Source organism: Ylistrum balloti, unplaced genomic scaffold (assembly GCF_031769215.1).
Source record: "Ylistrum balloti isolate Yb309-2 unplaced genomic scaffold, AGI_CSIRO_Ybal_v1 Utg370038, whole genome shotgun sequence".
NCBI classification, from domain to species: domain Eukaryota; kingdom Metazoa; phylum Mollusca; class Bivalvia; order Pectinida; family Pectinidae; genus Ylistrum; species Ylistrum balloti.
The window spans coordinates 198,249-318,015 of NW_026782097.1; the positions used below are offsets into that span (position 1 = coordinate 198,249).

Consider the following 119,767-nt stretch of genomic DNA (forward strand, 5'->3'; position numbering starts at 1 on the left):
TTAATGATTAAAAAGAGAAAAATAAAGTCGGAATAACTCACCTTTGAACTATTTTTTCTTGGAAAGACTTCTCTGATGACTGTGACTTTACCTGACGTCCAGGTATGTTTACTTGTGTCTTTGGAACATTAGTTTATATGTTATTCCAATCAGTTTTACTATTCTCGTCACATATTGGCCATGAAGTGCGTAGTATGTACAAAGCCCACTAACGACAAGCATATCATTGATAAAGACTGACAGTCAATGTCAGAATCCGGCCTTCACGCATTCCGTTACCTGAACAATAACTGTAGGGAGCAATCATCATTGTGTGTAGGAAGGTGATTTGTACCCTTGTTTATGCAGATACTAAACACAGGGTCAAATAAGGTTTTTCGCTCTATATGAAACATTCATTTATTTATCGTACAATAATGAAAATAGCTAGATCAAATTAAATCCTAGAATAATGTTACCTCCCATGTTTCACTCGATTTATTGGAGGTCTCATCTGAGGTGTTTAATGCAGTGCATCAAATATAAAGGAAGTTGATTTTTTGGCTGTATTAACTGCGTAATTGTACAGCTACGATCACGAACAAATATCAGCGTTGGTCACGGGTAATAGCAGGACGTTCATGGTAATGTTGGTGTGCACTGTACTCATCATCCAATGACATTAATAGACTATATGAATTATATATCATTGAAAATAGAGATTAAATATTCAGAAAGTGTATGACAAGATAATAATGAAAATAAAGGGCGTGTTCTGTACATTAAGTGTGTGACAAGATAATAATGAAAATAAGGGGCGTGGTCTATACATTAAGTGTGTGACAAGATAATAATGAAAATAAGGGGCGTGGTCTATACATTAAGTGTGTGACAAGATAATAATGAAAATAAGGGGCGTGGTCTATACATTAAGCGTGTAACACGATAATAATGAAATAAGGGGCGTGGTCTATACATTAAGTGTGTGACAAGATAATAATGAAAATAAGGGGCGTGGTCTATACATTAAGTGTGTGACAAGATAATAATGAAAATAAGGGGCGTGGTCTATACATTAAGTGTGTGACAAGATAATAATGAAAATAAGGGGCGTGGTCTATACATTAAGTGTGTGACAAGATAATAATGAAAATAAGGGGCGTGGTCTATACATTAAGTGTGTGACAAGATAATAATGAAATAAGGGACGTGTTATTTACCTTGAGTGTATGAGGAGATGTAACTTTTTAGTGCATAGTACCTAACGACACATAATTGCTATCCTGACGTATGATAATAGAGCCAATGGATGAACGGGACATATTATATATTCCCTTCTCTGACCTGCAATACATGCACTCATATACCACTTCGAAGACCGTGGCTATACTTATAATCGTGGGCTTTTTACAACTCACTATAGGTCTATTTTTGTGACTTCCAGTTTATGCATGGGACCATTTTGCCTTTTTGTGATTTCAATGCCCAGGTAAGATCATGAATGGTACACTGTTTCATGCTCCTTTCTCTGAGCTTTGCATCCCATACGCCTTCGAAATGACCATGTGTGGTATATTGGAATTACTTCCATTGACCTCAGCGTCCCCTAAGTCTCGCACCTGATTTCCTCCCTTTGATATCAGCGCCATATTAGCATTCCTACCCCTTCTTCATGATTTACCATATGTTACCTCAGCACCCATTCGCCTTCTACATGATTAACCGTCTGTTACCTCAGCGCCCATTCGCCTTTTACATGACTAACCGCCTGTTACCTCAGCGCCCATTCGCCTTCTACATGACTAACCGTCTGTTACCTCAACGTCCCTTCGCCTTCTACATGACTAACCGCCTGTTACCTCAGCGCCCATTCGCCTTCTATATGATTAGCCGTCTGTTACCTCAGCGTCCCTTCGCCTTTTACATGACTAACCGTCTGTTACCTCAGCGCCCATTCGCCTTCTACATGATTAGCCGTCTGTTACCTCAGCGTCCCTTCGCCTTTTACATGACTAACCGTCTGTTACCTCAGCGCCCATTCGCCTTCTACATGACTAACCGTCTGTTACCTCAGCGCCCATTCGCCTTCTACATGATTAGCCGTCTGTTACCTCAGCGTCCCTTCGCCTTCTACATGACTAACCGTCTGTTACCTCAGCGCCCATTCGCCTCCTTTACGACTCTTGTTGATTATACTGAGGAAGAACACAAGGACAGGACAGTTATCTTTTTAGATCAAGATACACTGTGAAAGTGGTTGGTTAGAACCATTGCTTGAAGTATATAGATTCGGAACTAAGTCAAATGTAATTGGGTCTATCAAAATGACTTAAAAGTTTCACAAAATTGTGTTTAACAAAAATAATCTCGCTTAAGTCGCCAATCCATCTAGATCAGTAATACAGGGATGACTTTTCGTATCGATCCCATTCAGACTACAAAGTCACAATGTCAGGTAAAAATTAATGGCATCGACTCGAATGGAAGTGTAATCTAAAGTATATGTTTAATCTGTGAAAATAAATACAAAAGTACTTTTCACATTCATTTGTGATGATGATTAATTGACCATTGTAACATGTATGATAAAATGAAAGTAGTATGAATTAGTTTATAATGGAAGTAACGCTACATCTTAAACAGGAAACGTCGCTCCTGTTAACTTACTGATTCTGTATGTTCCGTAAATAGAACAACAATTAGTAATCCTGCAGCATATGACTGACAAATAACTGCTGTTTTCACTCTACTGTGATTGACTTTTGACATTGATTGGCAATCCATATACATATGTATAGTCAATTCTAAACTTTACTTTCAATAATTAGTCATTAGAATAGGTGACTTATGTGTAACTGACTAAATATATACAACGTGAAATGATTCGAGCGAGGAAATGTGACACCGAAGTAGTTTACGTTGAAATTTTGAGTTTTGTGTGAAAACGATACGTGTTATTTGCTTAATTAATTGAATTATATGTATCACGTGTTCCCCTTTCTCCATATCTTCATACTCTATTAACCATAAACCAACTTTAAAGGATTTGATCTTTGCATTTCTTAAAATCTATAATAGTGTAATATCTTTTTGTCCAAAAACACACTAAAATTTAAAATTTCCTAAAATGAACAAATCTGCGTATAGTTCTTTTTTATTCTTATTTTTCATTGTCGATATTTCCGTTTGTGATATTGTGCAAATAATTGTCAAGCACAAGTAACTTATAATGTACATCAAAATCTAAATGCGTATCGGGAAGGCCATGCAAATATTTCAGCTAAACATATTGACTAAAAAACATAACTGATACCACGTTCTGAGACGCTCTTCCTTAAACTAAAGGTTTTTGTACAGAAACTTTTGAAAATTATGAAACTCTCAATCATTCTGTCGCAGTCTAGAGATAGACAACCTATTGAATATGCCCTTAAGCCTGGCACAGGAGAAAAGATGGTTGGAAGTCAATTGTTCAGGAATGTGACGAACAGATCCATGTGATGCTGATCATATACCTGACGAATGCCTTTGGAAATAGATGGGTTCATCATCTGGTTCTGCGGAAAAGACCGACTGGCGGTGCGTGTGACATTCTCCAATAACATTCAACCTGCATAGAAGATTGTTTAATATCATTTCACAAATTCGTTACTGAAACTGGAAGATATCAAAGTTTTGAAATCAGAAACAGAGTTTGTGCGTTGTGTAATTCAAAGGATACAGCCATTCTAATAAGCTCGCTTATCAAACATTACTATATCTGTCAAAGCAGTATGTTATATTAATTGCATAATTACAAAGGAAATGCTAAAAGAAGACGTCATGTGGCAGTAATTTGATTTACCCTTTATATATATATCATATGTATTGATTTTTTGTTGTTTAGATGTTTTGGTAGGCTACCTATCTTATACACTTCCATGACCAGGGGAGAGTGGTGCATTTCTTGTGTTTGTTAAGATTGAAATGTAATGCGAGTACAAGTGCACAGAAACAATGCGAGTACAAGAGTACAGAAACAATGCGAGTACAAGTGTACAGAAACAATGCGAGTACAAGTGTACAGAAACAATGCGAGTACAAGTGTACAGAAACAATGCGAGTACAAGTGTACAGAAACAATGCGAGTACAAGTGTACAGAAACAATGCGAGTACAAGTGTACAGAAACAATGCGAGTACAAGTGTACAGAAACAATGCGAGTACAAGTGTACAGAAACAATGCGAGTACAAGTGTACAGAAACAATGCGAGTACAAGTGTACAGAAACAATGCGAGTACAAGTGTACAGAAACAATGCGAGTACAAGTGTACAGAAACAATGCGAGTACAAGAGTACAGAAACAATGCGAGTACAAGTGTACAGAAACAATGAGAGTACAAGTGTACAGAAACAATGAGAGTACAAGAGTACAGAAACAATGTGAGTACAAGTGTACAGAAACAATGTGAGTACAAGTGTACAGAAACAATGTGAGTACAAGTGTACAGAAACAATGAGAGTACAAGTGTACAGAAACAATGTGAGTATAAATAGATAACATCTAAAGGGTGTATGTGTAGAACAGTATCACTCCGAGAGGTCAGGACTCTATTCATCTAACAAAAGTGTAAGTAACATGGCTACCTACAAGAAAACTCATTTGAAATGCAATTTGCCGGCGATTTCTTTTGTCAAGGTCATAAGGAGATGATGTAAATATGTCGTCGATTTTTTGTCGAGGTAATGATGTATCTTTGAAAGTTTGTATCATCAAACACATATCAACGTTATTTATACTGAAGATGATATTTCGAGGATGATTAGATATCCAGTAGACAATAATCTTGCTCAGTTCGAGGACAAACTATCCTATTAGGGGTGTTTCTCTCCGTGAAACTCCGCCTCTTTCCGTAATGATTTTATTTTTACAAGAAGTTGAATATATCAAAGAACTTACCTGACATTCATTGTTTACGTAAATTTCATAAAAGATGGTAATTTAGATGAAAGAATCATATCTGTATGATATATATATATATCATTTGTCGGTGTTCTATTTCTTTTTAACTGATCATAGACTCCTTTTTCATTTCGCAGGCTTCCCTGTCTGTCTCCTCTACCTGAAGCGTTTAAAAGAACAAAGGATTTATTTCGATATTTGAAGGGCTTGTCAGAATACCAAGACTTCAATCAGATATGTTGAATGCGGCAAAGTATCAATGTAAGAAGATATTATTGTAGTTTGTTTCCTCAATATTTCCAGTCAAGATGATTTTATTGAAAACCATTCAAAGATTATAAAGCAACAGGCTAAAGCTTATACAAGCCACATACATCCCCGCTATCATGTGAACGAGAAAACATTTTGGTACAGCGACATCTAATTAACTAGAAAAATATGGAGAATTACATCTGGATAGCACATGACAACCACCGATTGAGAGATATTCCTGTTGGAGACCCTAGATAAAGTAAACACGAGATATGTATGTTTGGATTGTTTAATCACATCAAGCACTTATAAACACAATTACATATGTAATATAAAAACACATACATAAATTTAATCAACATAATATAAACATATACAAAACGTTTTAAACGTAAAACAATTGTTTGTCATTGTTTATTATAAAACAATATTATATACTAGGTACTGGTATAGCTAGTTCATATATATCAGAATAATCTTCGGGTTATTACATTTCCTCCTGTAGCCTACTTCTCTATAAACACAAGAATAAGACTATGACTGATAACTAACATACAGAAGTTCCCCCCGAAATCCGTATTCCATCGGCAAGACTGCTGTGTTTTATATATAATAAAATCTTCATAAAGCCGTCACTGATATTGACGTCTCCTATCATCATCCTGGGAGATAAATCATGATTTTAAGTCACTCTAACACAAATCTTTTTCAAAGTAAAAACGTCGAATACCTAATGAACATGTTGGAGGAAGCGACACAAGGTGCTTGGTAATATATCAATTACATTATATTTGCTCAGCTTTAACATAACTTGTTTAAAGTCTAAAATCGTATCTATATCTCGAGGTAGTATGTATATTACATGTATTTGAGATCAAATCTCATGACACTTGCTACCGTAACCATTTATGTTTAGGGAATTCTGCACTGAGCGATTGATGACCTTTTCATGAACTTCTCCTTTGCCAGTCTCATGAATTAAAACAAACAATTGTGCGAAAACATGTAATCCAGAAACAACAACATATCTACGGCTTTGACGCGAGTACATGGCGTTTTGGCTTTATCTAAAGCGATTAAGGTTTCAATGTATTTAATCACACATTAAGGTAACGATTGTCAGTCTATTTTCTATTGGCATGGTCAGCGCGGTCTGATGCATCTGTCTTTTTCTCGATATCACAACAGAAAGTAGAAAAATAACGTATTTATAAATAAATCCACGACATGTAATTCACAAAATAATTACTAAAATATAATTTATACTAATATAGAAAAAAAGATTTGAATTTTTAATTCCCTGGTCATTTTCCTCAATTTAGATTCGACAATGAGTTACATGATATAGTACTATTAATATCACTTCTTGGCAAACCCCCTTGTTTTGTTCCGATTTCAAAATTAAGACAATGTTAGATACATGTGTTTTCACAACACCAATATGAATTATGAACAATTAACAAACATAAAGATGATATTTATTTTAAGTATAAAATGTTTTGACTAGCATCGACGCAATAGAAATAATACCATTGTAGTTATTGGATACTAAATGAACACCATGCGCTCATTTCACATTCAGGCAAATAAAAAAAAATAACCTTCATCACCGAAAACTTCTAAGCTGAACACCAGTGGGTCAATATAGTTGTCGGTTTTAACCGCCAGATGTATTCATTCACAGTCTGAAGGTTAATACAAAACATTCTCTAATATAAAATGCAATCAATTAAGTGTACATACATACGGGATCGAACACACATCCCTATGTTACTCTGTGTGACATTCTGTCATTATCGTTCGCCCTATCAAAACGTATGAAAAAAAAACCACATTCACACATCCTTTACGAAAAATATTTTTTTTTTGTCTCCTCAATAATTGTTTAGGAAACAAATAACCTATTTTTGATTCAGTTTTGCAATATGTTAATCTAATGCCCCCGAACCACATAAACAAAGCTATTGCGTAGTTTCCACGTAATAGGCTCAAAATGGGCAAAACTGACCTATTTTTTTTATTTGTAAATTATTTTTTCCCTAAAGACCCTCCATTTTAAGGTTGATGTAAATCGTGTAGAATCCTTGTACGTTCATGGACATGATCTCCAACCAGATCTGATCTAATCATATGTTATCAGAACGTCTAAATAGTGCACGTTCTAGAATAACGAATCGATCACTATATAAGAAAGTCGAAAAAGCGTAGTTTTCATCTCCTATTCCCAGTTTATTTTTGTAAATATGTACCTCGTATCCGATCAAAAGTGTGGTTATATACTGAGATAACACAGGACACGTACAATTTGTTCTTTCATTTTCTAATCAGTCTCTATAAAGTGTGTTTTCTTCAACTTAATCCTCTCTTTACATGTGTAAGTGAAGGCATGAGGGTTACTCTATCTCTGGTGCTATAATTAAGGCCATTAGCACGGGTACCACTGACAGGTCCCCGAAGGACGCAATAGCTGTATGACGTAGTTTAATTCATTATTTGACTGTACTGTGTGTTATTCGATATATGTATTGAAATGTACTACGCACTTGTGTATCTTTTGTACAATCTTTGTATTGAAAGATGCTGTTCATTTTTTATTATTGTGGACGTAATACAATTTGCTAGCAACGTGGCATTATACATATACTCATACCATACGCTTTCACGACATCTTACAAAAATAAATCAAATCACAAAAATCTTTTTCGAAACAAACATGTTCTCTTGGTAATTAGGTTCTCATACAACCAGCATACTTGTCATACTTTCTACACCCACTTGACCATACATTTGTCTTTCCTCTCTAACACCATATCACTGTTTATACAATCAGACAATTAAGATAAAGTCAAAATGGAATTCTAGTTTTATCATTACATAAATTGAAATAAATAAACAACATTATATCTAGTGCTAAGAGCTGTTTATATTTTTACATGTTCGACAACACTTTTTCCGGAAGGACTCGTATCTACACATCTGGAGTAATCCGACCACACTACAGTACCGCGAGTCGTCCCGGCAACTCACTGCAACAATAAAAATACAAAACTAAAATAATAAAAAAAAAAAATACAAAACTAAAATAAAAAAAAAAAATACAAAACTAAAATTTAAAAAAAAATACAAATTAACATTTACCTTTGTATAATGTAGTTCGCTTGCCTTTTTCCTCGAAGTTACCTCCCTTATATCACTCTTCTACATAGATGTACAGGACTTCGAAATAGTAAAATGTACCAACCAAGCAGTACATATCGATTCTAGCTTAAGTAAGACATTCTATATCAGTCTGAATGCTGACTTTTACATGTACTTGGCTTGGCATTCTATATAGCTACACTAGAATATACATCATTCGAAGTGTGTTAAACAGTTGCTTACTTCCTCTTAGCCTTGTTTATGTTATGAAATCTATAATGAATCCTTATGTACTTGATCTGATATTCGATCCACCCGACCATGAATTTACCTTTACGACATTTTCTTGGTTTACAGTTTTTCCACACGACTGGTTTAGGTATTGTATGGCAGTTTGTTTGGGCAGGTTTACCCGTGTTTTTCCAAACACATGCCAGCATACGCACTTTTCTTCTCTTGTCCCCACAACGTGGATTGCACTGAAAGGATAATAAAAACAGGATGCATGACAAAAGCTGAAAGTTATGGATAAACAGCAATGCATATTCAATGGTTACTGTTAACAGATATCATTACCCTTTGTCTCTTGTACAACTTACGTGTTTGCTTGGTGTTAGGTGTTAGGCTGTGCATTTGCTATTCAAAATGTACACATTCCTGTGGATAGTGATACCAGTTCGAAATGTATACAAGTCTTTGACGTCTTTAAAAATTATTCAATTTCCCCTAAAAATAACTAAAATTACATCTGCAATTATTGCATTCATGTCCCGTATATTTCACAGTTTGCTTGGGCAATTTTATGTCATTATGCGACATAGATTATACTAAATTAATGCCGAAATGCAACCAGTCAGTAATATAATATGTGAAGACAATTTACAGGCTAGTTTCAACCAGAAAGATTTTCTCGTCAGGACTAACAAACTACACCAGTCTGCCTGCCGCTAGTTTACCAAGGTTATGTTAATATAGCTCACTCATTAAAATGTAACGTTTATAATGAACGGTACTCACTTTGGTCCAGCCTGATGTGTTCCAGACAGGTAAACATGACGGGTTCTCGCATTCCTGCTTTACAACTGGTTTCTGTAAGTGTGAACACCGACGCTGTGGTATCACGGTGTTATTGTCACTTTGGCAGCGGAGATTCCGGGACTGAGTGGCTCGACCAGTCCTCTTGCAATGCTTTGCGGAGCACTAAAATTGAAACAAAAACAAACATGAAACTGTACATCTTACGAACCTATATTTTCGGACGAACAAATGGAAGACGTTTTCTTGTATTTTTATCAAGGGGTGGGGTGGGGGTTGGGGGGAGCGGAAGGGGCGTCAAAAATATATTATATTTAGTTACACGTATAATGTTTACTTATTCAATATTCAATATATACAAATATCACATTGCCGCACTCAATCATGGTCGCCCTAATGTTTGTAAATCGAGCTACCTAGGCCTACATGTTTGTTAATATATTGTGAATTGAGGCGTACAATTTCTATACGAACAAAAGTAGGCCCTATTGTAATTTTTTAATAAAAACATGATATGAAATAATAACTTGTGCAGAATTTTCTTTTTAGGAAAACACAATAAGCTTGAATTTAAAAAAACGAGACTTGAAAAGAAATCCGTTGTTCAAGTTCTAGCGTATGTCAAATAAATAAATATGTCAAATAAAACAGAAATAAGCATAAATGCTGAATACGGTTGTGGTTTCTATAATATATACATATAACATAACTGTAGAACCCATCACGAGTCAAATTTATACTGAAATGTACTCACCACCTGTGTGTCTTTACCACAACGTGAACAATGGTATATTTCTAACTGATTATAAAATATATAGTGTATTTGTAGTTTTAGTGAATTCAAAATCTATTATGCAAAAATTTTGATACTTTTGTACACATAATGTTAAGACGACTACATTGGAAAATGTGATAAGGGGTTCGTCCGCTCATGATAATCAAGAACATTCAAAAATAGAAAGTTACATCGCCGACCCACCAACATCTAGGTATTCTTGATTATATTTGGCGCATTGCATCAAAACAAAAAATCGGAACAATAAAACTGGAAGTATATGTAAAATGTTGTTATCAATGTAAGACTACGACTGTGATAACTTCCACCTCACAGACGTATAGATAAGACTTGTACATCTGCAGCACGGCCTAATTCGACAGTGAAGGTGTCTAAAATGATGGGTGTAATATGTTCTACCAATTCATCTAGGACACTTAAAGGTGCTTTACATATGCTTGGTGATTGTCATTTTTGTGATATAAATACATCCGATGTAGTATATGTATATTTGGGAAACCGGACAGGTGTATTATCAATAATATTATCATTGGACGTATTCCGATACTTTTCAAATTCTGAACTTAAATCATTTTGATATGACGCATCGCAGAGTTTTGCCATACAGAAATTGTTTTTACACATATCACATTCGTCTATACAGTGTATCACGGGCTAAGATATCTATCTAAGCCAGTGAATTTACATAGAGAAAACAGTGTTGATTTTGACATTTTATAGAGCTTACTTTTGGAATCAAGATCGAAAAGATAGATGGTCCTGCTAAAACTTTAACAATAAACACCGTTGTATTCATATGCATTTCCATAGTTAAAAAAATAAAACAGCTGCAAATCGCTACTTAACCATCGAAATAAGAGAAAGTAATGGCATGTTATGATGTCATCTTACAAGTAAACATATTTATTACCGGTATATATACGTACAACACGTAAACATAAGTATCATAGATAAGTGATACACTACCAGAATTACAGAACGCTACGGGAGATGTTTTGTTTTTCATATCTCTGTATGCGATGTTTGTTATAAAGACTAATGGTTAGGAGCGGACACAACTGTTCATTGTTAAAAAAAAACACACACAAAGCATTCTCTGACACTTTGGTTTCCGGCTGGATACAACTGTTTTACCTCAAAATACACAATGTTACAAAAACCATTTGCATATTGAAGATACCCAGTAACATAGGGGAACGAGTTCTTTTGAACCAGCCAAACCGTTTTGATAAAAAAGATCGCGATAGGGAAGTGAAAAGTACATATTTCTTAAGTAATTCTTGATTATTATATGTTACTAGTTTAGAATATAGCTAGTGAAATAACATCAAATGTAATCTAAATGAAGTATTGGGAAGCATATTAAGTGAAGAAATGGCATGTTGAGGACGTATAACAACCTTTGTTTTGTATGAATCCAGGGTGTATATAAACAATTGACGAGGAGCAAGTATCCTAAATCATTGTTACTCCTGTACATCCGACAGAAACGATGGTTTTGAATTCCGAAACACGCTTGAATATTATACGTAACATGCACATGAAAAATACAACTACCTCTTGCCATTCTCCAACGACCCACTTTGGACACTGTTCCTGAATGACGCAAGGTCGGACATCCGGCGGTCTTTGAATGCCGTTACATGCCTCCTTGCTGACAACCTTTATGTAAACATTTGTAGCTTTTACACATGCGACTTTGCGGGTCTGCAGCCCTTTTCCACATGTGCGGGAACAGGCGCCCCAGTCTGCTGTCGTGTAGACAAAGTCTCCGCCAAGACTGTCCAACATGGCGTCCATCGTCGCACGCCTTACCGAGTGTGGCGACCGTGGCGCTGGAATCTTGTCGCTTTGTGGTTGGTCCAGAGACGAAGACATTGATGCCGTCTCTTTTATCACTGACTTCATTAATTTTCTCCCTTTATTCATCGCTTTCTTTTTAGAGGAAAATCGTAAACGTATCGTTGCACTCTGCATTCCTGCTATGCACGTGAATTCTCCCGTATCCAAGGTAGGATCGGTTCGTTTTATTTTCAATGCTCCGTTTCTAGATACAAAAACCCGTTCTGTTCTAGACATTGGAATCAATCTATTATTCCTTGTCCAGAACAAAAGTCTTTTATTAAAATTCTCAACAGGACATATAACTTTTACTGGCTGTCCTGCCAGCAGTGTAGCGGTCTCTCCAACATGAAGATGGATTCGCTTTGTTCGTCGTATTTGTAAGAAAGTATCATTGTGGAGAGTTATGGAAGGAACTTTAGCGAAACTCTGGTAACATTCCGGACGGGAACACGATCGCGATCCCGCAGGCTTAGGACCGCGACATTCCACGGAAGATACGTTGACCTTCGATCCCTGTCTCGGGATCTTCACACAGTAAACTGGGCGACTTTCTTGTCCTATCCCACAGGAAACAGAGCACTGCGAGACAAAACAAATCATCATCATTCATCACCATTACAATAAATATCATAGTCGACAGAAAATGAATGTTTATACATTAATTTTCGTCAATTCAGTATAGTAATATTACCTTTTCAGACGTATCAAGCAATCAGACACAAATATTTATATAAAGGATCTCTGGATTCGTAAACACTCTTCCTAACAGTATGTTGCGTAATAATTCTGCTTTGTTGTTATAATTGTAAAATGACCACTGTTTATAGATAAAACGCTTTGTCATAGACAAGTGGTTCAGATGGTTCGGATGTTCTCGCAACAACCTAAAGGAGTTCTGAGAATATAAAAAATTGAAGTTCTAAACAATAAAAAATGGCAATGCAATCGAATAATGAATCAAATGTGTTACATGTATAATGGACTATTTGTTATAGAGGGCTGGATGCACGTGTAATGTACATTGCCGTGAGGGCCATAAAGATGATTTATAAGCTGCTATTTGAAACGTTCATAGCATTCTTCCCACAAGCAATGTTTGTTGACGCTATGTGTTTCGTCGTTGTATAGATTAATAAAAGATGTATGATATGCCATTATCTAGCAGTGACCTGCTAATATCTGTTTCGTTATTGAAATACAAATAATAAAAGAGGGTTTGCAGAGTACAGGAATAAAAAGAAAGCACTTTTATGACTGAGGTTCAGTGTGGGAGATTGAGAAAGCCATATCATAAGTGATGGCTACAGTGTTCGTAAAGAATGTGCAGAAGCATCATTGACACTCGTCATCATCATTTGAGAAGCTTACAGATACACAATATTTATAAAATCTAATCTGCACCAACGGCTTCCGGGAGTAGTATCACTATCAGAGACATATATCATATATTCGTTTAATTACCTTTAAGTGTCCTATCTTACATTTTAGTATTTCTATATCACAGAATGTCGTCTTCCCAGAACGTAAAAGAAAACTAGGCCGTCTATTCGTCTCAGCTTTCTGGAGTATGCTGGGTACACGAATAATCCTACACTATACATAACTATCATATAACATCCGGGACAGGTGGATACAACGAAATCATTCTGATCTATCTCAACATTTAATTACCGCAGGTTTGGTTTGTTTAATTATTATGATTAACAGTATATCGTCAATTGATTACCATGTGTCTATTCCTGATGGTGTAATCTTGTCTGAAATTAAGAATCGGACATTGTTAAATTATCAAAAATAGAAAGAAAACCAGTTTTTGTTATCACACTAATACTGGAACACATGTCACTGGATGTAGATTAGTACGAACAGGGAGGAGCGGGGCTTTACTACGAGTCCTTTTACTTTTCTGGTAAATTAAGATGTCACCACAAGGACAGAAATAAATAATGAATTATCAAAATGATCTTACATATATAGAGATCATCATTGATACGCGGAGAAATTATACATGAAACATTTACGGGTCACACAGTGATAAAAACAAGCATAAATATTCGCAGTTCGCAAAACAGCATCTGATCCAGCTACACATTATTATAGGCAACAACATGCTGTTAGATATATCAAAGCTATATGGCGCCAACTAAACAGACACACAAACAATTTCATTGTCAGTGTCAAGCGCTTTTATGATAGGCCTTTGATACCCAAAACGTACAATTTAGTCACTTAAACTCTTAAACTTAGGCTAGTTTTATACACTATTCTTAAAAAAGAAAATGCTGACATACGATATCAAATACGCGGTTATGTAGACTTCTGGCACCGCTGACTTAAATTAAGATAAACGTTGTCGTTATTTCACAGATGTGATTACAAAATAGCAGTTGACTTTTGAAACATGATGCTAAGTTATTACCACGTGAAAGTGTAGCGATGGTCAAATTGACATGAAAATGCTTTGAAAAGTGACAATTCACATCTCAAGTAGAATTGTTTATGCATTGTCCTGTTACATAGGTAATTTCATATCCAAATAATTGTCAAGCGCAATACTTTAAATGTTTTAAGAAACAGGATTCGGGAGAATCTAAGTGCATTTTTTAATTGAAGAATGTGAGAATAAAAGAAGAAAAAACTAATGCCAGATAGAATTTTGGGATCTCTGTCTTATATATTTCAAATGAGACTTTTACAGTTTAAGGTTTTCACATTTTAATACTGCATTTCTTTAGTTAACTTGTTATAATTCCATTATAATCAATTAGCAAAAAAAATTCGTAGCAACGTTATTCGTAAATCATGAGTTAGACAACGTTATTCGTAAAACATGAGTTAGACAACGTTATTCCTTAATCACGAGTTCGATAACGTTATTCCTTAATCACGAGTTAGACAACGTTATTCCTGAATCACGAGTTAGACAACGTTATTACTTAATCACGAGTTAGATAACGTTATTCCTTAATCACGAGTTAGACAACGTTATTACTTAATCACGAGTTAGATAACGTTATTCCTTAATCACGAGTTAGATAACGTTATTCCTTAATCACGAGTTAGACAACGTTATCCTAAATCACGAGTTAGACAACGTTCATCCTAAATAATGAGTTAGACAATGTTATTCGTAAAACATGAGTTAGACAATGTTATTCCTGAATCAAGAGTTAGACAATGTTATTCGTAAAACATGAGTTAGACAATGTTATATCTGATTCACGAGTTAGACAATGTTATTCGTAAAACATGAGTTAGACAATGTTATTCCTGAATCATGAGTTAGACAATGTTATTCGGAAAACATGATTTAGACAACATTATTCCTTAATCACGAGTTAGACAACATTATTCCTTAATCACGAGTTAGACAGCGCTATTCGTAAATCATGAGTTAGACAACGTTATTCCTGAATCATGAGTTACACAACGTTATTCCTTAATCACGAGTTAGATAACATTATTCCTTAATCACGAGTTAGACAACGTTATTCCTTAATCACGAGTTACACAACGTTATTCCTGAATCAGGACTTGGACAACGTTATCCTAAATCACGAGTTAGACAACGTTCATCCTAAATAATGAGTTAGACAATGTTATTCGTAAAACATGAGTTAGACAATGTTATTCCTGAATCAAGAGTTAGACAACGTTATTCGTAAAACATGAGTTAGACAACGTTATTCCTGAATCACGAGTTAGACAATGTTATTCGTAAAACATGAGTTAGACAACGTTATTCCTGAATCACGAGTTAGACAATGTTATTCGTAAAACATGAGTTAGACAACGTTATTCCTGAATCAAGAGTTAGACAATGTTATTCGTAAAACATAAGTTAGACAACGTTATTCCTGAATCAAGAGTTAGACAACGTTATTCGTAAAACATGAGTTAGACAATGTTATTCCTGAATCACGAGTTAGACAACGTTAATCGTAAATCACGAGTTAGACAACGTTATTCGTAAATCACGAGTTAGACAACGTTATTCCAGAATCACGAGGTAGACAATATTCGTAAATCATGAGTTAGACAACGTTATTCCTGAATCATGAGTTACACAACGTTATTCCTTAATCACGAGTTAGATAACGTTATTCCTTAATCAAGAGTTAGACAACGTTATTCCTGAATCACGAGTTAGACAACGTTATTCCTGAATCATGAGTTAGATAACGTTATTCCTGAATCAGGAGTTAGACAACGTTATTACTTAATCACGAGTTAGATAACATTATTCCTTAATCACGAGTTAGACAACGTTATTCCTGAATCATGAGTTAGACAACGTTATTACTTAATCACGAGTTAGATAACATTATTCCTTAATCACGAGTTAGACAACGTTATTCCTGAATCATGAGTTAGACAACGTTATTCCTTAATCAAGAGTTAGACAACGTTATTCCTTAATCACGAGTTAGATAACGTTATTCCTGAATCATGAGTTAGGCAACGTTATTCCTGAATCATGAGTTAGATAACGTTATTGCTTAATCACGAGTTAGACAACGTTATTCGTAAATCACGAGTTGGTCAACGTTATTCCTGAATCACGAGTTAGACAACGTTATTCCTGAATCATGAGTTAGGCAACGTTATTCCTTAATCACGAGTTAGACAACGTTATTCGTAAATCATGAGTTAGACAACGTTATCCCTGAATCATGAGTTAGATAACGTTATTCCTGAATCATGAGTTACACAACGTTATTCCAGAATCATGAGTTAGACAACGTTATTCCTGAATCAGGAGTTAGATAACGTTATTCCTTAATCACGAGTTGGTCAACGTTATTCCTGAATCATGAGTTAGATAACGTTATTCCTGAATCATGAGTTAGATAACGTTATTCCTGAATCATGAGTTAGACAACGTTATTCGTAAATCACGAGTTGGTCCACGTTATTCCTGAATCATGAGTTAGACAACGTTATTCGTAAATCACGAGTTGGTCAACGTTATTCCTGAATCATGAGTTAGACAACGTTATTCGTAAATCACGAGTTGGTCAACGTCATTCCTGAATCAGGAGTTAGACAACGTTATTCCTGAATCATGAGTTACACAACGTTATTCCTGAATCACGAGTTAGACAACGTTATTCGTAAATCACGAGTTGGTCAACGTTATTCCTGAATCACGAGTTAGACAACGTTATTCGTAAATCACGAGTTGGTCAACGTTATTCCTTAATCACGAGTTAGACAACGTTATTCGTAAATCACGAGTTAGATAACGTTATTCCTGAATCATGAGTTACACAAAGATAATACATAACGTTATACCGTCACTAGTGATAATGTGATATTTCTTATGTCATCACTATTTGTTTACTGGTCAGCCTTTGTGTAGAGATCGGGGTTAAATGCTGACTAATGATAGTGAACAAGACGTAATATGGAATTGTCTGGGTTGAATATTGAGCCAATCTTGAACATATAGGTGAATGAGAATGTTGCATTTACGCCTAATAAATGCGCAATATGTTTACTAGAGGGTCTAAATATTACCGCCATTTTACGTCTAGTACAGGAATACATTTTATGTATTATATATCGTTATATACCTCGGACCATCTTCCTGTCTGCCAATACGCCGGACAGAACTGCATATTACAAGGAGATTCCGATATTGGCATCGGATCTGGGCATCGGTATGATGGAGCAGGTGTTGTTCGTCCTCTCCCAGTATCCTGCATGCATTTCACCTCGCGGTTCTTCTTTCCTCCTCCACATGGTACGGAGCAGGCTGACCAAGAGTTAACACGCCACCTGATGGGAGTAAATAATCTTATTTATTAATAGTGTGTATTGACAGATAGTTATAAACTGAGTTTAATATTAAAACAGGCATCCTTCGTTGTCATGGTTACTAAAAGGGATTCTCATCAGCAGTCTTTTTATCATTTACTCGGCTAGTTGTTCATCAAAATCAATAACATTCTGTCTACAATAAAAAATACCAACACAGTAAGAAAATATTCATTCAAAGTGATCAACCGTTGGCAAATATGCTCAAAACAAGTATTCTATTCAGAGATAATCAAAATACCAGGTGTTCCGGAAGGGTAACCGTAATCAGAGACACTTGCCATTTAAAGCTTATGCCAACCAGTTATTACATACAATATCAAATTGGTAAATGAGATCAGGATTCCGAATATAAAACTTCCCAATATTTATTATAAACCTTCATCTTTTGAAATCCTATGTTGTCAGTTGTTGAAATCACTAACTCAAATCGTGATATTGAAGTGGAGCACACAATGAGAAATCAGCTGTGATATGTTAGCAGCCTTGTAAGCTGAGCAAGCAGGACTGTTTCCACTAAGAAATGTAAAATTCACAACGAGAATACGAAAACATATCCACTATTTGTTGGTTCAATGGAAATCTGCCCTTTTTTATTGCTTTAGGTAAAGATTGAGGTAATCAACTGATTGGTGGTTTTCAACCAGATTAGATTCGGCAATGTTTTTTTTTTCATATAACAAATTACATCAGAAATATATCTAAAAGCAAATTTTCAGGACTTTGTATGGTCTTGTTACCTACTTTGATGAGTTCTTCGATATTAATAGCTTCACATGAAAGACAGATTAATTCAGTTGTGTAATTCTATTGTCCATTCTGCTAGAACGTTCCGTACATGCGATTTAAATATCTCATTGGTTCTTCATCTCCTTTTCTCAGGAATTTCCATGTAAATCGTCCTTACTTCCTTTTTTGCCATCATTTAATCAATATCGAGTTTGAATCACAGTTTTGATTATACGTGCACAAATTTTGACTTTATCCTATACAATATTGTTTACATGTATGTCGGATATATTGCCAATATCATACATCTAATTAGTCGCTAAAATAGGACATTTGATGACATTTATAATGTCTAAATGACGTCATAATAATCATATTTACCCTGGATCGCACATCCTTTTTCTACATTCTCTTGTGATGTCTTGAGGACGCGGGGAAGTGCATGAAAATTCGAAGGTGATCACATCATATCGCATGTCCTTACAATGGAAAGAAGCAGTCTGGTACCCTGTCTAAAGACATTAATCAAATTTTTGTTATTGGTGGTACAGAGAAATGTCCAATCGAATCAATATTGAATTACAACATATCTGTAACATACTTTCCCCGTTGGTTTGTTTTAGGTAACTATTGAACCTGTTATAAACAAGGATTTCTATTTTGTCCTACATTTCATCAAGCTGATCAAAGACCCATGTACGCCAAATTTTAAAACTTAAAACTACAATGCCTTCAGATTTTCATCCGCTCGAAAAGCAAAAAGATTTCTGAGCTTAAATATAAATCACTTAAATCGCATCAATATTTTTAAAGGCATAACTATTTTCTATACTATGACTAAACACTGTTTCATAATGCAGTGTCATCGTCCCACACATTACAGCTCATGTTTTAAATAATGATCAATCTTGTTAAGAAATCAGTTAAAACACAATATCAACATGATTTATCACACATGCATCAGTTTTGATGGGTACCGTAATGCGAAATAAAACCTGACAATATCTGTTATATCTAAGATTAAAACCATACATGTTTAAACAATTCTTGGATAAAGTGAATCAGTGTGTCAGGTCATTGTACGACCCACCAATATACCAATGGCTATCTGTGTCCACAACTCACTACAGAATATCTCTTACATTCAGATTGTAATGTGAAACGAATGTTGCCTAAAACACAATATGGAAATGTAAATTAAATACAAATTAAACTGCTGGAGTACGTCGATAAAGTACAGGTAATTGTGCAATCATAACGCTTAAACTGGCACGTGAAGATCTTAACTTGGTGAAACACTTAAAACGTCAAAATTCATTCGGATATATTTCACATTGATATCGATTGCACTTTGATATATCTAAAAAAAATACAAATATCCCCAGCAGTATTAAATGAAATTGAATAAGGAATTTGACAGCAACAGCGACAGCTAATCACCATATTACATTTTGACATGTCAGATTTAAACAAGACATGTGTATTGTGTAGATCCAGGTAATATACGCATACACGATTATCTGTAATGATCGACACAGGTGCAGGCTGTCAAATGATCCCAAGTTTGAAATAATTGCATGCTTTCAAAAAGGAGAAAATAAAAAGAAAGAATATCGAGATAAAAAACTACCCGTAATTAGACCTAAACGTCCATAAACGAAGGAAAGCATGGGCAAATGACAGATTAACATGTCATACTTGCACCTTAAGCTGAATTGTAACAAATAAACATTTTCGGATATGTAGATTTCCTTGGATATCACATCTGACACATTACACATGAGTAATTTCCGTACTTAATCTGTAAGTTCTGTATGATTGTTGGTTAGTTAGATTAATGAAGTGTTGCATCTACCTATACATCTACCCACCAGACCAATCATTTTTCATTACTTTGTATCTATTTATCTACCAGACCAATCATTTTTCATTATTTATCTACCAGACCAATCATTTTTCATTACTTTGTATCTATTTATCTACCAGACCAATCATTTTTTATAACTTTGTATCTATTTATCTACCAGACCAATCATTTTTCATTACATTGTATCTATTTATCTACCAGACCAATCATTTTTTATAACTTTGTATCTATTTATCTACCAGACCAATCATTTTCATTACTTTGTATCTGTTTATCTACCAGACCAATCATTTTTCATTACATTGTATCTATTTATCTACCAGACCAATCATTTTCATTACTTTGTATCCGTTTATCTACCAGACCAATCATTTTTCATTACATTGTATCTATTTATCTACCAGACCAATCATTTTTTATAACTTTGTATCTATTTATCTACCAGACCAATCATTTTTTATAACTTTGTATCTATTTATCTACCAGACCAATCATTTTCATTACTTTGCATCTGTTTATCTACCAGATCCATCATTTTTCATTACTTTGTATCTATTTATCTACCAGACCAATCATTCTTTATAACTTTGTATCTATTTATCTACCAGACCAATCATTTTTTATAACTTTGTATCTATTTATCTACCAGACCAATCATTTTCATTACTTTGTATCTGTTAATCTACCAGATCAATCATTTTTCATTACTTTGTATCTATTTATCTACCAGACCAATCATTTTTTATAACTTTGTATCTATTTATCTACCAGACCAATCATTTTTCATTACTTTGTATCTATTTATCTACCAGACCAATCATTTTTTATAACTTTGTATCTATTTATCTACCCGACCAATCATTTTCATTACTTTGTATCTGTTTATCTACCAGACCAATCATTTATCTACCAGACCAATCATTTTTTATAACTTTGTATCTATTTATCTACCAGACCAATCATTTTTTATAACTTTGTATCTATTTATCTACCAGACCAATCATTTTCATTACTTTGTATCTGTTAATCTACCAGATCAATCATTTTTCATTACTTTGTATCTATTTATCTACCAGACCAATCATTTTTTATAACTTTGTATCTATTTATCTACCAGACCAATCATTTTTCATTACTTTGTATCTATTTATCTACCAGACCAATCATTTTTTATAACTTTGTATCTATTTATCTACCAGACCAATCATTTTCATTACTTTGTATCTGTTTTTACCAGACCAATCATTTTTCATTACTTTGTATCTATTTATCTACCAGACCAATCATTTTTATAACTTTGTATCTATTTATCTACCAGACCAATCATTTTTTTATAACTTTGTATCTATTTATCTACCAGACCAATCGTTTTTTATAATTTTGTATCTATTTATCTACCAGACCAATCATTTTTTATAACTTTGTATCTATTTATCTACCAGACCAATCATTTTTATAACTTTGTATCTACTTATCTATCAGACCAATTATTTCTCGTTACTTCCCCAAAGGAAAAGTTTTTAAATCTGAATGTTCCTTGCTTTACATCTACACAGTTGTCTACAGGTGATGTGACACTAAAAGGTACTTCTATAAAGAAATCATTCTGAATCATCATCACGGTGTCATGGTACTCTATCCAGAGACATTCTACTGACAAGGACTAGTGCAATATTAACATATTTATTTACTAGACATCTTGGTAAATTCATGCAATGTTTAGGATTCGGTATCAACATCATTACGGAGGTCTTAGAATGAATGAAAGTCCCTTTTGTCCCCAAAGTCGGACATAATTTAAAACAAACAAATTCAAACGTATAATCTGAGACATTTGACATTTTTACATAATTTGTAAATCTGTAGCTGAACTTAAAAGCTGCAATAAAGCTCTTAACATGACTGTTGTAGAAGTTGGTCTGTAGACTACAATTTGTACAATTAAGTAAATAACGTCGACATTTTTTTCTGTTTTGCTCATGTTTCCTTTTGTAAATTACAACTCTGAAAGTCTAGATTAAAGAAGATTAAAACCAATTTCACACCATAAACCACAGATTGTTGACATAGATTTTAAGGACGCGAAAATAAAGCTGAATTTCAGAACATTGTACAATATTTACGATCCGACCATTTTTCATTTTCCTTCTTAATTGTTTGGTTGATATGCAGTTTAAAGGCAGTTAAGTCAAATGTAAATTTAGATTTTATTAATTTTCCTTTTTTTTGGTCATTTGTGAATCATTTTTTTACAGTTTTATGAAAGCGGAAATGTGTTGAAATAAAAGCCATTGTGAGCAAGAATTTCACAGATACCCTCTGAATGTTAACAACTTCTTGTTAGTTGTGAATGGACTACGAACAAAGACTTACACCACACGTTGCAGAACAAGGTCCCCAGCGAACATCCCACTGGTACGGATTATCTGGTATCTTTCCTGATAGTCTATTCCTAAGAGGTTGATGACAGGTAGAATTGTCTCCCTTACATATACCACAATCGTCAACTTCCGCTCCGGATCCAATGAAACTATCGCAACCAATGTTCTAAAAACAAATATTTATCAAAACAAATTACAACGTATAATGTCATCAAAACAAAATTCTGGTTAATGTTATCAAAAAAACATCTTCTCCAGGCTTCTAAAATGCAACTTAATCATTCCAGACTTTCAAAATTCAAAAATAAAATATTCGTATAAAATAGCTTTAATTCTAGTCATTCATGAACACCTTCACTTCTTTATCTCAAAAAAATGAAAAGTCAAACTAGATTTACATATTTTCAGGAAATTTTCTTGACATACCACTATTTATTGGTTGTTTGCCGTCAAGAATATTTCCAACTTAAACCAGCCAGTGCACATACAGATTAAACAAAGAATGGCAATAAAACCTGTTTTTTAATCTCTGACTGGGTCTTCAAACACTTTGAATCTTTTTCTTGTTTGAGGGCACACAAAAAACGGCACGTTTGTCTTATTTATTGTAATCTGTCTTTGGATCTAGTCTGAGTCCTTATCTCTCGGAGATAAAAGCTGCCAAGATCAAGGTGTATGTATCGCCCACAAGATACATACCTCACATTTGCCTTCGATGCAGTGGTGATTTGTACTATGCCCGCACCTTGTTCCGTCCGGGATATGTACCTCCAATACGTTCGGAATGTTTCGGTGTTCATCTTCACACATCACAAAACAGTGGTACTGTTGTCGTGACAGGGGAACCCAGCGATGGTATCTCCCGTTGATAGGTACTCTATTTTTCATCTCACACACCTGGTCCTCTAAAGATTGATAGGTAAACGAGCATGCCTACAAAACAAAGACACCGAACTGTCACAGTTGACGATACAACTAGTCATTACAGTAACTGGTAGACCAAGTAACGCACTTTCAAAAAAGATTGTTTCTGATTGGCTGATTGGCTACAATGTGTCCTTAAATTAATTTTATTCTGAAATACATTCAACGATGGAACGACAGGGTGTTATTCCTTTGCTCTTAAACCGAAATCTTCGTCGGTCCCAGATTTACAATAACGCATATTTCATTCTAATTTTGATTACGTTGGGTAATTTCAGCTTCGTCCCTGAGGAATGATTTCATTACAAAATGACGTCAGATTACCATTCCTTATTGATTTCTTTAAGATGTTGAGATGACAGTTGGTGCGTGCATGTACATAACAAACAAAATTACCACGGGATAGAGTGCACTGTTCGTGATGAGAAAGAATGTAATAATGTTACAAAGGAACGCTCGGAGGGAATGCCAAATCAGAAGACAGCAAAACAGAAATGGTATTTCTAAGTATACAGCGTCAACGTTCATTCTAAATGTAGTAAGTTCTGCCAGATCGATTTTAAGGAATTGTAAACTCGGCAAAAATTCGGGTGAAGTTAAGTGAAATAACGACCACTAAATAACCGTTAAAAATAAACAACAGTCATACCATGGACACGAAATGCCGTTACTGAGAAATAAGGTTACTCCATGGACACGGAACACTGGCTCCGCAACGAATGTGGAATACCGTTATCCAAAAATAAATTTACAAAACGGATGCGGAACTCCGCTTTCCAAAATTAAAGTCATACCGGATACGAAACACCTGTATCCAAAATTAATTCACACCAAGGACAAAAAACATCGTTACCGATAAAAAAGTCACACAACGGATGCGAAACTCCGCTTTCCAATGATAAAGTCATACCGGATATGGAACATCTCTATCCAAACATAATTTACATCATAGACACGGAATACCTCAACAATGCAATTTTGTTGGGATATGCTGCCAAACCTCAAGAAGCACGTTGTTTTTCAACACTTTGAGAACTACGACGCAAAGGTACAACCTTGTTGTAACATACCTGTGTGTTACATATCTTGTATTTCACATCCGGGCCTCTGCATCGGAACCTATCACCTAAACAACGCCGCCTCTGATTGGTTAATCCACCACCACATGACCTTGAACAATCACTCCATTGACTCCATTCGGACCAACTTCCATCTATGGCGTTGATTTGGTTAGCAATCTGAAAAAAAGTAAACTCAGTGTCGTTAGGGTTTTAAATTTATTTTGACTCGTGATTCTTTATGTGTTGGTAAAGCAGTATTTCTCGAAAGAGAATCTGCCAAGATTTTCTTTTCATATTCATGCTAAAAGTCATTCAATTGTCAAATAAAAAATAACGACTAAATTCAACAAAGTTGTTCTCATCGGAAAATTCAGGCAGCCTCACTTTTCCCCGGCCTTATGTAAAGATAAACTTACAAACGACTCATTAAAGTACAAACCGTAGGAGGGTGTGATTTTCATTTGTGGTTTACGTACTTCTAAACACGCTTGTTTCACGGTTATTTGACAATAAATAATCAACTTAACCGCTTCACTTGAAAGTCTCGCGGGATCATCACAGCACGCGCCTAGCTGTGAGATGTGCCAATTCATCCTTATGTGTAGAATTAAAAGACAATTAGGTCTTGTAATGAATGGTGAAATCGACGGAAGTACCTCGGACGGGTCATTTGTAAAAGGGTCAGAATCAGCGCCTATTTGTCACACATGACTGGACAATCATAGAGTATTCCGTCCATTAAGAGCGTCTAGATATGTATCTGTAATAGGGATGGACAAGTGTTTGATACATCACTCAGGCCCTGGCCAGGAACTGCAGTCGTATATCTGCATTATCCGCCAATTAAAAAGGAAATTTACTAGTAGCGATATCAAAAAGAATGAACAGATTCCTCATTGTTAATTACCATTGAAAATATTAAAAATCGCAGTTCAAGCAAGGATTTGCTAGCATTTACGAAGCATCACACCTATATTTACACGGAGGGTATCGTTGGTGAAACATCTGACCTAGATTTACAAGAAAGATATCGTTGATGAAGCATCTGACCTACATTTACACGGAGGATATCGTTGATGAAGCATCTGACCTAGATTTACAAGTGGGACATCGTTGATGAAGCATCTGACCTAGATTTACAAGGGGGACATCGTTGATGAAGCATCTGACCTAGATTTACGCGGAGGATATCGTTGATGAAGCATCTGATCTCGATTAACACGGAGGATATCGTTGATGAAGCATCTGATCTCGATTTACACGGAGGATATCGTTGATGAAGCATCTGACCTAGATTTACATGTATGACATCGTTGACGAAGCATCTGACCAAGGAGTATATTTATGCTTTCCTTGTCATGGGGTCCAGTGCTTGTGGATACTTCGGAATTTGTTGATAAAATAGTGATTACTACATATGTACAATAAACATTCCAAGGTCCGAAATAAACATGATTATACAAGTTTGTAACACTGGAGCCCCTCTCACTAAAAAACATCACTCTACACTAACTATCCTGGATTTCATTTTTCACATAAACAGACAATATCAGAGACATCGACGTCAATATCATAGAATGTTCATTTGATTTGGGTCTGAAATGGCCACTAAACATTCGTTTACACGTGACATCAGTAGCTTGTTAAACATTAAACTGTTTCGTTTTATGAAGAAGTATAGGAAAACAATGTAAATCAGCAAATTTGTCATTGTCGAATTTGATTGATTTCTTTAATGTAAGTTATATTTACTTAAAAATAATTCAATTATATAAACGTTTTCCTATCTTAATATATGTACACTATCTCTCTGTTGATGTTGTATCGGTATAGCATGGATACTATGTGATATTAGACGCCAATACAAACATTTCTACTCAGTATCAATTCTGAGAGTTTAAACTCTAAAAGTAATATAAATTGGTTGGTATCGTTCAACTATGAACTACATGCTGAAAGGACGACACCGCTTATACAAAGTAAATCAAACACATATCTGTACGTATAACCACAACTACCATTGTCAAGTGTTTCAATCATGTACCTTATTGAACACCTCATGTTAGCGGAAATAATTCGATCGTAACTATATATCTGTGATGCTGTTAACATTTTTTTTCTTCAAGGTAAAGTTTATCTGGAGAGACAATTGAAGTATAAAAGAGACGAATAAGAAAAGATGGTTTTAAGAAGCTAAATAGGTATTAGGTTGATCAATTGACAAGCAGAGATGATTAAATAACCCACTCTCTTCAACACCACGTCAACGCTGCGTTACAATACTGAACACTTGTGTGAAAGCTTCGTGTCACACAACTAGTGAGGTAAATCGCCACACACACAACATATACTGTGATATTACTTTTATCAAACGTTGCCCACCTGATTTTGTATTATTTATTGTATGGGGCAGAGCCAAATGTGTTTATCACAAATATTGGTTTTAAACTAGGTCATAGAGCGACTTAAAATAGGGTAGGCCAACTTAATGTGAATTGTCACGGTCAGCCATATCTCATAATGTTAAGTGAGAATTTTATTTCCTTTTTTCTAAATTCAAAATGTCGTAATTTTGGTGGATTGTAAATTATTCACATCGTTATTTATAGCTTTGTACGCTTTATCTTTAAAATTCATATACAAGCTTGAACTGTTTACAATGCTATGAATTCAACGAATTTTATATATAGTTGCTATACTGCAAACAAAATCTTAAAATGTAATAGTGTGAGAGTTGTATGTGAATACTTCAGGGAACACGACGAAATCACCTCTACACAAACTACCCGCATGCTAACAATACACAGCTATATCTCTCCGTCACATCGTCGAAACACACAACACTTTGTATGGCGTCTCGCTAATTTGTTATCCATTAAATTCAGATAAGGCCGTTATCTTCATTCTCAAAAAGGTCAGAGAGTTCAGTTGATTATGTTTACATTTACTAAGTAAATAGATAAAGAGCACGCGATATTTTGCAGCTTCAGTTACTGCAGGACCTTAGTAAGCTACTCGTGTTAAACAGGAGATGTTTCCTTTAAAAGCATTTCATCCGACAATTCATTAAATAAGAGAAGTCACCACGTGGAAGTATGTACATGAATGTGTGACTTACCATGAGAACTAGTACCAGGACTGATGAGGTGTCCATTGTGTTACATCATTACGTCAATCCGAATCAATCTAACAGCGGAATAACCACCACCATCGCTATTCAAATCCGAACTGTTGCCTCCCTACATCAGTATGTTTGACGCAGAATAACAAATTTTATCGGTACAGAATTTCACAAAGATGTCACTGAAATGAATTCAATATCACACACAGTTTACAATAGAGATATTTCTCGAGCGTGTCAAATTATCAGCACCATGCGGCGAATAGCGGAGAATGGTTATAGGGTAGCTACTCCTACTGATAGCTAGTTAAACTCCAGCGTTAACGACAAAATTGTTCGATCTAAGCGTGTTTCTCTCGGTGAACAAACTTGAATCCGTAAACATCACTGACAACAGGAAGCAATGAACTTGTATGCGGTGATGAAATGTAAAGCTCCTATCAGTCAACCAACATTGTCACTGGGAATTACACTGCTGAAATTGATCCGCGTTTCGGTAATCGTGTCACCATACAATCCCCGCCCAGTGGTGACGGGTTTACGTGTGTGGGGGTATTTTAGAGGACTGGCTAGTCTTTGTTACCAATAGGTGTCGCGGTGAGTTGACCTTGACCCTTAAAGCGTGTCCCTCCGGTGGATAAAAAGCTTCCATGAGACCGGCACACACACAACTATGTAATCAAAATAGGGAATGTCTTCCTAGCTCCCTTTACAAAACATTTGGATATCAAGATCGCAAATTTGTCAGGCTATATATAAACGCATTTGAAGACGTTTCTCTATTTCAGTTCAAATAAACTAGAACTTTAAAGCTGTGTTTTCGAAGGTTATTTTTTCTTTTGGAAATCTTACTTTATCTTTGAATGAGTGCTTTGAAGTGTTTTCAAGATCCTCCTCAAAACGATTCTAAATTTCTAAAGATACGAGATGAAGCTGATAATCCCCTTTTATATCTGTAAGACGTGATCAGTTACAAAAAGGAGTATCGTGTCATTCGCTTTAGTCATTAAATTTCCAGCTAAAGGGACAATACATCCTTTTCCCATTTTTTTAAAGACGTGGACAACAATTCATTAAGTAATTCCCTAAGGGTTCTAGGCGCGAGAAGTAGTTAACCCTGTAGAAGGTCGTGTTATGCTTTTACTCCCTGCCTTTCCCCAATCGTCCCACAAATGGGAAAAACACCATAAAGATTTGAGAAAATTAGTAACATTCTACACTGGTAATAGCCTTTCCCGAAACAGCACGATATTTAATGTTTCGACATTGCTGCTACTTGTCAAAGAAATGCATTCCTCAACTAAATATCTTGTAAGCATTACTTCTGTCACGAAAGATACGCGTTTTTTAGTCTCTAATCATGCGATGTTTCGCCCTAAAACATCTATCAAGGCTGAAAGCACGTTCACATATAAGAGTTTGTAGTCAGCAACCTATCCGGATATTTGTCCGTGTCCGTATCCAGGTGTTGGTATATACCGATCAGACACGGTATACTAACTGTGTTCGAAGAAAGATGAGAAGTGTATTACAACAGAGACGTTCGTGTTTACAGTTTAACACCAATATCAACTTTTTAATTAAGAGACATGAACATCAATACGTTTGCCATCGGTGTTAGTTTTACCGTTAATGGCGTTGCCTGTCCGCTTAGAGACCTTACGTGACCTGCCAAGTCCATTGTTGGCCGGTGACATACGGTATCAACATGTCAAATAGAGAACTGGTTAGATTGACATCAGTATAATTGGATACGATTCTAGTTATAACTCTTTAATCACCTATAGGGCTGACATAGTGTAAACTGTCGGTAGTATAATTGTATCTTATTTCATATAAAGATTAAAAAGGACGCTTAACAAATAACGAAAGATATGTTGAGTTATCATCAATACATCCGATTCTGTGTACATTTGTGGATGTGTAGAACATTTAGGCCTGATCAAATGAAGTTTTCGTTTTTTCACTGTTTTTGTGCCAAACAGTAGAGTAGAGCAACATGAAGATAAACACAGGCTTAGTATAGCAGGAATAACGGTGCTGTTTTTCATTAACATCAAAACGTTGTTCCTTAAATAAGTCAACAGTGTATGAATGCTCCCTTTAATAACGAGAATACATCACAGGTAAAATAGACGTCACATATCACATCAAAACTGACAATATATCACAGCTAAAATAGACGTCACATATCACATCAAAACTGACAATACATCACAGGTAAAATAGACGTAACAGATCACATCAAAACTGACAATACATCACAGGTAAAATAGACGTCACATATCACATCAAAACTGACAATACATCACAGGTAAAATAGACGTAACAGATCACATCAAAACTGAAACCCCCACACCAGGCCAAACATTAAGCTCATTGATACAGACAGCAGCCTATCTGTCCTCTCTTTCTTTCCTCTCTATTTCTGAGCTGATGAGTTTGTCAACTATGCTGCACTTCAAGTCTAGTTTTTCTAGTGTCCAGTCTTCCTGTTTAAGAGTTTTTGCAGATAATCTTGATATCGTTATCGGTTATGATATTGTCGAAACCCTTCACAGAAAAACATATAACGGCATTATCAAAGAACTCTTTTCTTAAGTTTTTAAAAAGGAAAACCCACGTGTAGCAATAGTCGACCGCCTCGTGTTCAGATTATGTAAATTCATGGGGAATTCTGAATAGAGATTTATTTAAATGAAACGTGGCGCCATGACCTCTCTTTCTCACCTGAAAACATGCTGTGTTATATATACTTCAAGTTGTTTTTACTAGATTCCATAGTAACTTTTTGCTTAACGTTACTGGTTGCTTTTTTTTGCCTATTAAATAAAATGAACAAAAAAATTGAAAAGCGATAAAATTGATGGTATAAACTTGTCTCTTATATATTCAATTTTTATCTTAAAGCCCCGAAGTTAGCAGAAAAACCGTCATCAATGTATATTTATAAAAGAAAATTAATTATTTTTATCTTTATACTGCATTCGTTCAAGGTTGAATATCGTCATCTTTAATACATTTCATTATAAAAATCTCAAATTTTTCATGTTATCTCTACGTATCATAATTTTCTAGTCCTCTCAAGTAAAACATTATTCGATTGGTTACTAAGCGGAGATTTAGTTTAAATGCAAACGGTTTATGCTGATCAAATCTTTCCTTCTCATCTAAAACACTCCCCTAGACTTATCAACCGTAATCCTGTCCTTGTCTCTACATCTACATATCTATAATATTACTTGAATTCTCATCTTCCTCCTGCACCCCTTCTCGGATCTCTCCAGTCAATGTCCTCTTCATTTCTCTTTTTTCTTATTTCCTTTCTTTGTTTTATTTATGTACCCTCATCATTGCGTTGCTTTACGTTTTAAATTGCCAATAATTCTCTCATCGCATAACACATCTTCTTCGTCGCCTTTCTCAAACTTCCATACGACATATTTACATAAGTCTCTGGTCTAACTATCTCATGTAACCTCCAAGTTTCAGGAAGCTTAAAAAGACATCTAATGAGATATTTGTGCGAACTATGAATGTACCTTTTATACTTGAGCTGCCCAAAGCCAATTTTTCATTTAAACAGTACGATACATATACTAACATAAAAAATATGATTGGTGCTCCAATTTTACTTATTAAGGATTTTTATCTTACAGCTACGTAGGCAATGCAGTGATGAAAAGGAAGGAAAGGACCATATAACACAGAACAGACCAGACACGATCAGAAAACTAAATATGCGTGAAAGTAAACTTGTTTACTGTTGAGATATGTGTTATATTCATAAAAATATCTTTTTGGAGAGAATTATACAACTATGAAATACGATGTGAATTAGTATTCATTGTAATACAGAGAGTTTACCTTGGTATATAACTACAATGTAATACAGAGAGTTTACCTTGGTATATATAACTACATTTTAATACAGAGAGAATTTACCTTGGTATATAATTAGAGAGTTTACCTTGGTATATAACTACATTGTAATACATAAAGAGTTTACCTTGGTATATAACTACATTGTAATACATAGAGAGTTTACCTTGGTATATAACTACATTGTAATACATAGAGAGTTTACCTTGGTATATAACTACATTGTACCTTGGTAATACATAAGAGAGTTTACCTTGGTATATAACTACATTGTAATACACAGAGAGTTTACCTTGGTATATAACTACATTGTAATACAGAGAGTTTACCTTGGTATATAACTACATTGTAATACAGAGAGTTTACCTTGGTATATAACTACATTGTAATACAGAGAGTTTACCTTGGTATATAACTACATTGTAATACAGAGAGTTTACCTTGGTATATAACTACATTGTAATACAGAGAGTTTACCTTGGTATATAACTACATTGTAATACAGAGTGTTTACCTTGGTATATAACTACATTGTAATACAGAGAGTTTACCTTGGTATATAACTACATTGTAATACAGAGAGTTTACCTTGGTATATAACTACATTGTAATACAGAGAGTTTACCTTGGTATATAACTACATTGTAATACAGAGAGTTTACCTTGGTATATAACTACATTGTAATACAGAGAGTTTACCTTGGTATAAAACTACATTGTAATACAGAGAGTTTACCTTGGTATATAACTACATTGTAATACAGAGAGTTTACCTTGGTATATAACTACATTGTAATACATAGAGAGTTTACCTTGGTATATAACTACATTGTAATACATAGAGAGTTTACCTTGGTATATAACTACATTGTAATACAGAGAGTTTACCTTGGTATAAAACTACATTGTAATACAGAGAGTTTACCTTGGTATATAACTACAGTAATACAGAGAGTTTACCTTGGTATATAACTACATTGTAATACAGAGAGTTTACCTTGGTATATAACTACATTGTAATACAGAGAGTTTACCTTGGTATATAACTACATTGTAATACAGAGAGTTTACCTTGGTATATAACTACATTGTAATACAGAGAGTTTACCTTGGTATATAACTACATTGTAATACAGAGAGTTTACCTTGGTATAAAACTACATTGTAATACAGAGAGTTTACCTTGGTATATAACTACATTGTGATACAGAGAGTTTACCTTGGTATATAACTACATTGTAATACAGAGAGTTTACCTTGGTATAAAACTACATTGTAATACAGAGAGTTTACCTTGGTATAAAACTACAGAGAGTTTACCTTGTAATACAGAGAGTTTACCTTGGTATATAACTACATTGTAATACAGAGAGTTTACCTTGGTATAAAACTTCATTGTAATACAGAGAGTTTACCTTGGTATAAAACTACATTGTAATACAGAGAGTTTACCTTGGTATATAACTACATTGTAATACAGAGAGTTTACCTTGGTATATAACTACATTGTAATACAGAGAGTTTACCTTGGTATATAACTACATTGTAATACCGATACTTTACCTTGGTATATAACTACATTGTAATACAGAGAGTTTACCTTGGTATATAACTACATTATAATACAGAGAGTTTACCTTGGTATATAACTACATTGTAATACATAGATTGTTTACCTTTGTATTTAACTACTTTGTAATACAGAGAGTTTACCTTGGTATATAACTACATTGTAATACATAGAGAGTTTACCTTGGTATATAACTACATTGTAATACAGAGAGTTTACCTTGGTATAAAACTACATTGTAATACAGAGAGTTTACCTTGGTATAAAACTACATTGTAATACAGAGAGTTTACCTTGGTATAAAACTACATTGTAATACAGAGAGTTTACCTTGGTATATAACTACATTGTAATACAGAGAGTTTACCTTGGTATATAACTACATTGTAATACAGAGAGTTTACCTTGGTATATAACTACATTGTAATACAGAGAGTTTACCTTGGTATATAACTACATTGTAATACAGAGAGTTTACCTTGGTATATAACTACATTGTAATACAGAGAGTTTACCTTGGTATATAACTACATTGTAATACAGAGAGTTTACCTTGGTATATAACTACATTGTAATACAGAGAGTTTACCTTGGTCTATAACTACATTGTAATACAGAGAGTTTACCTTGGTATATAACTACATTGTAATACAGAGAGTTTACCTTGGTATATAACTACATTGTAATACAGAGAGTTTACCTTGGTATATAACTACATTGTAATACAGAGAGTTTACCTTGGTATATAACTACATTGTAATACAGAGAGTTTACCTTGGTATATAACTACATTGTAATACAGAGAGTTTACCTTGGTATATAACTACATTGTAATACATAGAGAGTTTACCTTGGTATAAAACTACATTGTAATACAGAGAGTTTACCTTGGTATATAACTACATTGTAATACATGGAGAGTTTACCTTGGTGTAAAACTACATTGTAATACAGAGAGTTTACCTTGGTATATAACTACATTGTAATACAGAGAGTTTACCTTGGTATATAACTACATTGTAATACACAGAGAGTTTACCTTGGTGTAAAACTACATTATAATACAGAGAGTTTACCTTGGTATATAACTACATTGTAATACACAGAGAGTTTACCTTGGTATATAACTACATTGTAATACAGAGAGTTTACCTTGGTATATAACTACATTGTAATACATAGATAGTTTACCTTGGTATAAAACTACATTGTAATACAGAGAGTTTACCTTGGTATATAACTACATTGTAATACAGAGAGTTTACCTTGGTATATAACTACATTGTAATACAGAGAGTTTACCTTGGTATATAACTACATTGTAATACAGAGAGTTTACCTTGGTATATAACTACATTGTAATACAGAGAGTTTACCTTGGTATATAACTACATTGTAATACAGAGAGTACAGAGAGTTTACCTTGGTATATAACTACATTGTAATACAAAGAGTTTACCTTGGTATGTAACTACATTGTAATACATAGAGAGTTTACCTTGGTATATAACTACATTATAATACAGAGAGTTTACCTTGGTATATAACTACATTGTAATACAGAGAGAGTTTACCTTGGTATATAACTACATTGTAATACACAGAGAGTTTACCTTGGTATATAACTACATTGTAATACAGAGAGTTTACCTTGGTATATAACTACATTGTAATACCGATACTTTACCTTAGTATAGAACTACATTATAATACAGAGTGTTTACCTTGGTATATAACTACATTGTAATACAGAGAGAGTTTACCTTGGTATATAACTACATTGTAATACATTGAGAGTTTACCTTGGTATAAAACTACATTGTGATACACGTAGAGATTGCCTTGGTATATAACTACATTATAATACAGAGAGAGTTTACCTTGGTATATAACAACATTGTAATACAGAGAGAGTTTACCTTGGTATATAACTACATTGTAATACATTGAGAGTTTACCTTGGTATAAAACTACATTGTGATACACGTAGAGATTGCCTTGGTATTTGGCTATGTTGTATTAATGTTACAGTGCTGACAGCCTGTGGTTCTCGTTTTCCTGGCATGACTAATATGGAGCGAAATTCACCTGTTACGAGGTCACTACCCTTTTCTTTTACATATTGATGAGAAATGTCACGGCGTCCTGCAGGTCATGTAACATAGGTATGAAATAACCCGGTGTTGGTCCAATCTTATCGAGTAATCAATACATTTTGTGGAGAGGTTGCTCGTAAAATGAAGAGGTCAAAATAACACTAAACAGGGTATTTAATTTACGGTCAAGAGTCAACAAAATGAAACTTTGTTTTTTGTATCAGTTATGAATTAGAAAAAAACAAAACAAAAAAAACAAAAACCCAACAACAACAACAACAAAAAACAAACAAAAACAAAACCTTTCAGGCCATAGTATATATATCACAGAAAGTTTTTTTTATAATACATAAGTCACAAACCCCCAGTGATTAAAACAAAATAAGATAATATTATATGTCAATCAAACTTAATTGCTTTTGACATGTTGATATTTTTTCTTTTTATTTATAAAAGGTGTAACTTTTGTTTTCGGGATTATCAACAATAAACTATTGATTTATCTGCAAATTATAACCATTAAACATGGCCCTACTGCGACATTCCATTCAACAACTGAATGTGAACCGTCGACTCGGACAAAATTATTATAAATATACATGTATATTAACAACGACCTCAGTACTATCTGTAATCTACTGCGCTGTTCAACAAGGGAAAATTGACATCTTAAATGTTATATGGTAAGCTTTCATTCATAATGACCGTAGATTATTTAATACCTACAATAATAAATCGAGACTTCACAGAAAAAAATCTCAGGTTATCCCCCTTGTAAACTTTATAGATTTCTGTAAATCTTATACACCTGTTTTTTTTTTTTTTTGTGTGGCCATCGCTAACATTACAGTCCGACAGAGTCAGACATTCACATCAATTAGGAGTGAAATAAAAACAAAACTCACTTAATTTTATCACTACTAGGCACCATAGAACAAACACGTTTTATTTGCTGTGTCTTAATATACCTTTCTTAATAGTGTAACCCTCACCCAATTACCATGTAACAATAACCAGTAAATAGGAAAATACTCAAAATCATCTGTCACAAAGCTTAGTGGAGAACTGTCCCTGTATTAAACAACTTGTGGAAAATAGTCTGTCGTGTCCATGATATCTGATTGGGTGTGTACGATGGTCAATACAGTTGTTGTTGTTGTTGTTGTTGTTGTTGTTGTTGTTGTTGTTGTTGTTGTTGTTGTTGTTGTTGTTGTTGTTGTTTACAGACATCATCGATATAAAAGGTAAGACTGAAGACTTGGCAAGGTTAGTGCTTACTTCTGGTATCTTCTGCACAGAAGAAAACTTCCTGGAAATATCATTTTGATGTCAATGCACATACTATTGTGAGTTGTGTTTTCCTTTGTAGCGAAAAGCTGTTTTGAAGAGACACAGTCGATCTTTGAATTTTCAAGCGATCGTTTGTATACATATACCCTAATTGTTGACGTACTGGTGTAATTTTGTATAATGTTAATAGTGTAGTCAGAATATACTGGCGAGGGAATTCTAATTGATAAGTCTGTTACCTTTATTAACCTTAAAATTACACTTGAATTACACGTTTCGTCCGACAGTAAAGTTACCATATTCCATGAGTACACAATCTGGCGATTAGATTTAATGGACCTCCACACTGTAACATGGACCACCAAGGCAGTGATGTCATATCCACGTCCTCCCATCACCATATGTTATATATATCCCCGCCCCACGCACCGCCCTAACAACTTGCTATATACCCTGGTACCTGGTACCCCGGGAGAGTTTACAAATACGTGTTTGTGACATTGATTGAAACACACGCCATTCTATAAACCGTTTCTCCTAGTCTCGTGCCATATTGTATTTAATCTATGTATTATTTTATGCGTTGTCATGTGCTTCAGAAACCTTTAAACATTAAGGTATTTAATAACACACGCTTGACCTTAATTCTGAAAGGTTGACCTGTGTCAGAGGTAGCATCTGACCCAGATGGATGTACGCTATTTATTTGAGAACAGTTAACTGAAAACGATTCCTTTATATTTGTTCCTTAGCCCAATCATTAGACAAGTTGGTAATAAATAAGCTTGCTTCCAAATCACCAAATGGATTTTTGTAATATATTCAGACAGATTGTTTTGGCAAAATACTGAAATTCCTCTCCATGTTATATCTGCTGTAGCCCGGTATACCACGTATTAAATCACGTGGCAGTGGTACGGTTCACTAAAAATACCATACATTTGATGTTTAATCGAAAAATGTCCAATATTGAAAAAGAAGGAAATGATTAAAAGAGACACTACATCTACCTCTAAAATATTTTTGCGGCAAATTTTGATTTCCCTACTTCACGTTCCGGATTTACACGATTTTGGCATCTACCGATAGCAGTGTATCTTAAAAGGACGAAAAAAGCTGCATTTTTCAACTACATTCTATTTCTAGTGTATTGTATTGTATTGAAAGATGCTACTGTCACGCGTGTCTTTTGTCATTTGGATGATAAGATGGTTCTCATGTAATATTGTCGTTTTGGTGAAAACGCAGAGAGAACAGTCTGCAGCCTTTTGTCGTTGTCAGTTGCTTACAGAGTCACTGTCCTTCCTATGATATTTAGCATTCTTACTTACAGCCGCTCTATTTGTTTGTGCCAATGTTCATATCGTGTCTTCTGATATCATATGTAAAACTGTGACATTGAGAAACACCTGAAGGAGACAGTTCCCACACCATATTATTTAGAGTGCTTGGTGGCTATAAAACCAACCAGATGCCGAAATAGAGCACCACAACCCGCCATTCCAATAGAACGTACCTTATAGAAATGTCATGTTTGATGAACGGTTATGAATATAGTAAGGTTTAAATGCAGAAATTTATAGACAATATCCATGTTTTATTAGCATTATTTTAGCTGGTTTATTCGCTGGTGCTGACAGTTATCAAAATAGCTCTGGTGTCAAATTACGGCCGGCGAATTTAGGTGTCGCATGACAACGTATTACAAGACAAAAATGAAATTTGCAGAACAGTATAGGTCGCCTCGGGCCTGCTTTTAATTCAACAGCATCTTATGAAATATTGAAAGTAACATCCCGTTTCCTGAGACATTAATGAAAGCTTTTCAATTTGTGATAAAACATCTAGGAGGCAATATGAAAATACTGAAAGTGATAACAAAAATTGTAAAACCCAACAAAACAATATCAGTATTCTAGTAACATGAGAAAGTGGTTCCTTTCCAAACTTCAAAATGATTTAATAACTAAAGTTTCAACCAATGATTATGAAATGATATGCTGATGCCTTTCAACATTTGCACAAAAATTTTACATTTGAAAACGAACGTCGACGCTTGGATGACAATAATAATTCTGCTCTTTTTCGAAAAGACGAACTAAATAAGCAGCGTGGCTGTTCTCTGTATTTTTACGTCATATCTTGGGACAAAGGAGACACCTGGAACACAGAGCCATCGAAACAAAAAGAAAAACAACCACGGGAAGCCAGTGCTACAAAAACAAACAGGAAGACAACCAGGAAGTGTCAGAGTCACTAAAACAAACGGGAAGACAGCCACAGGAAGTCAGAGCCACTAAACACAAACGGGAAGACAACCACGGGAAGTTAGATTCAATAAAACAAACGTGAAGACAACCACAGGAAGTCAGATTCAATAAAACAAACGGGAACACAACCACAGGAAGTCAGATTCAATAAAACAAACGGGAACACAACCACAGGTAAGAAATATAGGCATTTGATTTATATCAGTTTGTTCTGATGACGAGTACTATGATATACACGGTTTTATTTATGTTCCATCAATATGTACAGTTATTAAATACATGTAGACATTTCAGTCATATCCATCTTCTATCTTGGTGTATTTTTTCAATATTAAAGTTTAAAGTGTTAAGCTTTCATTACAATCTCATTTAAGATTTGTAATGCATCGAATGGTTGATCATCTAAATTATTCGTGTTACCGAATAAAATTGGTTTTCGAAAAAAATGAAGAAAATAAAATGTATGCGATTATCGAGCTCCGGTTCCATGCTATGTTTCCCATGGTTATGGAACACGTTTTTATACCACCACAACGACGCATTCAGGTTAGGAACTATACAAACTGGCAACCGGAAATTATCAGCAATCTTCATGTATAATCAGACAAATTTCTCGTTATCAGTTGCAACATCCCCGGTTTATCTATCATCCAAGCTTTTATCAAATGAATAAACTGTTGCTTGATATTTCCCATGTAAAATGTAAAGCGAAAAGTGTCTCAGTCAAACCGCAGTTGTGTCGACACTTTTGATTTATGTTATAATTCAAAAAGATATATAAAAAAATACACCATTTAAAATATTATTCTGTGACTTAATGATGCAGTTTTAAATTGTTCGTTTTCCATTAGAAGCTCAATTATCTTTTGAAACATTTTTTTTTATTTGAAGCACCAAAAGCATTTTATTTTGACTGTTAGCAGTTACAAACTAACAGATAATATGACCATTTGGACGTGGTAATTTACCAGGATATAACAGTAAAAACGGGTAATTTTAACGCTAATTTGAAGGCGGTTCTACATGCCGATGTCATCAAAATGTCGTTATTAGACAAACATATGAATTATAAATCGTTTACTCATGTTTTTAGATAGAATTGGTTTAAATGGACTTACATAACATGGGACAAGTTGTCCCCGTCCTCGCCGCTTTCCCACGTTACAAGTGTGGTTATCTTATATAATACTACATTGCTACAGTCTGTTCCTGGAGACAAATTGACACAGAGAAATAAGTACAGTAGATGATGGATGACCCTTGCTCTAATCTAAGGACACATAAACAGATCTAAGTGCATCTCGTTTTCCGCTAGAACCACGTCTACATTTGATTTTGAAAATCCATACCCCTCCACAGCCTTTGCGAAAACGAATTAATTATCAACGTCTATGTCAATCCAGGCTATCCATATAAAAACCATCCGTCTCAAAGATTGCCTAGAGATGTGTGACCTTGACCTTTCGACCCAATAACGTCTCATAAATCTGAAAAATATCATTTACTGCCGAATAGAGAATTGTGACCTTGACCTCTTGATCCATTAACGTCTAATAAACCTGAAAAATATAATTTACTGCCTAATGGAGAATTGTGACCTTGACCTCTCGATCCATTAACGTCTAATGATATATGATTTAACTATATAATGTACTACGTAATGAGGATTTGTGACCTTGACCTCTCGATCCATTAACGTCTAATGATATATGATTAACTATATAATGTACTACGTAATGGAGAATTGTGACCTTGACATTTCGACCCATTAATGTATATTGACATATGATAGATTATTTAATTGCGTACAACGTAATTGGATTTTTTGTGACTTTGATATAAGATATGAAGATATATAACGTTCTAACTAAGGGTAACACTACAAACACATCTAGATGTTGACCTTGATAGTAAATAGTCATCAGAGAGCCACCTGCGTGTAGATTTTTATGAATACATAAAACGTTAGCACTTATAGTTAAGGACGTAAAAAGTAGTACCCAGCTCATAACTATAAAACCCCAAGTAACATTCATTCCAAAACTGAAACGAAGAAAACAAATCTTCCAATATTAGAAGATAACAAATTTGCCTTTTTCATTTCTTACAATATGGAGTCTAAAGGCAGTGTTAATCTGATTATATTTGATTTATTTCGAGAACTGTGTGACAATATTTGTCTTTTCAGTGTAAAGTTGACAAGTCTAAACTACCGGTCATAGAGCCTTGATCAATAATGTTCGTCGACTTCAATAGAACTTCACATACCGGTAGAAACTACATCGTGATGAGAAAGTAAGTATTTCAACACACAGTTATCGTCCTTTGATACCGGTAACATCAAATACCTTCTTTTACAGGCACCGTCAAGCATATCGCCTTAAGATGTTTTATCAGAACTTTAAAACGAGAAAATGTCGGAAATTGTATTGACAAGCGATACATCTTAATTACTTCAGGCTAGTGTGGTTGGTCCGTCAAGCTTACTATGTCCTGTCGTAAAAATCGAAAATCGAAAGTATATGTTTTTTATAAACTTACACATATAGGGATTAGACCAACTACCGCCTTAATGTGACAAGTGTAGTGTAATCAGCGTTGTCATGGCGATGTTTACAACAGGGCAGGGACTGTTGATTATTGAAAACCGGTGGCTAACTTATTAGTGGTTACAACAAAGGAGATCATTTTAACAGGACAGTTATTGTTGTGTTAATGTTTTGATGTACAATTTTGTATATACAATCATTCTGCTTCTAAATGAGAAGTAGATAACATGGAAATATATAGATAACCCAATGATAGATATAACACCTGCATAGGTAAGTAAAGATATATATAAAAATATATATCTATTTAATGACTAATGGTACATGACCTTCCAGGAAAAAACAAACTACCACTCATTGTTAATTGCAATGTAGACGATACACGACCCTCGTGTACTGAAAAAGTAACATACTACAAGAGGGAACACTCATTAATTTAGAATAAATATCAAAATATCTCATTAAAGGAAAGCATCTTTTAGGCTTCCTCTGATAAGTTTAGTATATTTTCCATTACTTTTTCTGTCTTCCACGCTGTACCTATCTAACCTGTTGTACTTGATCAATATTTTCACCACTAACCGGTTGCCGAAGCGACATAAACCTGACACGACGATGCCCTAATCGGTCACATTTTATGTAATTATGGTTAATCCAAAGATCCATCTTTGTTTTGTATTGTGTGAAATAATTCCTTTCGATTGCAATATATATATTTAAACTCAACAGTTTCTTTAGTGGAACCTAGGGTTAATCAAGTAACATGGCCAGATAAAAATTAAACAAAGAACTAAGACATTGTTTTTTTCATTAATTTTCTATTTTTGCATTAGCACGTACATACACTTATAAATATATACTACACAGAAATATCTAAACACGTTGTAAGATTTGGGTGTGAACAAATTTCTCGAGACACGGAAATCTTGTCTGGACATCTGATACATGTGCACATGCCTGAATATCAGGTGTAATTAGTTTGGTGAGAACGATTTTATCGCGATGTTAACTTTTCCGTTATGGCATAAAATCTTCGGCACCGGATGCGAGCCAACACCCAGATAAACCGGAAGTTGTTGATGGGATTCGGACCAATTGGTTGTCAATTGAGCCCGGTATCGTTACCGATGTTATCATCTGTTGTTTGTGTTCCTCTGTTGAACCTACGTAATCGACATCTATATGGTAAATATAAATTTGAAACAAACTTGAAATGACAAGCTGATACACTCATGCATGCTTATTTCATAAATACACACGGTCTGGGACAGTTCATACATCACGATAGTAGCAACAAGATAGACAAACTGTTTACATTTCTCGTCCATTTGTAAGACAAGAGATTATGCATATATAAACGAGGCTAATCTCGTGTAATAGGATAAAAAGGTGTCTGGCATTGTTAATCCAACTTCAGATATATATTACTAAGAGTTATACGTACAAATGTATACGTTTATAGCATAGAACGCATGTATTAACTCCTCTTGTCCATGTCGTGTATTAAAATGGATGGGTTCTGTTTTAAATAACATTGTCGTTTATTTTTCATATTCTTTGTTTGTATTACAGTTCAAAGATATCACATCATGAAGTTTATAGTGTTATAAATTGGCCAGTAATCTTATATAATATTATACATGGTAATATAACGACGTTGAGATATTTTGAATTATCATAAATGAGTGTTACATTTTGTATATTTGATCAAAATACAGAGGGAGATATTGTAAGGAAACTACGTTAAAAAGGCACAGTGTTTGAATGCAATATTAACAGGCTACACCACCACCGAGTACACAGAGAGCTTTCACATCGCCAATACCTAGATGATTAATTTTGTCACAAAATGAAACTGAGATAAATAAAAAAAAATAGAAGTCTTAAGATGGTTTGCACCTGATCCGTATACTACAGGACAATGCGTTCATGGTAATAAAAAGCGACTTTGTATCGCGAGGATTCTGACAAAGATATATGGAGAAATTGTGATGGGATAATAGTAGATATCACGTTTACAACGATATATGGTACACATAACCTTATCGACCCTTACTTAAAGCGATACATATCCCAACTTAATTGAGGTCCATCGAAACCTCGTCTCTTCAAATCAGTCCGACCCCTTTTGTGAAGGGGATATATAGGAGCCCTTTAGGGAGTAATTCAATATTTAGGTCAAGCCCTTAGCTCGTAAAGAATGGCAGTTGTGGTGTTAAGATTGAGTATTATCATATATTATATGCTGACGACCAACTTAAGGGGCTTTATGTACAATTGCTAGAAGGGTAAGTGGTATGAAGTGACAGAGGGCAGAGGTGAAAGCGATCCAAGTTTTTAAGATTGAAACTTAAATCCTGTGTCCCGTCACCTCAAATAGGAATTTTAAGACAGGAGTCGATATTTCTGTGATAAAATGATAAACATAGGATTAAAGTTGTAGGCGATCTAACAGGATCCATGACAGGTGTCATTCGGAACGCCTCAGATTATTCAATCATGTCATAGGAAATTTGCAGAGGTGATCTAGAAATCGACAGGTGCGTCCAGTGACCTACAGAATGATAACCCCTTGTACGACAACGATACACACTTAATTCGAGGAGCGAGGACACCCTAAACACCTGCGGACAAGGGCTTCGTGTGAAGTTTCCCACAGAATTTATAAACTATTTTGTTTCGTTCACCTCATCAGAACTTTTTAATGATGAAAAGTCAGACAGTAACAGGTTCCCATAGATTGGGTAGTTAATTTAAGCTTTTCGCCTGGAACTTCATCAATTCCGACAGAAATAAAAACAAACTCTTAAAAAGTATTGATAGTTATGTCATACATGTACTTTTAACCATCCAGATGCGGAAAAAAAATCCGTATATAGCCAGTATTTCATTGCGATACGGGTAAAAGGCCAAGGACGTCCTTTCTTTGGTGTGTAAATGTTGCTAAAAGTCTGCCTGTAACAACTCATCAAATTACAGTACTCGTCTAATTCTGGATAGTTATCAAACAATAGCTTTACTTATGTTACTAAAAAAAGAGAGACCTTTGTTCTTACATGGAATATAGCTAAAGTTTAAACGAGAGAAATCCACCATAGGCTGAGAGAACACGTTTGTTCGGAAAACGCTGAATGTGTTGAAAATTTATCCGGAGCAAATATTGGACGGACGTGTAGTAATGTCACGATATACATGTATATGTGGTTTTCCAGCTACCACCCAAGTAGACATTGGTACTGTGTGCCGAGCTAATAGGACATTTCTTTCTCATCTCAGCCCGGGCCTTGATTAAAGGGACTGGTATTTTGATAACAGCCATCAATAGTCACGTATCACACGTGAAGTGTGAATGTTCATACAACTACCGTCTTCTTCACTGGAGGAAAGTCGGGAAGATGAAAAACAAAATATCGGGCATTCCTGTCACTAGGAAATGCAAATATTAATTGGAATCTTTACCGTCAAGAATTTTATCAACTTTTTATAAGAGCAGCAAATGCAAATATCTTTATATTTATCAAAGTTAGATGACTAGCACATTTTTACTGATTAAATCCGTAGTGAATTATGATCCAGGATACCGTTCTGTTTGATGTTCCCTCCCTGTCGTTGTGGGCGTGTTATACGAATATGAATGGGAATCACAACTTTGGTGTCGGAGGGATTTTTACTAGCCTCACGAAGATACAAAAATATTGATGCGTCGATGATATCGGCTAATAACTAAGAAATATTTGAAGATAGGAAAGTGTGAGATATAGCAAATACTAATCACTAGAGCTAATGTAATTGAGTCAACTAAACCATTCAGATAGGGCACGTGAGTTTACAATCTTACAGGGATGGGATGTGAACGAGTCCAAACAGGGGAACGTCTGATGGTGTTAGAAAGGACGGACTATTAAGACAACTCGACACTGGGAACGTCTGATGGTGATAAAAAGGACGGGCTATTAAGACAAATCGACACTTGTAACGTCTGTTATGGTATAAAAAAGGACGGACTATTAAGACAAATTGACGCAGGAAACGTTTGATGGTGATAGAAAGGGCGGATTATAAGCCAATTCGACACAGGTAATGACTGTGATAGGGTTAAAGAGGAGGTAATGTAAGACAACTCGGCACGGAAACGTCTGTGATAGGGTTAAAGAGGATGTAATGTAAGACAACTCGACACGGAAACGTCTGTGATAGGGTTAAAGAGGATGTAATGTAAGACAACTCGGCACGGAAACGTCTGTGATAGGGTTAAAGAGGATGTAATGTAAGACAACTCGACACGGAAACGTCTGTGATAGGGTTAAAGAGGAGGTAATGTAAGACAATTCGGCACGGGTAATGACTGTGATAGGGTTAAAGAGGATGTAATGTAAGACAACTCGACACGGAAACGTCTGTGATAGGGTTAAAGAGGATGTAATGTAAGACAACTCGGCACGGAAACGTCTGTGATAGGGTTAAAGAGGATGTAATGTAAGACAACTCGACACGGAAACGTCTGTGATAGGGTTAAAGAGGATGTAATGTAAGACAATTCGGCACGGGTAATGACTGTGATAGGGTTAAAGAGGAGGTAATGTAAGACAAATCGGCACGGAAACGTCTGTGATAGGGTTAAAGAGGATGTAATGTAAGACAACTCGGCACGGGTAATGACTGTGATAGGGTTAAAGAGGAGGTAATGTAAGACAACTCGACACGGAAACGTCTGTGATAGGGTTAAAGAGGATGTAATGTAAGACAATTCGGCACGGAAACGTCTGTGATAGGGTTAAAGAGGAGGTAATGTAAGACAAATCGGCACGGAAACGTCTGTGATAGGGTTAAAGAGGATGTTATGTAGGACAACTCGGCACGGGAAACACTCCTTTATATGAGAAATAATTTCAGGTCAGCAACACTACATTGTACATAGAGTAGAAATAGTCCACACAGAGTAACAACCGACTCAGGAAATCATTAATTAATGATAACAAAGTGGGTTTTCCCACCTTACTGTTCAGAAGTTTTTTTTTCTTCTCCCTGGCAGTATAAACGTGGCCGTGATCAACAGTTCGTTTTTGCCATTAAAATGTTTTAGATGATTTTCGTTCCGACAATTAAACAAAAGAAATCCATTTAGACACGTACAACATAATCAGAAGCTGTTCTAATGGTGAGGTATTTTACTTCTAGTGTCTCTGTAATCTCGCGAGATAATCGTAGGGGGTGGATCACAGCAAAGGGACATGTACTTTATAGAACTCGGAGACTCGATCGGATGTCAAACTCCTGGGGCTGTGCTGACCTTATTCTGCACGTGGGCGGGTCTGGATTTCTTTCAAGAACAATCCCTGTTTATGCTATGGCTAAATGAAATCTTTAAACCTAATATGAATAAAGGAATTCAATAGCTACTTGTCTGTTTTACTAACGTCTGGTATAACTGCCTACCTGGCTGGACAAAAGGGATTTATCAGTAGGGTGTCTGAAGGGGAAGATACGTGTCGAATGGTTACATAACTCCCCAGCCAAGGGCCACGTTAACGAAGGTCGTTTATTTCATGTCAAACTGTCAACAGCTACTTGTACATCGAACTTTGTGGATCGGAAATTCTCTAGAATATCACTCCAGTTTCTGTTATTCAGGATATTTCTATATAAATGATCATTTCGAGCTTCATTATAATTATAAGTTGCATTTTATTCTTAAATGAAGTTCATTATGGTGTTGGAAATACCCGATCTAATGTAGTTTATAAGGAACACAATCAGCTGTCAATATACAGCTAAAGTCAGTCATTGGATTTGTCAACAACTTCAATCATTAAGACAGTCGATACGCATGTTCAGTGGATTTCAATAAAATATATTTGTTGTGTTATATTAAGCAAGGAGAAAGTCTTCTTTTGTGAAAATACATTATCAAATATCGTGCCTCTCTTCTTAATAAACTTTAGCACACATTAACTTAGATTATTAGTCAGCACCTATCTCTTTTCTAACGTTGTGTATAAGTTACAACGCCGTGCCACCTGTTCCAACACCTTAATCAGCACCTTATAAATCATTCCGATTGTAACAGAGTAACTCTCCCGTCGATGTAATAAATACTAGAAAGTGTAATTCATCCGAAAAAACGACTTATCATTCTCGTAACGATGAAAAATAAAGCTTTTGTTATTCAGAATTATGAGTTTACGGTCAGTTACCATCATTATTTTGCTCAAACAGTTTTTGTAACACTAAAGAAGTTGGGTATCGTGCAAGCGTTTAATTAAATTATTGTCACCTGTGTTAAACAGTAAACAAAAACTGAATTGGATTTGTTAGAGATCATTATTTGAAGAAAGATTATACAGGTACTTTCTAAAGAATTTTTTTCTATTTTTGTCTATTAATGTTGAAATGACTTTACTAAACATATATCACACATACCTTGTAATGAAGAGCTGGGGTCTACCTTAGTGGTAAGTGTCTACTTAGCTCCTACTATTCAAACTGACTTACGGTCATTGAATAAACATTACAAACATATCGTATCAAGTGAAATGGAACTATAGTTATGAGCATGCCTCTGAAATAAGGCCCGCTTTATGTGTTAAAATATATATATATATATTTTTTATTTGTGATTTCAAGTGAAGCCTGCTTGCCGTATGAACATTTTCATTTATATTAAGGAAACATGTATAACTTATAATTTGCGTGGTTTGTATAAAAGTGAAGCCTGCTTGATGTACAAGTTTTGTGACTTGTATCAAAGCGAAGCCTGCTTGATGTACAAGTTTTGTGGTTTGTATCAAAGTGAAGCCTGCTTGATGTACAAGTTTTGTGGTTTGTATAAAAGTGAAGCCTGCTTGATGTACAAGTTTTGTGGTTTGTATCAAAGTGAAGCCTGCTTGATGTACAAGTTTTGTGGTTTGTATCAAAGTGAAGCCTGCTTGATGTACAAGTTTTGTGACTTGTATCAAAGTGAAGCCTGCTTGATGCGAAGCCTGCTTGATGTACAAGTTTTGTGACTTGTATCAAAGCGAAGCCTGCTTGATGTACAAGTTTTGTGACTTGTATCAAAGTGAAGCCTGCTTGATGTACATGTTAATTAATGTTAAAATTGAATGAAAATAAAAGAACTTTTTAAGCAACATTTTCAATACTTTTTGTTATATATTCGGATGTACAAATTTACGCCATGCTGTTAATCTTTAGCGAAAGTGAGTACATAACTCGTGCAGTTTCGACGCCATTAAACGTCTCCCTTAAAACTAAACCATGAGTTGAAGTAGAATGTGAGATGATTGTCACTGTGAAAAGAACTTTATACCTACTTGCACTAAGACAAGAATCAGGGCCACAGGATCCATTATAGTAGATGTGTTCAGCTGGTGACAAGAACGATGAAAAGATCGACGATAATGGCTTCAGCTTGAGGTGAATATCCCTTTATGGTACAGCCATTTCCCGTTGAAGTGTCACTTCAGCGTTTTGTCAATTTCACAAATTTCACAAAGGCGTTCTAAATGAAAATCCTCCAATGGTGCTCAATGTTAAGTCTAGATTAATATTTGTTGATTTCTTGGCGTCCTTTTTCACGCGAACTAATAACTAAACGACTTTCTCCGAATGTTCGAACCGCCCATTGCCGTACGATAAAATAAAAGTTACAATAATTCTAATGCGCTACAAAGATCAGCGTCCCTTTTTGCTTCATTTCACCTTCTGTGACTCTAGTCTCAGGTAAAACCAGGTAAATAAACACCTGGCCAGTATACACCTTTGTTCATTGATAAAATCCCGGGCAGGTATACGACACAGAGATACCTGTGTACATTTTGTACGGTACACACAATGACGGTAGGGGGAGTTTGACATCTACATACCAACGCCAATTTCCCGATCGTGGCAAACACCCAGAAATGAACCTTAGCCTTTTATTATCTACGGTAAATGGAATGTCCAGCAAATTTGACCGGATAATGAGACAGTTTGTCTTCTACACTGCTCACAATAGTGATCCGTTAATTCAGAATCATAACTCAAACAAAAATACACTCGGGCAACGATTTACAAAAGAGAACAGGAGTAAAATGAATTATCTCCCTTGTCATTACATGTAATTGGAGCTTGAGATGACCTGACACTTATTACCTTAATTACTGTGAGTGACGATTGTGAGGGAGGAAAAAGAACGGAGTGTTGTCCGAGATAGCCACCTGTACCGTGAATGAGGCTAACTGTCCCATAGCCGTGGCTATAGCAGTCACAATAGCTAATAATTACAACAAAACACAGTCCTATATACACAGTGACAGAAAACATTGAGATAATGGGCAGATGAGCAGTAATTACGAGGTCACTCGTCCTGTACAGAAGATGTCGTATGCCTTTGTCGCTATCATATAAGTGGTTGGATGGCGAGATAGTAACGCATTAGTCTTTCACCTGAGTGACCTGGGTTCGATTCCCGGATCGGACGTGAACAGGTGTAGTGTCAGCTACCAACCACGTGGTTTTTCTACGGATGTTCCATTTCCTTTCCACAGCAAGACCTCGCCCGCTTCTACCTCGGCCAATAAAAGTGAGTTATAAACACCAGTGCATAATTGTTGTGAAATAAAGTTTTTATGCCTTTGTCGCTGATCGAGGGAGTTTAGATCGAAGACGTACATGGAAAGGAAACCTTTTTGTCTTACTAATCTACACATATACATGTATCTGGACGAAAGAACACAACGGTTTAGACCCACCTTGCTAAAGTTTGTGATCTATGTGTTTGCATGAAATGCATTTGCGGATGAAGCGAAAAAAAAATCAAAGATCACAATGAAATGAGTGGCCCTTCTTATTGTACTTTTTATTTCTTTACAACAGCGACAATCAGCATTTTGTGATCAACTGAATAACAGCGCATTTACAAAAGGGAATACAATAAATACTGAAGAGTATTGATAAAAAATACCTTTAAAAATCTACAGCAAGACAATATTAACATAACAATGATAAAAATCTGTGAACATGAAATAGTCACAAAAAGATCTCAAAAAAATGAGAGGAAATAATCCAGGAGTTTTCAAGAAAATCGCCAACATAAGTCTTAGTCAAGTCCAAGTACCATCACGTTCACAGGAAGCAGGATACTGACATACATTTAAACCAAGAGACAGGTGGACAAGTATTAACCAGGAGAGTGACAACTAAATTACTAGACAAACGGACGGGTGTTAACCAGGAGAATGACAACTGAACCACTAGACAAATACACGAGTATTAACCAGGAGAGTGACAACTAAACTACTAGACAAACACACGAGTATTAACCAGGAGAGTGACAACTAAACTACTAGACAAACGGACGAGTATTAACCAGGAGAGTGACAACTAAACTACTAGACAAACACACGAGTATTAACCAGGAGAGTGACAACTAAATTACTAGACAAACGGACGGGTGTTAACCAGGAGAATGACAACTGAACCACTAGACAAATACACGAGTATTAACCAGGAGAGTGACAACTAAACTACTAGACAAACACACGAGTATTAACCAGGAGAGTGACAACTAAATTACTAGACAAACGGACGGGTGTTAACCAGGAGAATGACAACTGAACCACTAGACAAATACACGAGTATTAACCAGGAGAGTGACAACTAAACTACTAGACAAACACACGAGTATTAACCAGGAGAGTGACAACTAAACTACTAGACAAACGGACGAGTATTAACCAGGAGAGTGACAACTAAACTACTAGACAAACACACGAGTATTAACCAGGAGAGTGACAACTAAACTACTAGACAAACACACGAGTATTAACCAGGAGAATGACAACTGAACTACTAGACAAACGAACGAGCTAAGATCCTGTAACATCCTAACTTCGCCTAACGCCTCGATTCTGATATGTTACAGGATCTAAGCCCTCGACTGAGATACCCCTATCTCGCTCAGTTACAGGTAATAAATTTTATCAAATATACCTTCTTAAATTCCTTAAAGAGAAATTGTCTACCAAGGACAAAACCTGAATGCGTATTAACAAATTTGAGAAAAGTTAGTGAAGGCCGTTGTAAGACTTGCATCTTCATCATCTGTTCAGAAAAGTACTCCAAGGCCATAAACACACCTACACGTCTATATATATTACAGGATTCCTTTCTCTAATGACTGGTATACCAAGTAATTGAATATAAGTATAAATGTATCGGATCTCCGTCGCCCAAATTAAGATTATTGTATCAAGTTTCATTGAAAACACTCCATTCCCTTCCATACAAACTACTTTATTTCTGTAGGTGAAGTATTGTAATGACCCCGCTCCTTATAAGCTATTAATCCAGACCCTCCGACAAAACACTCTTAGCGACAAGCAAACAATCTCTACTCTAATACAAATAGCCTCTGTGCGCAGCTATTAATATACCAATATTTACCAAAGAGTCTCCGAAACATTCCAATATTAATCAAGGTTGTCAGATTCATTAATGTGACACATGCCATACGTAGGAAAGGTCAATTTCAATCTTATAAAAGTACATTAGCATTGAGTTACGATAAAGCGAAATAGAAGTGGCATTCCGGATAAAACTCATTCACGGTTTTATACCATTCATAATAGAATATAGTTATACTGAAATATAAAGCATACGAGAATTCAAAGTAAAACATACGGGTATATGGTATACTATTAAGTTCAGTACACCGAGTGCAAAATATAGTATATGTTCTTATTTTGGAGGTTGTCCTAAGGTCATAGGCTTTAACTAGAAGATGGCAGTACAAAAGACTCGGGTCAATACATCTGCAGCAACTTTCAGTACAAATTTAGAATATGTTAATGTAGAGCCAAAAATGGTCGTACAGCTGTTTTTAAAAGTTTATCGAAAGAAATGTCAAAATCTGAATGGGATGTTGAACAAGCCCTATGATTCATTGAATTCCGTATTCTGCATATTTACAAGAATAAATATTTTCTGAGCCGTGAACTATTCAAACGAATTAAAACTTGACATGCATGACGGTAAACCTTGGGAACTGAAATCACTGGCAGTGTCTACAACATACGATATCAAAAGTTGTAGAAAATACACACAGAAGAGTCGCACCTTCAGAATTAAGTACTGAGCCACATAATGTAGTTCAGGGAAACTCTTGGAAGTTCAGGGAGACTCTTGGAAATTCAGGGAGACTCTTGGAAATTCAGGGAGACTCTTAGAAGTTCAAGGAAACTCTTGGAAGTTCAGAGAGACTCTTGGAAGTTCTGGGAGACTCTTGGAAATTCAGGGAGACTCTAGGAAGTTCGGGGACACTCTTGGAAGTTCGGGGAGACTCTTGGAAGTTCAGGGAGACTCTTAGAAGTTCAAGGAAACTCTTGGAAGTTCAGAGAGACTCTTGGAAGTTCAGGGAGACTCTTGGAAATTCAAGGAGACTCTAGGAAGTTCGGGGAGACTCTTGGAAGTTCAGGGAGACTCTTGGGAGTTCAGGGAGACTCTTCGAAGTTCGGGGGGACTCTTGGAAGTTTTAAATATACACACACATATTAGGTATAGTTATAATAACCCGAGAGTACAACGAAACAATAACACATTCACTTTAACTGTACTTCAAGCCTGGACAGAGCTTTTATTTGATCTAAAACACCAGCATTTAAATTACTTCATATTTTTTGATAACAAATATTGTACGATGACGTTTTTACAAGGAACAGATTATGCCTTTGTATGACAATTGATGTATTGGTACAAAATATGCGTAATATTTCCTTGCGTTCTACAAGAATGAAACCTCCCCCCGTAGATTTTGACGTCGATTAAGACTATTTTTTTATCTTCCTCAGTCACTGTAACATGAGGAGTTAATCTTTATATGGCTTTACTCTATTATTTCTGTTGAAAGGTGGTCATCTAAGTATTGACATCAACACCTTGACCAAGGTGTATACCGGGTCAGGGCATGATACGGATCATAATTCAGCAATGGTATTTCATTATAATAGGTTTAAATTAAATAAATTAAAGAAGTACTTCCAGCTAAGGTATACAATATTCGTGTGGATTTTTTGCTTGTTTGTAAAAATCAATCACCTGTAAACATTTTATGATGCTATGTTTAACTCCACGCTGGATGCACGAAAGATAACGTAGGTATTATAAAGGCAACATTACAAACCCCCAACCCCCTCCCACACCCATACACACACACACACCATTTAATCAATTATTAACGTGTCGGCGGCGACGACCCATGAAAAAAAATTCAACGGAATTGAAAAAAAAATAACAATTTTACCTTAGCAGTTACAGATATTGACCTAAATACACCGTGATATAAGTGGTTAAAGAGATTGACCTATATACACTGTGATACAAGTGGTTAAAGAGATTGACCTACATACACTGTGATACAAGTGGTTAAAGAGATTGACCTACATACACTGTGATACAAGTGCTTAGAGATTGACCTACATACACTGTGATACAAGTGGTTAAAGAGATTGACCTACATACACTGTGATACAAGTGGTTACAGAGATTGACCTACATACACTGTGATACAAGTGGTTAAAGAGATTGACCTACATACACTGTGATACAAGTGCTTAGAGATTGACCTACATACACTGTGATACAAGTGGTTACAGAGATTGACCTACATACACTGTGATACAAGTGCTTAGAGATTGACCTACATACACTGTGATACAAGTGGTTAAAGAGATTGACCTACATACACTGTGATACAAGTGCTTAGAGATTGACCTACATACACTGTGATACAAGATGTCTATATCTAAGCAACATTTGTATTAAGGATCTAAAATTACGATTCCCGTGAATTTGATTTGATTTTTAATACGATTTATAAATTCTCTCTTTATATTATTCATCAGATACACAATAAGATAGCGGTTTGTTTACTTTCTGTTTCCGTTTGATCGCACTAACCCATGGCTTAATATTGGACGCATTTCATTTACACTTCCGTTTACATACCAGACCATTAATGAATGTGTGGAGTACAGCATTAACGGAGAAAGTAATGTGATACGGTTACGACACGTATTTAAATAAACCAAGCACACATATAATAACCTATAATAAAACATCAGGTTAAATACGGACATAATTGAAATAAAAAAATGTTGGAAAAAATCTAGCTGTCAGAAGTGGGATTCGAACCCACGCCTGGAGAACCAGACTGCGACCTGAACGCAGCGCCTTAGACCGCTCGGCCATCCTGACTATTTACTTACTTCACCCGTTTAATGCCAGAACAAACCAATAAATATTTTCTGAACGTTGATGTACTTACTTTCTTAAAAATGGTGACGCTTTTAGTGCAGAAGAAGCTTATCAATTTTTAAAATTAATTAATAGTGTATTGTAACTTGTATAGTAAGTTTGTTTCATGTACATATGAGAAATTTTAGACTGTTCTTCGAAAACATCTGACAACTGTTGTATAGTGGCCGGGTTACATTGAGTATGATCTGTGGAAATTCCAGGTTTTCTTCCGATAGATAATTGTTTAAGTAGGTTTCATACAATTTGCCATTTTGTGTTATCTGAATAAGATTTTGATTTGGCACCCGAACCGAAATCGTGCTGACTATGACTTGAGAGTATAACGTTAACACACATCTAAATTTAACATGAATGGGATATCGAAATGTGGCAGTGTAACAGTTTCATCTGTACAACATTGCTGTGTTTGGACGAAATTTTTGTGTTATCAATATACATGCCTATATGAAATATATTCTAGGGGTAGCACAAGTGGATAGACTGTCAGTATAACAGCCTCGGGCACAATCCCTTCGTCATCCTCGAAAAATGCGGTCTTCCTAAACACGTACGTTCATTATCATTGATGTACCCATGTTTCAATGATCACACATGTAGAGTATAACCAGTTATTTTCTCAGGTAAAAATTATCTTGAAATTTATTTAAAATGAGAGAATCAAATTTCAACGAATCAAAATTTTGCGACTTCAATAGGACAGATTTTCTATTTTTTTGCGAAAATAATTACCAATACGATATGTTTCATATATAGATTTCTAGTAAAAAAGACATCAGGGTATTGGGGATATCAGAGCATACTGAGTTGGATTTACTCTCAGAGCAGACTGAATTAACTCGATCTGTCATTCTGTACCAATTTATGTAAAATATCCTGACCTATGTCTGAAAAATATATTTCACCTGTACTTCCAAAAAATAGGCTTTCTTGATAATCATAAGAAAATTCAACATATTACATATCATTCAATATTTTTTTTTCCAAAAACAAAATTCTAGCTATCGATGTTATGGTATTGAACTTCGGAGAGATGTTTACCAGCTTTTAACAACTCCTCTTGATAAAACCGTTATTTTTTTATCGATATTTGATTTTGATGTAAAGCAAAAAGAACGTTTCTATTCCCTCGTTATGGGTACAAGGGTTACACTATGGTTGACAACTAGACCGTAATTCGCTGTAAACGTATCAAAGGCTAGGATAAAGTATACTGAGGACGACATCCGGAACAGGATTTCTGATTGACAATAACGTCATTGTTAGGTGGAAAGGTCTTCCATCAGACCATTGAATTGCCTTCGGAAACTAACCTTTTCTTCGCTGACATATGTCTGTTTCGTAAGTGACTTAATAGACCCTACTATAATGCGTATACTGTAAGCCAGTTCTGCCAGGACAAGTCTTCTTCTTTAGAATCCAAACTACATATATAACCAACACGAAGACGGTCCATTAAGTTGTATTATGAGCATGATGATTTGAATTTCCCTGGTGTGGATTTTCAAAATCTAGATATCAGATATCTTCCTTACTAAACCCCTGGCGTACATATTGCAAATGATTTGATGTTTCAGAGGATGACCCTATACAGCAATTGTGTGTTTGGCTTGGGGCAGCTGACGAAAATCTTCCGAATTACAAGTGTAGGTTTTGTGAAATACAGAGAAAGGAAGACCTTGTGACAGTTCTATGGCAACCATTACGATAGAAAATATTTTATACAACACCAAAAATGGAGGTATATGCCAAGCAGGATATGTAAATGCTTCAGAGAAGTGTTCAGTGCTCCAAAGTATGCGAGGAAAACTACATTAAGACCTGTGATCTGGAATACATTAACACGCATATCCCTGGAAAAATACAGCAAGATACGTGATCCGGAAACAAAAGTAACTCGTGTTTAAAACGTAAAACATGATTTTATTTTGGCAAGCAACATCCGGAAGTTTTCAAGTACGCTTAAAGAAATGTGATGGACTTTTAGTAAGAATGAAATAAATAATGAATGGATTGAAATCTATATAATCATTATTTCAACGTTAGACATATATTTAATGAATATTAACAAAAAATTAACCGAGGATGTCCGATAATGACGATGACGACAGCGTTATATATCAGTATAATGACTTCAGGAAGAGTTACTGCAGACGCTGAAGTCATCTAAAGGAACTAATGTTATCAACATACGATGACTATTGAGATGGTCTAGTAAGGTTGACTTCGGTGTTATCCTTACGTGACCCTGTAAAGGGTTATCTGTCTGACCGCAGTCCCCAGTCGCCACCACGGCTATACTTAAGGTCAGTCCAGCTATCTGTTTATACTGGTTCACTTGAGATTAGATTAGGGGTCATTATACACAGGCGTTAACACTGTCGCCAGATAATGGTCGCCGAAATGTTAACGATAGATCAGGCTACACTTCAAACATAACGATCCACACATATTAATTCAGTTGAAATATTTCTAATTTTATGATGGGACATGTTCGCCAATATGTCCGATTGTAATTACTTTCGTAACAAAAGTTGACATTTGAGATATTTTCATAAAAGACTTACTAATCCGTAAAAATCATTTTAACTCTGGGTCAAGGGAGACAATTGCATAGGTGGGTCATTTATATATGTATTTTTATATGTCTCTCTGCCGCTCATTACACTGACAAACAAAGGCGTGGGTCGGCAGTTGTGTCCGCCACAAAGTAAAAATGTTAGACGTAATTTAACGATGGCTGTACGCTAAATTAGATAAGCTATTTCATGTTTGTAATGAATTAGACCCTGTTCCGGTAATTACGTGTTTAATCCTTTGTTACTGGCATTGCTTGACGAGTGGAATGGTTTTCATTTATTTTATTCTCAGTTACGTTTCCATTTTATAACTTATCTGATCTACAGCATGGGATATGAGAATGAAATGCTACACACAATCTGAAATTGATTTATATATAGATACCCGAAGCTTACCGATATCGTGTCTCATTCATGAATATACATGTTTATCTTTTTAAAGACAATTATAGAAGATTTTTAAAAAAAAATATACGACAGATGTTGCCATGCTGATATTATTAACGGTTCATGAAAATGTATGCTTTTTTTAGGAAGTGTTGTTTCGTTTTGAAGCAAGATAACACGGAACACATATCACATCCGGTTACGTCATTGCCTCACCCTGTTTGAAGTTTATAAACATGATATTTAGATATTGTTCTACATTCTAAAATTTACGTGAATAAGGTAAAAAAATATATATCTTATCTGTAAGCGGATGTAAATCACGTGAAACATTGTTACTGAGCATTTGGATCCAATGAATGCATCATATGCCTAGTACTAATTTGTTTTGCAGTTTGCACATTTTGGGTCTACACATATATGTCTTATGAATTAGGATGTTTTCATCATATTGGATTGACAGGGATATGAAAACATGCTTTAAACTATTTTTAGTCTGCATGATACGTATCAGAAGAGTTCAAAGACGTTTACGTGAACACCAATCATGGATCCACGTCTATGGGTTGTTAAAATGTTTCGGGTTGTGCTTTTTTTCTGTGTAGAATCGAAAATCATCTATCAACATTATAGACATCTGACGTCACAACAAGTGTCTTTATCTTGTACACTCATGGCCATATTGGAACATTAGTGATAAAGACTTCCCACCTCAATATCCAAATATAGTATTATCTAAAATGGAAAATACTGAAATTATATCAAATAAAATTTTAAAAGTCTCGTTTGGAGAAATATGTAACATCGCCATACCACTGCATGATCAAGAACGAATAACATCGTATTTATAGAAGGTTAATGTTCGATAAAATACATAGCTAAAGAACCACATGTGTTTTACATCACATCAAACTTCTCGTGCTTCTGTCGGTATATACAAGAATTACAAACATGAGCAAATCGTGAATGTTTATGGCAGACGAACGTGAACGAGAAATGCCATGACATAGCCAGTGATTGAAGGTATATCTCACATAACTGATTATCATATGCAAACTCGATGACTTTATTAACGTGCAGCCATTTCGTTAGCTCCATTCCATCTTGCTTTACATCATATAATGCTCCCGGTGACAGTGTTATAACCGTGTTACAGAACACACGGAGAACATGTGCCGACTTTGATGGCGTGGATTATAAGTACTGCAAGTATACATTGTATCAGCTGTATTTAAACCTAGACGTATAGAACTAGGTATGTAAAGAACATGCTTGCGCACGTCCTGTCTGGGAATTGTTGATGTAAAACTTATCTACAGACGATAAATTTACTTTTCCCCATTATCATCTGATGCACGATGCTCCAAGTCAACAACTTTAGACTGATAATCGTAATCGCGAGGGAAGTTTTTAGAATTTTTGGAAGAAGTATTCCTCAGAGGTACGGAGTAAATGTGAATCACGAAAGGAAGCATTTACTGAAAGTACTCTCGGATAAAGCGAGGATGCGAAATATCCGAAAAAATCATTTATCATTTTAACGTCAGAACAAGATAACATCTTACATGAATATTGTGATGTTGGTACATGTAGCAGACACTTGAATATCGAATAAACAGTAACATGGAAACATCATATATTGGGGATGCGGGAGGGTTGCTACCCAGTAGTGTAAAATTTACAGTAGGAAAATTAAGATCATCATGCTTATCATACAGCGTGATGGAAACTGTCCATGTTGGTTTCGCAGTAGGAAAAGGTCGCGATACGCAGCTCATGTAGAATAGTCTGTCGTGTCTGTGGACGTGGTCAATAAATGTATGATTAATCAAAGATGTCACTAACATCATAGCTGGAAATTAATTACTTTGCTTGGTTTTTGTGACCTTTTTGGTAATTTTTTTAATACAATATCAGCCAACAGAGGGACAATTAATTCCTATATGTATGTCAATAGTAAGTTGGAAGATCTTCCCACCAAACACTACGAAGATGTTGTCAACCAAAAACTTATATATAACATTTGATAATTTCGTCCTCCATTTTTTATTTCTTTGATTTGGACGTATTGATAAGGACTACGCTTCAATATATTTCACAACCATATATTTATACATCATTTTACATGGTAAAGACAGTTCACATGACAAGAGAGCGAAGACGTTCGTTCATTTTAGATTGGGGTATGGTGGTGAACAGGATAGAAAAATCAAATGTTCTTATAGAAGAAATTATTTTTAAGAAGAGAGTGCTGAAGATTTGTCAAAAACTCTTTGGCTATCTTTTAAACCATATACTATCAATTCCACTTCTTGAGTTAACAGTATCACAATAAAACTAAACCAGATTTGATAGTAATTAGAATGGTAGTTAGAAGTTTAAACAAAGGGTTGGTTAAGCAGCTAGACGAACCAGCAATAAAACGCAGTATATATGGATTCCTGTGAAGTTTAGGAATCCAATTTAAATGAGGGAGGTCCATATCCTTATCATAAATAGACAATCTACATGATTGTAATACTGAAACATGATAAGCCAATATTTAGTGTTTGGAAAGATTACGTCGTGTATAGGTTTTGTTTCCTTCGTTATCAGGCACGCCTAGTTCCTTTTTGTATACAGGGAATGTAATAATGTTTTCAGACATTGATCAAATTATTGGAAGCTTTATCTGTAAATCTTGAAGTGTGAATTTTACACATAAGTGGGTACTGATTTTGGTTTACCCAAGGAGTTATGTTTTGTTTTCAGAAGGCTAACTCCGAGAAAAGTGGTGGCAGTAATCATTTTCAATATAAAGAATGAACATGAGATTGGTGTGGTTTTGTTCAGTTTGTTTTCAACATCAGCTACATGATGTTGGTTTCTGATAGCAGTATTTCCTTATCTGGCACGAATCTGTGTGATTTCCTCACTTGTTCTGTATGGTGCACTTTCCATCACTCTGACTCCGGGCGTGCTTCTGTTACAGATATAGTAGTTTTTGAAGTGCGATAAGCGCTTATATATAGAAAGGGATGATCAGACCAAATCTTCTTCAACCTTTTCCTCATTATAATCTTAAAGTACAACGACCAATAGTCGCCTCCTGTAAGACACGCTGTATCTCATTGATGATATACAAAGTTTGTTGTGAAAAGTAACTTTCCTCTATCATAACACTCTAGATGATCACTCAGGATGGCCTTTAATAAGAGTAGACGATGGTCCCAAGTCGGAGGTACATAAAATGGTGACCCTAGATAGGAGGTTCATCAGATACTGACCCTTAGTAAGAGGCCAAGTAGACGATTGTTCCAAGTAGGAGATACAGTATATACTGATCCTAAGTAGGAGGTACAACAGATACTGATCCTAAGTAGGAGGTACAATATATACTGATCCTAGGTACGAGGTACAATATATACTGGTCCTACGTATGAGGTACAATATAATACTGGTCCTAAGTAGGTGGTACAATATACACTGATCCTAAGTAGGGGGTACAATATAAATTGGTCCTAAGTAGGAGGTACAATATAAACTGATCCTAAGTAGGAGGTACAATATATACTGATCCTAAGTAGGAGGTACAATATAAACTGGTCCTAAGTAGGAGGTACAATATATACTGATCCTAAGTAGGAGGTACAATATAAACTGGTCCTAAGTAGGAGGTACAACAGATACTGATCCTAAGTAGGAGATACAATATATACTGGTCCTAAGTAGGAGGTACAATATATACTGATCCTAAGTAGGAGGTACAATATATACTGATCCTAAGTAGGAGGTACAATATATACTGATCCTAAGTAGGAGGTACAACATATACTGATCTTAAGCAGGACGTACAATATATACTGATCCTAAGTAGGAGGTACAATATAAACTGATCCTAAGTAGGAGGTACAATATATACTGATCCTAAGTAGGAGGTACAATAAATAGTGGTCCTACAAGGATTATTTGTTTGTTTGGTTAACCGCTGTGTGAACAGACAGAGTTTGCCTTAAATCCTTCAATACTCCCTGCAATAGCGTAAACAAAAATTAGTCAGCTAAAAGAGGGGTGGGGTATTGGGTGGGCACACTTCATTTCGATAGCCCTACCAATACTTTGTTAGAGGATCTTATCACCCAACTCGACGAGGAAACCGTCAATCACAAACTCTATCATCTTCATTACTTCATCCTTCGTGTATTTCTTCCTGGCGTTTGAAGTGTTTTTGATGAAATACGATCCAGTATAGGTCACAACCATATACATCTATGTCATTCACCTTTCTTTGAAAGGAAAATTCTCTTTCTTTTTTACTCTCATAAGAAGAAAATGAAGATTTCAATTTAGAAGTTGGTAGAGTACAGTATGAAAAAGATAAAAAAAATCAAAAATTAAAAAAGAAGGTGTTCAGGATCGGCTGAAATATTTTAAGTTCTCTCTGATTAGATATATAAATAATAATGATAGGTTAATTTGAACTGACACATTAAAACCTCTATGATAACATGTGCTGAAATGACATGCACAAAATGTACCATTGAACAGTGGGCCTGTACAACTTAACACTCAGAACGTCCACATCTTACAACAGCCAAATACCTTTTATACAATACCATTTCAGGTTAACAGAGATATCGAGAATATGTCAACTCCTAGTTTTACCTCCTGTGGTTACAATTGGCTCTGTTTCTCAAGGTGTTGATGTTATTGCGTATAGTCGTTTAATTCACATAAAACATGTGTGGCAGCGAGGATGGAGGGTGACGTCAAGGGAGGACGTGGGTATGGATGAGGGGAAGGAGGGGTTATGCATGTATGGTATTCTGTTTGAGGTTGTGATAGTGTGTATGTGTCAGGAGAGAGAGAGGGGGGAGTGACAGAGAGACAGAGGGAGAGAGACAGAGAGAGGGAGAGAGACAGGGAGAAAGAGGGAGAGAGACAGGGGAGAGAGACAGAGACAGAGGGAGAGAGACAGAGAGACAGAGAGACAGAGAGAGAGAGAGAGAGAGAGAGAGAGAGAGAGAGAGAGAGAGAGAGAGAGAGAGAGAGAGAGAGAGAGAGAGAGAGAGAGAGAGAGAGAGAGAGAGAGAGAGAGAGAGAGAGAGAGAGAGAGAGAGAGAGAGAGAGAGAGAGAGAGAGAGAGAGAGAGAGAGAGAGAGAGAGAGAGAGAGAGAGAGAGAGAGAGAGAGAGAGAGAGAGAGAGAGAGAGAGAGAGAGAGAGAGAGAGAGAGAGAGAGAGAGAGAGAGATTGTCGTTCGTTATGAGTTCTAGTATACATTTACTTGTCTCTATATTTAGCTCGGCAAATCATTCACAAGTGATAGTCATTTCAAGTAGTACTATAAGTAGTATATAAGAATGCAATACACGTAAGTGCTTATAAGTGGTATTATCCTTAAGATTCGTGGGATGTTTTTTCTTGGCTGTTGTCTATTTTCTCACCGTGGTATAACTTTCCTTATCAATATACATCAGAAAAACAAGAATTTACTGAGACGTGAGCAGAATTGTAATTCAGACTCAATTTCAATAAAACTAGGGCAAATATGAACAAAAGGCAGACGTACATAGAGATCCTAATTGGGGAATCTCCTTACGGCATTGTTTATCTAATTAGAATTTTATTTTTGGAAATTTTGAATTAAATGAAGAGAAAAAGGGTACTTGGTGTAAAAGTAATGTGCCAAGGCAGGAGAAAAAGGTAATGAAATTTGATTTTATCTTACAGCTGTTTGGTAGAGTAAAACAGTGACCCCATTCCACTACAATATACACGTTACATAATTAGAAATTAGTTGGTGCTATCTCAGATTTTAAAGGGATGTTCCTACAGAAAACATTCCCTACAGTAAAAGTTTCCCATGTTGTCATAAACTAGTTATTTAAAAAAAAGATCGCAACAGTAAATATATATATATATATTATAAAGATTCAACCCAGATTAAATTTTTTTTAAAAATATTGGAAATAAAGATTTGTTTTGCATACCATTTAATAATGTACAACATAATTAATACAGAACTGGAAAGAATTAAAAAAGGAAAAATTATAATACATAAAAACAGAAATACATTTTAAGATATTTTTAAGAGTGGTGTTTCGTATAGTAAGATGTGACAGCAGTTATCAACTGTTATAGAATTAGGAATTTCTCTACTCATTACAATGACAAAAGCCATTACTCTATATAATTTATATTGGAACCACCGTGATGATGAGATGGAAGTGAAAGAACATGGAATCAGTAATATAGTTGTCCATATAGTTCATAAAGGACAGTAAAGTAGTGGTGCTTATCAAGGAGGTGGTGCTTATCAAGGAGGTGGTGCTTATCAAGGAGGTGGTGCTTATCACGGAGATGGTGCTTAACAAGGAGATGGTGCTTATCACGGAGATGGTGCTTAACAAGGAGATGGTGCTTATCAAGGAGGTGTTGCTTATCAAGAAGGTGGTGCTTATCAAGGAGGTGGTGCTTATCAAGGAGGTGGTGCTTATCAAGGAGGTGGTGCTTAACAAGGAGATGGTGCTTATCAAGGAGGTGTTGCTTATCAAGAAGGTGGTGCTTATCAAGGAGGTGGTGCTTAACAAGGAGGCGGTGCTCGTAAAGGTGGTGGAACTTATCAAGGAGGTGGTGCTTATCAAGGAGGCGGTGCTCGTAAAGGTGGTGTAACTTATCAAGGCAGATGTGGTCATCAAGGAAGAGGTGCTCATCAAGGCGGTAGGCGCCCTCGTATTTCGGTAAACAAGTTCGAGACATTACAGTGTTGTACCAAAATATAACGATCTTGCAGGCCTATTTTAAGAAATTTTTTTTGGAAATTCATTCTCCGCAATCAGAGCTATTTTTGTATCCCCCACGTGCTACAGGTGCAAGGTCATTGCACATGCATGTGTCTGTTCAGCTCGTAACATTGGTTCTGTCGTAAAACGTAAACAACGGTATTCAAAGAAACAACTTCAGTGAAAACAGTTTGTGTTTTTAGTGCGTATATATATCGGACTAGTCTAAAATTCACCCAGACATTTGTTGACTTTTCCGTACATTGATAATGGTTATTGAAGTATGTTGACATCCCCGTCCAAATTAGTATTTGGAAACAATGTATGTTTACCGACAAAATACCGCACCCCCAAGTATTGCTGTTACATGTAATGGATGCTGAATTCGTAGCCTGTTTAACATGGTTACTGTTTACTGATTGCAAAATTAAAATATTTACCTCTACGATGCTTTTCTTCATAACTTTTCGGTGTCATTGTTGAGCTAATGTGCCTTTTCTTGAATTTTAATCTGTAAAAATCATATCTGATCGAACTTGTTATTCTAAAGCTGACAATGCTTCGACTATCCGCGTCCTGATCCAAGGTAGATAACTCATGTAAAGTCCATTCTGACTGGGTGAATACAGAGGAATTTGATGAGTTGTTGAGAGAATGAAGGGTCCTAGATTGAGTTCTGAACGGGTGTGATGGGCTAATTATACACTGTAGTTGAGAGGAATTTACATCAAACTGTCTAGGAAAATCAGGAAAACACTTGTTTATAATTGGGAACATGTGCCATGAACGATGTAAATTTCCACATGTGATGAACACCTTAGAATAACAAGTGATACATATTCTGAGATTAATAAACGAGTCTTCAGTTCCAGATCGGTATATTACGATGTCTAGCCTTCCTTTGACGACCAGTTGTTGAAAAGCGTCTTAAACGTTAATATCCATTATGCTCATTTATCAAGAACATTGCACTCCTATCAAGCGTTTTGATCAAACCGAGACCTTATATTCCTTGTTGTATAGCAATGTATTCTTCTATCACATTAATAAAGTGTTTAAACGATGAAATTTTTATGACAAATGGTGTGTACAGTTGGCCACTTATTCACATCAAAAGCAACTCTGTCTCGATCTCGTCTGAATCACTTAGCTGAGAAGTATCCTTAAGTAAGTAATGTGATTCAATATACATGATGATACAAATAATCAATCACCGATTAATCAATAAAAATTGAACAACTTTGAAGTCAAAAATAAACAGGAAATTAGATATATACACTTCATCAAACTCCGGTAATGCAGTAATAACGACATCATTGAAGTATTTCTCGGATAACTTGTATCAAAACCTGTATAAGTATTTTTCCTTTTCGACTTTTCTTTTGTTAAACGGGAGCTGTTTATATGGTAATATTACGTCATAGCCAATCATATATATATTGCTGTATTGTTAACTAGGTGTTGTTTATATGGTAATATTACGTCATAGCCAATCATATATATATATATTGCTGTATTGTTAACCAGGCGTTGTTTATATGGTAATATTACGTCATAGCCAATCATATATATATTGCTGTATTGTTAACCAGGTGCTGTTTATATGGTAATATTACGTCATAGCCAATCATATATATATTGCTGTATTGTTAACCAGGTGTTGTTTATATGGTAATATTACGTCATAGCCAATCATATATATTGCTGTATTGTTAACCAGGCGTTGTTTATATGGTAATATTACGTCATAGCCAATCATATATACATTGCTGTATTGTTAACCAGGTGTTGCTTATATGGTAATATTACGTCATAGCCAATCATATATATAAAAATATATCTACGTTACTGTGTTTGTAAACGGGAGCTGTTTATATGGTAATATTATGTCATAGCCAATAATATATATATAAATATATATATATGTTACTGTGTTGGTAAACGGGAAGTGTTTGACGGATAATATTACGTTATTGAAGATAATGGAATATTGTTGGTTTAATTATAAAATATCGATTGTTACGATTGCATCACAAAAAAGACACATGATGTACTTTAAATACTGTCAATATGTATTCTGACCAAGGAACATTGGGGTATGATTTGCCCTATTCACGAAATTATTATCAATCTTCGACATATGTGCTGTTGGCTTATGTTTATGTCTGGCTGCGTCACTAACTGAAGTTTCATAAAAAAAAAACCTTGAACTGCATGCAAGTGAATTAAGTGCAAACACCCGTGGTGTTGCTATCTCTGGGGTCAAATGTCATATCTCGACCTTTTTTGGGTGTGAGGTTGAAGAAAGTACGTGTCTGATTAAATTCAGAGATAATTCCGAAGGAAGAAACACGCCGGTGTATTCCAATAGCCTTGGATTAACGATAGCCAACGACCTACCGTACAACAGAGCGTGTACAAATGTTCTCGTTAGGGATGATAGGCAGAATTGTGCGAACGTCTCGGATAGAGGACCAAAGGTTTTGAAAACGATCTGTTTCAGAAACAATGGGATATACTTTCATTGATAAAGCATGTTTAATTCTAGAAATATATTTTAGTAACTTATCGTCGCATACGTTTTTTTTATCTTCAGCTGCAGGAAGTAAATTTCATGACGACGGTATCAATGTTCTATAAATGGACAGTGAACGATACAATACAAAACTGAAACAGGTTGGACAGCCTGAATTTTCAGACGTATCAAAATTTTCCCATCTTACATGGAATATTACACATTATTACAATAATTTACTATTGTAAACATCATATATACAACATAAGAACACATATAGTGTAGGTCATGAAAAAGGAGATTTGGCTATTGTAAGAAACTTTTGGAAGCTATCTGCTTCTCGTTGTCTAACCATCTAGAAATCACGTTCAAAGATAGCTCGATTTGCTTAATCAAGCACAACACTTAATTTCCTACAGCTCGTTCGATCTTTGTTTGAATTCTTGTTGGTGTCTACTTAGAATCACATGTCATAACATAGCAGTAACCTTAATGTTTATGACAGACGTGTTATCACTGCATATCTAGAATAAAATAATTTCTGTGACTGTTCCGGACCACCGGTATCACAGGGTTTCTATCCTGGTATCACAGGGTTTCTATCCCGGTATCACAGGGTTTCTATCCCGGTATCACAGGGTTTCTATCCCGGTATCACAGGGTTTCTATCCTGGTATCACAGGGTTTCTATCCCGGTATCACAGGGTCTATCCTGGTATCACAAGGTTTCTATCCTGGTATCACAGGGTTTCTATCCTGGTATCACAGGGTTTCTATCCTGGTATCACAGGGTTTCTATCCTGGTATCACAGGGTTTCTATCCTGGTATCACAGGGTTTCTATCCTGGTATCACAGGGTTTCTATCCTGGTATCACAAGGTTTCTATCCTGGTATCACAGGGTTTCTATCCTGGTATCACAGGGTTTCTATCCTGGTATACAGGGTTTCTATCCTGGTATCGAGGTTTTCTATCCTGGTATCACAGGGTTTATATCCTGGTATCCGAGAGTTTCTATCCTGGTATCACAGGGTTTCTATCCTGGTATCACAGGGTTTCTATCCTGGTATCCGAGAGTTTCTATCCTGGTATCACAGGGTTTCTATCCTGGTATCACATGGTTTCTATCCTGGTATCCGAGAGTTTCTATCCTGGTATCACAGGGTTTCTATCCTGGTATCACAGGGTTTCTATCCTGGTATCACAGGGTTTCTATCCTGGTATCACAGGTATCACAGGGTTTCTAGCCTGGTATAATAGGGTTTCTATCCTGGTATCACAGGGTTTCTATCCTGGTATCACAGGGTTTCTATCCTGGTATCACAGGGTTTCTATCCTGGTATCACAGAGTTTCTATCCTGGTATCACAGGGTTTCTATCCTGGTATCCGAGAGTTTCTATCCTGGTATCACATGGTTTCTATCCTGGTATCCGAGAGTTTCTATCCTGGTATCACATGGTTTCTATCCTGGTATCACAGGATTTCTATCCTGGTATCACAGGGTTTCTATCCTGGTATCACATTGTTTCTATCCTGGTATCACAGGGTCTATCCTGGTATGACATGGTTTCTATCCTGGTATCACAGGGTCTATCCTGGTATCACAGGGTTTCTATCCTGGTATCCGAGAGTTTCTATCCTGGTATCCGAGAGTTTCTATCCTGGTATCACAGGGTTTCTATCCTGGTATCACATGGTTCTGACATCCTGGTACAGAGTTTCTATCCTGGTATCACATGGTTTCTATCCTGGTGTGGACTAACACACAGGGTTTCTATCCTGGTATCACAGGTTTACAATCATATATCAACATATGGTATCACAACTATCCTGGTACGAGAGTTTCTATCCTGGTATCACAGGGTTTCTATCCTGGTATCACATGGTTTCTATCCTGGTATCCGAGAGTTTCTATCCTGGTATCACATGGTTTCTATCCTGGTATCACAGGGTTTCTATCCTGGTATCACAGGGTTTCTATACTGGTATCGAGGGTTTCTATCCTGGTATCACAAGGTTTCTATCCTGGTATCACATGTTTTCTATGGTATCAAGAGTTTATATATATATACATGGTTTCTAAACTGGTATCACAGGGTTTTATCTGGTATCACACATACAGAGAATCCTGGTATCACAGGGTTTCTATCCTGGTATCACAGGGTTTCTATCCTGGTATCACAAAGTTTCTATCCTGGTATCAGAGGGTTTCTAGCCTGGTATCACAAAATTTCTATCCTGGTATCCGAGAGTTTCTATCCTGGTATCAGAGGGTTTCTATCTTGGTATCACAAGGTTTCTATCCTTTTATCAGAGGGTTTCTATCCAGGTATCAGAGGGTTTCTATCATGGTATCACAGGGTTTCTCTCCTGGTATCAGAGGGTTTCTAGCCTGATATCAGAGGGTTTCTATCTTGGTATCAGAGGGTTTCTAGCCTGATATCAGAGGGTTTCTATCTTGGTATCAGAGTGTTTCAATCCTGGTATCACAGGGTTTCTATCCTTGTATCAGAGGGTTTCTATCCTTGTATCATGTTATCTTGGTATCAGAGGGTTTCTATCCTGGTATCACAGGGTTTCTATCCAGGTATAATAGGGTTTCTATCTTGGTATCAGAGGGTTTTTATCCTGGTATCAGAGGGTTTCTATCCTTGTATCAGAGGGTTTCTATCTTGGTATCAGAGGGTTTCTATCCTGGTATCACAAAGTTTCAATCCTGGTATTACAGGATTTCTATCTGGGTATCACAAGGTTTCTATCCTGGTATCACAGGGTTTCTATCTTGGTATCAGAGTGTTTCAATCCTGGTATTACAGGGTTTCTATCTGGGTATCACAAGGTTTCTATCCTGGTATCAGAGAGTTTCTATCCAGGTATCAGAGGGTTTCTATCCTGGTATCAGAGGGTTTCTTTCAGGTATAACATCACAATATGATATCGGTACTGACAGCATTGTACAGACAACATTGTACTGACAGCTGACAGAATTGTACTGACAACACTAGTGTGGACTAACACACAGAAGTTCCGTACACTACAATACATATATCAACATATTAAAACTACTTAGGTACTAGAATTACCGACATATGAAACGTTATCTATCTCTGTGTCACTGATGACAGCTGTCAGCTGCCTCTCGCATATCAGACCTAGAATAAGATATGTTACATTACTATCACGAATACATAAAACTTCATCATTGGTTTATGTATCAAGATCTATATATATATACAGAAAGTAAAACAGGTATGGATTAACATTATCTTACATACAGAGAAACCTATCAGGTAGTGTACACTAGATAAAAGTCAATTCTGTTTTATAAGACGCACAAGGTGACTATGCTTTATGTATGTTTTAGTCGAAACTTAAAATTATTGCCACCAAAGTAGATTTATACTGTGACACGTGTACCTGATTTATCAAAATAAACGATAAATTATTGTCATTTTATATTTATAATATATATGCAGTTAAATAGACTAGAGATGACTTATTGCAGTAAACAAGAATTTGACAAGCCTGTTTTAATGATAATTTATCGTGATCTTTCTTTACAATATTAGAGTTATTTCATCATAAGTGGTTAGGGTTAATGTATATTAAAAAGACAGAAATCTCTAGCATTTGATAGTAACGTGTACATGAACTGAAACATATCTTCTAGAAAATAAGACTTTAGCAATGAAATGAAATGTGAGCATGTCACAATTTCTCATTATTACCGTATGTAATTTTGAAAAACCCTCTTATTACGATCTGGTAACGCAAACGCTCGCACACACGCACGCACGCACGCGCACACGGACATACGCACACGTACGCACGCACACACGCACATACATATGCACACTCTCTTTCTTTTATAAAGTCATTTCAGGTGCCGATTTTGTTTTGTCTTCTCACGTGTTTCTTGCCTTTCAAGCGTTCTCTTTCCTTCACTCAATGCTTGTACACCTTGAGTAGGAGGAGTATATGTATGGAATGACGTCTATACCGTGAAGCTACAGGTATATATACATTGGTATATGTCAGACATTATCAGTCGGATGGTGCTTTCCAACATTTGTAGACTTGTGACATCATGTTCACATATATCTCCTATGTTACAAGAGTGCTTAAAGCCATTAAGGACTTGTAAGTCGGGATCACATGATCTTTAATGCTTATAGTTGTCACATCAATATATCACGTGACGTATGTATACTTCAGTCAATTAGGGTGTATGATGGCCATTACAGGGCGATATGCCAAGTCAACAACTGGGACTAAACAGAATACTTATGTATGTAACAATACTGGGGACACTGAACAGAATACTGATGTATGTTACCGAGACACTAAACAGAATACTGATGTATGTTACTGGGGACACTAAACAGAATTCCGATGTATGTTACTGAGACACTAAACAGAATACTGATGTATGTTACTGAGACACTAAATAGAATACTACTGTATGTTACTGGGACACTAAACAGAATACTGATGTATGATACTGGGATACTATACAAAATACTGATGTATGTTACCTGGGTGTGTTCCTACAACAGTTACCTAGGTGTTGACCTACAACAGTTACATAGGTGTTGACCTACAACAGTTACTTTGGTGTTGACTTACAACAGTTACCTAGGTGTTGTCTTACAACTGTTACCTATGTGTTGACCTACAACAGTTACCTAGGTGTTGTCCAACAACAGTTACTTGGGTGTTGTCCTACAACAGTTACCTAGGTGTTGTCCAACAACAGTTACCTAGGTGTTGACCTACACCAGTTACTTAGGTGTTGTCCTACAACAGTTACCTAGGTTTTGACCTACAACAGTTACCTAGGTGTTGTCCTACAACAGTTACTTAGGTGTTGTCCTACATTAGTTACCTAGGTGTTGACCTACAACAGTTACGTAGGTGTTGTCCTACAACAGTAACCTAGGTGTTGACCTACAACAGTTACCTAGGTGTTGTCCAACAACAGTTACCTAGGTGTTGACCTATAACAGTTACGTAGGTGTTGTCCTACAACAGTTACCTAGGTGTTGACCTACAACAGTTACCTAGGTGTTGTCCTACAACAGTTACCTAGGTGTTGTCCTACAAGAGTTACCTTGATGTGTTAATCCATGTCTGTTATTTGTATATGTGATTGAATATGAACACAATCATATCCACAATATTAATTCCGCTGTCTGCGATTTTCATACGGATTTCATATGTGTTTAATAAAAGAATTTTAAAAATCTACTTAATTTGATATATAAATTGTACACCTTATTTCATCATCTCAGCAAAAATACTATATTCCACCTACTGAAATTTTATATAGAACTAGCTAGCTCGATGTACAAACATTAGCTCGACCATACCACGACACGACAGGTTTGCTTTTTATTAACGGAACAGTGTGAAATATTGTTTTTTTTTTTATTTTAATCGACAAAAATAAGCAAAAAAGGAATGCAATTCCGACCCAAACTGATATTTTAAAAAACAGCGTACAGACCAGTGTATTCACGTGTTACGTCGCATTAAATATATAACGGATTTCCCAATATGCTATATATCGACAGTTAAATCTTATAATATCAGCTGGCGTTTCACCAATTTCGCCAGTCTAAAATGACATTAAGAGAGATGTTTTGAGGTCGGCAATAGTTTAAAAAAATTACGAAGAAGTCTATAAAAGAAAATTGCCAGGTTGTGCAGAATATCCTTTTGATTTACCTATTGGGTTTGGTTGTCACCCACTTCACCTGCTCTAGCTTTGAGAACGTAACATTACTTTTATTTAACCTTTATTTACAAGACGAATTTTCACGATATAGGTCAGATAACATCCTCTCTTGGACTATCCGCCCTCACAATCTTTGAAATAGAAAATCGATGTTCGTTAAGGCGCTGTCACACCCTGGCGTATAGAGCCATCGTATGAGGAACGTATGGACTTTTTGGGCGTACGCTGCTCATACGCTACTCATACGCTGACGGTACGCTAGGCTCACGTTTCTCTAAAGGTCATTAACCGAAAATCGACCTCATACGCTGCGTATAAACAATTTTTCGAAATATTCGACACGTTTCTCATACGCTGCCTTAATACGCTAGAGTGTGACAGCGCCTTAAATGACGAGAGTTTTATTCAGAATCTGTAACTGAAGACTGATAACATTGTTACCCAGTGTCTAGTACTACAGTACTCCTTTTAACAATCGCTAAAACAGTACCATACAGATTGGTTCTCCTGAAAAAAAAAACAGAATCATTGTTACCAGATGTGTATTACTCAGTACAAAACCTTACATTTGAACTGTAGATATGTTACCCCCTAATGACACCAAACATCACTTTTATCTTATATCAATAAATTTTTAAAAAAATCAAAATCGGGGAAATAGCTGCACCATATCTGGCGCATTAACATTCACTTGAATCTGGCTGAGATACGACTTGGCCACCAGGTACGGAACCGATTCCAGCTTCACAGTAAGGCTATAAAGATAATATTAATACCACCACACGCAGGCATTGATAACGGGTCAGCTAAAACACAGATTAACTGTGCATGTGTTCCTTGTACCATTTATACCTTGTATAATTACAGATTAAAGCAGAATAGCCCATTGTTTTATCGTAAAGGCGTATTTCGTCAACGTGATGATACGGAGTATCCTTACAGCTACATAACAGAATATCACAATATTTCATTTTTTTCACTGAAAAACATTTAAATAAAATATAATAATATATAATATAAAATCAATGCTAATAATGTTGTAACGTTAACATAAATGCACGTGTAGATACACGTGATGTTAATCGCTTTGCAAACATTTGGTAAAATCTTGTTTTTTTTCTCAAAGAAAGGCCCGATTTAGCGGTTTTAATGGCTCCAGCGGTACTTTACTAAATCTGTCACATCTGTAAACCGGAAACGCGTCCAGCCACAGACAAACTCCAAACGTTGGTTTGTTATCATATACTGACAATGAAAGACGTTGAAAAGTTTTTTAATTTATCTTTCTGATCTTGCCCGGTATTATCTTACTGAAAACTGCACTCTTCAAAAACTATTCTTTCACAAATAAGTTTTAAAACGGCAATGAAACATAACTCCCGACTTTCAAATAAAAATACAAAGATCCTCGTGGATTACAAGTGAGTGACAGTTGACAGAATCCCACAGTAGACTTATCTATATGCCTGAACTCTCGGTTTTTGGGTGGTACAGATAACTAGAGTGATCACAGACATGTACCAGCGATTGACCATCACGATAAAGAAAGAGAAAGAACACCACCTGCTACCATTAGTATTGGTAACTTAACATACAATTGTTTCTGTAGAGGCCCGCGATCTTTCTTGTCTTGAGAGTGACAAGAAATATGTGAGAGGTATATATACAGTAATGTTTGTGATATCTGTTTTTTTACTTAATGCATTTTGCATATTTGTTAAGATTCAATTTGAATTTAGAGATACATTAAAAAACCACTTGATTCTCGAATGTGTTTTCATCGCAAATCATTTTATCGTTCTTCATCCATAACCTGTTTTTCCTGAAACGCATTTAGACAATAATATATCATATAAACAGTTTATACGCAATGTAAAGTAACTGATAACATTATATTTAGATGGTTTCATTATTTCGATTGGTGTGTGATCTGGTTTTTGTCAGTCTTACAACGTTCACGAAACTTTCATGGAATAGAACATTTGCCAAGATGTTTTGTGTTCTGACTTATTGTCTTTGTTTTTCTTCTGGGTCCTTTCAAGCGGAAATATGATGCTACATTAAAGGAAAAGAAGAAACAGAAATTAGAACGTAGTGTTGATGAATTATGCGAAATATTTACAAATTTTACAGAACGAAATATCTTTTGAAGGCTAGTTGTTTGATGTTTTATTTACGAACTCTGTGTCAAAGTTATGTAATGTCGCGCGCGTGTATGAATATACCACAACATTATATCTACATTGCCTTGTGTTTTCCTAACGAGGCCGGCACTAGGTCCATTAAACATCTGTTGAAACTAGGTTGGCTTATCCGTCAACGGGCATTTACTGTCAAGAATATTACAAATTTCATGATTATATATATATAGAGAGGAATAAGATGCTACATATAAACTTCATTTTTGTTAAAACAAGAATCCATGCGTTATTACAATGTAATGTAATATTTAATATTGAGCGCAAACCATGTTAATTTTGGCATTTTGTTTGGTTTTGTTACTTTTTTCAAGACAGTATGTATTGTAATACATGTGTATTGTTTTTCTTTGCAACCAAAGGAAAAAAACTATCGAAATTTCAATATATATATTATAAATTTTCTGACCAATAATTTTATCGTCATTATTTTTCAAAATGACACAGCTTACGATAACAGCACATTTTGACACTAAAGACATTTTATTGACAAAATATATAACACAACAAATATGTCTATAGTGTTGTTGTTCTGAATCGGCATAATGGTTGATAAAAATTGTGTACGGGGAATTTCATTTTTTTTTTTTTTTTTTTAAAAAAGCCGTTTATACTTATGTCGATACAAAAACGAACGTAAAGTGAATCAAAGAGGCACAGTGTGTGGTATTGAGGGTCTTCTTTTCTTATCATCTGAAGTCGAGTCAGTTGTCTCCTGTCTGATGTCAGCTGGTTGGATACTGGACAAATAACAGTACCTCACATGTTACCAAATGTAATCTCTCTTGTCATTTACTTTGCAAGATGACTTTCGGTCGCATTGTAAGTGGACTTCGTTTGTGTTGAAGAAGACACAAGGCGACAGAGGATGATAAACAAGATTTTGAAACATGTCAAAACAAACACTACAATGTCATCAATAATGTGAGTACAGATTTGCGTTTCATATCAATAAAATACATCATCTCTCGTCATTTCACGAAGACACACTTGTACTCTAGTGTAAAAGTATGGTTCAATGGTTGTCCAAAGTCAGCCTTAATCAATCTCAGGTGTTCGTGTATACGATCTGACACGCCTTCTCTGTCTTTGGTTAAGTCTACTGGGGGAATCTTAATCAAATAAAAATTTAAAAAGTGACTCGTTTGTGAATCATCATAAGCGATTCAGATTGTGGCAACTACGAATGATAATCAACAGAATGTGTCCAGATGACCTTTAGTATCAGATAACCTGTAGTATCTGATGACCTGTAATACCTGATGACCTGTAGAACCAGATGACCTGTAGTCCCTGATGACCTGTAGTACCTGATGACCTGTAGAACCAGATGACCTGTAGTACCAGATGACCTGTAGAACCAGATGACCTGTAGTCCCTGATGACCTGTAGTACCTGATGACCTGTAGAACCAGATGACCTGTAGTACCAGATGACCTGTAGAACCAGATGACCTGTAGCACCAGATAACCTGTAGTATCTGATGACCTGTAGTACCTGATGACCTGTAGTCTCTGTTGACCTGTAGTACCTGATGACCTGTAGAACCTGATGACATGTAGTAACTGATGACCTGTAGTACCTGATGACCTTTAGTACCAGATGACCTGTAGTACCTGATGACCTTTAGTACCAGATGACCTGTAGTACCAGATGACCTGTAGTACCTGATGACCTTTAGTACCAGATGACCTGTAGTACCTGATGACCTTTAGTACCAGATGACCTGTAGCACCAGATAACCTGTAGTATCTGATGACCTGTAGTACCTGATGACCTGTAGTCTCTGTTGACCTGTAGTACCAGATGACCTGTAGTACCAGATGACCTGTAGTACCTGATGACCTTTAGTACCAGATGACCTGTAGTACCTGATGACCTGTAGTACTAGATGAACTGTAGTATCAGATTGTCGTCTTTAATAATTTTGTGAGGTAAGTTTTATTATTCAGCACACGGTAGGTTAACATGTGATTGATGTATTTCTGATGTATTGTCGTCGTAATATTATGCAGATAATAATTTCAAAGTTGTTGTTTTCAAATCAATTAAATTCTAAGACCATTCAAAATTTTATTTTGTATTTTGTTATAGTGTACAGTTTGTAGGGTCTGTTTTTGATCAGTATGTATATAACGCTACAGAGACTTCTGGCACAAACTGAAAACAAAACTGGATGATTCATTTCTTCGCACTGAGAAGTTATATACAATGATATACCATATCTTCAGACGATTTAGAGACACTTTGAAACCAATGCAATATTGGTCTCACCAGTAGTCTATTTTGTCTATCTGATTAAGCTCGACACTCCGGGTTGTGAGTGGTTTGACGAGATGTAAACATATCTCTCAGAGGTACCCTGTACCATGACGGGGAACTATTAGACATAGCACAAGGGTTTTTTTTTGAGAAATGTTTTGATACTTAGAACAGGATATAATTATCATGGATTCTAAATACATACAAGAATTTAATAAGTACTTATTTTTCAAAATGACATGAGTTTCATGTATATTTTTGGGTTATTAACATATGGATTCATACCTCAAACAATGTAAAGCTGAACCAATACTTATCCACCAAACAGAAAGTACCACGTTTAAATTAGATATTAATGAATTGTCGCCGCGGAAACATTTCAGAAATATTTGAAATACATAATCGGTATGTCTCCATTTAAAAACGAAACAGCCGATATAAAAAAAATCGAGGTTAACTTTCAACAGCAAATGTAGTAAAAATGATTGATTGGTTTTTTTATTAAGAAATTGTTTGTTTATTCTGTCCCATAAATTAAAAAAAAACACTTACCATTTAATGGAAACTTAGCTGAGTGAGGGTTGCCAACATGCCCCTGAATGAGGTACTAGACGTTATCCTTGTACACCAAGAGGTTTCATTGTATAAGATTTATCACATGTTCTCACACATTCTAATGCTTCAGATGGCGATAAGAGACTGCACTGCATGTGCGACATGTGATATGATGATATAAAATTATTCATATAAAGCCTTACGGATGTAAATGTTCTACATTAGAAATTACATTACAGAAATATCGTAGTCTAAATATCTTACTCATTATTACTGGTAATCTGTCGTATTTATCAGTTGTTATAATCAAATATTGTAACATAAACAAATTTAATATTACTAGTATGGTATATATTTTCTTCTGTATGTAAGTGACCATTATTGAGATAATTTCTTTGTTAACTACATTCCACGTGCATCATCATAAGTCGATCACAATGAGATCCAGACATTCATTCACACTTATTTGTTTTGCGTTCCTTATTCAATGTTGGAAATTATTCCAAACGTTTACATACGACGCCATGTTCTAGAGAGAGCAAAACAAATGGCGAAATTTAATATGGGGTCAATCAATATTATTCGCAGGACGAAGTGGTTCTTTTTATTCACTATCATCAAACACGCGCATCAAATAACTCGCATGATATTAACCAGATGCTACGCTTAACTCTTTAAACGGAGAGAGGGTAAGGAATCCATTTCAATGAGACTTTCTGACATTTTTCAGACTTCAAAATATTAGGATGAAGAGGGCCGATGGAAATGCACTCTTTCTATATGCCTTACATGAATAAGGTTGAAAGGATTAAACAGAATCCCTACTCTTAGAACTATGTATCAGCTGAAAAGTCATTACCCCGTGCATTGACTGTCTACCAAGTACAATGTACAGATTTTGAAATGAACCATGTGACCTTCTAGAACTTCCGGTCCGGTTTTTATGATATGTTTTGCATGCATAACATACCAGAATGGGTGACTTCATGGGAACAGGATTATATCGTACTATATAGAGTACAACAATGTCTGGTTTATTCATTTGTGGAATTAAATAACCTACAAGAACAAAAAATATGACACAGTGACTCGAGTTGCAGACGTTGCAACAGGGAGGCTAAACACATCAACAGCTGTTGAGATGGCATTACTTTGTTTAAGCGTATGTTAGACAGTGATGGACGGATAGGTATTGGAGACTGCAGCCTGAGTTGTTTCACGTTACACTCACGTCTGTCAGTCAGTCCGTCCGTCCGCCTATCTGTGTCTGTCTGTGTTTCTCTCTTTACATTTGAACACTAGCTTCCCTTTGCAAATTATCTACATATTACTATCTAGGAATTCTGATTTCTGCTGTATCGTTGAAGTTGATTAGGTGGGTGGCGCAGTGGTAACAGACTTGCATTTTACTCAGTCGTCCGGGCTTTGATTCCCAGAATGAACTTGAAAAGGTATGGAGTTCCTTACCGACCACATTAGATTCCTCCTGGTACTCCGGTTTCATCCCACAGTAAAACTCCACTCGTTCTATTCGGGCCAACAGGAGTGATTAATATAAGCTGATGCATGTAGCTTATTTCGCAATTGTTGTAATATAAATGAAGTTGCAGTTTAATTAATTACTTGGTTCTACTGTATCGAAATCCTGCTCTTTTTTACAGGATGCTATTTATTTGTGTCTTTTGTACGATATTCTATCAGTCTGAGATTTCACAGTAACAGTTAAAATAAAACAAATATAGCGATACTTTATATAAATATTCCTACAATGTGTTGTTTATGGATGTCCTCCGTTTTTTTATCATTATTAGGAATCTTGCTTCCTGTTGAGAGAAACGCGATGATCACGCACAGAACAGTAATTACCTCAGTCGGAGATGGAATACCAGCACGCGACACGGGATCAGTAAATACCACACACCAATCCTAGTTACGACATTATCAGGAGTACATATAAACCATGGTAATTACAGAAATTATCTATACAAACATCATAAATAGCTATGACTAAAACAAGAAGTCTCAATGTCAATTTATCATAACCACACGGACTCTTAGTGACAGTGAAAATTTTATCATTCCAACTTTAAAAGCTATTTACGATGGTGTAACGAGTCGTTAGGAAGTCTGAACAACGTATCAGCAATTAGAAGGAGCACCGTTCTGAATAGGCATCCATTTACAAATGCTACTTAAAGTAATTATTGGCAACAAGTTTTCAATCGTTTATCGCACACTTCAAAGTCGACATCACTGACGAGTTATATAAGGACGAAACAGCTGTATGTAGTATAACCATGACGTCGGTATTTGGCTCTGCTGTAGCTTATTCTTATTTGTAAAGAAATTCTCTCATTTGTCTTTTATACCTTCCTATTCACTTTTTAAAACACATTTAACAGTTATATATTGATATTGTAGAAATTGAAGATTCCATAGAAAGCAACCCAGAGCTATCATTATACTATATAATTCATTACTTAAGTATAAAATGAATTTTGATATCGATATATATATATATAAGATTGAAGAAAGACGGAATATGTCTGATGTCATTATATAGTTTTTTTTTCTTTTGAAATATAAACCTGAGACTGTTCGACAAAATATTTCATTTACAAAATGACTTTAGATAAAACTCGAAGGATTTATGATGTTTGTCAGGTTTACTTCGTCTGCAAGACACGAGTTTGGCTTTAATACATAAACCAATTATTTGGTGGCGTATACTCTATTGGCAGCACCCAGCTGTTTATCTCTGAACCTTAAATCAATTGGTGAAGTCATTGTGGTACACAAAGCCAATTAGCGTAGAGAATATTCAGCTTCACAAACTAAATTTCAATAGATTAAAAGCAGTAATACTATACCATAACGTCATCATACACCAAGAAAACTGAACATCAAGGTTGACACAGAAGAAACACGATACACTTGGCTGGATTATACCTAAATATTTAGAATTAAACAGGAAAATAAATTCTCTGTTGCAGCAAACTTGAGTTTCTATAGAAGAGTAAATACTACTCGTTACCAAGCTCATACACTGATGATAATTAAACCAAAACGTGTCCTGACACAAAGCGCTGACATGGAGTTTTATCAGGAACAACACATATTCATTCATATGGATCGGTAGGTTAAGCGGGACATGCGACTATCGACGAATTGAATTTTAAACCCGTTGCCTTCATTCAAACAGAGTATGTATTTCTTATTATTGTTTTATCTATAGCATTACAAGATAGAAAAGGATCATATGAAGAACTTTCAACATGTTGACGCGTAACACACCATCAATCAAAAATACGCCTTTCTATTGATATTGTTTTAAAAGTGGAAATCATCGAATATTGTATCATTGTAATACAGGTGTTTAATTTAGTTTATGTTTTGTATGTTCTTCATCGCACTCGAAAAATAACAGTAAATATTTAATACACTTAATGAAACCGGACACCAAATGCTTCTATTTAACCAAACATCATGACACCCTATAAAGATACTGTAAATCATATCTTTAAAACCAGATAATCCGTTTTCTAGCACCTGTCCTGATATTATATATATAGCATGTAACACGCTTGTATTGCAATGCTAACTTTAACACAGAAAGAAAAAAAGTTAATCAAAATATAAAAAATACAGACAAGAGAATGCTTCAAAGGTTCATATTGTTGAACGTCCTATCAACACACACGGTCATTTAAGAACGGTCTCACATTGTCTGTGAAGTGAGTCGGTGTGTTGCGTGCGTTTTTGGTAGGGTACGATATGTTTGTGAACGTCTCCTTGTGATGGTAAGGAACTAAAGCCGACTTTATAGTGCTATCCCACAGAAGTGTACTGCCGAAGACACCTTACCATAATGCTGAACGTTAGACAAAGAGTGATATTTACCATTTTAATGGCTTTGATGTGTCTCGACCAGGATACAAACCCGAAGCCTTCCTGACAGAGTCGAATGTTCAACTAAAGGTCAAAAGTGAGACAGTGTCAAGGGAAACGTTTGAAAGATTATAGATATTTAGGAAGGAGAGAAAATGAAATGAAATACTTTGTCGGGTCATGCAAAGGGACACTGGTAAAATTCATACGTCCTACCTGCAAGACAGCAAGAAAATAAAAATCCGAAGGTACAGTGTACATCTGATTTTTGTCTGTATACATTTACATTTAACACGCTTCTTATACTATATGAAAGAAAACAAATATCAACATAGTCATAATACAAACTAATATTCAATAAAACTGGGACAGAATATGAACAAATAAAGAGTATTACGAAGAATTCTGAAAACAGAACCAATAGACAAACTGTCGATGTTTAATAATGGGGTTTATTGAAGGCTTAATATATGTATATATACATGCTGAACTCGTACACTTTATAATGAAAATATAACGTTAAGGTGGTTTCCTGATAAAAACAAATTTCTCTAGCTTCTCGTTGATCTCCTGACTTAACAATGCTCACTTAGTCATCAATACAGCAGTAAAAACGAAATCCCTACCAACACATTGAGCTCAATTAGTAATGGAAAAAGAAAGCTCGTAGTATCTTGCAGATTCTTTCTGAAATGAATGGTTTTAATGAAAGTAAAAACATTATAGTCACAGCTTTGGATATAGATAAACATACTGATAAGAGATTTATTTGTAGTTCCTTAGCGGACTAAACTGGAATTCAAAAGATAAGATAATTTAGAAAAAAATGACAACGAGAAAAAACGAAAACTTCATAAAGTTAAAATAAATATCATCAAGGACTTACTATAGTACAGTATCATCCTATCCGGGCTAACAGAATTACGTCATCAGCCAGCACGAAAACTCGACATGATCAATAAAATAAAGGCTTGATGTGAACTGCACTTCAGTATGAAAAGAGAACCTTAAGAGTTACTTAGAAAATCCCGACAACCTGAGATACATGTAAGATATGTTGTTCGCATTTCTGTTTACGGTAATATCTTTAACAAAATGTAGACAGCACTGTTATATAATACTGTGAACAATTCTAGTTGTCATCGAAATGTTACAAGTAGAGATTCGGTCATGCTATCTACCCCATATCACACGGATTCTCCAATAAAAAGGTATAACCTCGATTGAAGCAATGTTTGTAGATTGTACAAAGGCGAGGTACAGTTACACACAAGTTCATGCCAGTAATCACTTCTCGTTATGTTTTGCGGGTAATCTTACCATGTGTGTGAAACCTATTACATCAGTTGTAATGGATTTCGATCAGCGAAATACCTGATAACGACGATTGCGTGGCGTGAACTCTTTCTGAATTTGTATCATCGAAAGCTTTGATAACGAATAAGAGAATGCCCAAAACAGACACGTCTGGCAATCAGTTTGACCTGGTAAGTGTGTAATATACCAAAATGTCTATTCTCATGACCTTGTAAAGATATCGTCTGAAATAGGTAACATTCATCAAATCACATGGATGAAAATTGATTGAGTCGTGATTAAGCGGAAACGCAAACGATTGAACAAGTATACAAGTTTTTTGAAAAAAAAAGAAAAAAAAAAAAAAGAATTTTACAGCTGTAAAATCTAGCTTTTTCTCGAAACACTTATCGTTGATTGGTGATCAACATCTTTGAACAAACATTCACATATGATGGGCCACGGAAACAGCTTTAGAAAAAAATATTCTTCTTCCATGTGATTACACTAAACGAATATTAATCATCATACATCAAAAATCAACATGATGAGTTTTGGAACGATGAAGCCAAATGGCATGATTTCAAAATAAGTTTTACTTTCAATGATCGCTAATGCATATATCCTGACAAGACATTAAGGTATAAAGAGACCAGTGGTATCACTTAGCTTAAACTCTCAGATATACGTTAAGGAGACTTGCCCATTTCTATGCATGCGAGTTTTGGGAACGCTTATTTTGCATATCAGTTACAAGTAAAGTAATCTTAATAAGAGACATGAAACAATTACTCTAAAAACTTACGAGACAGTTTGTTTGTATTAGAGTTAACCTGGATCTTTTATTGACGCCGCCTTTCTGATACACTGTCTGCTGTTACTGATGATTGATATGGCATGTAACACTATATGTGTTCTAAGGTTTGTATGATGCATATGGATCTGGTTGCTGCATATAATTCATGTTTCTAATCAATTAAATTTATTGCTCTGAACGGCGAGTGATCGATTGTAAATCAGATGTTATATAAGTCTAAACGTTATGTGGAGGAAAATGGTGTAAACACTTAGTTTGGAGTAGGCTATTTTATCTGTTTGTTCTCAGGAACTTGGCTGCTATTGAAGTAGTCAAGCTGGATGCTGTCAGATTTGGTCTCCGAGTGCTTCTTTGAGTAAAAAAAAACGGCAAGGTAACCCACTGGAAGCATATATCTAGTGATATCAACTTTGGGGTTATTGTTGAGATCTACATGTTTAGTTGATTGCGAAGAGGTGAGAAAGCTGTCAATTAAATGGTGAATAAAGCGTTTCCCTGAATGTGATTAAATAGCACAAGAAATAATATGTAAAACGTTTCACTCTTAGATGAAGGGTTTTAAACATAGTGTATAGTTACTTGCTGATGAACAAAGAATATATATAATTTTGAATTCAAACACAATATAAACCTGTGTCGGTAATCGAATTGTAAAAAGTCAGATCGTTGGAAAGAATATAATAAATATTTATGTAATCCGAATTTTTATGTTAATGGCGACCATACAACTGATGACTAACTTGGATGATCTGACCACGCGTGGTTATTGTACAAAGTTACCGAGCCGAATTATACGCTATTAAATGTAAATCATCTCGTCTGCTGGTCTATTAGTCGCCATTTTGCTGAAACAACCACCTACGATATACATTTCTAAATGACTCGGAATTTTAGGTCTATAATTCAGTATTAAAAACATAGAAAGTTATCGACTATTTTTTCCTATAGTAGCAATCTGCATACCGTATTAGTTACATATCACCTGCTGATGATTACGGTGCTGTACTTGAAGAGCCATGGCTCTCGATCTTGTCAACTTTATTAACTCTTGTTATGATGACAAAACCTAAAACCAGAAGCAAGTAATAATTGCAACAGTGACACAAGGTCAATTTATCTGAATGTAGTTACCAGCAGATACCAGCTTATCTATGATACTGTATCTGTACTTTACGTTGAATATCCAGAATAATAGTTCTCATTCAATTAAAAATGCATAATTCATGCTTTAAATACGATGAATACATTAATACTTAAATACTTATTACTGATTGATTTGTAAAAAATAAATAAGTATTTATATAATAATCCTATTTCTTTTATATTAATGACTGTAGCGAAAAAACAGCAATCGGTCTGATTACATCTCCTTTAAAGTAGATGATCTGACCAGACGTGGACAGTGAATACGGTTCTCTAACCGAACTACAGGCTATCGCATTCCAGTATTCAAAGACGGCAGCCCAAGGCCAACCATTTTGTTAACAAAGGGTTTGAAAGACTAGGAAGTATAAGTTTGTAGTTCACTTCTTAATAACGTTAAAAAAATCATCGGCTACTTTTTATTCAAGTAGCAAGTAACTATCTGATTATTTATAGCTTACCAGTTTACTGCACTTTAGAGCTAATAGTCGATGAATCGACGTTGCCGTAGCTGTATGTTTTTTAGCAAGTAACAGCAACGCCCTATCAATGATGGTTGGAGGGCCAAGGGTTTCTTCATTCTTCAATTTCATTTGTATTAAATTTTTTTACTGAGTCCAATAGTTTTATTATGAAATCGGGGAACATCAAATAATTTACCCAAATCGTTACCTATTACACAGGTTTGGTTTTTTGTTTGTTTCACCACGACTTCTGTATCATGTGACACAAGACCCCTGTATTTGGACATACAGTAACACATTAATACTTATCATTGATTAACTTGTAATAAATATGATAAACTTGATGTAAATTCACGCAAAATATATGCAGGGTTACATCACATGAACCATTGCTGTATAAGACATCTCTTGAGATAACGGGAGAATTTCCGATAATATCAAAGGTATTTAGATACGGTATATACTACTAGCATCAAAAGTATCCCAGCTGTATATTGTGCAGGCTAAATGTTTGGTACCAACATATATTTGTTTCATTTATGGCTCTATATACTTGATAAAGAAACTGCAATGTGGAAAATGAAAACTATTTCTATTCAAAGGAATTACTGAAATGCATCTCAGACACTTACTCGTTAACTTTTCAAATTATTTATCAATCATTTTTCGTCGTAATTGTTTTATAGACACTCACCACATTTTGACAGCCAACTACAGTCTCTGCCAAAGTTACACAGACGTTACGGTTTATAGTAATAAAGTGTTCGAGTGGGGCATTACGACGGCAAACTTAATCAAACACATCTCGCTTCCTAGTTGTTTCATTGTGTTCAAAGCATATTACCAATCGTTGAATTGTCTGTTAGCCTCATACTTTATATTCATTTTATAAGAGAGTGTAAATACTTACAAACTGTGTCATTTATAACGACCGTGAATGTCATTGGAATAGAGCTATATCATGTTGCTATCAAAGTTTACATCGAACCTCCAACCGTTGCATTACATATCATTACATATCCAAGAAAATGTCGAACGATAGTAAGGAAAGGCGATCGTAGAAGCATTGAATAGTTCTTTGCTTATGTACCAACATCGTTATATGATTGGTGCATTAACCGAGGGATCACTCATTATGATAACATTTCGCGTATAACCTGCTGATCTTACGATCTTTAACATCACGAAATTAACAAAGAAGTAACTGTTTTTCGTTGTTCTTTGTGTTTTAACAAGGCTTCGTAGTTTAATTATCTAAATCGGGACAGAGTGCCCGACTTGATATCTCTTGATATAAAACAGTGATATGAACAGTTTTTGCATTGAAAATGCATATATCGCTACAAAATATCCATAAACATGGACGATATACATTCTAGTCACTCCTTTTCTACTTTTCTGTCACTAGAATCGCTGAGTCTAAGCAGGACGAAATAACTGCAATTTTACCTATCTTGTACAGCTTTTATCTCTTTAATAAACTAACATTTCTGTTGTGCAACTCTTTGCCAGCGCTATCAATTATATTACCTTTGTGAGGTACTTTGGTTACTTGTGTGCATTGTGCAGTGGTTACGTATAGGATGTATATATTGGCTTTATGTTATATAAATGTTATTGTGTGATGTATATACAATGTATAGCGATTTCCTGACACCAGGTAGTACTTCTGATCCGTCTACATATACTTACGTACATTGCGCTGTAAGCTACTTAGTAGAAATTAATCTCTGATCACTTTCAGTAAAATAACATAACAATGTGATGTGTTTCTTACTATGACACTGCCTTACAGGTTGCTCTGTTTGATAAAGTGCTGCACTTATTTATGATTCTACAGCGAAAAAGAATTTCAAAAAATTTAACAGCGCTAATGTATTTATACAAAATCTCTACATTATCAGACCAGTTCTATATTGATGTTGGTGATTGTTTTCGTTTTTCTAACAATGCTTCCCAAACGCGTAAAGGCTAATAGATAATAATTAATAAATAATATACCATCTATGTGCAGTTAGCAGTTTTTGTTCTATCATTACAATATCATATTTATAGTATTTACTTCTCGGATATAGACGTAAAATAGGCTAAAATATACGAACAGTATACCACCTGTGTTCATTTAAGAATTTTTAAAAAATCGTATAGATGCACTTTTACTGTGAAATCATCATCTCTTAATTTTCAAAGCTTTCGCAGTATTAAATGCCACTTACCGTGGATCCTAGGGAGCCTAGAACTAACATCAGTTTCAGCATCTCTCTTCCCGTCCCCATGGTATCCAGTAGAGACATACAAGTCACAAGGACGATGGTTTCACTTGTACATAAATCCAAACAATGACAGCAAAAATAAAATCACATGCCTAAGATAGCATCTACAAACAGTCAAGTTTACACCGTCATGAACTTCAAGTTTTTTCATTGTGGCTATGTACACACGAGTCATGCCCGCGTTTACATCTCACCGCCAGCCACTGTAGCCACAACGCACACCCAGTGGCGCGGAGAAAGTAAATAACACCGAGGTCTTAATGATGGCGTACCGGGTACAGAGGCTTTAACGCTGAAATTTTCAAACGTATCAATTAATCATCACTTAAAGTCCTCTAAGAAATATAAACTATCTGAGATATCTTTAAAATATCGACGACACTAGAAAAGTCTCGTTATTGCGAATAGGATATTTAAACTAGAAACTATCTTGCACACGCATATATATGTATATGTGTGTGCTTTAGTATTTGATATCACCATTATCACTTTACATTTACATAATTGTGACTAGGAGGATTTTTTTGGTGAGTGAATGCATTAATATATGACGAATATTTATAAAGATACTATCTACAGTATGATTTCTAAATTGGATTTGGTACCGCTATCTCGGCATTCATTTAGAGAACGTGACATCAATTATGTTGGGCTTGATTGATAATCCAACTTAGATGTAAATAAATGAAAAGTCAGGTGCCAAGACCTATCAGATTTGATTGACGATTTGAAAAAAAAAAAATTTAGTTTTGATTTTTTTTATTCAAATTCAAATTCCTTATATATAAATATATTTGAATAAAAAGCCTGTTTGGAGTGCCCTGTATAAAAAATCTAAATATATAAAAGCGACAATGACAAAACTTGACAAAAGATAACCGATGTGGATATATGGCAAGTTTTAATAAAAATCTGAAATAGGAGAAATTTAACTCCAATTGGGAGAATCCATATTATCAAATCACTCCTTATTTCACAACTTAACCACCTATTTATCTCATTACCAAATCCAGATGACTCTTTTATTTCAATACTATTCTTTTTCAGTTTTAATGGAACAGCAAAACTGACAAAGTTAAAAGAGAAGTAGTTTTTCAAAGATATTTTAATGGCGGCCTGATTAACATTAAAGCTTACATAGATTCTTTAAAACTAGGTTGGATTCGAAGGCTTTTTCAGACCACAGCTAAATGGCAAGTGATTCTAAAAAATATTGTTAATATAGACCTATCAGCAAACTGTGGTGTTGACTTTGTACAATTATGTCAGAAAAAAGATTAAAAATAAGTTTTGGATTGATGTTTTTAAAGCCTGGAACAAATTAACATAGATTAATGAAAAAAATACCCCAAAAGGAGATTCTATTTTAAAAACACCTATTTGGTACAACAGAAATATAACTGTTGGTAAGAAATCAGTTTTCTCTAAAAATCTTTTTGAAAAAAATATTATTGTCATAAATGACTTGATAAAAAAATCATGAATTAGGGAGTTTCTACAGTTATCAGGAAATTCTTCACACATATGATGTGAGAACAAACTTCCTTCATTACCACAGCATTTTATCAGCTGTGAAAAAGTTTCTATCTTCAAATGAAATCCCAAACTCAAAACCTCCATATCCTTTTATACCAACAAATTTAGAAATATTTATGATGAAAAGAAAAGGCTCCAAAGATTTTTACATGTTGATAAAAAACAACACTATACCAACAGGGAAAAGGAAATGGAACACAGTTTTTGATCTGAATGATTTAACTTGGGATCAAATATACAAAATTCCTTTCTCTGTTACTAGAAGCACAAAGCTACAATGGTTTCAGTACAGAGTTAACCACCATATCTCAACTACAAATTCTTTTCTTTTCAAATAACATCTTGCTATTTCTCCGTTGTGTACTTTATGTAATGCAGAAACTGAAACAATAATACATACTTTGTGGGAGTGTAAAGAAGTTCAAAACCTACTTGATAGCTTTAAAGTTTTACTAGAAGCTCTATTCATTCCATTTGATAACAATAAACAATCTTTCATTTTTGGACTGACATCACTAAACCTCAATATACACAAAGTTGACAATGAAATACTTCTTCTAATCAAACTATATATATACAAGATTCGATGCCGTCACAACTCTCTGAACATTAATAGTCTTATTATCACAATAAAATACCATTATAATTCACAAAATACACTGCTAATAGTTATGGTGAAATTGCCATGGAAAATTTCAAAAAGAAATGGAAAAAATGGGAGAAAGTTTGTAATTTGTGATTTCAAGAAAAATATATTGACCCACTAATGAAGTGCCGATAAACTATATACAGTATTTTGAAAATATTTTTTTTTTAGTATTTTATTTATGATGCCATCCCTCTCTCTCTCTCTCTCTCTCTCTCTCTCTCTCTCTCTCTCTCTCTCTCTCTCTCTCTCTCTCTCTCTCTCTCTCTCTCTCTCTCTCTCTCTCTCTCTCTCTCTCTCTCTCTCTCTCTCTCTCTCTCTCTCTCTGTGTGTGTGTAAGAGAGAGAGGGTGTGTGTGTGTGTGTGTGAGGGTGTGTGTGTTGGTATGTATGTTTATATATATATATATATATATATACACTGCGGATGAATTTTTATACCGATGCACGAATGATATAATGGTCATGGCAATTATGAATAGTGGTGAAAGGAAGTGTGTGTCATGTTTTCTTGTGTATGTTTGTATTTTTGTGAAAAATTCAAAAAATACACAAATACAATAAAAAAAATGTATATAAATAAATAATATACATTAAAAAAAAAATTATATATATATATGGCTAATAGTGGGGTGATCATAACTAGGTTTGTTACTGAAGTTCGGCTACGGAATATAACTCCTCTCTCCTAAGTGGTTTGTTATGTTGAAAGAGCTAATATAAGTACACTGTTATATACACATTAGCCTGAAAGGTTACACCACATAAAAGCTATATGCCTATGTAGTTTCACAGAAACATAAAACCTCTCTGGACGATTGGTGGACAAGTTCCAATACAGCGTAGGTGGTACAGCTCGAGCTATGTAACTTTTCACGCGTCATTACATATCATTCTCAAAAGTGATTGACAGACATGCCCAACTGCAAAGTCTAATGAAACTTGTACGTTACACACATGTAAAATTCCAAGGTCCATCACAATAAAGATAGTTGTGTTGCTTTGCTATTCACAAGTAAAAGAAAAAACTTTCCGTCAGTCATGCTCAGAAGTGAAAATAGTTTCAAATTATAGTTTCGTTATCATTTATTAATGGTAACAGGCAGCGTTTCCCACTCTTTTTAAAGTGAACATGAAACATATATAAAATGTAATTTTACATTATATTGATGTGTTTATCATTTTGTGGAGACGTGCAATTCGTAGATTAAGATTAACAACGCAACCACTGCAAATAAAATCACCACGAAAATAAATGATTTTACATTAGACATGGACATCAAGATCGTGTCTACTGTAAAATCATTCATTTTTAACGAAGTCTTTATACACTACCTGTCTGACAGATGTAACTGATGTAAACACAGCGAAGTCTATATACACCTACCTACCTGACAGATGTCTATATACACCTACCTGCCTGACAGATGTAACTGATGTAAAGACAACGAAGTCTATATACACCTACCTGCCTGACTGATGTAACTGATGTAAAGACAGTGAAGTCTATATACACCTACCTGCCTGACAAATGTAAATGATGTAAACACAGCGAAGTCTATATACACCTACCTGCCTGACTGATGTAACTGATGTAAAGACAACGAAGTCTATATACACCTACCTGCTTGACAGATGTAATTGATGTAAAGACAGCGAAGTCTATATACACCTACCTGCCTGACAAATGTAATTGATGTAAAGACAGCGAAGTCTATATACACCTACCTGCCTGACAAATGTAATTGATGTAAAGACAACGAAGTCTATATACACCTACCTGCTTGACAGATGTAATTGATGTAAAGACAGCGAAGTCTATATACACCTACCTGCCTGACAGATGTCTATAATCACCTACCTGCCTGACAGATGTAACTGATGTAAAGACAGCGAAGTCTATATACACCTACCTACCTGACAGATGTAACTGATGTAAAGACAGCGAAGTCTATATACACCAACCTGCCTGACTGATGTAACTGATGTAAACACAGCGAAGTCTATATACACCTACCTACCTGACAGATGTCTATATACACCTACCTGCCTTACAGATGTAACTGATGTAAAGACAGCGAAGTCTATACACACCTACCGGCCTGACAAATGTAAATGATGTAAACACAGCGAAGTCTATATACACCTACCTGCCTAACAGATGTAACTGATGTAAAGACAGCGAAGTCCATATACACCTACCTGCCTGACAGATGTCTATATACACCAACCTGCCTGACAGATGCAACTAATGTAAAGACAGCGAAGTCCATATACACCTACCTGCCTGACAGATGTAACTGATGTAAAGACAGCGAAGTCGATATACACCTACCTGCCTGACTGATGTAACTGATGTAAAGACAGCGAAGTCTATATACACCTACCTGCCTGACAAATGTAATTGATGTAAAGACAGCGAAGTCTATATACACCTACCTGCCTGACTGATGTAACTGATGTAAAGACAACGAATTCTATATACACCTACCTACCTGACAGATGTCTATATACACCTACCTGCCTTATAGATGTAATTGATGTAAAGACAGCGAAGTCTATACACACCTACCGGCCTGACAAATGTAAATGATGTAAACACAGCGAAGTCTATATACACCTACCTGCCTGACAGATGTCTATATACACCTACCTGCCTGACAGATGCAACTAATGTAAAGACAGCGAAGTCCATATACACCTACCTGCCTGACAGATGTAACTGATGTAAAGACAGCGAAGTCTATATACACCTACCTGCCTGACTGATGTAACTGATGTAAATACAGCGAAGTCGATATACACCTACCTGCCTGACAGATGTAACTGATGTAAAGACAAGGAAGTCTATATATACCTACCTGCCTGACAGATGTAACTGATGTAAAGACAGCGAAGTCTATATACACCTACCTACCTGACAGATGTAACTGATGTAAACACAGCGAAGTCTATATACACCTACCTACCTGACAGATGTCTATATACACCTACCTGCCTGACTGATGTAATTGATGTAAAGACAACGAAGTCTATATACACCTACCTGCCTGACTGATGTAACTGATGTAAAGACAGTGAAGTCTATATACACCTACCTGCCTGACAAATGTAAATGATGTAAACACAGCGAAGTCTATATACACCTACCTGCCTGACAGATGTAACTGATGTAAAGACAGCGAAGTCGATTTACACCTACCTGCCTGACTGATGTAACTGATGTAAAGACAGCGAATTCTATATACACCTACCTGCCTGACTGATGTTACTGATGTAAATAAAGCGAAGTCGATATACATCTACCTGCCTGACAGATGTAACTGATGTAAAGACAGCGAAGTCCATATACACCTACCTGCCTTACAGATGTAACTGATGTAAAGACAGCGAATTCTATATACACCTACCTGCCTGACTGATGTAACTGATGTAAATACAGCGAAGTCGATATACACCTACCTGCCTGACAGATGTAGCTGATGTAAAGACAGCGAAGTCTATATATACCTACCTGCCTGACAGATGTAACTGATGTAAAGACAAGGAAGTCTATATACACCTACCTACCTGATAGATGTCTATATACACCTACCTGCCTGACTGATGTAACTGATGTAAAGACAACGAATTCTATATACACCTACCTACCTGACAGATGTAACTGATGTAAAGACAACGAAGTCTATATACACCTACCTGCTTGACAGATGTAATTGATGTAAAGACAGCGAAGTCTATATACACCTACCTGCCTGACTGATGTAACTGATGTAAAGACAACGAATTCTATATACACCTACCTACCTGACAGATGTCTATATACACCTACCTGCCTGACAGATGTAACTGATGTAAAGACAACGAAGTCTATATACACCTACCTGCTTGACAGATGTAATTGATGTAAAGACAACGAATTCTATATACACCTACCTACCTGACAGATGTCTATAATCACCTACCTGCCTGACAAATGTAATTGATGTAAAGACAGCGAAGTCTATATACACCTACCTACCTGACAGATGTAACTGATGTAAACACAGCGAAGTCTATATACACCTACCTACCTGACAGATGTCTATATACACCTACCTGCCTGACTGATGTAACTGATGTAAAGACAACGAAGTCGATATACACCTACCTGCCTGACTGATGTAACTGATGTAAAGACAGCGAATTCTATATACACCTACCTGCCTGACTGATGTTACTGATGTAAATAAAGCGAAGTCTATATACACCTACCTGCCTGACAGATGTAACTGATGTAAAGACAGCGAAGTCCATATACACCTACCTACAGATGTAACTGATGTAAAGACAGCGAATTCTATATACACCTACCTGCCTGACTGATGTAACTGATGTAAATACAGCGAAGTCGATATACACCTACGTGCCTGACAGATGTAACTGATGTAAAGACAAGGAAGTCTATATACACCTACCTGCCTGACAGATGTAACTGATGTAAAGACAAGGAAGTCTATATACACCTACCTACCTGACAGATGTCTATATACACCTACCTGCCTGACTGATGTAACTGATGTAAAGACAACGAATTCTATATACACCTACCTACCTGACAGATGTCTATAATCACCTACCTGCCTGACAGATGTAACTGAGGTAAAGACAACGAAGTCTATATACACCTACCTGCTTGACAGATGTAATTGATGTAAAGACAACGAATTCTATATACACCTACCTACCTGACAGATGTCTATAATCACCTACCTGCCTGACAGATGTAACTGAGGTAAAGACAACGAAGTCTATATACACCTACCTGCTTGACAGATGTAATTGATGTAAAGACAGCGAAGTCTATATACACCTACCTGCCTGACAGATGTAACTGATGTAAAGACAGCGAAGTCTATATACACCTACCTGCCTGACAGATGTAACTGATGTAAAGACAACGAAGTCTATATACACCTACCTGCCTGACAGATGTAACTGATGTAAAGACAGCGAAGTCTATATACACCTACCTGCCTGACAGATGTAACTGATGTAAAGACAACGAAGTCTATATACACCTACCTGCCTGACAGATGTTACTGATGTTAAGAAATTAATTCCATCTTTGTATAACAATACCCATTATAGGAAAGTTTAGTTTGTATTAAGGATGTGATTTCTTTTCATTGTAGAAAGAGAAAATTATTGATATTTTTACATAACTAAGCCTATGTTGGTTAGTCTTTCTTCATAATTGGTATTAATGTATTAGCATCTTTGCTGCTGATTTATCAATAAGATATCAAGTGTTTTTTAACCTATACCACTTGCCAATACGTTTATTGCTTGTGTGTTACTAGTTGACCTGATTATGCGAAATGTAATCATTTTCTTAACGTCATTTCAAGGGTTACATTCACTGTTGCTCTCTACACCCCTTAAATAGTTCATGTCAAAATTGAAGGCTCTATGTGCAACAGACTGTGGATAAAACGAAAAGACCAGTTTAATATTTGACGTACGTCTAAGGAATCTCTAGTTCGCATAATGGTATATTATACTTGGTTTGAAGTTGTATGTAGCTCCTTTGTAATCTTTAAAAGGAGCGTATCAGTCCATGATTGGTCAATTTTCCCCTCTTTGTGCTTTCAAATTTGTCAACGATGCAGAGAGCGAAAGTGATCGAGATAATTTTCATATTATTCTTAGCCAATCAAATATTATTACCAGCATTAAGATAGTGGAATGATATTGAATAGTCCTACTTTACTAACGAATGTTTTTTGTATCTGCATATGACATGTTTACAAAGTGTGCAGACCAAGAGGACTTGCTCACATTGGTACGTTATTACAATAATGTATGCCCATCTGCTGTATATCTATGTGTAATTATCGTATATAATGACTAAAAAAGTATTTTGAAAGTCCGGGAAAGAAGCTACTTTTTACATTTATTTCTTTTACAGTATTGAAAGCTTTTCCCGATGAAAGATAATCCTGTATTTAGGCTTTACTATGGTGTATGTATATGTTTTCATGTTCATTTCTCTAATTGCCATGTCGTAACATTCCTGTAAATATTGTCCATTTGGGACAAACAAAAAAGAAGGATAGACACCGAGACTCCTGAAAAAGTATAAGGAGAAAAAGGGTAGGTGTTCCGGAAGAGTAAGTGTCTTCGGTTTCATCGCAGACATCCGCCGTGTAAATGAGTAAAGTCACGTTTCCAAATGAGAACAATTTATATAACCATCAAAGGTGCCATTCCCATCATGACATTGGTATATTTGTATAAAGGACACAAAGATTACAGTCTATAGAAAAAAGAAATTATTATCATAATCATAACCAAAGTACTTTAGATCGCTTCTCTTGCGTTGTAAACATCTCCAGTTCGTATGTAGCCGATAACCTAACGCTGTCAGTGAAGTAGTCAATGATGGTGCATTTTAAGACGACGTTGATAGTTTACTACTGAATGCTCACTAACTATTCTACACCACCGACTTTGCTGGGAGCAAATATACAATGTTATGGCATACACAGATAAACATTTTCCATGTGCATGTGTACACAGAAATGCTCCGTAACAATTCATTACTTACATGGAATGATGTATCTAGTCACAACTTACATGTTTTGTACAGATAATTCACCAGTTATGATTACGAAACAAAGTGGGCTGCTCATTTAAAGATGCAATTTGCAATTGAAGGCAGCTGTCATGATTTTCTATAAACTATTTATATACGTGTTATACTTCAATGTAAACGTTGCTAATTCGGCATGTAAATGGACAGGTTTTCTTGTTGCCAAGGTTAGGTTTGAACTGCCATGTCGTAATATCTTAAGTTTTTAAAGATATTGCTTTTTGCGGCGATTTATTTTACATCTGGTACCTACTGTTTATATTAGGTAACTGTAAATTTCAAGAGGTACATGTGTTTTGTGGGAAACATTTTTTAAACACCACAAAAAGAAGTAAAATAGCAAAATCAGCAAGAAATTATTGGAAATACATTCTGTTTTTTACTTTCTCTCTTGTCTCATTGCAGAGGTCCAATTGAACGGTGCAGAAAATAATGATGTACTTTAAAGAAATATTGTCAGTGTGAACCCAAAAAAATATTCAAAAAAATGATCAGACAGGCGTTCATACTTTAAAGATTTATTTTATCCTTCCACCAGTGTCCACTTGCCCCCATCGCTCACAAAAACAGTGATGTCAACACATAATTTGTCGGAAATACCACATTCTGTTTTCCTGGCTGTAACTCTAGATTTGCCCAATTTTCAAATCATTCTTCCATTATTTTTACGGTTGCTTGAAGTTACATGTACCAGTGATTTTACCGATGGTTACCAGTGTCACCTAAAGCTCTTAGCTAACTATATTGGAAGCTGGCAGCACTTATCATACACATGTAGAAACTATTAATTCCTCTGAGAATACCATAGTTATCTATGAACATTTAGAGGTTAGGCTCCAGACAAGCATTGTCATTTTTGTTACTACATAAACAATATCATATTCCTAAAAGGTTCTTTCATAGTAGAAAAAGTGAACGAGGCAGTGAGCAATGTGAACCTAAGTAAATCTAAAATAATTAGGGGACTAGATAACCACACGGTGATATATACTTAATACTTGAGAAGTATACTTCTTTGTTAAAAAACAAAAAAATATTTTTGAAAAAATACGTGATAAAAACAGGGGATTGAATCCTGTACATACTATCCTTATTCAAACTAAGAACGTTAAAAGATAAAAAAAGAAAAAAATTCTACATTACTACTCTTAAAGAGTACATAGAAAAATAAGAAAAAGGTTGTTTTTAAAGGATAAGTGTCTTCCTCTTAATTGATTTCATCGGACGCAATTCTACATCAATTCAATTGTTATACGTTATCAAAATAAGAACCGGGTAAATATCAAAGAAAATATCAGATTTAATAATGAACATCGAACATGTCTACATTCATACTGCACAAGCAATCTGAATATTTATTCAAAAAAGAGGATAACGGCGGGCACAAAACTTGTCATTTCATAAACAAGCATCTCACACTTCAGATCAAATGAAGAAGTCTGCGCCTGGTATGGTTTTCTAATTCAAAAGTTTGAAATTGCTTGATTTTCAATTAATTCTAAAATACAAACTACAGTAAACATTATATCTATAAGATAAAAAATACTTTGCTCCTTAAAAGAGGAAGCGGAACTCAATCTCAAACTTAATGTTTTGTGATAAGTTGTGTTTATATTAAATCCTTTGTAACGTTATAACTTATCTCTAAAAGCCAATTGGAAACAATAAAGGCTAATGTCTGTTTACGCCAAGTTTACCGCCGTGCTTGCTTGCATGCTTAACATTGTCTAATAAATAAGAATCATATGTTCTCAAAGTTCACAATTCTAAGACCTATTTAATATTAAGTAGTTTTTATGAAATCAAACATTTTTATGAATAATCTAACTGCTATTTTGAAGGCTTTGGAGACATTTGTTATTCTGATATTAAAGATTTTTATCAGAAAGATAGAGTTTCAAGCTGACATGTTATCATATTTCAACAAATTGTACCAGATGTTAGACTTTAGTTTACACGTGTACATGTGCAGATCATAAGACTATGTAATATGTGTCAGAGATTGGTGTATGGCTCTCTATTGCACAAACGACCTTTCTTGACCTCCCATGACCTCTGATCCTTTCACATTTCACATCAAACAAAGAGCTTGGGAAAAAACCTATGTACCGACCTAGTTATGGTAGTAGAAACGACTTTGTTTTCTCAAGAGCTCTACAGATACATTGACAATGGTATTATATCTATAGGGCCCGGTTGTTCTTCCGTATTTTATTGACAATTGCTCAAATATTTTTTTTCAAACTGAAAAAAAAATTCATTAGAAGTAAGACGAATTCAAAACGTTAAAAACTAACAATGACTGTCATTTTATACATTGTTTCAAACCGAAACGTTTCAGTGACGAATACCGTCGGGTTTAAACCCAAAGAGACTGAACACGCAACTCCCCAAGTTATATTCAAATGATAAAAATGTGTGTAAAACGGTTTTTAATGTTCAGACACTAGGATTATTAAAAAGTGCATTTGTTCCAGAATATCAATTTTATGCAGGTGTTAGACATCGTCAGAAAATGTTTGATTTACTGCTACCTGACAACTTTAAATTCAATCGAGTATTGGCGCAATTCTTGATAAGAATATTTAGTCGACTTAATTTTGGAAACATTCAATACATATGGAATTAAGCCTGTGCACCTTGTCAGTTATATCTTCAAATGCGAATTTGTTTCGTCTTCCCAAAATTTTTGACAATTTTAACTCTGAGCAATAATAACCAACCATAGAAGATAACATAAGTATTGTGTAATTTAATTCTGAATATTGTGTGTAATTTTTACTCCATTGAAAGGTGCTATTCGCTTGTATGTTTTATACAATCGATTATTGACTGCGATTTTTCAAAGGGAGTAAGATATTTAAAACATTTTTTAAGATAACAACTCCATATTTGCAAATTTGAACTCACAACAAAAAGTCGTTTGCAAGTCGTTGCATGTTATATTGTCTATTTCAAGTTAAGATTTTTTAGTCAAAGAAGGTAAATGTTTGATTAGGTAAATTAGAAAGGTAAAGGATGTTTTCACAATTCTGTCCGAGGAATAAGATTATTTCTACATTTTAACAAACGTATTAAAATATTTTAGAGCACTAGAACAAAAGGAAAGTAAGAATCCCATGAAACGATAGAAACAAGTAAGAGTTGTCTTTCCTCAAGTTATGTTCGTCTCCTCTCCACCATTTAACAAACTCTTTTCCGTTTCATGTATTTTTCACTTCTTTCGTTGATCATGTAAATCTTACAACGTGTATCTGTTCACATTGGAATAAACAATGTAAGATATGTCCAACGTCATATAAATAATTAATTCAATATACAAAAATATTTGCAACACTAAGGCCTTCTGTCTGTTGCTGAGTTCTTCATAAACTTGTTTAGCATCATTAAAAAGTAACTAATTTTCATTGATCTAAGCAATATGTATTCTGGTCTCATGCCGCTGTTATGTATAGGTGTAGATTCTTAGGTTCTCGAGGTCATCTGAAGCACGTTTGATCAGGCTGTTGTTAGCAAACCTGAAAACAGATATATGTATAAACATCAAATACAAAAACTTTACTTTTGACTCGAGTAAGCGATAAAGAGAACTTAAAAGATATGAGAAAAAATCGTTTAACTTTTCGTTTGTTTTTCCAAAAAAATAAACAAAGACGTCATACAGACTAGATCTAAAGAACAAGATACCGTCGGAAACAGAGGGGTGGCGAAAGGGAAACTTTATATTTTCTTAAATTGGATTAATTGTAGAGGCGGCGAGAATCATATAATCTATTACAAATAAAGATCCATATTTACTGGTTTATCATTTCTGCATCAACTACTTTCAATCAAAATATCATTCAACAAAATTGAATCCTTATTCATCTACAGACGATGTCTAATGTCTTGGAACTGTGTTCTGTTGAAATGAATACAGAACATTGTTATTAACACATGAAGGAATATGAAACAACAGCAGCACGGGCATATACATCAATATTCTTTAAAGGAGCGATTCTTTGCACAATTTTAGTTACAGATATATCGATCTTTATACAAGTAAATAGTATGAAAATCCTATGATGGTAACGTAAAATAAGATTCGGTACGTAATATATACCATTATATGAATACCAAATGGAAACATGTTTTGAATTTTATTCTACTAACCAGCCACGCAAGCAGTGATGAAACAAGCCATACAACCAGAAATGAGAGCACGGAAAGATACTTTGACAATGTCTTCCTTTCTAGAGGGTGCAACCGCCGTCAACGCTCCAATCATAATGCCTAGCGCTGTCACATTAGAAAATCCACACAAAGCGTATGTTGTTATAACCTCAGATCGGGCCTTAAATGACAAGTACATCCATCATGCTTTTCTCATATGTCTTTTGTTAGTCAGGGACAAAGATATTGACTAAAACAGGAAACACAAAAAAATTAACAATGAAAATAGCATATTTCTGGCATTAACGATTTGCAGTTTGTATCATCTTTTAAAAAGGCTATTTTCATACTCACTGACATAACACCGCCAATCAGAACAGTAGCGTTTCCGGGCGTGTCCATAATAATGTTTCCAATCTTGTCTAAGTGCCAAGTTCCGTTAAAATTCCGGAATTTCTCGCCATTCCTTATCACTTCACCCAGATCTTCATAGGCGAAAAATTCATTAATGAATGTTTTCATGCCCACCATTCTGGCAGCCACATGACAATCTGCTGGTTCCACACCCATCAAGAAGACAAGTGGCCATAATAGGTACGAGCATATTAACTATATATAGAACAAAGGAACATTGTGATATCATTATGTCAGACATACTAAATAAAACTGAGAACTATTAAAGAACATAGCTGGCCCACTGATAGAGAACATATGAAAGCAAAACAAAAAATGCAAATATGCAAACATCGTCATAATCCATAACTTGAATTCAATAGAATTAGGGCAAAATATAAGCAAGAAAAATATTTGCAAGAAATGTCTTAAAAGACAATAAGATCAGTTGTTCCGGAAGAGTTCGCGTCGGCGAAACTCGCCATTAAAAACGTGATTATTCCAATTTTGTAATGCCATGTTCACAAAATGAGAACATGATAAACAACAACTGAATCAACAAGTATAATAACGAGTATGAACCATGTCCTACTTCATATTTCATAATAAATATTTCCAAATGAGATAATTAAGACGATCATACAACTGTTGGTCTGTCAGTTATTGCCCATATCTTGTACAAGAATCGTGATACTGGGTATGGAATTACGGCCATTATTTCGTTGAAACTGTTTAAAGTTACTGAAATAAAGCTAGAAAACGTGTATCTCTAACGTGGTAAAATATTTTCTGTTGTAATCGTTTGAATTAACTTTGTGACCATGTTTCAACTTCTGTTCACATAAAACACATTGTTGGTGGATGGGAAACTCCATAATGTGGAATGTCTGTGATGTTTTGACATGTGATATCAAGATAAAGCCGATAAAGGTGTGAAGACAGTGATTATATACACAATTCACACCACAACGTTTAAAGAACACTAACTCGTCCTTTACCATGACTATTCTCTGGGTTAGACTGATAGTATGGAAAATTAATCTTTCCCAGCCGTTGTAAAACGTCAATATATTACAGCATTGTGAATCATTTCTGATAACAAATTTTCATTCTGTGAAAGTTTCTACCAGGGGATTGAATTTGTCTCATCGCATATTGTTCTAAACTTGTAATATCACATTGGGTGATAAGACGAACTAATATGAATAATATGCTATCTTAAATCGAAGGAAACATACACCTGATGGACGCTTGTAAATTGGTTTGGGATAAACGGAAATTTATCAGACCGGAGCACCTGTGGAATAAATGACCAGAAGTTTGGTAAAAACATCATGTGATTTATCGCAAGCTGGAGAATGATTAGTGTGGCGTATCTACTCTAAGGAATGTGTGGAGAAAGGAAATTATTATCCAATTTGTGTGGAGCTTTTTAAGATTATAATTGTGAAAATTAAGAGTACTTTTGTGAATCTGATGATGAATACAAGTGAAGTTTCCTGTCATATATAATTCTTATTTGAGTACATGGCATTTTGCAATAGTGTTTACATTTCGTGTTGCATGAAATATAACTCTTCTTCATATATTGGGCTTGTTTCATACAATGATTTTAATGGCCCCCTTTTTTTTTTTTTTTTTTAAAATTCAACAACTCATTGAGACGATTGAGAACAACCATATTTACAAGGTATCATAGTCATTATGTCTTTCAGGAAAATCTAGTAGAGTTAATTATGAAATGCTAGGGCCGCCTTAATACAAACCAAACGAGAGTAAATTAAGAGAAAACGTTATGAGTTTATAGCGGACCTAATATTTACCTGGAATGAAAGGACAGGGTAGTCAGGCGGGATGAGTCCCACGCGGTCACCTAGCCACTCAAGGGTAGCATTGCAGAATCCCAACAAGGAAAAGAAAGCCAACACGCTCACCAATATGTACGCGACAATAGATGTCGCTCCAATAGCACCTATAGACGCTGCATCTATGATATTTTGGCCATATCTACAAGAAACCAAATGTTATTAGCAATAGACATGTTAGCATAACGGATGGTCTCACGCATTTGTTCACTATTTGAGAGATTCATAACATAGCTATACTCTACATAATCTAAAGTTACACAAAAAAATTAATCACTTGTGTAATTTTATTATAAGCTTTACCCTTTCTTGTCCATGTTAACCTTTGATTTCCTAATCTTTTCGTCCGGATAAAAGAGCTTCGACAAGGCGAGAGCTGCTGGAGCCGACATGACAGATGCTGATAGCAGATGATTAGCAGGAGCCTGTTGATGTAAAAAGAAACCGAGATATCTAACACTGTAGAACTCAAGGAAAGGTCAAAGCCTAAAATAAACTGTTACTTTTTGGCCATGGAATGTCATGCTACATGAAGATAACTCGTGTCCTGCCTTAGTGAAACATTATGGTCATGAATAGTGATTAAAGATAGCAGATATACTATGATATTCACAATTCTGGTTAACTTTGTCTGGATGAAGCTCGTAAAATCAAATCATTTCCTTTTCAAGTAAAAGAATTAGACAAGATGTTTTTGTATCGGACAAAGGATATGATTATGTGTCGTTTTCTGACATTGTTAATGTAGACTGTATTTGTGTTGACGCGTGAAACAGCTCTTAAACATATCAAAGGAAAAGGGCAAGCTTAATGCATAAAGCAGTGAAGAATGAGAAAATAAAATAATGAAAAAAAGTATTTATAACTCTTGAAATTCTTATGTCGATGACCTGAGCGACAATACAAGAAAAACCAACATGTCAACATAATCAATCCAAACTCCAATTTGAATAAAAACAAGGACATATCAACAGAAGAAAGATTTACATGGAGACTTCTGGAAAAAGTACAATTATAATAAGACCAGGTGTTCCGGAAGAGTAAACAACTTAATCTTCATCGACGGCATCCGCCATGTAAATCTTGGTCAGGTAATGGTACGTCCTATTATAAAATCAAGGTACACAACAACAAAAGAAATAGAACATTTCTTAATGACATCACTATGGCAACCACAAAACCTCCCTACGCTCTGTAACAATTGATTAGCGGCTGATTTTAACCAACGTCATAGGTGCTTCGGCCGGATGGTAACCACGTTTCACAAAATTCAAACCTTCCAAAACACTACCATTGTGAGCTTTCATGCCATCATCGTAATGATCTTACTATTAACGTGATCTAAATGCTAAAAATGGGACATCCAACCAAATTACATAGCGTTGTTACTGCTTCACGATACAAAAAGTACTAGAGAAGACTTTGAAATGTTGTTCATTACAAAAGATATTTCTTATTAATTGAAAACGAAGTTAAAATTTTAAAATGCCTGTTTTCACTATATATTTATAACAATAATCCTATCACTCTTTAAAACTGTATCTTGTGTTGCCTGGTGACGAGAGAATTTAGCTAGTAGCTGTTCCGTATGTGCGCAAAGATGTACGATGACTACAGCAATGTTATTAAGTAACCATGCATTGTATCGTAGAATAAACTGAAAGTGTATTCAAGTGTCGGTGTTCTCGAAATGATTAATTTGTTGTTTGCGTGGAAATTGCTTCATAGTTCATTTCATTTGCATGAGGGTCACTTCCCTTCATCAATCTACTCAAGCAGTAAGATGAACAATCAATACGTAAAAGTGCAATGTGTCCAGAAGTCTTTTACCCTTAGTATGATAAATATTTTTGTTACCAAAGATTATCATACGGCTCATCAACATAGCACAAGTAATAAAGAAAAAGATGTAATAATTAGCTGTGTTGATACAATGACTGTTTTCTTTGTTACCATAGCCTGTATATGATTCTAGTAGATATGTACGCCACTTTATTCATGAAGACTCATGTTCATATTTCAATAACTGACACTTTTTGGCATCAATTCTTGACATCAAAGCCATAGAAGACAATGGAAGCGTGTTATTCTGATTGACAAGATTTAACGCAAAAACTGTCGGAGGAAAATGACACCAGACAGCAGTGAGGATCAAGAGACGAGGTGAATTAACCAATGCTTAGAATTTTCGATAGATAGGTGTATAGAACTGTTCAGATGCTAGTAAACGGTCTGGAAATCAATTAGATGTTTGCACTTTGCCTAAAAGACCTGAATAATTTGGCATTGGACACAATTCAGAGTACCAAGTCTTACCCCGTACATATGGTAGATAACAAGAGTGCTTCCTGACACAGTTGCAAATCCATTAGTCATAACGGTGTGTAGTTCAGGGAGTGTCATATCATCAAAGAATGGATGCAGAAACGTGGTTGTCTCCCCCTAAAATGTTAATATGTTCCAAAATAAAACAGTAGTTTGAAAATTTGGCAAGAACAGTGTTATACAACTCTAACATGTAGAAAATTCTACATAATAGGTATGGTTTCCTTTTTATTAATTAACTTTTGTTTCGATATATCTCTACAAGATAACTTACCCAACCGACGAAAATGTTAAATGCAGCGTGCAGAGATTCCATGGCGGAAATACCAAGACTATACTGCATAACAACGCCAAGTGCCCGGATGAGGATTTGGAGCCAGCCCAGGTAATACAGGATTGAAATAGAGGCGCTGAAGAAAATGATCACTGGTAGAACCTGTTAACAATATTATAGCTCATTCTCAATTATATGTCCTTCTGATACTCTTAATCTAATTATCTGGTTAATAAGTCTAAGCTAAAACTATATATAAATATGAGTTTAATAGTGTAGCGAATTATTGCGAAGATATCGTAGACTACAACACTGGTAAACTTATCAAAGTGAAAGTTTTTTTATTCATTTGCAGTAAAAATATTAAGCAGTGAAACGAATATCGTAAAGTATGTTTACAGTGATAATAGTGTTGTATTTTGATAATTTGGTTTTTAAAACGATAATGGTTTATCTTTTACTTAATACTGAATTCATTTATGTTTGACCGGAAGTAAGACAAAATTCAACACGAAATGAATTTCAACATGATATCTTGGACTTTCGTAGTCTTTATTTAACAATAGAGTTTTTTGTCGTTTTGAAGAAATTTCGCTATTGGACTACTTTGTTTTTGGCGGCGTTGTTGACGGCGTAATTTGGTTATTAATGTCCACATTATCAACGTTTTATGGTTGCTATGGTAATTCATTTGAGTATAACTGTGGAAATTGACCCGAAAACAAGTGATTCAGTGTGTTTCCTGATCATGGAAATAACTGGCTATTTAGGTGAAAATTACAAAAGTAAAAGCACCGTGACCCCCTCTTTTTCATCATGAAAAGTATCACAGAATTTTTTTCTATCCAAACATCTGAAAACCTTTAATACGAGATGATGGTCAAGAATAAGATTTAGTTCACTTTGGTACATTTCCAGGTTTTGGATGTTATGCAGTTAAAAGCAGTTAAAAAGTCTGTGATCCAGAAAAAAATAAGAACAATTTGTAAAAATAAATTATTTCCTATTACACATATTCTGACGTCTGTACTGAAAAAAAAATAGTTCAACAACATATATAATTGATTTGCTTTTAATCTATCAAACCTTTCAGAAAACAGTTTAACATTGGATTTTTTTTACTTAGGAGTTCATTCTTATTTACGTATTGACTAAGTTCCGTTAACACTTAAGTGTCATTTAGAATCAATACCCAACATGAAGTTTAGCGATGGGTTACTTGATACTGGTATTACCTGGTAATTCAATACCAGAAAAAAACATTGTTTGATGACATTGAAAAATATGTTGTTTTTACCAGAATTAATGTCACATTACAGCCTCTAGTATTTTCCTGAAAACAAAGAATGATTTTTTGAGGCTCTCTTATGACTGAATTTGTTTGTATTTTTCTAAAACGGTATAATGCAAATATCATCTGTTTCAAAATAAAACTTTGTTTATAGCCTTACAGTGAATGCAAATAGATGCTCTTTGTGGGCAGGTCCGAACACAAAATTGGCTCCAGTTTCAGAATGACCAAGGTATTCCGTTACTCGGTGTGCTAGCCAATCAAAAGCATCATATCCCCATGATGAGCGGAGAACAATTAGCGCAAAGATAATCTGTAAAAGAAGTCCCCAGAGCACAGGCCGCCACACCACCTACAAAATAAAAAATCTGTCCCCATATCATAGCATGCCATACTACCTATCCAATAGATTAGCCAGGATTGAGGCAAAATAATTGAAAAAGTAGACCCCCAAAGCAAAGGTTGTTCCGCTAACTATCGAATGAATACATCAATCATAGTTACATATGTTGTCAGCAATGTCTGTTATACATATTATTGTATTGCGTTCCGAGTTTAAATGTGCTAATAGTAACCATGGTAATACGGCTTCAATAACTTAGATCTGGATTTTTAACACTTATTCAATCCCATTTTCATTTCCTTTAACTTCGTTTAGAAAGTTCATAATTCAATTTAGAAGGACGAACGAAAGTGAGACAAAATTAAAGAGTCATGTTGCAGATTCCTGTGGAAGAAATATTAACAGAGCATGAGTACCCCAGACCTGGACAAACACATCTAGCCTATGGCTGTGGTAGGGTACAAGAAAGCGTTTATAGATTCACATCTAACGGAACAAATGTGTGTCTTATTTAAACAGATGATGTGTTTACAGTTATCGCGTCACCAATGCATTACTAGGACAAGAATAAAGATGCAATCTTGTCTATTCGTCATTTACCTGGCTACAAATCAGAAAGCAGTTAAGGATATTAAAGAAGACAAGGACATTATCAGTGACAATTACTTTAGATTGTAATAAAAGTAGATCGGAATAATTCAGTTAAGAGGGATGCAAAGCGCAGTAATGATTTGTAATATATTTGTTCTCAGATAATCTTTATAAAAGTATGAAAATTAAGCATTTTACCATACCTTTGCTGGATCTTTGGAGAAAAAGAACATAAGCATTATAAACACAAACATTCCAACAGCTGAGACGATGCTTGACGGAGATTTGATGAACACGTCGACCAAAACATATAAGAAAATAGCGAGAATCGCGAGGGTGCTAGCAAGCCTGAAATAAAATAAACAGACACTCTGTTATGCTGTTTTGTGCATGTCAAAACTTAGTCTGCAGTCTTATAGAATAAGTCAGAATTATGTTAATGTAGAATAATCCCTGGTTCATTAAAGTGAAATTTAATTGTTCGCCTATTAAACAATACTGCAAAGTTTTCATGAATTTTCGACGTTCATAAACCGTTATTTTAGTGATGAATATATCAAATAATGGCAATGAAAACAAAGAAGAAAATACTGACAGTTCAAGTTCAGCTGCGATAAAACTATGGCAAAGTATGGAAAAAGTAAGGAACAAGGAGAATTAGATCTGGTGTTTAGAAAAAGTAAGCGCACCTGCCATGTAAAGCGCGGTCTTTACAACTCATCAAACACCTTTTACTATATAGGGAGGGGAATTGGGGTATAATCTGACTAAAGAAGAAAACCAAAGCAAGACTATTCTTGAAAAAACTAGGAGAATAAGACCAGATATCTATATTCTACTTAATTTACGTCACCCGCAACCCAAGTTAGAGCGTATTAATGCTGTTTACTATAAATGCTAAATGACTGGGTTCTGACTTCGAACTATATATCACAATATTATAACATAGTTTCCAAATGAGATTTTTGGGACCATCTGCATCAAGAAACATCTAAATTAGTGGACTGCAAGTAAGAAGTTGTCAGAAAAAAGGTTGATGAAAAATTGCAATGTCTACATACATCTGTGTATCTTTCATATAAATGTAGTTCACCAGCTTGAAAGTAACATTACATTTACAATATATCTAGAAGACATTCGGCATATTAGAAATGAGGTTAATCAATAGATGTTTAGTAGTTTTCACGGCATGTCTAGCAAATTGAGAGCGGGACAAACAGGCCAAAGCCAGACGTACTGGAACGAATCTTACCGTTGAAAAAGTCGACGTCGTTTTCCAATTTGCCGTTTGATTCGTTTGAAACAACATGTAGACTGCAATGAAGAAGACACTGAAGGCCAAGACTTTTTCAAGACGAACTTGACGACAAATCCTGCGGATACGACAACGGTAACCACCATCAGGCGAACCGAACCTTCATCGCCAAACCTATACAACATGGCGTAGATAAAATACGCAAGGTAGCCTAATACTAGAATAACCGTGATAATTTGTTTAAATCTTGATTGGTTTTTTTGACAACAAGCATCACAGGACCTCCGAATCCGGATGATAACCCCGAGTGGTGATGAACATGGACCCGATCTGTCGTCGTTGATGCTGTTGCTTGTTTCCAAGTCGGCATCCTCGGTGTTAGAACAATTAACCTGCAAATAAATTACGTGTACTATTATAAACCTGTCTAATGGACATATCTCTCATCGCATAGACCAAAATCTGATCTGCAATTGACGCATTCACGTTAAAAAAATCGACCCTACCATTTAGCGGAACACATATAAATGCACAGAATTGGAATTATCATATCAACGGGTCATCTGCACCCTTTCAATCTTACATATCGGCTTTCAGTCTTATAAGTTAGGCCAAGACCACTAGTGATTAGGGTTTGAGGGTTTCAGTTTCCACTCAACACATAGTGTAAATATGCTTATTCTCAGTGGCTTGAGTGTCATGTTTCTTCATTTGCAATCTTCCTTGAATGTATGTTTTTCTTGCTATGAGCAGTTGCTCTATTGAACTTTGATTGGTACAAGTGATATACGCAAGGAATTCAATGCTCACCTTCCTCTTAAAATCAACAACAAACAACAAATCTTACATTTTCATTCACTTTTTCTTCGGGAGACATCAACCGATCAAGATGGTCATCAGTCCTGTCGTTGAGGCAATCCTTGGTGACCATCTCTACTGCCTTTTCCTGATTCATTTTTACTTTTATACCTGATTCCTAGCTGTTGTTAAAATGAGGTTAAACATATCAATGTGTGTAAATGTACCATTTGAATTTTGAGTTCCGCTTATAAGCTATGTTTTTAAGAGTTGAAAATATAAGTGACAGATATTATTGAAAAAAAAAATTTGGGTGTGGGTTTTCACCAGCGATAACGCTACGTGGTTCATTTAATGATGCTACACTATTTAAAGGTTTGAAAAAGATACAAGAACATTCATGAATATCAATGTCTGGATCAAAATGTTTAAAAGTTTCGGTACGTCGACAAGGACGGAAAAAGATGTTGAAATGGAACAAGAGATGTACAAACCGTATAGCTGCAGGAAATTGGTCAATATAGGATATTGGCTGAAATCAAACCCATTACATGCGTAATAATTGAATCTACAGTGGACCTGCAATAATCCAGACTATTTAGACCGGGAACGAAGTTGTCTGGATTATCGGGGGTCCACTCTATGTCACCAGAACTTTAAAATACAAAAAAAGTCGTACACAAAACATTAACGGAAATGAAGTAAACATCTTATACATGAGGTAAACATACCAGAACACTATGAAGAAGAACCTCTATATGATTTCGGCCCCAGTGCTCATGTATACTGTGTACAGTGTTCAGCCAGAATCTAGTAACTAACTGATGCTGATCTGACCTGTATAAAGGATACCGAGTTCAACTACTTACTATACTCTGACTGAGTAGAACGACTGCCAGGCAGTGGATGTCTTAAATACAAGTGTGTGCGTATGTTTACGCTTTACACAAACATTTCGTATTATTATACATTTTGGTTCTCACACGTTGTATACGGAATGGCTGATAACAGCGTTTGTTTACTGAATAAGAACTTCATTGAGAGCTGACCCCACGTCACCAGAGTAAAGGTTTCCATGCTATACATACCGACATGAAACCCCCATCTACGCCTCCATCCCCTCACATGTCTTTCAACTGTGTGTAGTTACTGCAAATTGCAATAGTTTAAGCACCCTACTTCAGCTCCTCGTCCTGTTTATGATAAATAGTACACAACGGACACTCAAGCATACGTCACTGTACTGTCAGCAATCTCGTAAGCATGGTATCTGTTTACAGTGTATGTAAAGTTTTGATTAGAATAGAGTTTTTCACAGTAAAAGTTAACACACTAGAGATCGGACGTTTTAGTTAGAAAAGTAATTAAAAGTTTGTATCTTGAGAAGTTGCTTAACGACTTAAAATGCTTTTATTTTATCAATTGGAGCAGACTCGTTTTGTACCTAAATGTGATGTTTTAGGAACTAAAAGTTGGATACCGAAAATTGAAGTGACCTATATTTTCAATATTTGTTACATCAAGGTTAATTCACAAAACATTCTGGTAGATATATGATGTTCGCTATCATTCATTGTGTGAAAAGCCCATTGTTTATATGTTGCTAATGCTGATTTAGTCTAAAACATTGTCATGTCTGTAGACGGACGATGTCTGTCCTATTTGTTTAGATATACATTTGAATATGGGAATGCAATAGTCAAAGGTTGTACAGAAATTGACAAGTTGGTTAGCTACATACAGGTAAAGTTTAAAACTAAGGAGAGAAGATGCATGAAAATGCTGATAACGACTCAGCAAATAAAACATTGGAAGCGTTTCTTCAAGACGTGATGAAAGTATATTGATGCTTTGGTTTTACAGTATAAACAAGCGCTATCTTCTTCGTTTACTGTATTTCTGTAGAAGTCACACATTGACTTCGTTATATCTACAAAGAGTCCTCGGAGGACGAGGCTGTTGTATTACTCAGGCTTTTTGTTTGTCTTCTCAATCACTTAATTCTTATTCAAATATGTTATCTCAAGCAGAATTATGAATTATACATTGAATAAATTATTTCAAATGAAAATAAATAAAACAATAAATAGCCAATTATGTAATTAATGTTTGATATATCGAAAATATTTGAAAATATGAAAATTAATTCTATGCTTGTGAAACATACGTTTCGATATTCGTCCGTATATATTACAAATTACAATTTGGGAACTGGTATATGATGTAAATTTTCGGATTTTCTAAATTCCAAATTAGAATTTTATTAACATGTACTATATACAAAGCTGGATATATTTATTTGCTTACCAGTTAGATACAAACAGGTATCAAAACTTCATTCAGTCACAATACTTACAAGTTTAATTAGTACTCTGTCTCTTTATTCTTACGCTTATAATAAGTATACTCTTTTCCGTACATTAACAGTACGTAACAAAAGAATCAATATTCCGTCATATCTACTAGTATAATAAGTATACTCTATGTTTGTTACTTATTAGTATAAAGTTTATACTCTATTTCTCCATACTTATTAGCATAACAATGATAATCTTTTTCCATATGTTTACTAGTAGAATTTGTATATTCTATTTCTGAATATTTACTAGTAGAATAAGTATATTCTATATCTGAATATTTACTAGTAGAATTTGTATAGTCTATTTCTGTATATTTACTAGTAGAATTAGTATATTCTATTTCTGAATATTTACTAGAAGAATTAGTATAGTCTATTTCTGAATATTCACTAGTGTAATTAGTATATTCTTTTTCTGAATATTTACTACTAGAATTAGAATAGTCTATTTCTGAATATTTACTAGCAGAATTAGTATAGTCTATTTCTGTATATTTACTAGTAGAATTAGTATAGTCTGTTTCTGAATATTTACTAGTAGAATTAGTATAGTCCATTTTCTGTATATCTACTAGTAGGATAAATATATTCTATATCTGAATATTTACTAGTAGAATTAGTATAGTCTATTTCTGAATAGTTACTAGTAGAATAAGTATAGTCTATTTCTGAATATTTACTAGAAGAATTAGTATAGTCTATTTCTGAATAGTTACTAGTAGAATAAATATATTCTATATCTGAATAGTTACTAGTAGAATTAGTATATTCTATTTCTGAATATTTACTAGTAGAATAAGTATAGTCTATTTCTGAATAGTTACTAGTAGAATTAGTATATTCTATTTCTGAACATTTACTAGTAGAATTAGTATATTTCTGTAAGCGATGCTTATTCGCAAAAGGAGACGCAAAACTTTGACGTTTTGACATAAATGCCAAATGACCCGTTAATCATTTAAGACATGATCAGCACATACCAAGCTTTCTTAATTGTTTACACCACTCACTCGTTGAATATTTCTAATTCTCGACATTTTCTGTCATAATTTTGAGAGATACGGGTTAGTGAATGTTATTGGGAAGTTTTACAGTCACCAACACGATCCTTGAGATAGATACTACATTTCATTCTGCGTATGTTCGAGTAAGCTTGATGATTTCTATTTGACGTGACATTTCGTGGGTCGGCATACATCCCAGGAAGCATAATGAATATGACATGTGTCGTCAATGAAGCAGAGGACACTTATCCCTAAGAAACAACTAGTCTTTTGGTATGTATACTTTTAAGTTATAAATCCTTCTATTGTCCATTATTTGCCCTTGTTTTATAAATAGGTTTCGAGGTATATTGTAAGAAGTTTGATTCAATTTTGTTGACATAACCTTATCATCTTGTTGATATTGTTACGTAACCAGTATACACGGAGTGTGTTGATCTGGTGTCTAAGGTAACTGCTTATAAAAGATACATACATTTTTTTCACATTGCTATCAAAAACCAAAACACTATCAATAGACTCTCACTGATATTGGTTTGTAAATCAATAAGAGATGAAGAAAATCATGTTTTGAAGAAGCAGCCATGTTTTAATTGTAAGGTATGTTTCATTGATTTAAAGAAACATACATCCACATTAATTCGTGTTAAATCATAGTTTGATTCATATATGTGAAGAGTTAGGTGTAATATTCCAGGAATTCTTCTGATTTCAAATACAGATATTTAGACAATTTTGCTCCAGAAGAGCTAGACAAGGATACGGCTTCATCGTAAGTACTACTTCTTCAAGGAATAAGTATTAAAACGACAATTGATAGGTAATGACGTATGTATTTGATCATATACTTATTCTACATTCATGTAAATAACCTGATATTGTCTATTTCTCACTGACTTAATAAGCAATAACACGCGATGTTAATGTCATGTAATGTAAATGGGTGAAACATATCGATTAAATACATATAGTCATAAAAGTGAAGGAGTAATGAGAATCTGATATTCTGAAGTATTAAATGGTATCGATCATTCCTTATAGAGATAGTCGACTCTTTAACACTTACCAAGGAATAACTGAAACGTAGGGTCGTTGTCTAGGGTCCGTGTTTGACACCTGTTACTTCACACGGTAAGTTAGATAGCTCGACTAGACACTGTTCATATCTTTATTGTAAGAATTAACTTAAGACCTACATCAGATTTAGCTGTTTTGAGCAGAATAATGAAAAGATAAGGCATATGTTGTAAATTATAAATATAGTCTATAGTAATTTATGGATGAATTTCGGAATATCAAATGTTTTAATATCTTATTATTGTTTATATTTACCGTCATACAGAACAATCTAGATAAACAACATAGATAAGCTTACCTATATGTTGTTGTAAGATTATCTATAGGTGTATTTATAGATATGGAATGATTTCTATATAGATACGTTTACCTTCATACATATATATATATACATTGCCAACCATGTATGCAAACCATTTATCATCCTATAAAAGTTATATCAACACGTGGATGACATGTTAAAGTTAGAGAGAGTACTGACAAAAGTCTTTGAAAGCAGTGGTTATCTATGTATTGCTAACTCTGTGGCAAAGTCGTGGTCTCATAACAGTATTGTTAGAGAGACATAAACAAGCAAGTTGTAGCTATCAACGCTGCCTGAAAAGAATTAAGGCAACGCAAAAAAAGGAAAAGAAATATCTATTTGTCTCTATCTCGAAGTTTTTCTAGTAGTTTTCAACGTATGTATGCAATTCTTCTTGATTTGTCTTGGTGTATTAAGACAGTAACTGACAGTTTATATGAACGAGACTTCTTTCCTAATTGAGGAGAAAACGTCACCAATCGTAGTTTTCTCACACATTTTCTGTAAATCACAATTGCTTGAAATGAAGTTTAGTCAGGATTTCCATTTTTGTTTTTCGTTCCCTTAGAAATTCCTGCAGATCAACGTGAAAAGCAACTGACAGTAATTTGACAAGTTGTCTTCAGACATTGTGTGATTCGTTCACGGCAAAGAAAGTACCAATGTGTTAACTGTATCTTAACTGAACTTCAAATTCAACTCAACTGATCCAAATAAAACAGAAGTATGTAAGAAGAATCAATATCCTATTATAGCGTTACCATAGTTACATATGACCCTTATTTATCATACTACGGTCTTATTATTGTCTTAATGCATAAGTATCCTCGCATCCTAGACTAGCGTTACCATAGTGATATATGTTCCTTATTTATCAGCCTTAGGTCTTATTATTGCCTTATTGCGTTAGTATCATCGCACCATGATACCCTATGGTCCTAACTTAGTATTATAAGACATCATTGGTAACTTAAAAAACAAAACTTACAAAAAAGATGTAGTATCCTAGAGCCATACCATAGTAATATATGGGCCTGAGCTAGTACACTTGTGCATGTATCGTAGGGCCTTATCTTAGTAGCATATGTACCAATAAAATAGTAACCTGAGGCCCTACCACAGTACCTTATCACCGTACTTTACTAACCTAGGTTCCTGTCACAGTAGCCTGGGACCATAGCTTATAATACTAGGGCTCTACCATAGTACATTGCAACCTTATAGTAACTTATGACCCTGGATTATTATTCTAGGATTCTACCATAGTTACCTAAAATCCTGGTCATGTGGGGCCCTAGTCACTAATCTTCGTAATTAGTGCCTTATTACAGTGACCTAGAGTCTAAATTAGTATAGCGGGGCCCTACCATACAATCCTTTGACCTTAGCTCAGTATCATAGGGCCATACTATAGTAACATGTTGCCCTGGCTTAGTATTCTACCTTTTTACATAACCTTTGGCTATAAGTAGAAACCAAGGGCAAAACTAAATATAGTAAAAATACTTAATATAAGCATACAGGAATGGCACTCTTAAGATAACAAAATGCAATCAGTGAGACCTAGAAAAGCATGGTAACCAGCATGCACTGACTACAAATTATCTATAAATAACGTGATTTAGCCCCAGCACTTTATGTGGGTTCATCATAACTATACATCAACACAATGCCATGTTTATCAAAGAAAAAACCATTGTCACCACACTTGTTGCAATTATAGATAGTTGCCATTATAGGGCTTCACAGGGGTCAATCAATACGTGAATATTCGTTCAGCCCCTTCATATAGGGAGAAGCTCATACGTGTGTTGTGTTAAATAATCTGATTTATGAACAAAAATATTAGCAATGACATACACCCGCATCGGCGTCAATACGATATCGTACAAAACCAGGCCTGTCAATAATGTGTTGCGTGTATTTTCATTTATCTTCAACTGGCAGAAGTGTTACTTTTCTGCTAGAATACACACCAATAAGAGCTGGCGATCAACACTGTCGTTTATCAGTAAATATATATTTGTTTTTATCTCGTTACTATGTAGGCTTCCTGATGCACGGTATTATAAGGATTGTGAAGCTTGCGGTGCTTGCTAAAAGGCTTGCCGTAGTGCAGGCAACCCGAACAGATCGACTGATAAGTCGTGCAATGTTAAAAACGAACATGCAAGTAATTTCTTTAATACAAATAAAGAAAACGTGATTTTTTTAATTGTGTTGGTACAAATACCATGTATTTTATGCAACTACAAACAACATTGGACAATGATTGGCTGAAATAGGTTTCATATAAAACTACAAAATAAAACTGCTTCATACAAACATCAATTTCGACTGTCCAATAAGTGTCCTATAAAGTCTAAAAATTCAGAATGAAAACTTGGAAATATATCTAACATAAAGTAAACGTAGGTTTTGATCAGACAATATACTTTGATAAGAAATATAAAAGATGATATTTTCTCTTTACAATTTGTATATTTGTAAAACCCCTTTTGGTCACAGTGTTTTATTCATTAGCGTACCGATCATTTTGATCTATGTATCTGTTATTTGGCAATAAGGTTTTTTTTTCTAGATATTCTCTACCAACAACAGAGCGTGACGTTTTAACTTGGCGTGCACAGTGATTCTATAGGCGCTGTAATGTTATGTATCCATAAACTGTTAATAAAGTTTCAAACACTCCAAATCATACACAACGAACTTTGATTCTCTTTTGAGTAAAAAATGAAAACAAAAAGAAGGGTTCTTCTTAATTCGTCTGAAAAATATTAATTTTTAAAATCGGACTGTCATCCTATTCATCTTTTGACATCCACTCATAATTTGAATTATATAAAATACCAAATGTAAACAAATCGTTGCTTGTAGAAGTTGTATGTATTATACAAAGAATAGTTGATATTGTTGTCATGTTGTAGTAGATACAATAATGAGCTAGACGTATGTAACAATTATTCCGCCTTTAATAATCCTAGATGAAGTTGTCAACGTCAAGATTTATTTTTTATTTCTATCTATATCGCATTCAACATATTCTGGAAACAATCTCTGGGTCACCAATAGATTTCTTTGTTAATTTTGTAGGATTACCGAAATACAGAAATTAGAGAACTGCACAGAAATTGATTTCTCCAGCCCACGCTCCAGTCATTTTACCTTTCAAAAGCCGTTGTCATAGCAACTAAACCATATTAGAATCTCCGCAAAAAATATGATAATAAAATGATCACACCAGCATAACTGACTTCAGGCTGACTTTCTGAAATGACCACTAATAGTTTTAGTTGTGCGCTATCGGGTCTCTAGGGGTTGTGTTAGATGAACTGTAAACACGGACTTTCCGCAAGACCCTGATGAATAAAGACTCGGGGATGAGGGTCGACCTCTTGAACTTCCCGACTGATTTATTCCTTAAATAGAACAATTTTCGATCTGATGAGCTTTCTAATCTTATGAAACAGTTTTTTCTTATGGTTGCTAAAAACATCATGGCTATAACAAGTGATCGCGGACATTTATCGACATCTCGGATAGCTGATGACTTACACCACCTCGGCTGAACTATGAGTAAGATATTGCTATTATGGTCCTTGCCAGACACACGGTACTAACCTTCTGCTGGGTTGTTTCCGCAAACAAAAATATCTAATGGATCCTTTCATATTGATTTTTTGAAGCCATGGAAATGTAATGTGTAGTCATGACTTAAAAAGATATTAAAACCAAAGAACTTCCTTGAAATTATCGAAATAAGCACCAGCTGATACAGAACAGCGTTATCCATTTTTGTTGTAACTTTGGCATTGACAGTATGACTATTTGTTTAATCTGACTAGATATATATGTAATGTCAGGTTTCTGAAATATGAGCGTTTTATGTCTCAACGCAGTTTCCTGGAGACTTAGATGATTATCACACAACCCTCCAAAAAGCTGCATCTCAAACCACTTGTCAGTCCAACTCCCATCATTAATTGGAAATGCATGCATGGCAATATCTAGAATTGCGACGCTCCTTATAAGGTAATACTTCAGTGACAAGGAAGCATTTTTTTTCTAGCGTTGAAGCCTTTGATTACAGGTCAGTCACTCATAATTTTCAGTTTTCAAATTTTGTTTGTTTTTAGCTTTTGTTCTGGTAACGAGATTATGAAAAATCAAATGACGGAAATAATCTTTAAACCAGACAAATAATGTTACTGCAATTGTTTTACCGCTACAGGCGTCAGAATATGCGTAATAGGAAACTTGTCTTGATAGGTGAAGAAGTCTGATTTGTGTTGATCAACATCCAAAATGATTATTTTCTCAAAGATTTCCTGGAGTTAACTTAGGACAATCACCCTATCAACAGGGAAAATTGAAATCATGACGTGAACTGCTGCGTCACAATTTGTTTACTAGCAAACATCCACTTTAGGTCACAGGTACAACTATTGATAGAACAGTGTATATAATGCAAAAGACTAAGATTTTACGTTATGAATTCATTTTCTATAGAATTACATCCTGCTTCTGGTCCAACATGACCTCCATACATTCTCAAACTTAATCTAATAAAGACCACATGATCTCTTATTGACGGAAGGTCCAACACAATAGTTTAGATCAGTCGTGAATGACTCTCGAACAGGAAACATTTCCTGGCTAACACGTATATTACAATATACGACACGTTAGTTGCTATGTGAAGAGGTAGAGAAGGGACACGTTTCACACTTTTAGTCTACACAACTGCACTAAGTGGTTTACTTTTGATGTGATGTCATACTTACATCATTATCAAATGCATATGTTGCTGCTGAATAAGATGTTAACTTCATTTCTGAGAGAGAGCGAACTTTTATATCATGGACATTCTGGCCCAAACCCCTTTTATATGAGAAAGTATCATAAGACATAGTAAACTGAATAACTGGTGGATTGTTATTTATATTCTTATAATCATAAGATTTAAGTATAAAAATGACAAAGTATTTATGTAAGTGTATGTATGTATGTATGTATGTATGTGTGTGTGTGTGTGTGTGTGTATGTATGATGTATGTATGTATGTAAGGTTTGTATGTATGTATGTATGTATGTATGTATGTATGTGTGTGTGTGTGTGCGTGCGTGCGTGCGTGCGTGTGTGTGTATGTATGTATGTATGTATGTATGTATGATGTATGTATGTATGTATGTAAGGTTTGTACGTA

The 119,767-nt window shown here is 35.1% G+C and overlaps 2 protein-coding genes, 1 non-coding gene and 1 pseudogene across 5 annotated transcripts; 1 reads left to right on the forward strand and 3 right to left on the reverse strand.

Moving 5' to 3' along the window:
* Positions 1-5,449: 5,449 nt before the first annotated feature.
* LOC132549003 (protein madd-4-like) lies at positions 5,450-87,984 on the reverse strand. Of its 3 annotated transcripts, none has more exons than XM_060212913.1 (10): positions 87,658-87,984; positions 24,780-24,947; positions 23,485-23,718; positions 22,778-22,951; positions 18,919-19,049; positions 17,565-17,769; positions 11,701-12,567; positions 9,330-9,512; positions 8,644-8,791; positions 5,450-8,200 (listed from the first exon to the last, which is right to left on the reverse strand). In XM_060212913.1, the coding sequence occupies exons 1-10, from the start codon at positions 87,733-87,735 to the stop codon at positions 8,085-8,087; spliced, it is 2,304 nt and encodes a 767-aa protein (XP_060068896.1). In that variant the 5' UTR covers positions 87,736-87,984; the 3' UTR covers positions 5,450-8,084. The 3 variants fall into 3 exon arrangements, with proteins under 3 accessions (XP_060068896.1, XP_060068895.1, XP_060068897.1); XM_060212912.1 differs by having other exon boundaries at positions 11,698-12,567; XM_060212914.1 differs by lacking the exon at positions 87,658-87,984 and adding an exon at positions 27,889-28,357 and having other exon boundaries at positions 11,698-12,567.
* On the reverse strand, positions 54,695-54,778 carry Trnal-cag (transfer RNA leucine (anticodon CAG)). The gene has a single exon. It is a non-coding gene; the product is annotated as a tRNA-Leu (tRNA).
* LOC132548946 (uncharacterized) lies at positions 87,978-89,989 on the forward strand (annotated as a pseudogene).
* A 9,493-nt stretch (positions 89,990-99,482) lies between these two features.
* Positions 99,483-109,973, reverse strand: LOC132548947 (solute carrier family 28 member 3-like). The gene is made up of 11 exons (XM_060212849.1): positions 109,866-109,973; positions 109,016-109,410; positions 107,967-108,111; positions 106,990-107,181; positions 105,539-105,700; positions 105,256-105,381; positions 103,243-103,364; positions 102,898-103,081; positions 101,036-101,290; positions 100,682-100,862; positions 99,483-100,047 (listed from the first exon to the last, which is right to left on the reverse strand). The coding sequence occupies exons 1-11, from the start codon at positions 109,971-109,973 to the stop codon at positions 100,028-100,030; spliced, it is 1,890 nt and encodes a 629-aa protein (XP_060068832.1). The 3' UTR covers positions 99,483-100,027.
* Positions 109,974-119,767: the final 9,794 nt, after the last annotated feature.

Coding starts and splice junctions, on each gene's coding strand:
- LOC132549003 (XM_060212912.1), bottom strand. CDS start 87,735: ATGTCTCTACTGGATACCATGGGGACGGGAAGAGAGATGCTGAAACTG. Junction 23,719..24,779: donor ACAAGATATGTAACACACAG/GTATGTTACAAC, acceptor TTTGTTTTGTAG/GCATGCTCGTTTACCTATCA. Junction 22,952..23,484: donor GCATCGAAGGCAAATGTGAG/GTATGTATCTTG, acceptor ATTTGTTTTTAG/AACATTGGTTGCGATAGTTT.
- LOC132548947 (XM_060212849.1), bottom strand. CDS start 109,973: ATGAATCAGGAAAAGGCAGTAGAGATGGTCACCAAGGATTGCCTCAAC. Junction 108,112..109,015: donor CGACGTCGACTTTTTCAACG/GTAAGATTCGTT, acceptor ATTTTATTTCAG/GCTTGCTAGCACCCTCGCGA. Junction 103,082..103,242: donor GTTAACATGGACAAGAAAGG/GTAAAGCTTATA, acceptor GGTTTCTTGTAG/ATATGGCCAAAATATCATAG.